At 37.7% G+C, this 138,854-nt stretch overlaps 1 protein-coding gene, 1 long non-coding RNA gene and 1 pseudogene across 2 annotated transcripts; all 3 read right to left on the minus strand.

Annotated features, from left to right (window-relative positions):
- Positions 1–5,070: 5,070 nt before the first annotated feature.
- Positions 5,071–6,940, minus strand: LOC150012318 (phosphoglycerate kinase 1 pseudogene; annotated as a pseudogene).
- Positions 6,941–28,496: 21,556 nt separating this feature from the next.
- On the minus strand, positions 28,497–87,627 carry LOC150012319 (uncharacterized). The gene is made up of 6 exons (XR_016510738.1): positions 87,486–87,627; positions 87,042–87,210; positions 85,375–85,610; positions 64,615–64,784; positions 39,837–39,975; positions 28,497–28,567 (listed from the first exon to the last, which is right to left on the minus strand). It is a non-coding gene; the product is annotated as an uncharacterized LOC150012319 (long non-coding RNA).
- Positions 87,628–96,101: 8,474 nt separating this feature from the next.
- LOC150012320 (elongation factor 1-alpha 1-like) lies at positions 96,102–104,001 on the minus strand. Its single transcript, XM_090275160.1, has 5 exons — positions 103,991–104,001; positions 100,712–100,853; positions 99,342–99,511; positions 99,001–99,066; positions 96,102–97,815 (listed from the first exon to the last, which is right to left on the minus strand). The coding sequence occupies exons 1-5, from the start codon at positions 103,999–104,001 to the stop codon at positions 96,414–96,416; spliced, it is 1,791 nt and encodes a 596-aa protein (XP_090131286.1). The 3' UTR covers positions 96,102–96,413.
- Between the last annotated feature and the right edge of the window lie 34,853 nt (positions 104,002–138,854).

A 138,854-nucleotide genomic window follows, 5' to 3' on the forward strand; every position in this document is an offset into this window, starting at 1 on the left:
TTCTTCAGGTCTGTTACCAGAAGTGGAATCTCTGGGTCAAAAGGCAATTCCATTTTTAATATTTTGAGGAAACTCCATACTTTTCCACAGTGACTGTACCAATCTGCATTATTACTTTTTACATGACATACTACTGTTAACTGCTATCAAATCAAATGGTTGAATATCTTTGTACTATTTATCTTTGAACCTAGAAAACTATTTAAGGAGAGCCAAAGATATATATTGCAAGTATGTTTGCATATATACATATTATGGGTATGTATGTGCACATATACATATAGAATATTATAGGATTTATGCTCAAGAAAATAAAATAAATTACAGCAGGCTGAATACTGGATAGGAAGAGATAACTGAGAAAGGAAGCTGCCAACCCAAGGAGAATTAATGTCAAATTCAAAAAAACAAGGTTGTATCTTTTTAATTTCCTATCTCCCCTCCACTTCTTGATATGTCTCTGTTACAATAATATTTCCCGTTGTGTTTCCCAGAAGCTTAATTTCTGGAAATACCAGTATAAAAAAAAATTACAGTCAAAAAATATAGAAAATGTAAAAGAATTAAGAAGAAAAAAAACTCATAGACACAGACAACAGTATGGTGTCTGTGTTCCAGAGGGAAAAGCAGGTGAGAGGAGGTAGAAGAGGGTAAAGGGGGGATAAATGGTGATGTAAGAAGACTTGACTTGGGGTAAACACACAATTTAAGATACAGATGATGTATTATAGAATTGTACACTTGGAACCTATATAATTTTATTAAAAATGTAAACCCAGTATATTCAATTTAAAAATGGGGAAAACTGTAATAGCTTTAAGCAAGAATCTGCAAGGTACATTAGAATATTAGGACTTATGGCCAAGATGGGGGCTTAAACAACATGCTGCATCTCTCCCCACAACTAAAAAGGAATACAACTACCTCAAAACTAGAGACAGACAGAAGTTCCAGAAAATCGAGCCACATGGATGTCTAACAAACAAAGATATAAAGAAGAAATAATACTCAGCCAGACAGGTAGGAGGAGCAGAGCTGGGGTGGAGAGGATGTGGTGTGGTGGCAGCTGCAAAGCAGCAAGGCCAGTAGAAAGTGCAGTCACATGTTTTACAAAGTAAGGAGGGACACCTGGGGAGTGCTCCTGGCACCAGACCAGACGGCACAGCTCATGGTTCCAGCAAACATGGAAAATAAAGCCTCATTTCTTCTGACTATGCAAACCAGTGGGGGTTGGGGCTGAGGAAGAAATTGCAAGTCTCTTGACAGAGTCCACTTGTTTAAAGAGCCCCCATGGTCCTAGAATGTTCACAGACCCACACTCTGGGAATGATGGCCAGGGCAACAGCTAGAGAGGTGCCAGTCCCATACCGGAAATGGCAGAAGTGCCTGGAAAAGGGCGAGTGCTGAGCAAGTGGCACTGTTCCCTCTCAAACCCCTCCCCCACATCTAGCACCACAACATGGTGAAATGTGTTTCCTGTACTGATGAATACCTAAGGCTCTGCCCCTTACAGCATAACAGGTACAACACCTCTACTGAACATACAGAGGCAAACGAACACAGGAGCCTATCAAGATGATGAGACAGAGAAATATGGCCCAAAAGAGAAAACAGATCAATGTTCCAGTGAGAGAAATAAGTGATGAGGAGATAGCCAACCTAACAGATATAGAGTTTAAAACACTGGTGATAAAGATGCTCACAGGCTTGATAGATACGCTTGAGTATGGCAAACGCAAAAGAGAAGTGAGGGCTATGCTAAATGAAACAAAAGAAAATCCAGACAAAACCAGTGGTGAAGGGAAGGAAACTGGGGTTCAAATCAATTATTTGGAACATAAGGAAGAAATAAACAACCAGTACAGAGTGAGGAAACAAGAATTGAAAAAAAATTAGGAGAGGCTTAGGAACCTCTTGGACAACTTTAAACATACCAACATTCAAATCAGAGGGTTGCCAGAATGAGAAGAGGAACATCAAGAAATTGAAAGCTTATGTGAAAAAATAATGACAGGAAACTGTTACAGAAACAGGGGAGTCCAAAAACAAACCCCAGAGTTTGTGGCTGGGAGATAGGGAGAAGGAAGCAGCTTTCAGAATGCCTCCACACGCCTGAGGCTGGTGGCTGGTGTCTTTTGTTATGCAAAATTGCTTGGATGCTTCCAAGGCCTCAGGTGGATGGGAGGAGTCTTGAACCAGGGGACAGTATGGAAAGCACGCAGAGCCTACGTGGGGTTCTGTGAATGGTCAGAACTGTTAGCAACACCCACTGCATCAGAGGATGCAGTCAGGGATATATAGGCAGCTGCGAACACTTTAGGGGGGGCGGCGCGCTCTGGGGCTGTCTCCCTCGCTGGCAGGTGTTCGCAGGGGTGCTCTGGAGAAGGAGAGGAGATCCACACGGTTTACAGAAAGAAGACAGTTTGCAAGGAGGCTGAGAATCCCAGTGGTTTTGTATTGAGAGCTGAAGGGCACCACAGCACAGAAAGGACCTCCCCAAACAGATTGAATGATTGGCAGCCGCTGGTAAAGCTGAACTGTGTTCAGGAAGTAGGGAAACAGTGCTTCTGACCTTCCTAAAACTGGCTAGGTCTGGTAGCGGGGAGGCAAGGATATGTGTAACTGTTAAATAAACAATTTTCTTTTCACTCAACTGAAGTATTAAGAGTTGTAATTCTGGTGGCGGGCAATTGGACCCCTAACTAAAGAGCCCGTGGGTTTGTTTTCAATTGGAGCAGCCCAGGGATTCTGTAACAAAACTTCCCAAATTTGGTGGAGAAAATAGACATACAAGTCCAGGAAGCACAGAGAGTCCTAAACAATCTAGACCCAAAGAAGACCACACCAAGACACATCACAATTAAAATGCCAAAGGTTCAAGATAAAGAGAGATTCTTAAAAGCAGCAAGAAAAAAGCAGAGAGTTACCTACAAAAGGGTGCCTATAAGACTATCAGCTGATTTCTCAAAAGACACTTTGCAGGCAAGAAGGGACTAGCAAGAAGTATTTGATGTGGTGAAAAGCAAGGACCTACAACCAAGGTTACTGTATCCAGCAAAGCTATCATTTAGAATGGAAGGGCAGATAAAGTGCTTCTCAGACAAGGTAAAGCTAAAGGAGTTCATCATCACCAAGCCATTATTATATGAAATGCTAAAGGGACTTATTTAAGAAAAAGAAGATCAACACTATGACCATTAAAATCACAACAAACTCACAACTATCAACAACTGAATATAAAAAATAAAAACAAAATTTAAGCAAACCAAAATAGGAACAGAATCATAGGTGTGGGGATCATTTAGAGGGTTATCAGCTGGGAGGTGGATGGGGGGAAAATGGAGAAATGGTGCAGGGAATAAGAAGCATAATTGGTTGGTACAAAATAGACAGGGATGAAGTTAAGAATAATATAGGAAAGGGTGAAGGCAAAGAACTTATATGCACGATCCATGGACATGAACTAAGGGGGATGGGATTGCTGGGGGGAAGGGGGTACAAGGAAGAGGGGAGTAAAGGAGAAAAAATTAGGACTACTGCAACAATATAATCAATAAAATATACTTTAAAAGAAGAATATTAAAGGCTGAGACATCCTGTGGTAAATAAATGTCCAATTTTTCCCAAACCTATGTTGCAATGAAAATGTTTTTAAAGTAACATTCAACAGAACCCACAGAAACATTATCCAATCTATACCTTTCATTATCTCATTTACATTTTAAAAATTAAATTTATAAATATTCTAATATTCAATGTTATACAATATTTTTCTGAGTTTTTGCCACATGCTTTTAAAAAATTCTTTGCATCTTTCTCATTTTTCTTATTCCTCCACTTGTTCTCACATCTTTAACTATTTCACTAGTTTATTTATTTATTAATGATTATTTAAAACACTAACCTTGTTTATATTTCTTTAACATATTTTTCATTCCTCTTCATTCTTTTCTTTGTTTCTAATTACCTTTTTTAAAGCCCTGATTATTTTCATGGACCCTTCCATTTGTTTTTATTATTTACCCACAACTTCTTTATTCTGAAAATCCCTACTTTATACCCTGCACTCACATGTACACGCAGACACACACGCACACACACAGAATTGTGTATATTCACTATGTGCTAACTTAGCACTTTCATGTAATTGTCCCTGCGTTTATCTTGCATACTATAAGCTTTGAGAGGTATATTCTACCATAGTGCTCAGAATATTTATACAATGTTTAATTGTTGAATGAATAAGTGAATGAATGAATAATGCTGTTTATATGACTATTCTTCAAAGACACTTGAACATATTTATGCAAAGTATATCATAAGTATTTCATTGTTTGAATGCAGTTGCTTTTGGTAAAAGCTTTCATTGTTGAGTAGGTCTGTAGGTTCCATGATCGAATACAAATTTATTTTATGTAGACCACTGATTTCATAGAGACAGGTAACAGAACTTAGTAGTTGGGTTTAATAAATTATTTTCAAATACTACCTTAAACCAGTCAATTTTGAGAAGTAACTTTATACTGATTGACATACCTAATCAGAACAGTGAAATCATCCAAACCTGTATAAAAAAAGAAAGAAGTATTTTGCTTGTTAATAAAGAATGTCAGACTCCAAAAATCCCAAACAAAAAATGAATTTAAAATTATCTACATTTGAAAGAGAATCAGATTGTTATTAACTATATTTTATGCTTGGTTTATTTAAAACAACATATTAAACATGATATAAGGACTAAAAGTCTATTTACTAAAAGTAGATTTTATCTAATTGCAATATAGAACACTAGAATTTTAAGCACACAGAATAATGTAATAAAAAAAAATTTATGAAATACATAACTTTACTCCAAGAAAATATTAAGTATTTATTATGGTGTGATAGGTTGATTTATTTGTGTAATCAATAATTAATCACTTTGAAAGCTTCAGATCTTTTACAAATATCAAAAACTTAATAATTGCTTTACAAATCCTAAATCGACTAGAATCTATAGGCTTAATATATCAAGAGAAATGGATACACGTTTAAAAGATGAGTACTTTAAAATAAATAAATAAATCTCAAACGTTTATATTTTTAAATGTTTGCTTTTATAAAAGAGATCAGTGTGATGACAGGCAGATAAAAATACCATTTCTAGGCATAGATAGAGCATCTGTATAAGCAAAAATGCCAACATAGCAAACTCACTGCCAATTTCTTTTTTTTCTTTTTTTTTTTTCCCAGTTTCCACGAATATTTTTATTATTTATTTCACGGGTCTCCACCTTCATCTCCCTCACTCCTCACCTCCAACTGGGGTTTCATCTTGTTTTCATGCCCAGTAGCAAAAACAATGACAAAGCTAATTGGAGTAAGCTACTCCAAGAACAGAATTAAGCTAACAGTTTACTTTAACAGGCAAAATATAAATATCTGCGCTCTAGAATGCACAACGGTTTAGCCACTAAGAAATTCAGATGGGATTCTGAAGAATGTAGTCAAATCCAGGCTGCAGGAAAGGTGAGCTGATACGCTTCTGGGCAACTGTGTTAAGTGTTCCCGGGCTGCATCTCTGGGCCACTGGCTGAATCTTGCTGTGGGGGAAGATCTGAGCTAACACCAAGTACAGATACTAAGCTGAGTGAGGGGTTGCGCACAGGAACCGAAAGGCAGGAAAGTACTAAACATTGCTGAGAGCGTCCACCCCCGGCAGGACTTTACCCTCCAGGAGCTCTAAGCTGGCACCACCCCCAGTGCTGACATGACTGACTTTGTCCTCCGTGTTCCATTTGGCACAGCAAGTGGCAGTGTCCCCGCCACCTATGATAGTGATGCAGCCCCGGGAAGTGGCTTTCACCACCTCGTCAATGAGGGCTTTGGTCCCTCGGGCAAAGGTTTCCCACTCAAACACGCCCACAGGCCCGTTCCACACGATCTGCTTGGCCCTGGCGACAGCCTCGGCGTACTTCTTGCTGCTCTCAGGCCCGCAGTCCAAGCCCATCCAGCCAGCAGGTATGCCGGAGCCCACGGTGGCTTGGCCAGTCTTGGCATTCTCATCAAACTTGTCAGCGGTGACAAAGTCCACCGGCAAGGTAATCTTCACACCGTTCTTCTCAGCTTTGGACATCAGATCTTTGACAATCTTGGCTCCCTCTTCATCAAACAGAGAAGTGCCAGTCTCTATGTTGTTGAGCACCTTAAGGAAGGTAAAAGCCATTCCACCACCAATAATCATCTCGTTGACTTTGTCCAGCATATTATTGATCAGCTGGATCTTGTCTGCAACTTTAGCTCTGCCCAGGGTGGCCAGGAAGGGTCGCTCCGGGCTTTCCAAGGCCTTGGCGAAGTAGTTCAGCTCCTTCTTCATCAGAAAGCCTCCAGCCTTCGGTGGCAGATTGACTCCCACCATAGAGCTGTGGGCTCGGTGCGCAGTGCCGAACGCATCATTGACATAGACATCCCCTAGCTTGGAAAACGAAGCTCGGAAAGCTTCTATTTTAGCTGGCTCAGCTTTAACCTTATTCCGGGAAGCATCTTTTCCCTTCCTTCTTTCTCCACATGAAAGTGAAGGTTCTCCAGCAGGATGACAGACCTCCTGGCTGGGTCAGCACAGGTTTTTGCCACTTCAGGGCCCACGCAGTCCTTCAAGAACAAAACGTCCTTGCCCAGCAGAGATTTGAGCTCCACAGCAATGGGCTGCAAGGAGTACTTGTCAGGCATGGGGACACCATCAGGCCAGCCCAGGTGGCTCATGAGAACAACGGACTTGGCTCCATTGTCCAAGCAGAACTTGATGCTTGGGATGGCAGCCTTGATCCTCTGGTTGTTTGTTATCTGGTTGTTCTTCATAGGAACATTGAAGTCCACTCTCATGATGACCTGCTTCCCCTTCACATCCAGCTTGTCCAGAGTCAGCTGGTTGGAAAGCGACATATTGGCGATAGAGCAGCGGAGAGAGGCCAAAGGACCGCACAGCGACGGAGACTGCAGCGGATGTCCAATTTCTCTTTTGAAAATATTAAATATGTATTCAACTCACAATTAGTCTAAACAGAGGAGGGAGAAATAAAATACATAAATTAAATTCACAAATTATCACTTCAGCCATTTCTATTAACTCTATTGTCCAGCTATATAATAAAGGTTAAAATTAACCACATTGAGTTTCAACTCCTTTATATGTTCATCCTTCGATTGTAATAGCCATACCTTTTTAGGATTATAGTAATAATAGTGACTGATATTGGCTTTATATTTATTGAGTGCACATGCCCTACACCAAGAACTTTATATATAGTCTTATTTACATTTTTTAATAAGTTATTAATAGATTTAATGATGGCAAAACCTCACCATAAGGTACTAAATGATTAAAATAATCAACTGTATAATGTATAACATAATGTTATTATAAATGTAATTAAATGATTAGGTTGAGCCTGCACAAGATTTGCAGTGCCAGGGGGCAGAGATCGTTCAGATGCAAAGATGCAGCCTTCTGGTCCCAAGTGTAACTTGGTATCACTTAGTGACAGTTGTTAGTTTTTGTTGTTGTTGTTGTTGATTTAAGACATTGTTTCAGGTATTTATTTTGCATTATATAAAAGTTATGTATATATGCACTGGCCAATGTGGCTCATTTGGTTGTAGTGTTTTGCTGTAAGCTGAAATATTAAGAGTTCAATTTCCTGTCAGGGCATATGCCTTGGTTGCAGATTTGGTCCCCAGCTGAGGTGCAAACAAGAGGCAACTCATCAATGTTTCTCTCTCAGATTGATATTTCTCTTCATCTCTCTCCCTCCCTTTCCTCTCTTTGAAATCAATAAACATATCCTTGGGTGAGGATTTTTAATAATTACATTTATATATTATAATATAAATGTACATTTCTATTCCAAAAAATTCAGAAAATACAAACAAGCAGAAAGAGTGTAAGAAGTCAGTCATAAGCCCTGGCTGCTTTGGCTCAGTGGATTGAGCATCAGTCTGTGAGCCAGGTGTCGCTGGTCAATTCCCAGTCAAGGCACATGACTAGGTTGAACGTCAGGTCCCCAGTGATGCTTCTCTCCCTCTCTTTGTCCTTTCCCCTCTCTCAAAAAATAAATAAATGAACCAACAAACAAATAAGTAAATAAATAAATTTTAAAAAAAGAAGTCATTCATAGTTCTAACACACAAAGATAACCAGCCACTCTTAAGACTTGGATGCTGCGTTAACTAACCTCCAAGATGACCCCAAGTAATAGTTGTCAGCTCTGGCTTAAATATCTCCATGTGTCTTGAAAATGATGGTTAAGACTTCCAGGTCATAGACAGCAGTTCCAGAAATTTTTCAGTACCCATTTTGTCAATCAGATCTAGGATGACTGGGCTGAGAAAATGCTAGAGACTTGGGGACTCACCCACCTTGTCTCTTTCCAAAATGGTCTAACCTGTCTTCACTCACCTGGCTATAATTATGGCTTCCCTGCACATGTAGTATGATTAACAGAAGCTTGACAGAGAAAAACCCAGTACTAATTGTGTTATCTGAATTTGTATTATCACGAGGTGTTATAATTTTATCAAACCTGTTTCAAGGAAATATACAACTAAATTTAAAGAAGTAACTTGCCCAAAATATCCAGTGAGTAAGTAGAAATTAAGAATTAATCCTAGGATTATTTTCTTTGAAAGTAACAGAAATCAACACCAGTTAATAAAACACAAAAATATGAAAATTGTTCATTATAATGATTGAGGTATTGTCTCTTGACACTCAAAATTGGAATGCCATGAGGACTAACCTGGAACAAGGTGATGGGCTACCATAGGGGACAAAGAAATGCCTAGTGATTTGCCTCTCTATATGTCTGCTTCATTCTGCTATTGCAAACCAGATTTCTTTGCTTCCCTTCCTGGTCACAGAAATAATCAATAGCTTCCAGGTGTTATTTCTTCCAGTAAAGAGATCAGAAAGAATAAAATTGGAATCTTTTAAGAAATTTACTATCTCTTGCATTCTAGATACTTTTCTGAATGCTAGAAACACAAAAATAAACAAGATATAATTCTTGCTCTTGAGGAAGCTCCACTTTAGAGGAAAATAAATATTATGTATAAACAAATAATGTTTACAAAATGTGGAAAATGCTAAAACAAAGGGTTTCTTTTTTTCTATACTTCCCACTACAATTAGTACACCTCACAGCTTACAAATCTGATCAAGAAATTTCCCAGTTTAAATCTTCCTAATAATTATCACACACTTTGAATAAAATTTAAACTCATTACAGTCTAAAGTTTCTACAAGAAATAGCCCTGCTTATGTTTCTAATTTCATCTCCTACAATTTTATCCCTTGCTCCTGTGACAAGCCAAGCTCATTTCTAAAATAAAAGGCCTTTGCCATGGCCAGCTTGACTCAGTTAGTTGGGGTGTCCTTCCATAACCTAAAGATTGAGGGTTCAATTCCCCATCAAAGCACAGACCTAGGTTGCGAATTTGATTCCCAGTCAGGGTACATACCTACATTACAAATTCCATCCCAAGTCCTGGCATAGGCACGTGTGACTCTGGTCCAATGTGTGTGATCCCAGGTCCAAGTGCATTCAGAAGGCAACCAATCAAGGCTTTTCTCTCACATGGATGCTTCTCTCTCTCTCTCTCTCTTCCTCTCTCCATTTCTCTCTAAAAGCAATGAAAAAAAAAAATGTCCTCAGGTAAGGATTCAAAAAAAAAGAAGAAGACCTTTGTCCTCACTAATCCTTCTGCAAGAATGATGCCAACACTAGATATTGGCTGATTTCCTCCTCTAATCCATTTCATGTCAAATGTTACCTCTTCAGAGAGACCTTCCATAACCAAGATATAATAAAGCACCCCTTCTCTAGTTCCTCTTTATTACTGCACCCTGTTTTGCTTTCTCATGACACTTACCACTAATGTGTTTGCTTATTTTAATGTCTGTGACTCCCAAGGAGCCAGTTCTATAAGAGCAGGAATCTGCCTTCACGACTTGATGCCTCAGCATGTAGAATTGTCCCTGACATGTAGCAGTCATTCCATATAATTCTCAGTGAAATGAGTGATTAAGTGCATTGTATGTGGAACAGGCACATAAGAGGAGCAATTGGACAAACACAGAAATTTATGGAAGACTTCCTAAAAGAGAAATTTCCTTCAGGATTTTATTCTTTGCACTCAAAATTTTAGATGCTTGCAATACTTCTCATGACATGGTTTCTAGACTTAACCAGCTTCACAATCCACATGGCTATTTCAAAAACTGCAGTTGTGTCTCTTAAAATATGACTGAACACAATAATCCCAAAAGGGTCTGTCTAGCACAGAGAATACTCAGATCTATACTTCTTAAGAAATATTCTTTGCATTTCTATTAGCTCAAACTATATCTTGGCTATTTCTTAAATCACATAAACCAACAAGATATCTTTAGCTGAAATTCAGGTTGTGGTGAATTAAAACTAGCAGTCACTCACTTGCTGCTAGGCCTCATTCTGAATAATGGCAATTCACTTCCATACCAAAATACAGATGTTTATCTTCATCCCATTAAGTTTCATCTTATTTCTCTTGGCCTCTATTCTAACTTGAAATTGTTTCTTGTCTTTTGTTGTCATTTAATTGGCATATAAATTATATTAGCTTTTAGTGTATAACATAAGAATTATATACACATATATTACAAAATAATTATCACAATAAGTTTTGTTAACATCCATCATCAAAGATACTTTCATATTTTTTCATACAGTGAGAACTTTTAAGATCTCTATAAGTAACATTCAAATTTATAATATAGTATTTCTAACTATAGTCATCAGACTATATACATTATATCTTCAGGATTTATTTGTATAATTACTAGAAGTGTGTACCGTTGGACAACCTTTATTCATTTCCATTGAGATCATGTTCACTTTACCACCCATCACATTTGTTATCTCACCTAGTTTTTTATCAACAAAAAATTTTAGTAGCCAGTTTCTCTGTATAAATTATTGATTAAAATATGGATATTTATTTAATATTTTCTACTGCTAAACTGGCTCCAAATTGACCTTTGATCTGACCACTATATATATTTTTCTACAGTGATAATGAAAGAGATTTTGTCATAGTCTTCTCATATTATCAGCCTCAATTCTTTACTAAGATTTCTGTACTTTTTCAAGGTAAAGGTTTTGTGATTGATAAAAAACATATAGAGACCAAACAAATGGCATATGTGTTAACAATATAAATGATAATATATTTTAATACTAAAAATGTACTTTTATAATATTAACTATAAGAAATAAAGTTAAACTTTATTTTGACCCAAATAAATTCTGATTTTTTTAATTTTATTGTTGTTCTATTACAGTGGTCACAATTTTTCCCTTGTTGCTCTCTCCTGCCCTGCCTACCCCTTCTCTGACAGTCAATCCCCATGCCATTGTCCATGTCCATGGTCATTTATACATGTTCCTTGACTAGACCCTCCCCCTCCCCCTCCCCTCTGGTGGCTGTCAGTCTGTTCTATGTTTCCATGTCTCTGGTTCTATTTTGCTCATTAGTTTATTTTGTTAATTGGATTCCTCTTATAGGTGAGATCATATGGTATTTGTCTTTTGCTGCCTGACTTATTTCACTTAGCATAATTCTCTCCACTTCCATTCATGCTGTCAAGAAAGGTAGGAGTTCCTTCTTTCTTTCTGCTGCATAGTATTCCATTGTGTAAGTTATCACAGTTTTTGGATCCATTCATTTACTGATGGGCACTTACACTGTTTCTAGCAGTTGGCTATTGTAAATAATGCTGCTATGAACATAAGGGTGCACAGGTTCTTTTTGATTGGTGTTACAGGATTCTTAGGGTATAATCTGAGCAGTGTAACCACTGGCTCAAAAGGCAGTTCCATTTTTAGTTTTTTGAGGAAACACCATACTGTTTTCCACAGTGGCTGCACCAGTCTGCATTCCCACCAGCAGTGTACTAGGGTTCCCCTTTCTCGGCATTCTCACCAGCATTTGTTGTTTGTTGATTTGTTAATGATGGCTATTCTGACTGGTGTGAGGTGGTATCTCATCATAGTTTTTATTTGTATCTCTCTGATGGCTAGTGATGTTGAACATTCTTTCATACACCTGTGGGCCCTCTGTATATCCTTCTTGGAGAAGTGTCTGTTCAGGTCCTTTGCCCATTTTTTAATTGAATTTTTTTGTCTTCCTGGTGTTGCGTTCTATGAGTTCTTTATATATCTTGGATCTCAAACCTATGTCTGAGGTATCATTAGCAAATATATTTTCCCATACTGTTGGTTTCCTTTTCATTTTGCTGTTGTTTTCTTTAGCCATGCAGAAGCTTTTTAATTTGATGTAGTCCTATTAGTTTATTCTTACCTTTATTTCCCTTGCCTTAAATGATATATCAGTTAAAATGTTGCTACACGGGATATCTAAAATTTTAATGCCTCTGTTTTCTTCCAGGATTTTTGTGATGTCACAGCTTATGTTTAAGTCTTTAATCCATCTTGAGTTTATTCTGGTGTGTGGTGTAAATTGGTGGTCTAGTTTCATATTTTTTTTTGCATGTATCAGTCCAGTTCTCCCAACACCATTTATTGGAGAGACTAACTTTACTCCTTTGTGTGTTTATGCCCCCTTTGTCGTATATTAATTGATCATAGTTTATTTCTGGGCTCTCTAGTTTGTTCCATTGACCTTATGCCTATATCAGATTGTTTTGATTATAATGGCCTTGTAAGATACTTTGATATCAGGTATTGTGATTGCTCCTACTTTGTTTTTCTTTCTCAAGATTTCTGAGGCTATTCAAGGTCACTTTTCATTCCAAATTTATATTCTAATTATAAATCATTTACACATTGTGCTGTACAAATAAAAATAATGGTTTTTTTAAGTCAAAAATACTATACAGAGGAATTATTTCAACTAAAAGTGACAAATTTGAACTACTTTTTATTAGTAAATATGAAAATCTGAACTAAATCAATAATTATCTGAGGAAATATAGTTTACCAAAACTGCCAATAAAAGAAGGTTAAGGGATTAACCAGAGAACATGTATGCATCACCCATAGACACAAACAACAGTTTTGAGATGGCCAGAAAGAAAAGGAGGGCAAGGGCTGGGTAGAGGCAGACAAAGAGGAGGGGTGGGAACATCTATAATAGTGTCAACAATAAAATTTTTAAAAATTTCCCTCAAAAAAGTAATTTTAAAGCTGTCAGAGATACTCCACCATCTAAAATAAGTGTCAGTCCTAGATGACTCCATAAGGAAATATTACCATGTAATTTAATCTAGCCAGGATAAAAAAAGGAGGAAAACTTTCTAATTTTTTTCTCAGCTATATCAGGAATCAATTTCCTTTATGTAAAAAATGAACAGCCATTAGAAATAAATAATGGAAGTAACAACTGCAATTAAAATACCAATAAACATGATTATATATGTAGGAATAATCCTAACAAGAAGGCTATGCTTACAGCAATAAATACCCAAATGTCATTAGTTTATAAGAACAAATGTTTATTCTTCATTCTGTGTCCTTGGAGAGTTGCTTGCTCATATGTTCCATATTTTCATCATTTTGGCACTCAAGATGAAGGAGCATCAGCTATCAAGAACATATTGGCCTCATGACAAAGGGAAAGACTGATGGTTCTTAAACTTTCTGTCAATGGGTAACATATTCACAGCTGTCTACATGGCCAGAGCAAGTAATGAGGCCAAAACTGATATCAATGGAATGATAAATTATAATCCTTCACAAAGATGGGTAGTGAATAATTGGTACAACAACAGCAAAATCTACTACATGAATTAGTTCATTGAAACCCTGAAAACAAACCTAATTTAAAAACAAATTAAAATATTCAGTTTTTTCTCACTTATGAATATTGATGCAATACAACTACAAAGACTGTTGAAATTTATTACTTAATAATCAAGTGGGATTTGTGATATTCAAAGGTAATTGAATAGTAGAAAAAATATTAAAATTAATCTTATTAATGGATCTAAAAGAAAATATGATCAAGTCCATAGACAATTAAAACACATTGGAAAAAAATTAACACATTTTGAGCAAAAAGAAAAAGGACTCATGGACATAGACAACAGTGTGGTGATTGCTGGGGAGAGGGGGTCTAAGGGGACTAAATGGTAATGAAAAAGAAATACAGTAAGGATTAAATTATTTTTTAATTTGTTTGTAAAAAAATACTTTAATAAAATAAAAACTGATGGATACTTCCTTACAACAATATATCAGCATTATACTGAATGCAGACCCACTGAAGACTTTTAAATTTAAAAATTAATATAGCAAACAGCATTGTGCAAGGTCTTTCCAGAAGATATCTGGCCATGTAATATGAAAAATAGAGACATTTATTGAAGAAGATACAAGTAACATCATGCATAAGACAATGATGCTTCAATTCCCATCAAAGTAGGCACCTTGGGACTTTGCCCAGTTCTCCCGATCACTATCAACTCCCCTGTCTCATTTTCCTGAATCTCATCCATGGTTTGAAATCTCTTCCCTTTCAAAGGTGATTTTAGTTTTTTGGAAAAGCCAGAAGTCTCAGGGCACCAAATCTGAGCTGTAGTGGGGCTGAGTCATCTGGGTGATTTGATGTTTCACCAAAAAACTCTGCACGAGATGTGATGCATGCCTGGTTGCACTGTTGTAACAGAGCTGCCAATAACCAGTTGCCCATCGCTGCAGCCTTCTGAATCATCTGAATAGTTTCCACAGAGGAATGCTCAAGCTTATAGCAAAATCTGATGCAGATTCATTGCTCTACTCGCTCAGTCATTTTGAATGTGTTGACCACACAGTACACATGCTCACTCAATGGCATCTACCACCCCACTAACTAGTATAGTAAAGCTCTCATTGTTCACACATGAGCATTCCAATCCACTCTCCTTGGCTGCCAGGTTGCATCAATGTCACGCAAACTGTTCTTAAAATATTAAAAATGGCAGTTATTCCAGACAGAATTCATATAATGTATCATTTTACTAATGGTATTAGCCAATACACTGAGATAAAAGGAGAAAATTAAAGACATTAAAAATCAAAAATAGCCTGGCTGCTGTGGCTCAGCGGATTGAGCGTCGGCCTGCGATCCAAGTGGCGCTGGTTTGATTCCCAGTCAGGGCACATTACTAGGTTGCACGTCAGGTCCCCAATTGGGGGCGCAAGTGAGAGGCAACCACACAGTGATGTTTCTCTCCCTCTCTTTCTCCTTTCCCCTCTCTCTAAAGAATAAATAAGTAAATAAACAAACTAGCATAAATAAATAAATTATTTAAAAAAAAATCAAAAATAGAAAACATCAAACTATAACTACTTGCAGCTGAAATTATTGTGTACCTGAAAACAGAAAAGAATCCACTATAAAAATTCTACAAAAACAAAAGAATTTAGTGTAGTACTTGAGTATTTAGAAAGCAATTGCTTCTATTATATAAAGGAATAATCATTATGAAACAAATCTATAAAGTAAGCAAAGATTACAATTATAACATCAAACTGATAGAATACCCAGTAATAAAATTAATAAATAAATATAAAACCTACATGAGAAAAACTAAAGGGCCACAAAAGTAGATTTAAATAAATGGTAAGATTTTCCATATTTATAATAAGAAAAACTCTACTTCATGATGACATTAAGGTTATATATTTAATATCATCCCAACAAAAACACCAGTATATTTTAATGATACTGTACAACTTAAAATTTATATAGAAAAAGCTACAAAGCAAAATTAGCAAGTCTAAAAATAAGAGAGCACCTAGGTGGGAACAGCCCTATTGAATATTGATGTATTATAAAACTTCAAAATTTAAAAATGTGATTTAAAAAAGTCCAAAAATATATCCAAATGTGTACAGGAATTTAAGACATTAATGTATGTTGTTGAGTAATTGTGATCTTGAGAAAGATGAAGTTGGATCTTTACCTCATACTGTACACCTGAATAAACTATAAATCAAAGATTTAAGAATAAAAATAAAATGAAGAAATATCTTTGTATGCTTGGGAAATAGTGACTTTACAAATGGGACGGGGTATGGGTGGAGGTTGAAACAGTCAAGGTACCATTAGGGAAAGAGAACCTAAATAGCTAGAGCATACATATATACATACAAATGTAGATTTATTGGAAGGAATTGGTTTACACAATTGTGGGGTGTGGGGGACGGCTAGGTAAAACCAAAGTCTGAAGGACAGTCCATCAGAAAGGGCAGGCTGGAAAACCTCAGGCTGGAACAAAAACTGCAGTCCAAAGGTGGAATTTCTCCTGGAAGATCTCATTTCTGCTCTTAAGGTCTTTTGACTGATGATTTGGGGCCCATACAGATTATTGAGGATAATCTCCTTTACTTAAAGTCAGTTGCTGATGGACTCTGATTACATCTACAAAATGCCTTCATAGCAACATCTAGATTGGTGTCTGACTAACTGGGGACAATAGCCTAACCAAGTTGACAAAAAAAACTGTCCATTACAGGGGAAGCAACAATGTCCTGCTAGGAGGGCTGCTATCAGGAATACCATGAGGCACCTGATCAAGGCTCTTTAAAAAATGTAAAAATTCTCTTTTTGTTCTTTAAATATGTCATAACTTTCTTGGGAAAATATATTGGATAAAAACTCAAACAACTGAGCTAAACATGGATAAAGAAACATACATAAGTGATTTACACTTCAAGACAACAGACTGAGTGCATACATTTGCCTTCCTTTCTCCCTGACTGGATTAATATTATAAAAAGGACCACTTACAGAAAGAAACAAGTCCAAGTTTGCACTAGGAAAACTGAAACAGCTCTCTCAGCATGTCTTGTCTACAAACTTTTTATAAGCTCTATTTTAAAATTTATTTTTAACCTTATCCATAATTTCCTTATTTTTAGAAACAGCAATAATAAAGTATATGAAGAAAAATTATTTTAAGCGTAAACTAAAACAATATAAAGTGTTCACCCTACAGATAGTGAAATTAATTTGAACTGCTCATTTACTAGACATTCTTTATAGTTCACAAATAAATTTTGTAGTTAAAATAAATAAAAAACAAACTTGCCTATGAGCTACTAAAATTATATGATGCATGAGGAAGTTTGGGAAAATAAAATGCAGAGTGTCTCTCAACATCTTACTGATCTTTATGGTGCTCACAGATGTCAGAAGACTGAAGTAATGCAAGGAATCCTGTATAAAATTTCCCAGTGCTCTTGCCGACATTTTTTACTGTGACCACCCTCTATGTCTGATCTTACAGTTAAGTTATTTCTGTTTGATTTTGTACAAACAGGAATTCAACTTCTGTGAGAACTGTGAATTTGTAGGTAAGGCAGCAATCAGATCAATTTATTTCTAACTTTGAAGTACAAAACATGTTTTCTGGAATTTTAGAGGAAAAATCATTTATTCTATTGGGCTTATGATGTTCAATTGTCTTACGAACTTTAGAAGAGTTGATGGTATTCTCTCTTCCTAAAAGTTTTCTTTCTGACTTTGCATTTAAGCCTACCTCCTAAAACCACAGCCTAGCTGTAAATTTAGGGAATGATTCAACAGACATAAAAATATTTTTAAAAACACAGTAATTGAAATGAATAGGAAGCAAGAAATGAGTAGGATAAGGGAAAAGTAGCACAACTGTTTTATATCTAGTCAAAACATATGATTTAGAATTAAGGAAATCAGAAAATGGATGCACCACTAAATGCAATGTGGTATAATGGAAAAAATTCTGGAACAGAAAAAAAGACATAAATAGAAAAACTGGTGAAATCTTAAAAGAGTTAGAAATTTAGTTAATAGTAATATACCAAGGTCAGTTTCTTAGTTTTGACAATTATATTATGGTTATATAAATAGTAACATAAGGGGAAACTAGGTAAAAGGTATGCAGAAACTGTCTGTACTACTCTCAATACCTGGGATGCAGGGAGTAAGGCCTGTAAAAGTATTAATGTGGCTTTGTGAAAAAACTACTTGCTACAAGGGCAAAATAATTAACCCGTCAAATCCAATAGAAGAAAGGAACACAAGATATCTTGACTTCACTAGGCATTTATATCTGCCCTACTGTCTTAGTCCATTCAGCTTGCTGTAACAGATTATCATAGACCTGGTGGCTTATAAACAACAGAAATTTATTTTTCATGGTTCTGGAGGCTGGGAAGTCCAAGATCAAAGCACCTAAAGATTCAATGTCTGGTGAGTTCCAAATACCTGATTTATAGATGGTTGTCTTCTATAAATCACATATCAGAGACTGAGGTACTCTCTGGGGTCCCCTTCCCAAAGGCCCTAATTTCATTCATGAGGACTCCACACTTACAATGTAATCACCCCCAAAGGTCTAACTTCCAAATGCCATCACATTGGAGATTAGCTTTCAACAAAGGAATTTGTGAGGGGACATAGCTTGACTATATGACCCACTTAATCGGCAGCCATCCGTCTCGAGAGACGATGGTGTAGCTTCTTAAGAGTCTATCTGCACCGCCGAGAATGGCAGTGCAGTCCGACTCGGGAGTGACACGGTATCTGTCTCCTCCCGTGTTGAATCGACATCTTGCGATGACGCTGGAATGTCCTCTCCAGTGAAGCTGAAGCTACAGAGCCTGGGCAGGGTGATATGGAGGGTCTGCTGTTGCCCATGCAGCAGACCCCCCCCTCTCTTCGCAGCTGAAGGGTCCAAGGGAAAGACGGAGTCAATACAGCTTGGCTTCAGGTGCGCCGCAGGAGTTGCCGGTGTTGACTACAACGTCAAACCGCCTTAGGGACTCCGGCTCCGGGTTTTCTGTCGGGGTTTACTCCCTTAGCCTTTCCCCTAAAGAGGTATGCCGAAAGGCAGCGGAGGTTTTTTGGAGTCAGAGTTTTCCTTCTCTGATGTGCCCTGACTGGAAGATCGAACCAGCGACACTTAGCTCGCAGGCCGACGCTCAATCCACTGAGCCAAACCAGCCAGGGCAAATGACCCACTTAATATATACAATAAAAATGTAGAAAATCAAAAGCCCATTTGTTCATAGTTATATCTCTGGTATTAGGAATATAGTAGGCATTTAGTTAACATTTGATAAATAAGGAATAAAAAACTTCTCATTAAACAATTCCTTTATGTTCATGACCTATTAAAGTTCTAATATATCATAATTGAGTTGATTAAATAGAATTAGACTGGCTCTGATTCTGTCATACTATGGAGTTAGTTATTATGTATTATAATTATTTGTGAATTCATATATAAGCAAGGTGGCATTATTAGGGTTCTTAATAATAGCAATAAGACTATATGCAGAATAATATTTTTCTACAGTTCTTCAGTTGTTGCTTCCTCCATGGAAAGTCAGTAGCAAATAGAATCTATTTAGTGTTAAAAAAATAACTCTCCCTATTGTAGTAAAGAAATATTAATAGTTTTTTAATATAAAAGGATTTAGCTTTACACTATACTAATAATTTAATACTTTAGACTGAATAGTAACACATTTCTGAAAAGTAGCTGTACATTTTATTACCAAAGATGATATGTCCATGACTTGATAAACCTTGTTAAGGAAGCTGATTCTGGATTCTGAAAAACAATTTCTCCATTATGGTTAGACATTCTACACTTAAAACTGTAGCATTTAATTTAATGTACATTTAAGAAAATATCTAACTTTGTAACCATTAGAACAATTTAATTATTCATAAGATCTTGAACAATGAAATCTATTTCAATGAGATACAGATTATTAAATATCATAATGGAGTCATTCATTTGGAAGACTTTCATCTTACTATTAATTTTTCAGCTACAAAAATGTTAAACTAATAATATATTCATATTCATTTTATATAATTACTAATGTAACTGAAATTTACAAAGCTCAGTGTCTAATGTGTATGTTTTTGCATGGCATACTTTCTGATAGGACCAAGAATACACATATAGAGTTATGTAAGGCAAATTCAAGGAATATACTACTTGCTGAAAAGTGAAGCTCTCTTCACAGTTCTTATTTTCTTGACATAGGGCAAGTCACCTGTTACAATATTATTTTATTGCTGTCTGTATAAGTTATACTATAAACTTTGAAAGACAGTGTTGCTATCACCTTTACTTCTGAAGTTTGGAACTAAAAGAAAAATGATTGGCACATAAAAATTTTGATAAAAATTTTATAAATGTTTCTTCATGTTTTTCCTCTTAAGTAGAACAGTATCCTGTTCCTAATATAAATTCTATACCTGGTAAAATGCCATATTTTCAGAATTGGTTCATATCAAATAACTAATTTTGATGTTCTTTGTCATTATTCACTAAAAATAATATTTAATAAGCTCATCCCTAGTCTATCCTAAATGTACTAGAAGAGTGAAGCTTTACTCAATCACGAGATGGTATAATTGCATCATATACACTTTATGATCCACAAGTTAAAGAACACAGCAGTGTACCTCATTTTCTTCTGAAATCTGCAAGTATATAATGTGGGACCTAAAGAAATGTATAGAACTACAAAGGAGAAAAGTGAATATGGATTGCCTAGCAGGCTTAAATGACTTCAGCATTGACAAAAGGCTATAAGCATAATTCAAATGCAGGATGCTTCTTTAATCCTGAAAATTAAAGTTCTTTCAAATAAGAAGATGAAGTATAAATACTGAATGCCAAAGAGCTTCCAGAGTTTTAGGGAAAAAGTAATAGAGAAAATGTTGGAACTATAGGCTATTAGTTTTGTAGAGCTGCTGAATCAATTTGCCACAAATTGGCTGGCTTAAAAAAACTGGAATTTACTCTCACACTTCACGAGGCTAGAAGTTCAAAATCAGTTGTTATTAGGCTCTGCTCCCACATATAGCTAAAGGAAAGAATACTTCCTTAGCTCTCCTACATTTCTGGCCATTGCCAGCAATCCTTGGCTGCACATCTCCAATTTCTGCCCCTGTCACGGCCACCTTCTCCCTGAGTGTATCTGTGCCTGATTGTCTCTTTCTTGGTGTCTCTTCTTATAAGAACATCAGTGATTGGATTTAGGGGCACCCTAATCCAATCCACCCTAACCCAATCCAGTATGATTTTATCTTAATTTACATTGTAATTACACCTGCAAAGACCCTGTTTCCAAAAGAGACAGGTAGCCAGGTACAGAGGATTAGAACTTGAACATACATAACTTTTGGGAGAACGCAATTCCCTCATTACAGGCCCTGAAGGAAAAAACCATTGCAGAGCTTTTTCTTAAGAAAAATGTGTTGTAACATATAGAAATAGACTTAGGTATGAGAATCAGTCTGTCAGGACTGCTCTGCAGCTGTATAACTCAATGTGAGCAGCAAGAGAGGAATTGCAAATATCTGTTAGCCTAGGGATCCCCATAGTACATAACTCCAGGGGTATCATTAACAGACACTGAAATATGAATGGTGCCCCCCAGAGTTGTATCTTGAGGACTATTCCTCAATTTCAAACCTTTTACAGAACCAGAAGGGTAAACTAAAGAAGTAAGTCAAGGCAACTGTAATATAATAGTGGAGAGTGTTGGAGATCAGAGAAAATTTGTGTGTGCATCCAGAAAATACAGGCCCAGTGCTACTAGGCAATCCATTTTATTTTGATAAATGTGAAATTTGGTTTTAATATAAAATCCTCTGATATTTAAATAAAGAAAACAATTTTAAATTGTTTAAAGTGAGAACTAAAAAATATTCATCTATAAGAATATTTTAGGTGGCTTATCACCAATTTGCAATCTTTCTGATTTGGCCCTGCTGATTCAAATGTATCTCCCTCACATTATTGTACACCTGAAACTAATACAATTAATTGTATAACAACTGTACTTAATTTTTTTTTAAATTCCAGACCCTTTCACCCAACACCTCTACTTCTAGCAATTAGTCTTAAAACATAGAGGTGAAAAGATTTAGGTATACAAATATTAATCATGACATTATTTATAACAACAAAATATTTAAGAATCTTAATATCCAAACATAGAAGAATGTTTAAATAAATTCTGGTAGAGTCACCCCACAAAAAAAAAAAAAAAGGTGGTCTTTCATACTAAAAATTCTGAAGGAAAATTTCCCTTAAAAGGGAAATGTTTTGAAGATTTTAATTCAAATGATGTTGTAAACTATATACCTTCAACCTAAATATAAGTATATGCTAGTGACTTGCTTTTTATTTCACTGTGAAATGGAATTACTCAGTAGAGAACCCCTTAGTGCTTACCACCAAACTGCCAACATCTGTCCCTATTTCTCTGTTTTCTCCGCTTTCCTTCCTGTTACAATGGATAAACGATTCATGTTCCTCTCTAAGGCCAACCCCTTCACCTATGCCATCAATCTTACTCCCTTTTTACTACTCAAATCCATTGCCTTTACAATGCATACTGATCTCTGTCTCTCTGTCTGTCTCTCTCTCCCCCTCAGCCCCCCTCTTTCTCCTTTCCTCCTCACACAGCAGAAATTCTTTGATCTTAGAACTATTGTTTATATTCAGCAGTCTCTACTCTCTCTCTTCTTATTCTCACTTGAACACTTTTCATAAGGACTTATTTTCAAAACTCACTAAAAATGCCAATATCCAAGTTTAGAAATGACCTCTACTTCAACAAACTTTCTCAATGCTCAGGCCTCATTCTACTCAGTCTATCACTACATTTGACATTGTTAACAAGAGAAACCATTCTTCTTATCAATGCAGTGACAAATTACAGATCAGCAAGCCTATAGCATGCAGGCAGTGTATTAGTGTTAAATTCTAATGGGAGAGCACAAGCAAGGGTGGCAAGAACAGGGTGACCAGAGGCCAGTGACCAACACTTGGGTGGCCAGAAGCCAGGTGGCCAGAGGTCAGGTGGCCAAAAAGAGAGAGGGGTGGCCAGAGGCCAGGGGGCTGGGTGGCCAGGGGCCCCACATGTGACAAAAGAGCTGAGAGAGAGAGAGAGAGAGAGAGAGAGAGAGAGAGAGAGAGAGAGAGAGAGAGACCTTTGTTCTGAGAAGTTATATAGTTGCCAAGGGATGGGGATGAGGGAGTTACATATTGATTGATGGGTAAAGGCAGTGACAGCTTTCCCCAGGGAGATGTGACTACCCAAACGTAGGTATGTGTGGGGGTCTGTTAGCCAGAATCCTTATCTTACTCCAGACGCTACTTGTTCATTTTGCATGTGTGATGGAAGGCAGGCAGTTAACCAAGGTTGTTTTATGGGCTTTTTCTTCGGGCACTGTGGTCCTCCTTCCCTTCCCTGTCCAGGCCTTAGGATGAATACACAGTCTCAAGGTTTTCCTTTTCCCAGCTAGTGCAGGTGACACACACAGACGTTCAAGGGCCCAGCCCCACTCTGAACTATCTATAGTTTTGCTTGCTGTTTGGAATGCCCAGCAGCCTTATTGAACCAGGCTCAGGACTACTGTGTCAATGGGTGAGACATGCCTTCCTTTGCTTTTAGCCTCCTATATTGTTTTTTGCTAGATTGCAATAATGAGGACCATGCCTTTATTTCCTCTCTGGCTGCTCATTCCTAGATGCTACCTAAGTGCTAAAACGTGTTGCTTGGTGACCAGGATGCTAGCTGCTGGCCAGCAACAGCAGCACAATTTCAGAGTTCTTTCTGTGCTATCTCCTGCCTCAACATAGCTCATCTTTCATAAACACATTTTTACTTGATTTCTATAACCTACCTACTTTATTATTTTTCTTTTTTTTTTTCAGATTTAATGTGTTTTATTGATTAAAATATTACATTTGTGCCAATTTCCCTTCCCTCTGCTCCCCTCCACCCGGTGGCCCCCCTCCCTCCAGTTGTCCCCCCCTTTTAGATTATGTCCATTAGTTGTGCATACAGTTCCTCCCAACCTCTCTCCGTCTATTCCATTCCCTCCTACCATGATCCCCAATTCCTATATCATCTCCCTCCCTCTCCCCACTCCCCCTCCCTGTTGACCTCCCCCCAATATGCTTCCCGTACCCACAGTTCCTTTTCCACTCTCGTTGCCTGTTTAGTTTGCCTTTGTTTCATCTCCCTAGCTTCTGTTTTTTAAACCAGTCCCTTTAACATCTCATATAACAGTGGTTTGGATCTAATGAACTCTTTCAGTTTTATTTTGTCCTGGAAACACTTTCTCTGTCCTTCTATTCTGAATGACAATTTCGCTGGATAGAGTATTCGTGGTTGTAGGTTTTGGATTTTCATTACTTTGAATATTTCTTGCCAGTCCCTTCTTGCCTGTAGGGTCTCCCTTGAGAAGTCAGCTGATAGTCTAATTGGGACCCCTTTGTACATAATTCTTTTCTTCTCTCTTGCTGCTTTTAAGATTCTCTCTTTATCTTTAATTTTTGACATTTTGATTATAATGTGTCTTGGAGTGGTTCTCCCTGGGTCCAGTCTCTTGGGAACTCTCCTTGCTTCCTGGACCTGCAAGTCTATTCCCTTCCCCAAGTCTGGGAAGTTCTCCTTTATTATATTTTCACTCAATTTTTCAAGTTCTAGTTCATCTTCCTCACTCTCTGGCAAACCAATGATTCTTATGTTGGGCCTTTTATAGCTGTCCCAGATGTTTCTGATCCTCTCATTGTTGCTTCCCATTTCCTCTCTCTGCATTGGTTGACTGCTTGTTCCTTCTCCATATTCCAGTTTGTTGAAATGAACTCTGGATTTCTTTTCCTCACCATCTGTCTCGTATGTGGTTTTGTTCCTTTCGTTATGAATGTTTTTCGCTTCTTTCTTATCTTTTTCCTGCTCTTTTGTGAATTCTGTAAGCCACTTGATAACAATGGCCCAGAACTGAGCCTCTGACAGGTTTCTTATCTGTTCATCTGTCAGGTTCTCTATCTGCTGCCTGGTGAGTTGTGCCACCGGGATTTCTATAGTTGTCTGCCTCATTTTGACAGATGCGTTTTGTTTTCTTGGGCCGGCTGTCGGGGGCAGTGCCTGTGTACGCGTCACAATTCAGCGACCGGCGCCTGTCCACGACCTATTTCGCAGCCCTGTGGTGCTTTCTTTGGGGGCGGGGGTCCAAGATGGATTCACACAGTTATTCAGCTAGGAGACCGGGATCCGTCCTCCCGCCCCCCTGGGCCTCACTGTTCAAGGCGATGCGGCGGCCGCTCTCCCCAGCGCCGGGGTCGCGCACCGCCAGGGGCTTGACGGATCCCGGATTCCTCGCCCCCCGCCGCTCCGGGTGCGACCGCAAACAGCACTGCCCTCTTTAACTCTTACCTGCCCAAATGGCACCGCTGGTTTATAACTTCATATGTTGGACTTCCGTGTAGTTTTATTTTCTGGAATTTCTAGTTATCCTTTGTTTTGAAGTAGTTGTATTCCTCTCTAGTTGTAGAGGGAGACCTAGCGTGTCCGTCTAAGCCTCCATCTTGGCCGGAAGTCTACTTTATTATTTTTCTATCTCATAGTCTATTTTGACAGTTTCTCTTTTTCATGTCACAGAATGTTCAGGGATTCATAAATTTTTCAGTCACACCCAAGACTTGCCTGGGGCCCCAGAGTCCTATGGGTACAAAAGTTAAACACAGCTTATAAATGAAGTATAGGTAGGTAAATACCTGCCTAATGGACTGAAAACTTCAATGGAAGCTGATTTAGAAAGAAAGGAAAAAGAAGAGCTCAGTAAATAAAAAGAGTACAAGAGTAAAAAATGTCTGGAAAAATGAGTGATATTGGAGAGCAAGTAATGGAATGTGAAAGAGTGATTCCACATGCAACATGACATGCCACTTAATATCTGATCCACCACCCTTTGATACCATTTATTTCACCCCACATCCCTGGTAAAGATGGAAAGAGAGCTCAAGTGTAAGGGAGGCAGATAAAAGTATATCTAGAGGCTCAACAGTTCTGCCAATGGGAAACTCTAAATAAAATGAACAAGTATCGAGAAGTAGAAGATGTTTTCTTGCCAAAAAGCCATAGAGGTCAGGGAATTGGGGAAAACTGGTAATGCCAAAGTAGTAATAGAGGCAGCCACTGTGGGAGAGGGAATGGCAGCTGTTCATGGAGCAGAAGAGGAGCTAAAGAGGTAGACATTAGAAAGCGGAATAGCAGGGCAAAAAGTACCAGCTCTGACTCCCACATATACCTTTACCTAAGGGCTCTTGGAGGGAAGAGTTGGGAAGAATGATGTGAGATAAAGACTGGGCTTTTTAGTAGTCAGCCTTTCTATAAGTCTGAACTGATGTTTTTAAATATTAAAAATGTTTTTTAAAACCTAAACAAGTTCCCATAATAATTTGGTTTTTAACCTCTTAAATGTTTTTAATTCCTTTTTAAAATTTGAATCAATGAAAACAGAATTTCATTTAGACCAATAAAGAGTCTCCCTCCATTTCTGATGTTTGAACACTGAAATCTGTCAAGCCCCACCTCTATCCCTCCCTTTCTTTTTTTCCACCTGGGCAAGACAATAAGAAGGCCCAGGTACCCCTTCTCTTGGTGTCATTGGGGAAGGTCAAACCACATAAACTCAGAGCCATACACAGAACTCTCACCACAACCCTGCCCCTCTATACACAATAAAAACCAAAACTGTCATCCATTCTCTTGCTCAAGCCATTCCAGACTAGTATCATTATGTGAGTAATAAACTTTTCCATACTCTCTTGGTGCATATGTGGCATCTTCAGTCTTCACATTAAACAAAAGAAAAAACAATTTTGGGTGTAGGGGGTTGGTCCCATGTCGTATTTTGTGGGCAACCACAAATAGGAGTATTACAAGAAAGGGTAATAAAAGGCCCTGTGAGACATGAAATCTAGAAAGAACAGGGACATTACACATAAACTGAAAGGAAAAACTGTTTTTGCAGAAAGTGGAAATGCAATGGTTGGTCTCATCATTGATCAAAGATATCTATTTAAGTTGCACTTCACTTATTAGTATTGTTATAAATAAACCCTTAAAAATGTTTCTAGTGAGCCATTATAAAGACAGAAGACATAGCTCAGAATTCACAGGATATTTTCATTCAGATGCCATAAAATTTCATGATACATGTATTTTTTAAATATATAACGAAATGGACACATTGCAAAGACATTTTATTATATTAAGAACCACTTCCCTTTGATCTCCAAAATGTAATTATTTTCAACTTAGAACACTCTGATTTCTGGAAATGTTCACAGACTTTTTCATATGATCACAATATATTCATGCTAGCTGCCAATTGCAGAAACCTAGCTGTCTCCATGAAAGATAAAGTAAGTGTGGAAAAAGCAAATCTGTTTAAAGTCTCCTGCTTAAAGGAAGAGAGAAACCCATTGACAAATTCTTGGGGATCATTGATTTCTAGATGAAAAAAGAAAGAAAGACACAAACAAAGAAACAAAGAAAACAAAAAGGCAAAAGAAAATTAAAGCCTGAAACAGATATTGAACACTGTTTGCATGTAGAAAATGCTTTTTTATACTCAGAAAAATCTTGAGTCTAAAATGTCAGTTGTCTTTCAATAAGTTCTTAGTTTTTAACAGACAAAAATCCAGCCCTTTGCTTGCGTTGAACTATGTTTTGAAATGTATTGACTATTTAAAGTTATGACATTCCTTTGAATATTATTTCAATGTTAAAATAAATGTCTGGATAAATAACACGTTAAAAGTCACTCCTCAGATTTGCTAAAACATCAGTTTTAGGGCAAAACAACTTTAGAAGTCCCTTAACAACAATTTATTAGTTAAGAACATATTTAAGGCTATAGCAGGATGTTACACTGTCTACCAAATAAAAAGGAAGTTAATTTTTATTCTTCACAATGGGAGTATTTAGAAACTAGTGTGCTTGTGTGAGGTGGCATTTCACTAAATGTATTTATAAGACCTTTCTGTAGTCACAACTTGGGCTCTCAAGTATTTGGCATTTAATTAGGATAATGCAAATATTATATGAAATAGATTTCTCACACATGATGCCCTATAGATAAGAAATTACTTTCTAGATGTTCTCGGAGAATAGCAAGAAGCAAGTGCTTTACTAATGATGGACAAGTGCCTAACGTAGTGTTTTAAAATAAACAGATGATGAATAATAACACATAATAGGCAATAGATAAGATGCCAACAAGTGAGGATGAGGATGGTGAATTGGTTAAATGCTGCACTCCATTAACACCTTAGAAAGACCAATACAGTATATGGTATTTTGATAAATGTATCTGTTGGAACACCTCTAGAAAATTTCCTTCTGGATTTTTTTCTTACTTAAAGAGAAATACATAAAGGCTTTGGGGTGTTAGACAAAAAGATATTTCAGCTGTCTTTTTCTTTTCCCTGGTTTAGTACATCACTGTCCATAAATGTGTCAGCAAAACCAAACTGTAGTTGTGGGAATTAAGGATTGAGAGCCTGGACAACCTTTGATAGGAGTAGATGTTTGCTTGCCATTTCCATCAGCCTGACATGGCAAAGAAGAATGAATAAAAAGAGAAAACAGCAAACTTACAGAAAAGATCTATTTTTCCAGAGTAAAAGTCTTCTGAATCACACAGAAGAATCTTGTTAGTAAGCTCTTCTAGGATCCTGAAAAAGAATAGCAGTTGAGACAGAATGACAGCACCGTCTATAGGATGGAGTAATACCCAAAAGATTTAAGTGTGTGGCCGTAAAACTTGACTGGTGATATGAATGTTTGTTGGTAGTCTCACCAGAAACCTTCCCTGCCTCCTAAATTATAGAGACATGAAATAGATCCAGTAAAATGGACTTCAACCCTAGTGCCACTCTCAAAAAATGAGCTGTATTGCCTCCTACTGGGCGAAGAATTTAATGATCAGCCTACTGTATAAAGGAATATTCCCCTCAACCCTGTACCAGGAATTCTGGATCTGAACCTGTCTCTTTTGTCATATCAACATTTTTTTTTAAAGTCATGCATAGTTTTGATAGCTCTTGGCAATCATTTCAAGACTGTACAAAAACAATTACTAAAGAAATGAAAACCATGTATAAGGCTGAGCTGAGAGAAAGAAACTGGTCCTGGGTGATACCTGCTCATTTAAGTTATATGACAATAAATTTTCATTGTTAATTTTAAGTGTATTTGAAGTAGGATTTCTGCTTTTGCCAAAGATGCATAGTAATATAATTACTTTAGTCAAATTTACCCAAAAAATCTTATTGTTTATTTAGCATTTATTTATTATACATACCAAATGCTGTGTCCAGAAGATGCAAGACATCATAAACAAAACAAACATAGTCTTCGTCCTCTCAGAATTTAGGACCCAGTGAAATACTTACAGAACAGGCAAGATAACATGTTAAATGCCATGAATAAGGAAGCACAGAATACCATGGGAGCAATTAGAAACCAAAACATAGTGGACATTTGTGTTTTTGAAGACTCACACTTTAGTCTTCCTTACTAAAGCTCCTGGGTTTTCCTTTTGAGAATTACCTCTCTGTTGAGTATTGGTGGAATGCTAAATTCAGATGTCTGACTCACAGTACAGAAATGAAAACATTTAAGTTCTCTCTTTTCACAGCCCAGTTAATTCAGGGCATGAGTGTATTAGCTTGGCTCAACTAATTAGCTGCTCTTTTCCAGAACATACATCTTGAGTTAGTATCACAAACACAGAAGAAACATTTGAAATTCATTATTCATCCCTACTGAAGCAAAGCAAATGATCCCTGCTTCCATAACCTTCAATACTGTTTCCCTAATGGTCATTTCTGAGAACTCTATAAATTCTGTTATGCTTATACTAGCTGAAATTAGTTGCTATTGCTCATGGTCAAGGAACCCTAACCTGTGCTTTAGCTGCCAACTAAGAATCCTGGTGGAAGTGACAACTAGGTTGATGTCTTTTTGTTGTATGTCCACAAACACAGTTTATTAAAGAACTGGTATGTCTAAGATTAGTTCAGAGGGAGCTAGGTAATAATAAAATGTGAAATTGCACCTTTGAGAGTTTAAGCAAAAAAATAAAGGAACAAAGTGGTAAGATACATACAGGAGTTCAAGAAGAGGAAAGGCTGTACAAGAATCGTGAAATTATAATGATGTGGTCTTGAGCTAAAGGACTGTGAAAAAATTCAAAGTAACTTAGAGAGCTCCTGAATTCAACCAAGGAGAATCAGTGTATTACATAACAGACAAAGTAAATGTTACAGAAGAAAAGGAAAGGGTAAAACCTAAGGCAGTGGCTCTCACTAGTCATGGTAAGAAGAGTTTTTCAGCCCTGGCCAGGTAGCTGGGTTGGTTAGAGTTTTGACCTGAACCCATGGTTGAGGGTTTGATCTCTGGTCAGGGCACATACAAGAATCAGCCAATAAATATATAAGTAAGTGGAACAACAAATTGATGTTTCTCTCTCTGTCTCTCCCTTCCTCTCTCTCTTTAAGATTAATAATTTTTTTAAAAATTTAAAAAGAAGTTTTTCAGCCCTGGCCAGTGTGGCTCAGTTGGTTGGAACATCTTTCCCAGAACGGTTGAGGGTTCAATTCCCAGTCAGGGCCCATATCTAGGTTGCAGGTTTGATCCCTGTCTGGATGAGTATGGAAGTCAACAAATTGATGTTTCTTTCTCACATCAATGTTTCTCTCTCTTTCTATCCTTTTCTCCCTTTATCTAAAACTAATGAAAAAAATGTCCTTGGGAGAAGATAAAAAAGTTTTTCAATCCATCTGTGAAGGATTTGTGATTAATTAGAGCACTCTTTTTAGTCAACTTGCACAAGCAGTATAGATAAATAGTCATATCTTAGCTAATGTTAATTTGAAATATATAGACACAGATTAATATTTAAGTAAATCATCTCATAGAAAACGTATAGTTTCTTTGGGGATCTTCTCAACAAATGTATTCTCCTATGCTATTGGGGGGATGAATATACCTGAACTTTTGATCCAAGAGACCAGCTAGTGATGATTTGATGCCAAGGTTAAAATAATTATATTTGACTGATTCTTCCAGGTCACCCTTCACAATGACATTTGTAATGCAACTGGTATAATGTACAAAATAGTAGCTCTACCTATTGTATCTCACCACCTCCAGTCAATTCTATTTAATCAAGTAAAAACTACCTGGTTTTTATGTTATAAATAGAATCACAATTGTCCCTCTGAGGAGTTAAAATTTTTCTGTCTCTAAATTCTAAGAGCAATTTATATTAAGAAGTATTATATAAGAGCCATGGAAAATGTCTTCAAATATAATGTTATTAAAAATAACTTACAGATGAAACTTTTTTGTTTGGAACTTTTTGTCGTATTTAAGGGAGAACGTTCGTTTGTTTGTTTGTTCATTAGTGTTTCTAAATGTAAACTCCTTTTATATGAGTTTCTCTCATTCAAATACCTAATCATTTATTGAGGATGTAATTTGTGTAAGGCATTTAGTCAGGTACTAAATAAGGGTGGTTCCCTAATATGAATCATTGACATGGTGAGAGCTAACTGCACCAAAATAATCTTGGGAGCTTTTAGAAATACAGATTCCCAGGGCCCATGCAAACCATTCTGATTCAGCAGGTCCAGAGCAAGTGGGGAATCATCTATATATTTAAATGTCTCAAAGTGATTTTGTTACAATCATTTTTAACAAAGTGCTGTAAGTAAAGCAAAGATGTAGATGATTGTTATGTTTTTTTTATTGATTTCCTAAAACAGAGCTCTATAATAAGAGTTATTAATCTGTAGTCAATGAAGTTCCAAGAGGTCCATAAATAAAAGGAAGTTTATGGGCTAAGGCAGGGAAAATAATTATATTTTTATTATTGTTAAATTCTAACTGAAATTTGTAATTTTCTGCAATTATTAATGTAGACAAAAACCACAGTAGTATTAATAATGTCTGAAATCACAATTGAGAACCTAAGCTATTATTTATTCTTTCCACTACTTTAAAGTTACAATAATAATTATTATAGAATGTGCTACTGAAATCATAAATATTACTATACAAAATATTTTGGTGTTTCACTAACTACATGTCAATATACTTTTTCCTTTGCAATTATTCTGAGGTGTCAAAAATTGTGTAAGCCCTGTCTGATGTGGCTCAGTAAGTTGAGCATGATCCCACAAACCAAAAAGTAGCTGGTTTGATTCCATGTCAGACCACATGCCTGGGTTGCAGACCAGGTCCCCAGTTGGGGGGCATGGGAGAGGCAACCAATTGATATTTTACACATCAATGTTTCTTTCGCTCACTCCTTTCCCCTCTCTCTAAAAATAAATAAATAAAATCCTTTAAAAATGGATAAGAACCTCTGCTCTATGATAGAAAACCAAGGAATATTAGAGATAGATAGATGTTATAAATTACTTAGTTCATTTTCATTTTATAATAGAAAAATGAAGTAACAAACACTGTAGTTCACTTACTAATATTCTCTCCCCTGATGAGAAGTAGCAGTACAATTTTTACAACTGACCTCAAATCACTAGTTTTAAATTGCTAACAAAATTGATTTTTGCATCATACCCTTGCATTTCTAAACTCAATATAAACTGTGCACAGACTATGTATCAAACACTTCCTTAACCAGTTTACTTATATCGAAGCTTATCTTTTCACAATAAAAACCCTATTATCCCCATTTCTACAGATGAGAAAAATCAAGGTGCAGTGCAGTTAGGTCACTTGCCCAGAATGGTCCAATTAGTAATGAATGGAATTGAGATTTGAAACCGCCTAAAACATGGAATCCACATTGGATATGTAGCTCCCTGCTGCCCACCCAACACCAGGCTATGAGAGAATAAGATAGTATGTAATTGTTAGAAATGGCAACAATAATATGTTTTCTATCTCTGAAGGAACTTGTTGTTATGTTCTATGGAACACGTGGAATAGTTAATTGTGCCTCTATTTTACTTATTCATTTAAATTCCCTGAGATGAGACAATAATTGAACATTCAAAAAATCTTGCATTTACTTAAAATGTGATAAATGTTTTTATATATAGTTACAACATATTCTCACAGGAATTGCTGTTTTGTGACTCACGAACACCTGGGTATGAAATAATTAGAAAATGTTATCCTGGGAAGTGAAGGGATTCATTGACCTAAGGTTCAATTTAGGTGTAAATTAGTAGCAAGGGAGATAAAAAATGAGTCAATACCAAGCAATGGCCACCTTTAAATGGTGGCATGGGGCCAAGAGGTAGTCAACACAAGTGAAGACATGAAGGGTTCTGGAAGCTAAGCTGTGGGAAAACAGAAAATCAACTTCTGAGCCAAGGACAAGTCATCAGAGCTCAGATCTGGACAATTTTAGTGACAGTTGGTAATTAATGTGGCTTGATTTAATTGGCTGTACAGGCAGACTACAGTCAGTAGGTAAAACTCAGTGGTGCAATAGTCAGTAATGTTCAATCATTTTAAACCAGTGTTTCCAGCTTTGTTAAATTATAAGAGTTGTAAAGAGTATTGGTTAAAATAATATATTCCTAGGTTCTGCAAACAGTGGATATCAGATAGGAACAAATATTTGCATTCTAAACAAGTATCTATAATGACAGGACTTGAACTCTGGCAAAATTAAGAACTACTGATTTTGACTAATCAAACCAAATAAATGAGACAATGGTCATAACTATAAATCAGTTATGTCCCAATTATGCAATATAGATCAGTTCAGTGGAGATTTGTGCATCACTCCTTCTAGTTCAGAAACATATACAACCTTCAGTCATGAGATATTTATTAACTATATAATATATGATAGCCATTATGTTATGTGTGGAAATTTGTGATGAACAAGTTTTCTCTCCCTAGAAGTATTTAGTTGACAGGAGAGATACACAAGAAAATAGTCAATTATAAAAAACTGTGATAAATTCAATGTTAAAGTATAGTTTTACAGTAGTAAATAGAAGAAGCTTATGACTTAAATTTAGGAAGCCATACCTTTGTTGAGAACTGAAATGTAAATGTGAAATAAATAGAGCATGTGCAAGACTGAAAAAGCTCTTCCATTGCAGGCAAAAATAGGTAGGAGAGGGATATAGAAAACTGATAAGGAAGGATCTTCAGAAGGTATTTGGAGTCACTGGATAGATTCAGAGAAGGCAGTGACATAATCAGATATTTGTTTTAGAAAGAACAGCAACTGTAGAGAATAACTTAGAGTAGAACCAAGTTTATAACCAAAGAGATTAATTAAGAAGCTAGGGTAGTAATTCAGCCTTTGATGACAGCCACCTATTGTATTAATTTTCTTTTGTTATGTAATGATATCACAACCTGAGTGGCTTAAAACAACACACATCTATTTCTGTGGATTGGGAATTTAAACATGGTTTCCCAGGTTTAAGACTTTATATGGATGAAAACTGTCAGCCAGGGCTATGTTCTTATTTGGAAACTAGGAAAAGATCTACTTCCCTACTTTCGTGGGGTTTGACAACCTTCACTTCCTCGTGGTTACAGAACTAAAAGCATCAGTTTTTGCTGATGTTTGGCCAGAGGTCAGCCACCCATATTTCCCAGTTTCTTGCCATGTAGTTCCCCAACATGGCTTGGGTGGTAGAGTAATCTTAAGATCTGTCCACCACACCTGAATTAAGAAAAAGTCATTAAAGAGATAAGATCATTTTGAAAAGATTACATTGTTTACATAATTATCATTACAATTTATTAAAAATAAAAACAAAAACATTTGAACATTGCCTTTCAGAGGGGTAATTTGCTCTTAGATATAAGTACTGGGGTTATAAAATAATTGTATTCACTAACATGCATTTATTATAAATTAGGTATTTGCTCCAAGTAGAGAAATAGACTTGAAAGGAAAATTACCCTCTATGGACTGTGAGTTTGAAGATATTCTTTAATTACCAAGAAAATATGCCCAAAAATGACATTCTTTCCCAGCAACATCAACAGCAGGTATTAGTCATAGTTTTGGCACATGAGCAGATGCTAGAGTCCTGGAAGTTCACTTGCAAGTGGTTCAAATGAAGCACATCATTTCAACATGTCACAGTTATTTGACATTTCAAGAAAGAGATTAATACAATTTCACCAAAACCTTAGAAAATTTTTCCAAAGTATTTTACATTGTAACTTTGCCAAATGTGTCTTCAAATTCTATTTTTCCTATATAGTCCCAGGTGTGTTATTATTCAGAGAGATCAAAAGCCTGTTCAAATCACTCACAGAAATCCCATTAGTTATAGAAGTATCCTGGGCAGTTACTAGGACTAAATTAGGAATATTTCACTTATCTTTAGTGCTGAAAGTTCACATTCATTTTTAAAGTATATTTTATTGATTATGCTGTTACAGTTGTCCCAATTTTCTCCCTTTGCCCCCTTCTGCCCATTATCCTTCTTCCCACCAGCAGTTCCCCCCATCCCCCACCCACTTAGTTCATGTCCATGGGTTGTGCATGTAAGTCCTTTGACTTCTCCCTTTCCTATACTATACTTAACATCCCCCTGTCTATTTTGTTCCTTACCAATTATGTTTCTTGATCCCTGCACAATTTCCTTCATTTTACCCCTTCCTCCTCCCAGCTGATAACCCCCAAAATGATCCCCTGTGATTCTGTTTCTATTCTGGTTGTTTGCTTAGTTTGTTTTTATTTTTTTAGATTCAGTTGTTGATAGTTGTCTGTTTGCTCTCATTTTAATGTTCATAGTTTTGATCTTCTTTTTCTTAAGTTCCTTTAATATTTCCTGTAATAATGTCTTGGTGATGATGAATTTCTTTAGTTTTACTTTATCTGGGAAGCACTTTATCTGCTCTTCCATTCTAAACAATAGCTTCACTGGATACAGTAATCTAGGTTGTAGGTCCTTGTTTTTCATCACTTTGAATACTTCTTGCCAGTCCTTTCTTGCTTGCAAAGTTTCTTTTGAGAAATCAGCTGATAGTCTTATGGAAACTGCTTCGTAGGTTAACTCTCTGCTTTTCTCTTGCTGCTTTCAAGATTCTCTCTTTATCTTTAACCTTTGGCACTTTAATTATGCTGTGTCTTGGTGTGGTCCTTTTTGGATCCAACTTGTTTGGGAATTTCTGTGCTTCTTAGACTTGTATGTCTATTTCCTTCACCAAATTAGGGAAGTTTTCTTTCATTATTGTTTCAGATAAGTTTTAAATTATTTGATCTTCCTCTTCTCTTTCTGGCACCCCTACAATGCAGATGTTGGTATGTTTAAAGTTGTCCTAGAGGTTTCTCTCCTCATTTTTTAATATACTTGTTTCTTCATTCTATTCTGGTAGAACGTTTATTTCTTCCCTTTGTTTCAAATCATTGATTTAAATCCTGGCTTCCTTCCCATCACTGTTGAGTCTCTCTGTGCAGTATTCCCTCACTTATCATGGGTATTACATTTTAGACCCCCCTGCAATAGGTGAAAATCCACGAAGTAGGAACCTTACATTTATTTTAGTATTTATATATATTTTAAGGCTTTATAAACCCTTCCCACACATGTATAAACCATTCCCAGTCCCTTATTAACCTTTCCCACTCCCTTCTTAACCTTTTCCACACTTTTATAAACACTAATTATGTTCTTAAACATATTCTACACTCTTAAACCTACATAACTTTAACAACATACATATACAGTACTGCAAAATCCCGCGATATAGTGAAAAATCCACAATAAATAATTAAATATAATATTTTTAAAAATCCTGTGATACAGTGAGGCTGCGATAAGTGAACAGCGATCTAGGGAGGGACTACTGTATTTTTCTTTATTTCACTTTGTGTAACCTTCATTTCTTCCTTTACTTTTTTTGCCATACTCTATGAGTTCTCTGAGCATCCTTATCACCAGTGTTTAAACTCTACATTTTTTAGGTTGGCTATCTCCATTTCATTTCATTCTTCTTCTGGGGTTTTGTTCTGTTCTTTCATTTTGGCCATATTTCTTTGCCTTCACAATTTGACAACCTCCCTGTGTTTGTTTCTGTATACTAGGTAGGGCCGCTTTGACTCCCTGTCTTCGTAGCATCGGCTATGTAGCAAAGACACCTGTAAATTGTGTGGGGCAGAGCTTAGGTAATTGCCATGGTGGGGCCACCTGCTTCACCTATTTGTGATTCTGTTTGTGGTGGGGGGCTCAAAGAGAGGACAATGCCACTACCTGGCTTCTGGCAGATTGCCCAGCATTTGCCCCACTTCCAGGCACTTCACCCACTTCCTGTGTGCAATAGGTGCCCTTCCAATTGCTGCCCTGGTGTTTGCATACTTTCTAAGACTATGCAGGCCTTTTAAGTGGCAAAAATCTGTCAGTTTCTTCTGCCACTGCAATCCCCACTGGTTTTTACGGACAGAGGTAATGGAGGTTTATCTTCCTGGTACTGGAACCCTGTGCTGTGTGGTCTGGTCTGGAGCTGGGATCACTTGCTCCTAGGGTATTCCTCATGATTTTTATCCATGACTCGTGAATGTGAGACCCTCCATTCTGCCACTTCCGCTGCTTGTCTGAGTCACACCACTTCACTCAGGCTCTGTGACTCCTCCCCTCCTACCTATCCAGATTAATGTGTCTTCTTTAAATCCTTGGTTGTCGGACTTCCATATAGCTCAATTTTCTGACAGTTCTGGTTATTTGTTTTTGATATCTGGTTGTAATTATTTCTATGGTTGTGCAAGGAGGCAAAGCATATTTACCTATGTCACCATCTTGACTGGAAGTCCCAAATTCTTGAGTATTGATCTAACAAAAGAGCAGTGTTCCTCAATAGTCATACCAATTAAGTATTATTTTAAATAATTTCCCATATTATTGTTAGTATATAGGAATGCAAAGTTGTTCCATTTGTATTGTCAAATGCTAGATGATGTAGTTTGAATTTTAAATGCTTTCTTGACCACCATGGTGTTGCCTCAGACATGCAAACTGATTTTGCTCACAGTGAGCACCACTCCAGCATGTAAGTTCAAACTAAAGACATGTTGCCCACTGATGTGTTGGCATTTTGCAGAGCAGCTGTGGAATAACCTCATGCTTAATTCCCTTAATAGAGTCTTGTTTTCTCCAGCTTGCTGATCCTTCAGGCAAGACAATAGGTAAGAAAAGCAAGTAATGCTTTTAGTCTACAAGTGTAAATTAGATTCTAAGACATAATAAATATAGCTAAAAAACCATAAAAATGCTTTCTATGATTAATTGTAATACTAATAGTGATCAATATAATAATAATCGTCGTCGTCGGCAGCCGTCCGTCTCGAGAGACAATGGTGTAGCTTCTTAAGAGTCTATCTGCACCGCCGAGAATGGCTGTGCAGTCCAACTCGGGAGTGACACAGTATCTGTCTCCTCCCGTGTTGAATCGACATCTTGTGATGACGCTGGAGTGTCCTCTCCAGTGAAGCTGAAGCTACAGAGCCTGGGCAGGGTGATATGGAGGGTCTGCTGTTGCCCATGCAGCAGACCCTCCCTCTCTTCGCAGCTGAAGGGTCCAAGGGAAAGACGAAGTCAATACAGCTTGGCTTCAGGTGCGCCGCAGGAGTTGCCGGTGTTGACTACAACGTCAAACCGCCTTAGGGACTCCGGCTCCGGATTTTCTGTCGGGGTTTACTCCCTTAGCCTTTCCCCTGAAGAGGTATGCCGCAAGGCAGCGGAGGTTTTTTGGAGTCAGAGTTTTCCTTCTCTGATGTGCCCTGACTGGAAGATCGAACCAGCGACACTTAGCTCGCAGGCCGACGCTCAATCCACTGAGCCAAACCAGCCAGGGCAATAATAATAATAATATTATTATTATTATATAATACTAGCTAATAATAATGATAGCTAATATTTTGGTGGTATATATGGGAAAGTGAGGATGTTAAAGTAATTAACTTCCCTAAAACTATTCTTGTCTGCATTTTAGAAGAAAAACTAAATTTTGGACTTATTCATATGTTTTAAGCAAGGTAACTCATTTCTAAGTGCCTGAGACAAGATTCACACTCAACTGTATTTTTCTTAAGTGCTTAAAGATATACAACATGGCCAATTTCATTCCAAGGATGTGAAAAAAATAAAAATAAAATAGCGATATTAATGAACTTAGAGATTGAAATAAAAAAGAAAGTTTTTTAAAGAAATGTATATTTAAGAATCAATTATTACCATGCATATCTCAAAGTATTTATGCTATTATAAAAACATGGCATTGATTTTTCTAAAAATTAATATTAACAGAAGAGTGCAATTACCTATTTCTTAATGCTGATGAATGGATCTGGTGTCCTGTAACTTTAATTTTGTTATTTTTCTATGGTGTATTATTTCTTTTCAATGCTTGAGGTGATATATTGCAGAAGGTTTGTTTTTTAAGTTTGGCCTATTGATTTAATTACACTTTCCTCCTCTTTATTTTCACCCCTAGGATGGCACACAAGGGTCTTTTTATTATTATCTGTAGCAAATAATAGTTGCCAGTGAACCCATTATCTCCTAATCTCAATAAAGCATAAGGCAACTCAGCTCATGGGTTTTTTCTTTTTTTCTCAGCTTGAATTCTGGGCACATAATCACATCATTACAAATGCTGCCTGTAGGAAATAAGGAAGTAGAGCCATTTGCAGGCTCCACCAACTGACATCCCAGATGACAGCCAACTGTGTAGCATTAGCCAGTAAAAAACAGAAACCACATTGAGGCTTCCATGCATGGAGGAGAATTGCACGCATATGCTCACCATGCCTTTCTTAATAAAAAATACTCAGCTTGTCCTAGGTATTTTATGTAGCATGTGCCACCCAGAGCATTGCAGAGGGTTTAAGCAACAGGATAAATAGTACAGAGAAACTACATGATGTTTGGGAGGTGGGGACAACTTCTTTACAACAGTGTCCCAAATTAAAGTAGAGTCAATGCTTACCACATTATCCACAGTTCCCTCCTCAAAAGCTGTCTTCTTTCTCCTTTCTTTCCTTCACTCTTGAATAGTGTAATGGTCCATAGCACATTAGAAAAATATTGTATACTTCTTAGGACCCATCATTACTTCAATACAACCACTGAAAGTAGAACAGAGCTTTGTGGAGAAAATAATTACACCATTTATTAAATTACTATCTCTCACTATGAAAATCACATTTTTGTACACAGCCTGTTGACTTTTAAGCTTTTGACAATGATGGGAGCTAAAAGGAGACTACTAGGTTAGAGGAAGAGACAGGGGTTTGCTTTTTCCTGTTCTCTGTTTGCTTCTGGTAAGCTTCCCAGCTGCTATGGTTTCTGTGAGCACGATATCAGAAAGGCTTCTTCATCCTTGAATTTCTTTTCCTAGGGAGATAGAGGAAGACTGGGAAGCTAGAGACAAAAAGGGAGGCAGGCCCCTTTCCATGTCTTCCCTGTGCATTTCCTCTGAGATTCCTGTCTGACAAAGTCTCCTGGGAGCATCAACCCAAGAACACATCTTCACCCTGGCAGGGGACAATCCTTCCCACAGCAGCAATTGAATCCAGTTTTCAGTTTCCCCAGAATTACAGAACCAGCTTCGGTGATATCAGCTCTCTGAATGGCATCCTCTCCTAAGTCTGGGAGACAGCTCAGTGGGACTCCTTCCCTGAATTCAAAAATGGCAGCACAACTAAGCAGCAGCACCCATTCTGAGAGGTGTGGCCTGCTAATCCTGTTTAGCCAAGGACCAGGGGAAACACGACTGAATGATGAATTATCAGACTGTAGAAAAAGTAAAGAACACAAGCTTGTGTGCGGGGTTCTGATAGAGCAAATGGGAGTTACAGGTCATGGTGTTAGAGCTGGATAATTAATTTCTCAGATGCTTTTACTTGTACATTAGTGGACTCTATTTTTTGAGTTTGTTAATATTACCACTTTTACTGATTTTAACTTCCTTGTTTTTCCCAAGAGCTTGTATGTTTTCAAAGGCCAATACTGTAAGCCTGTAGAGAGTAGGAAATCTGTTTGCATGCTCAGTACATTGACAGTGCTCAATATGTCTGAAATGACAACAAAGGAATTGTGTGGCCTCTGCTATAGTTCCTGATTTCTGCCCTGTGAACAGCAAGTTGCTAGAAAGGCTCTACCTACCCAGAATGGTAACTTCATAACAACCTTAATTCTAAGTGTCAGCAGGGAGAAAATGTAAGTAGCAGCATGAAATGGCAAACTGCAATTTCTACAGAGCAAAGGGGAAAAAGAGCCAAGCAAAATTAAAAACAAAACAAACAAACAAAGCCTCTGGAAACTCTGAAGAGTTATATTATGATTGCTCCGGTAATGCTTTCTTAAAACAGCAGTCTCTGGGGCTTGCCTACTGGCAACATTAATAAAGGGCTAGGACTAGATACTCTGAACTCCTGTGAAACTACCAGAGAGTGGAGAGAAACTGAAGGAATGAATAATACAATAAAAGCACATAAGTACTAGCCTTATGAGGCTGTTTATTCTGCCGCAGTTATATCCAGAGCGAGCTGACAACTTTTATAATGCCTCAAATTAAACAGCAGGTACTGACAGCCTCAAAGTAAGCAACATTAAGCATTAGCCAATGTTCAGATTTGAAACATTGCAGAGACGGGGATAGAAAATTTCTCAGGGTGGTTTCCCTCCCAATTTTTCCCTTCATATTCTAAAAACTAATAGGAATAAAATTCCAGCTCCATGTCCTTCTGTTGTGGGTTTCATTGTCTTCCTTCCTGTACAAAGAATAACACTTTTCATTTGAGTCATGGCCTAAGTTTTACTCAAACTACCCATGTAAGTATCTTGGAAATGCTTATACTCAAAATACTTTGTCTATGGTTCTCTTACTTACTCTTGAGAAAAAATAAATCTTAAGAGATATTGGCATTAGTTTTGGAGAAGTTTCCAGAAGAAAATGTCCTAGACTCAATCATGCAGTCAAAATCTCAGTATTAGAAGGGCACCAAAAGGTCATCTTGACCATAACTCAGCAAAGTCTTTGTGTAAATAGCCAGACACTGAGAATTTTAGGCTTCTTGGGCCATACAGTCTCTTTTATACTGCTCAATTCTCCCTCTGTAGCATGAAAGCAGTGTCTGCAACACATTAAGTATATGAGTGTTGTTGTGTTCCAATACAATTTTATTTACAAATACAGGCAGCACACCAGATGTGGCCCACAGGGCAAAGTTTACAACTCCTGGCTTGATTTATACCTTTGAACCATGAGATGGAAAAGAATGACAGAAAGAATAAACTTCTTTAATCTGGGGGTGGGGGGTGGGATCTGAATATATGACCTCTATTTGTTTATTCATCTTTTTTTAGGTATTAGATTCCAATAGTTAAGAGTATAAATCCTAAGTGTACATCTTGATATATTTTAAAATATGAATATATCCCCATAGATACCACCCAGATCATGATATAGAATATTTCAGCATCCCTAGGAAGCTCTCTTATCTCCCTTCCAAATCAATTACCCACAGAATAAATTCTATGTTTATTTTTTTATTATTATTTTTTAAATAATTTGTTTATTTTATTTTTAGAGAGAGGGGAAAGGAGGAAGAGAGGGAGAGAAACATCACTGTGTGGTTGCCTTTCACTTGTGCCTCCAACTGGGGACCTGACTTGCAACCTAGTCATGTTCTCCGACTGGGAATTGAACCAGCGACACTTTGCTCACAGGCCGATGTTCAAGCCACTGAGCCACAGCAGCCAGGGGTTATATTTAGTTTATCAATATAAGTAAATGCTTCATATTCTTGAATATGATATAAATGAGTTGGCTGTTTATAATTTGTTGTGTGAGGCTTCTGTTTCTCTACATTATGACTGAGGGATTGCTTATCAGTTTATAAAATTCTTGCTCTAAAATGTGAAATTTTAACACATTTATTACAGCATTATTTATGTCAATACTAAATATTTATGATAGTGCAATGGTTACAGAAGTTGGTACACTTGGAAGGAAGGCCACTCTGCCAGCTACTCTACTCTCTCCAATTTGAGCTAGGTCATGGGTGACCATAATTTAAAATCCCACAGCTATTCACTTTTTCAGAAGATTCTCCTTAAGGGAGAGTCAAGACTCTGGGAAGCAGCTGGGTTTGTTAATTAAGAACATGAACTTTGGATTTAGCTCAGATTCAACTTTCAGCCCTTTTACTTACTATCTATTGAAACTTTGGTAAGATAATCAATTATGTGCCTTTTTTTTTTCTTGCCTATGTAAAATGGTGATAATAACAGTACCTACCTTATAAGGTTGATGTAAGGGGTAAATTAATTAATGCATGTAAAGCACTTGCAATAAAGCCTGACACAAAGTAAGCTATACTGCATAGTGACAGCAATTAATTCTGAAATGCAAAGCCTTTCAGCTCATCTCTTTTGTATAATAATCAAGGTTTATTATTCTAGTCCCCATAGTAATGAAAAATTGCCTATAGAGGTTTAGTCAATGGTTCCAAACAGAAATGATACAGACATAAAGAGAATAAAAACAAAATAGAATCTATTGTGTGATCTTTAACTGTAAAACGATATGCACACATACAGGGAACACACGGGAAGAGATAAGTCAAGATCTTAGCAGTCATCTCCAAACTGTGAGATTATTAAAATCTTTAATTATCTTCTTTATATATTTTTATAATTTCCAATGAAATAAGCAAGTTTAACCTTTAATTTTAACAATACAACTGTCTTCATATGTAGCTTACTTAAAATAATGTATAAAACCTGTATTTGAGTGCTAGGTCTTTATATAGGAGAGGTGTAGGATGAGGCAAGTCAACTGGCATATCTAAATTTGGGTTTGCCCAAAGTAAGGAATAATAAATATCCTTACTTTGGTCAGTTGTAGAAACTAAAGGAGAAATCACACAAAGAAACCATTTTATAATGTAATGCACTATACACACGTAAGAAATTTTATTGATTGTTTTATTAGGTTTAAAAGCACATATAAGGTAATATTTTTGGAAACTGAAAGTGTTCATTTATACTTAGGATATTAGGGGAAAAGTGAACAAAACTTCCAGCTAAGAAATTGATTTAAAAGCTTATTAAACCATTTTACCCTCACTTCCTTTATGAATAATCACAGGAGACCATTGACTGGCTTGTTCCTGCTCATACAAGAGAAAACCCAGATGAATACATCATGAGTGCTAAAAAGATTCCAGTATTACAAAGTTGAAAGCCTGCCATGAGCCAGGCATTATGCTAGTCATTAGGGATATATAAATAAGTAAGACAGATCATTATCCTAAAAAATTTCACAGTGTAGAAACTTTGGAGACATTTCCATGCATTTATTCTACCTTAATCCAGGACTGTACATCTTTTTAACCTTTGTCAAGTATGTTTTAGTTATTGTAGTTCTTGTTTCTTTTCAAAATTTTTAAAGATTAATTTTGATGTTGTTCATACATACACACACCCCTATTGATTTTGATTATTAAACTTGCCAGACAGATCAAGAAACAGGGTCTGTTCTTTTCATTTTTTGAACACTTCTCAGCTCACACAGATAGCAGTTTGTTTAATAAGATGGTGAATCTGGGAAGTAATTCATAAGAATGAGTTGAAAAAAAGTGAATTTTTCAAGTCCTTCTACTCTAATTTTATAAACTCTTAAAATAATTCTCCTTTCTTTAGCCTTCAATTTATTCCTCCCAAAGCCAATTGTTGAGATTACCACAGTGAAATTTAAGACTAGGAATTATAGGAGAGATTAAAAGTCAACTTTTCTGTGTTTGTTCTACTAATTATCACATCTCCATTTGTCACAAGTGCACCATCAACAGAAGCAGGTGGATCTCAGCAAAGTTTAGTTAAAGTGTGGCCAAAGAACTGCACTTACTGCCTGGGGAGGAAGCTCGAGTTAGAAAAACAAAAACAGAAAAACCTTTCGACACAGAGACAGACACAAAACTTAGATGTTACTCCCGTGGTCCCACCTTGACTCCTCATGAGCTGTGTAAATTCATCAGTCTCTAAATTTTCTCCAAGCCTCAATATCCCTAGTGCAAAAAAGGCAGCTTAAAAAATACAGGAATGCTATAAAGTACAAATGATCTTATACTCTTTCCTTCAGCCTTATCCAAAAAAGGCTTTGGCAATGTACATAAAATACATTGATCTATCTGTGTCTCTTGCAATGTAGTTATAAAATTGTGAAGTAGCTGAAAGAGTAAACTGGAATACTTTCACCTCCTTCATGGGGGATATGATTGAGGAAAATAAAAGTAGGTGAACCAGTAAATTTAAATTTCCAGTCAGTTGGAAATCTGGGTAACTATTGTATACTAGAAAGAAAAAATGTTATCTCTGAAATGCCCTTACATTTTACAGATTTCCCTGATATCCCTGGCTAAGGATTAACTGCAGTGAATAAGACGTAGGATCTAGGAGGCATGGATCCTTGAAAGATGTCAAATGAACTACATAATTCTATGGGCTATAAAATAAAAATGTTTCAGAATCATGGAACTCCCTACAGTATGACATGTCTAGCAAACCACACCCAGGGACTTCATCTGATCTCGGCCAGAGGGGCATATCTGACATGGGAAGGAAGAACCTTGTGAACTTTTCTTTATGTCCCAGACCCTTCTCTGCTTCATCTAAGCCTTTTCATGGCCTTCATTCTCATTATTGTGTAGCAAACATTAATACCAGGTAAGATCTCCGATTCCTGTGAATCTGATTTGGCAACCTTGTCCTATGTGTGAGCACAGAAATAGTTCAGAACAACTATATTAATCGCTATAACAATAATCCTGCTAATGAGATTCCACTCTGGTAGGTTGTGATTCTCTGTATCTGCTTATCTGTCTTTCCAATTTGAGGGACACAGTTTGCCTTGTGACTTCACTTCTCTGATGAATTCAAGGACAGTTGTTCAACTTTACTTGTTGTTTAGGCTGAAGTAGCAATTTCTTAGCTCTTTACCTGCCAGATTGGAAGCCTGACACCAGTTCATATTAATTTTAACAATGATGGAACAAGAAAGCATAATGTTAATGGTAGTGAGACAGGTAACAATAAGAAGATATTTTATACCAGATTCACATTCTTGGTTATAATGGTCCAGATTTCCCTACAGAAAGTTAGTAAATTACAGGATATTTTCTTTAATATATTGATGTAATTTAGTTGTCTTCTCAAATATTTTACCTTTGTAAATTCTAATTACAAGTTATTTTAAATATTGCTGTTTTAATTTAAATATTCAAATGCATTCAGAAGTCTTGAAACTATATCCCAAAAGTGAACAAAGATCCAGCAGTTTATTATATTGAAAAATGGTGCTTAAATTATTTTATAAAATTCTACATATTATAGCCTCCCCTTGTAGTTAATTTGTACCACTGAAAGCATCCTATATTGAATTGATGAGTTGGAAAATAGATAGGGAAAGAACTATCATTCAATTCCTCACTGAAGAAACAAAAATAACAATAACAGCAACAACAAAAATACTATACTAACTACAGGAATGTTTGAGAAAGAGCTCTAGTAATGAAGGCAACACAAAGGAGCTAGAAGTAAAATAGGAGTCACAAGAAAAGATTTGATGTGTGTCCTGTAGAACCATGAAAACAAAATAACAAAGAGTGAGAATGAAGTGGTAGCATGGTAATTTCAGAAACAGCAACATCAACACTTGAAGCAACCTATTCACTATTTGTTTGAAAATTATGGACTTGTATAGGTATCATTTGACTTCTCTAATCCTTCGATCATATATATAAAGTGGAAATAGTATTATATATTCTACTTCTGTGAGTTATGAGCTTTTACATTGAGAAAATGCAAATTATTTTGATACATTTATTGAACAACGCTTTATTTGCCCTCATATTTATCTCACTGATCCTGAGTTTTTTGGTGGTAGGTCCTATGTGTCTTCTTCAGGTGTCTGACCTTACCATCCAGCATAGTGCCTGCCATATACTGTAGTGAGCTTAATAGGAACTCATTGAAAACCAGAAGAAGTGGGGCGCGGATAAGGAAAGAGAAAAGGAAGAAGGGAGGGAGGAAATGAGGAAAGAAGGAGCAGAGAAAAGGAGGGAAGGTGAAATTAAGAAAGGATGGAAGAAAAGACAGAAGGATGGCTTTAGTGATCCAAGAAGGAGTAAGGAGAACAAAATTTTTCAACACCTGAGGTCCTAGCCAAAGTCCTTTGTCTAGAAGAGATGGGAGACTGTGGCTGAAAGGAGCAAAGACTGATCTCACAGATGAATGAAGTAACAATAAAAGGGGAGGCCCAAGTGGGTGCCATTAATGGCTTGTATTTATGTACTTGGTAAGCATGTGTGCCTAATTGACCTTAATGCCAATAGTTTTTTAGTCCATTTACCCCATTGTCCTTCAAGGTTTCAGGGAAATAAATTATGATGCATTAGTCCTGTGTTTCTATGAAAAGATATAAACATTTATATCATTCTCTATTCCACAGAGAAAATGAGGCAGCAATTTTGACACATAATAATGTTATTCTATAAGCATCATATTTTTAAATAACTATTGTCAAGAAACATATCCTGATTGAATATATTTCTGTATCTATAAAGAGCAGTTCAAGAAATGATACAGCAGTACCTAAACAGATATTCTGTTTCCCTCGCTCTGTCTCAGTCTCTGTCTCTCTCTCATACACACACACATTTTTTTTACCTTATTTATCAAAATAACAAAATTTCTCCACCCTCCCTCCAAATTTAAATCTAGTATGTTAGCTCCTGGCAGTTCACTTATCCCTATCACTAGTATTAAAATAAATTGTTCTTTTTTTTCTTATCCTTTCTGGCAGATTTTAAACTTTTATTAGTTTTATTTCCACTCTGCACTTCCTTCCTTTATGCACTATTTATTTCTTGTTTTATGTCTTGTATCCTCCTCTATTCCCTGAGGAAAGGAAGGTGACTATCCCAGACTCAAGCATTCCTGACTTTACAGGCCCCAAATGCAACAGCTGATTTAAGTAGGGCCTCAAGCTGTAATTTCACCTTTCTTAGGAGACACATATACCAAAGGTGCAGCCTGGCCCCTGGGAGCGATATAGGATTTGAACTGGGGCAACCTGGGCTTTTCTCTTCTCTATCCTAATGTAACTCATTGCTGCCAACATGATTTCAGCAAAGACATCCAGAGAAAAATATGCCCTAGAATGTCCTCTGTTCCATCTATTTTTTATACTTTTATTTTCAAATACTATAGAAGCCACCAGGCCACCTTATATCTTCTCTGGATCTTCAAAAACTGAAATAAAGGATTTTTTCTTTATTCAAAGTGCCCTCAATAAAAAGGTTATGCTTTATTTATTTTTATTTCTAAAGTCACCTATTGCCAGCATCGGTAAATCAGAGATAAATGTGCCCAAACAAAATATGTTACTGTGAATGCTTCCTCCATTCATTTTGTATTTATGTGACACTGCTGACCTCTAGTGTTCCAAACACCAATACTTTCTTTAACTTCATTTGCACTCATTGTTTTCAAGGTTCATGGGTTTGTCTCTTCTATTAGTGGAATCTGATTAAAAATTATAAGACCAATAATAAACAACTGCTTTTAAATATAAGAACTGAAACTGAGAATTAAAGTTTAGAAAATTTTTAAATATTAATTTTTAGAAGAGATATGAAGTTTTATTTATTTTTTAATTTTTATTAAATTTATTGGGGTGACTTTAGTTAATAAAAGTATAAAGGTTTCAGGTTTCCAATTCTATATACATTATTTGTATATTGTATTGTGTGTTCACCACCCCAAGTCAAGTCTCCTTCCAACACCATTTATCCCTTTACCTTCTGAGGAATATAATGAACAAAATAAACTAACACAAAAAATAGAAACAGATTAATAGGCACAGAGAACAGTCTAACAGCTGTCAGAGGGCAGAGGGGGCTGGGGATGTGGGTGATAAAGGTGACGAGATTAAGCAAAAAAAAAAAAAAATCCTCATAGACGCAGACAACAGTATGTTGATTATCAGAGGGAAAGGGGGATAGAGGAAGTAGGAGCAGGTAAATAGAAGATAAATGGTGATAGAAGGAGACATGAACTTTTTTTATATATAGAATTTTTATTTTGTTTTTCAATTACAGTTGTCCCATTTTTCCCCCATTGCTCCTCCCCACCCAGCCCACCCCTTCTCCCACAATCATATCCCCGCCCCCCCATTGTCCATGTCAATGAGTCATTTATACATGTTCTGAATATTTTTAATTGTTATCATAGGCATTTCCTTTGAGGCATCTCAAACTGATTATAGTTCAATACCAAATTCCAAGGTCCTCATAGTACCCAGCCTTCCATTTGTTCACACTAAAAACCTTGGAGTTAACATTTATTTCTTTACTTCTTTCACCCTACAATTCCATGAGAAATCCCGTGGGTTCTACTATTGAACACATCAGAATCCAGCCACTTTTCACACTCTTGCCATCACTACTGTGTCCCAAGCCATGTGTTCTCTCACCGGGATTATGGTCTCCCTAAGGCTGTGGAGTCCATTAGCTTTGGCAGCCACCATGGTGGCTTCTAGGGCTCTCAAAGAAAAAACTGAAGAACTTCTGGCCAAGATGGAGGCCTAGACTGACACGCTCCATCTCCCTCCACAACTAAGAAGGACTACAACAACCGCAAAACCAGAAACAACCAGAAGTTCCAGAAAATAAAGCTACCTGGAAATTCAATGTATGAAGTTATAAACAAGTGGTGCTTGTCTATATGGGTAGGAGGGGTGAAGCCAGGGCAGAGAGATCAAGCTGTGCTGGCGTCAGCTGCTGTGGCGATGGCGGCAGGTTGGCGGTAAGCACAGACACCCATATTTAAGGGGAGGCGATAAACACATGGGGAACACTCCTGGCTGCAGACCAAACCTGTCAGCTCACAATTCCAACGCCAGGGAAGGCAGACCCCCATTGCCTCAGACTGAGAGGCCCAGAGGGCATGGGGATGGAGGAGAAGGCTCCCAGTCTCCCAGCAGAGAGTGAATGGCAGGAATCCATCTTAGATCCCCGCCCCCACACAAAGCATCACAGTGTGGTGAGAAGGGTGGCCCAGTAGTGACAAGTGCACAGGGCTCCACCCACTATAGCGTAGGAGGTGTGACAGCCCCGCCCAAGAAGGAAAGGTAAACAAAAACTGTCAGGATGGCAGGGATCATGATAGAGATACCAATCACGCAGCTGACCAGAAAGCAAATACATGAATTAATGGACAAACAGATGGATAATCTTTCTGAGGCTCAGTTCAGAGCTATAGTTATAAGACAGCTTACAGAACTAACAGCGGGACTTAATAAAGATGGGAAAGGAATGAAGGCTAGTCCTGCTGAAATGAACAAAAACACATACAAAACAAGTGGTGAGGGAAGGAAAACCAGGGATCAAATCAACAAATCAGAACATAGGGAAGGAACAAACAGTCAACCAGTGCAGAAAAAGGAAACAAAAAGCGAGGAAAATGAGGAGAAGCTCAGAAACCTATGGGACAGCTATAAGCGAGCAAACATCCGAATTATAGAGTTGCCAGAAGGTAAGAAAAAGAATTAAAATTAAAAAATTATGTGAAAAAATAATGAAGCAGAACTTCCCTAACTTGGGGAAGGAAATAGACTTACAGGTCCAGGAAGCACAGAGAGTTCCAAATAAACTGGACCCAGGGAGAACCACTCCAAGACATATTATAATCGAAATGTCAAAAATTAAAGATAAAGAGAGAATCTTAAAAGCAGCAAGAGAGAAGAAGAGAATTATGTACAAAAGGGTCCCAATTAGACTATCAGCCGATTTCTCAAAGGAGACTCTGCAGACAAGAAGGGACTGGCAAGAAATATTCAAAGTAATGAAAATCAAAAACCTACAGCCACAATTACTCTATCCAGTGAAACTGTCATTCAGAATAGAAGGGCAGAGAAAGTGCTTCCAGGACAAAGTAAAACTGAAGGAGTTCATTAGATCCAATCCACTGTTGTATGAAATGTTAAAGGGACTTGTTTAGGAGAAAGAGGATCAAAACTATAAACATTAAAATGAAAACTGTATCACAACAACCAACAACAGAAGCTAGGGAATCAAAAGCAAAATAAGTAGGCACCGAGAGTGGGAAAAGAATTATAGGTATGGGGAACATCATGGGGGGAGGTCAGCAGGGAGGGGGAAGGGGGGAAAGGGAGGGAGATGATGCAGGGATTAAGAAGCATAGTAGGATGGAGTGGAGTAGACAGGAAAATGTTGAGAAGAACCATATGCACAACCAATGGACATGGACTAAGGGGGGGGCAATTAGGGAGAGGGGGGTCACTGGGTGGAGAGGAGCAGAGGGAAAAGAAATTGGGACAACTGTAACAGCGTAACCAATAAAACATATTTTAAAAAAATAAATAAATAAGATTTTTTTAAAAATCAAGATTTCCACTAGATCATGTTTCATGCTCTATATCTATCGGGCAGACAGAGGCATACTGATTAACTACATTAATCTTTGCTTACTTAACTGATAGGTTTTTCCATAATACCTTGATTAGAAAAAAATGGAAATGAAATAGAAATTAAGCAAAATCGGCTTTGATAGATGATACTTTTAGTTTTTTGAGGAATCTCCATACTGCTTTTCACAGTGGCTGTACTAATTTGCATTCCCACCAACAGTGCACAGGAGCCCCCTTTTCTCCACATCCTTGCCAGCAACTGTTACTTGTTGCCTTTCTCCTAATAGCTATTCCAACAGGTGTGAGGCAGTATCTCATTGTGGTTTTGATTTAAATTTCCCTGATAATTAGTGATGTTGATCATCTTTTAGTGTATATGTTGACCATCTACATATCTTCTTTGGAGAGATGTTTTCTTATGTTCTCTTCCCATTTTTTGATCAGATTGATTTTTTTATTGTTATTAAGTTGATTGAGTTTCTAATATGTTTTGGATATTAACCCCTTATTAGAGATACCTTTTCTAGATATATTCTCCCATTCAGGAGGTTGTCTTCAAGTATCTTCAAGTAACCTTTTTTTTTGTTTGTTTTTTCAGCTTTTTAAAAATTTGTATTTATTTATTTATTTTACTTCACTTTTATTGTTGATACTACTACAAATTCCCCATTTCTCCCTCCCTTTACTCATCTTCACCCAGCCTCCACACTGTCCCTTCCCTCTGGCCATTAATTACCACACTGTTGTCTGTGCCTATGGGTCATGCATATATGTTCTTTGGATAATTCCTTCACCTTATTTCTTCCAGCCCTCATCTTCCTGCCAGCTGTCAGTCTATTCTATGTATCCATGCCTCTGTCTCTTACTTTGCTCGTTAGTTTATTTTGTTCATTAAATTCCACACATTAGTGAGATCATATCGTTTTTTTTTTTCAGTCAACAACCCTGACCTTCTGGAAAGAGGGTGAGGGTCATGATTAGAAGATGTTAAGAATTTGTCAAATTAACACTTGTTATGTGAAGCACAAGTTGCCAAATGGTGAGCCTAGGCTCACACACACAAAAGGAAATATAGTTTATTTTTCACAGGTCCTGGAGATAGAACCTGGAACAGCTAGGGGGATCACATGGGGAGGTCAAGTCAGAGAGAGAGATACAGGAGCTGGGGCAATAAGGTCCATGGGTTTGGTATTTTGGGGGTTTCTAGGCTAAGACTAGACCATTTAAACAAAAGAGGGCATACAGGGAAGGTGTTGGAAGTCAGGGAAGGTCATTGATCAGTGCCGTTGGGGAAGGCATATCAGAAATGTATATTTATTTGTGAGTACATGCAGCTATCTAGGGCATGCACTGCAAGCCATTTGGCCAAACAAAATGGATGCCAAAGCAGTGCTATCATGGAGTAGCTTAGCTAAACTCTTGACAGATGGATAATAGGAACAGCTCTGTGGTGCTGGTAGTGTGCTATTTTTGATTGAGAGGAGTAGTATTTATATGACTGTGTTGATTTTGAGAAAATTCAACTGTGTACTTGATTTTTGTACATTTCTGTTATACTTTGACTTTTAAAAACTCATAAAAATTTATAAAATTCAATTTGTAAGCCTTTAAGTTTTTCACTGCATAAAACAAAATGTGTGTGAAGTGGACATTGTTAGGTTGGTACAAACTGGATATATTTGCTTCTGTTTTTATGTTTCATGAGTCATGGGTGACACCTGTTTTTACTAAGTGTTCTCAACATTAGTTTGCTGTATAATTTAATGAGTGAACATGCTGAGATAGGAGACAGAATCTTTCTTTTTATGAACAAATAATTGACAAGTTTTGTGAATATTTCTAATCATCTACAAAAAAGCATGGCAACTTCAAAAAATCTATGAGATTTGATGCAAGTATTGCAGGGTATTCTAAGTCTTTTTTATCCCTTCAAAGTAATCTCAAATAGTCTTTGAAATAAGTATAGAGCTTTGTTTGGATCTGTGAGCAAGATACAAGGATGAACTGTGCTGGAACACCATTGTCTGGTTGATTTGAAATGAATCTCTTCGTGTTTTCTTGGTGTACTGTGCAGTGAACTAGGTCACCTAATATCTTTTGAGCAGGCACATTAAGAGTAGTATGAATAACTCCTAGAATCATTCTAGCTCTTCATCTGTGTCATATGAAACAGAATGTGACACTCAGCGAGATGCAATTTATGTCCTTCAGAACAGAAAGGCAGCCCTAAATATAAAGAGAAGTGGACCTCTTTGGGTTTCACAAGGGAAATAGAAGAAATTTATACAATTTAGGAGTGGTGAAAGAAGGTTGTTCCTTCCTCCACTTCCAAGTTTCAATAAGAGAAACTTTAAATGTCAAGATTTTATTATATAAAGGAGGGTTGAAAAAAATACACCTGGGAATATTTTGAAGAGTTTCTGTAAAAAGAAGACTAACTCAAATTTTACCTGTAGATTGATGTGTTTTAATAAATAATGCACTGTAATTAATTATGGTTGCAGTATAGCAAGATAATTATGTGAAGCATACAGCATTTTATCAAATTTAGTTTGTTTTTAATTGTATCTTACTTTTCAATTACAGTTGATATTCAATATTATTTTATATTAGTTTCAGGTGTCAAATTTAATTTTATTACTTATGTCAGCCCAAAACAAAGAGTCCCACATACATATTGCTCACACAGCCCAATTTATAGTTCCTATATTTTTCATAAAACTGTAATTTTCTTGAAATATTATTGTGTTCTCTCTCTACACACAGTTTTACACATTCTCACCATAGACCTCATGCATCATATACAGACACAAAACTATTATACACATTCTCACATGCATATGTTCTTTTAAAAACACACACGTTTGCATGTATGCACATGTGCATGAACCCAATTTTCCTAATGGAGTAGATCCAGGGAAGGCCTGCTCTAGTCTCTTTTTTTAAAAAGCAGTATACAGAGAGATCCAAGATGGCGGAGGAGTAAGTGGAAGCTACACTAACCTCCTCCCAGGACCAGTCTGGATTTACAACTTAATTTTGGAGAAATCATCTGGAATAACCAACGGAACACTAGCTGGAAAGAAGTCTTATGACCATGGAGAGACAGAAAAGGCCGCTACATCACAACTTCACCGGTAGGGAGTGCGGAGACGCGGAAGGGCTGGCCGGGCTCACATGGGTGGCAGCTGAAGGGACTGAGAAACAGCTCAGCAGCCGGGGATTCCCCCTGAGAAGGGCAGGGTCTAAACCCCCAGCTGGGCTTCCCAGCCTACAGCAACAGAGTGGAAAGTAAAATAGTATCAGCTGTGAAAAGCGAAAAGCCACAGGGTTTCTTGCTAGCCACAGAGAAACAGCAGGAGAAAAGGAGCTCTTAAGTGGATCACATACGAAAATACTTTGGCCACCACTTACCCTGTGCTCAAGCAGAGGGAAGGCAGAGAGGACTGGAGACACTTGGGGAGAGTTTGGCACGGTGGCTTTGAGGGGAGAACTGGAGGAGCAGCCAACTGGGTCCCAGTGCTGACTCATCCCCACACTGCAGGCAGACCATTCCCCTCCAAGTGGCTACAGCCTCAGGGGAAGCAAAAGCCCTGCCAACAGGAATTAAGCTGCCACACCCACAGTTCTTAAGCCTGGTGGCTAATCACAGATTGAATAGATTAACAATCAAAGAAGACAGACAACAGCAGTAGATCCCTGGAAGTCTCCAACAGGCTGCCTAGCGCCAGACTGGTACATGATCTGACACCACCAGAGGCAGATCCAGGAAGTGCAGATCATTCTAAGAAGCACCAACAAACAATAGGAGTCAAAAAAATGGGGAGACAGAGAAACAACCTCCCATCAAAAGGAAAGGTAGAATCCCCAGAAAGAGTGCTAAATGAAATAGAGGGGAGCGAACTATCAGATATGGAATTCAAAACATGGATTATGGAGAAGCTGAATGAGCTCAGCGGAAACTACAAAGAACTCCAGAAAAACTACAAGGAACTCACAGAAAATTACGTGAGCATGAAAAAGGACATAGAAGCTATCAATAAGAGCCAGGAGGAAATGAAGAATACGATCTCTGAATTGAAGAACACAGTAGAAGGAATTAAAAGCAGGCTAGAGGAAGCAGAAGATCGGATCAGCGAGCTGGAGGACAACCTACACAAAAACTCCCAGACAATGCAACAAAATGAAAAAAGACTGAACAAGACTGAAGAGGTTCTAAGACAGCTGCAGGACAACATGAAACGTAATAATATCCACATCATAGGAATTCCAGAAGGAGAAGAAGAAGAGCAGGGGATAGAAAACCTCTTTGAAAAACTAATGACAGAAAACTTCCCTAACATGACGAGAGAAAGAGTCACGCAAGTCCAGGAAGCACAGAGGGTCCCAATGAAGATGAACCCCAACAGGCCCACCTCAAGACACATCATAATTAAAATGGCAACATTCAAAGACAAAGAGAGGATCCTAAAAGCAGCAAGAGAAAAACAACTAATAACATACAAGGGTACTCCAATAAGGCTATCATCAGATTTCTCAGCAGAAACACTACAAGCCAGAAGGGAATGGCAAAAAATATTCCAATCAATGAAAAACAAAGGCCTACAACCTATAATACTATCCCCAGCAAAGCTCTCATTCAAAATGGAGGGTGAAATAAGGAGCTTCCAAGACAAAAGAAGGCTAAAAGAATACATCTCCACCAAACCAGCATTGCAAGAGATGCTAAAGGGTCTGCTCTAAGAATATAAAGAAACAGAGAGAGACAGAGAAGAATACGAGTACAAAGGGGAAAAATGACAATGAATAAGTACTTATCGGTAATAACCTTAAATGTAAATGGATTAAACGTTCCAATTAAAAGACATAGGGTAGCTGAATGGATTAGAAAGTATGACCCACATATATGCTGTCTACAAGAGACCCACCTTAGAACAAAAGATCTACACATACTGAAAGTAAAGGGATGGAAAAAAGTATTTCAAGCAAATGGGCATGAAAAAAAAGCCGGGGTAGCAATACTTATATCAGACAAAACAGATTTCACAGCAAAGTCCATAAAAAGAGACAAAGAAGGGCATTTCATAATACTTAAGGGAAAAATCCATCAAGAAGATATAACCCTTATAAATATATATGCACCCAACTTAGGAGCACCCAAATATATAAGGAAACTTTTGAAAGACTCCAAGAAAGATATAGACAACAACACACTCATAGTAGGGGACTTTAACACCCCATTGTCAACAATGGACAGATCTTCGAAGCAAAGAAACACCAAAGATATTGAGGCACTGAACAACACTCTAGATCAAATGGACTTAGTCGATATATATAGAAGTTTTCACCCCAAAGAAGCAAAATATACATACTTCTCAAGTGCACATGGAACATTTTCAAAGATAGATCACATGGTAGGACACAAAACAAGCCTTAACAAATTCAAGAAAATTGAAATTATATCAAGCATCTTCTCAGATCACAATGGCTTAAAATTGGAAATCAACCTCAAGGAAAAAACTCAAAAACATTCAAACTCATGGAGAATGAATAACTTGCTATTAAATAATGAATGGGTTAACAATGACATCAAGGAAGAAATCACAAAGTTTCTGGAAACTAATGATAATGAACACACAACAACCCAAAACCTATGGGATACAGCGAAAGCAGTCCTAAGAGGAAAGTTCATAGCAATACAGGCCTACCTAAAAAAGCTAGAAGAATATCTAATAAAAAATTTAACCCTACAGCTACAGGAACTAGAGGAAGAACAACAAGCAAAGCCCAGATCAAGTAGAAGGAAGGAAATCATCAAGATCAGAGCAGAATTAAATGACATAGAGTCTAAACTAACAATTCAAAAGATCAACAAAAGTAGGAGCTGGTTCTTTGAAAAAATAAACAAAATTGACAATTCTTTAACCAGGCTCATCAAGAAAAAAAGAGAGAGCACCCAAATAAATAAAATCAGAAACGAAAGAGGAGAAATCACAACTGATACCACAGAAATACAAAGGATTATAAGAAATTATTACGAACAACTGTATGGCAAGAAATTTGACAACCTAGAGGAAATGGACAAATTCCTGGAAATCTATAGTCTTCCCAAACTGAATCAAGAAGAAGCAGAAAGTCTGAATAGACCAATAACAGTTAGTGAAATTGAAGCAGTAATCAAAAAACTCCCAGCACACGAAAGCCCTGGACCGGATGGCTTCACAAGTGAATTCTATAAAACATTTAGGAAAGAACTAACTCTTATCCTTCTCAGACTATTCCAAAAGATACAAGAAGAGGGAAGACTGCCAAACTCATTCTATGAAGCCAGTATAACCCTAATTCCAAAACCAGGTCAGGACACAACAAAGAAAGAAAACTACAGGCCAATATCTCTCATGAACATAGATGCTAAAATCCTCAATAAAATATTGGCAAACCGGATCCAGCAACACATTAGAAAGATCATACACCACGATCAAGTAGGATTCATCCCAGGGATGCAAGGATGGTTTAATATTCGCAAATCAATAAACGTAATACACCACATAAACAAAATGAAAGACAAAAAACCACATGATAATATCAATAGATGCAGAAAAAGCATTTGATAAAGTACAACACGCATTTATGATAAAAACTCTCAGCAAAATGGGAATAGAGGGAGCATACCTCAACATAATAAAGGCCATATATGAGAAACCTGAAGCCAACATCATACTCAATGGGCAAAAACTGAGAGCATTCCCCCTGAGATCAGGAACAAGACAAGGATGTCCGCTCTCTCCACTCCTATTCAACATAGTCTTGGAAGTTCTAGCCACCGCAATCAGACAAGAAAGAGAAATAAAAGGCATCCAAATTGGAAAAAGGGAAGTAAAACTGTCATTATTTGCAGATGACACGATAGTGTACATAGAAAACCCTATAGACGCCACAAAAAAACTACTCGAGCTAATAAGTGAATTCGGCAAAATAGCAGGATACAAAGTCAATATTAAGAAATCAAAGGCATTTTTATACACCAACAATAAAAACTCAGAAATAGAAACTGAAAGAAAAATTCAATTTACCATAGCAACAAGAAAAATAAAATACCTAGGAATAAACTTAACCAAGGAGGTAAAAGACCTGTACTCAGAAAACTACATAACACTGAGGAAAGAAATTAAAGAAGATACAAATGAATGGAAGCATATACCATGCTCATGGATGGGAAGAATCAACATCATTAAAATGTCCATACTACCCAAAGCAATTTATAGATTCAATGCAATCCCTATTAAAATACCAGCAACATATTTCACAGACCTAGAACAAATACTTCAAAAATTTATATGGAACCAAAAAAGAGCCCGAATAGCCACAGCAATTTTGAGGAAGAACACAGTAGGAGAAATCACAATACCTAATATCAAACTATACTACAAGGCCACGGTAATCATAACAGTCTGGTACTGGCATAAAAACAGACATATAGATCAATGGAACAGAATAGAGAGCCCAGAAATAAACCCAGGTTCATATGGTCAACTAATATTTGACAAAGGGGGAAAGAACATCAAATGGAGTGAAAAGAGCCTCTTCAACAAATGGTGTTGGGAGAACTGGACAGGGACATGCAAAAAAATGAAACTAGACCACCAACTTACACCATACACCAGAATAAACTCAAAATGGATCAAAGACTTAAATGTAAGCCATGGCACCATTAAGGTCCTAGAGGAAAACATAGGCAGGAAAATTTCAGATATCCTACGTAGCAACATTTTCACTGATATATCTCCTAAGGCAAGGGAAATAAAGGAAAGAATAAACAAATGGGACTACATCAAACTAAAAAGTTTCTGCTCAGCTAAAGAAAACATCAGCAAGATGAAAAGGAAACCAACCATATGGGAAAATATATTCGCCAGTGACATCTCAGACAAGGGATTGATCTCCAAAATATATAAAGAACTCATACAACTCAACACCAAGAAGACAGACAACCCAATTAAAAAATGGGCAAAGGACCTGAACAAACACTTCTCCAAAGAAGACATACAGAGGGCCCATAGACATATGAAAGTATGCTCAACATCACTAGTCATCAGAGAGATGCAAATAAAAACCACAATGAGATACCACCTCACACCAGTCAGAATGGCCATAATCAACAAATCAACAAACAATTTGTGCTGGCGAGGATGCAGAGAAACGGGAACCCTGGTGCATTGCTGGTGGGAATGCAGACTGGTGCAGCCACTATGGAAAACAGTATGGAATTTCCTCAAAAAACTAAAAATGGAACTGCCTTTTGAACCAGCAATTCCATTGCTAGGATTATATCCGAAAAATCCTGAAACACCAATTCAAAAGAACCTATGCATCCCAATGTTCATAGCAGCACTATTCACAATAGCCAAGTGCTGGAAACAACCTAAATGCCAATCTGTAGATGAGTGGATCAAAAAACTGTGGTACATTTACACAATGGAATACTATGTAGCAGAAAGAAAGAAGGAACTTCTACCATTTGCAACAACATGGATGGAACTAGAGAGAATTATGCTTAGTGAAATAAGCCAGGCAACAAAAGAAAAATACCTTATGCTGTCACCTATTACAGGAAACTAATGAACAACACAAACAAATGAGCAAAACTGAACCAGAGGTATGTGAACAAGAAGTAGACTAACAGTAACAAGGGGGCAGGGGGGAGGGAGAAAAGGGGGTAAGAAGGGGAAGTGTCAAATCAAAGAACATGTATAAATGACCCACATACATGGGCAACTGAGTGGGGACTGAATGTGGAGGAAGGGAGGGGTAGGGTACTGGGAAGCAAGAGGGGGAAAAAAAAGTGAGACAACTGTAATGGAAAAACAAACAAAAAATTTTTTTTAGTGGGGGAAAATGAAAATATGAAGAATGGAAATGCCAGTTCAGTGAATATTAGGACAAAGATTTTCCTTCACGTTGTATATTTTTCTCCCTATTTGATCTCTCCAGAGTTTGGCATTCTAAACAAGTAAGTAATGACTTAAGTTTCTTTGCATAGAACTAATAAGACCAGTTGTTAATAGAGGTTCCTTTTTTTGACCAAGCCTTGGACTGGAATGTCAAGCCTAAAGGAGACATGCTTGGGCTCAAGTTGTTACCAAAAAGCCCTGAGGAACTGGGAATGACTTTCAAAGGTAATAAAAGCCCGCGAAATAAAAGGCCTGCTGCCATGGTTGGTTGTGCGGTCCACAGCAATCTCTCCAGGGAAGGAACGAAGGTTGTTTTCCTGAAAGATGGCTAGAAGGGACCTTAAGGCACAATGGAAAACCAGAAAGACTTGGAAAGGACAGGTGTGTACAGGCAAGGATGAATGCCAGGTATGTGGCCCAGCTTCTGTGCCCTGAAGAGCAGACTGAGGGTCACCCTAAATGTTCCTTGGGTAAGTTCCAGCAAAGCAGAACTAAAGATCATAAGTGATCATTTGCTGCTCTTGTTATGTTTATGCAAATGAACAGGATAAATTAAAAATGGACTTAATATAGTCCCTTTAAAGACAAGGAGAGTAATCTTAGGGAGAAAAATCATTATTCAAGGAAAATCACAATGATCAGTGGCAGACTGTAAAGTAGGGCAGCTAACCGTCTTAAAAGTTTCTTCTCATTTAAAAAATGGTTTCACTTGAAAATTAAACCATACCTGTGATATCACCAAAGAGATTCAAGTTGCAGGCAAGTAGAATGTCAAGTGCCTTGCAACTGGATGTCTTCCCAATAAGACAGTCTTACAGATTTAGAGACTTGTTTGTTGGTTATGTTACATAAATTAACATGTGTTTTCTGTTTTCAAAGGGCATAAGCCTATGACCGCATTACCTGAGTGATTGTCTGTACGCATAAGCCTCACTTAATCCTCTCTGCAGTGCTGCCTCCTGAGACTCAACAGTTTGGCTGAACTAAATGGCTGGGTTGGTGAAGAATAGGGTGGTCTGTGGGCTTCACTTTAAAACTGATTTCTCTTTTCTATCCTAATGGCTTGGACAGAAACGGCCCAGAGGTCTGAGAGGGGAGAAACATAAACTATTTCTCTCAGCCCAAACTAAATATAATGGGCAAAAGGGTTTTGGACAGGCGAGATGTGCCTGGCACACCTTCCTCCAAAGAAGTCCTTTTTTTTTTTTTTTCCTAATGTGGAACATTGAAAAATTAATCCCTGCCTTTTGTCATCTAGTAGTTATGGATTGAATGATGTCTTTTAACCCTTTTCGCCAAATCTGTTGCCCCCAGAACACAACAAGGATGCCAGCCTGTTAAACCAAGCACGCCGTTGACCGGAGACAGCCAACTGACCTGGAGTCTGCACGATCCTTCCCCATGTGGGAAGGCCACCCTCCCCTCCACACCCCCACTATTATTAGGGATTTCTGGACCCAAGGGTAGGTAAGACGATGACCATGTCCAGCTTGAAGCAGCTAGAGGACCTTGAGACCTTCGCCCACTGTCCTTTACAAGATTACAAAGGGTCTTAATATCTGAGAGGGAGGGATAGATATTTTTTACGAACCATGGGTATGGACTTGGGGGGGGGATTGCTGTGGGAGGGAGATGATGGGTGGAGGGGAGTAAAGGGGAGAAAATTGGAACTATTGTAACAATATAATCAATAAAGAAAAGCTGGGGGGGGGGGAAGAAACTAAAAAAAAAAAAAAAAAGCAGTATACATAACTGGTTGTACCTGTCCCAGTGTGAACAGATGTGGTGTCAGCTCATCAATATACATTGCGGGTAACAGTTGGTGCCATTGAAGAGGTAACTTATAACTTGAATCTTTCTTCACATCAAAATAATGTCATTTGCTAAAGGCAGTATTAAAAACCTAGAAAGAACTCCAGCTGGAGTTTGTTGGTGTTATGGTAGGGGTAAGGTCCTGCTGAGTCCATATGCCTTTTCAGAACTTAACCCTACACAAGCAGAACACCACAGCAACTAATCTACCTTGAAAAATCATCTTCATGGAATGTCTTCAGGCCTGTTAACTCCTGTGAGGCTTTACTAGAAATATAAAAATTCACACTTTTTTGGTAGTAAACTGCCATAAAATTTATGCCAGAAACTTCCTCTTCTAAGCCTCTAACTCAGTCCTCTTGATACTTTACTTGATAAAATAAGTTTAAAAATCCTGGGACAAGTGAAGTCCAGCAAGCCTCCTTACTGCAGGTCTTAGAGCTTTGAATATAGAAACGGGCATTTTGAATTTCAAAGCAGAGTGTGCAGCTTGTCTCTTTAGACAAGCTTACTTGACGACATAACTTTCCTTAAATGTGATTGAACACATTTGGAGGTTCAAGAGTCTATACAGTTATCTATTCAACACATATGAGCAAAATGGAGTCCTTTAACCTTAAAAGGAATATAAAATTGTCTCAAGCTTCATGCCTAGTATGTTTACATTCAAGTGAAATAAGGTTACAAAAAGAGACTAAAAATCCTGCCAGATTATCCAGATAGGATGTAACTTGATTAAAATTATAATACATTGTTATTTTTCACTTATAAACAATTCAAGGTCATTTGCAAAAAATACATAGTTTGTTTAAATGTTGGGAAATATTATGTGTGCATTGTAGATGCTATTGACAAAGTATTTTTCCCAAGTAGGAACAGATAAGTTATTAATTAAAAGGTAAGAAATGGAACAGAATTACAAGGATATACAGGATCCACAATAAATGTGAATGTATCACTTATCCTTTCAAATGTGAATCTCTGTTAACTGCGTTTGCTTTATCTGCTTCTATTGTCTAAAATCAGCTATGTTTACTAGCATGGCTTTGAGAAAGTGTGCTGATACAGTAATTCACCATGAATGACTCCCTTCATTTTCTTAAATGCATTTAAATCAATGAAATAAGGCTACAATAAACACTCAGGGAATTATTTGAAGAGAAAGGTAAGTAACATAGATATGCTTCTAAGGATGCATGGGGAAACCAGGAAGATTGTCCAGACATAGTGTGGGGCAGACGGGAGCGAGATTTATGGAATGAGAATCTCCACAAACTCTGGAGACCCTCTTCTCAGACTACAGCCTGAATCATTGTCTGTCCTGAGATCCAAAATTCTCAGAATGTCATATTATACCAAGTGCCTTTGGAATTAGCAAAGATGAAATCTGATTTAGTAAGGTTTAAGAAAATGATATTTTTATTGCCTTTTAATTATTTTGAAAAATAGAGTATACATAGTAATTCAATTAAAACGCCTTTTTTAGTTTTAGAAAAAAGTATTATGTTTACATTTATATGTAGATAACTCACATTTTAACTATTCTTTGAATTACAACATTTGACATTGAAATTTTGTCTTTTGTGACAGCATGGATGGAGCTGGAGATTATTATGCTCAGTGAAATAAACCAGTCAGTGAAAGACAAATACTTATGACCTCACTTATATGTGCAACCTAATGAACAAAATAAACTGACCAACAAAATAGAAACAGAGACACGGATACATGGAACAGACCGACAGCTGTCAGAGGGGGTAGGAGGACTAGATGAAAAAAAGTGAAGGGATTAACCAAAAAGCATGTATACATAATACAGACACAGACAACAGTGTGGTGATAGTCAGAGGGAATGGAGATAGGGGGTAGGTGGAGGTGGGCAAAGGGGGGGAAATGGGGACAGAAGAGACCTTATTTGGGGTGATGGATGTATGATGCAGTGTGCAGATGATGTTTTGTTGTGTTGTACACCTGCAACTTGTATGATTTGTGAACCAATGTCACCCCAATAAATCAAAAAAATAATCTCAAAAGAATTAAGAAAAAAATATAATTAGTAGATTTCTGGTATGGTCAAGTAGCTAGAAAAGAATTACTTATATGTATACAAGACAATTTTTTTCTATAAACTAACATAAAAACCTAAAGGCTTGATAGGAGGAAGATGAATACAAATACCAGCGTTTTATTTATGAGTCAAGCATGCATTAAAGCTATAGAAATAATTCCCCAAGTAAAACTTGTCCCTTTATTTTTTCCTGGTTTACACTTTTCATTACATTGCCATCTACTGTTTAAACAGGTATTAAAAATAAAAGTATTATAATACAACTTAGTATCAAATGGCCAGTATATAATCAACACATAGATTTTCTACAAGAGATAGAAATATAAGGTATAATGTTATTTTAAGTCTAAATATTGAAAGAAGGAAGGATATCTAAGCACAAATACAATAAAGCTACAAGCAAGGACCCCAATCAGTCTATCAAATATTTCATATTTACCGGTTCTATATTGGTGCTCAGCGCTTAAGTGTTTATACACAGTTTGGTTTCTGATGCTCGGAAACATGGAAGAATCCAGGCTGGGTCTGCTTAGACTCAATAGAAGAAGTTTTCAATGTGGTGATGTTTTAGTGTTTCATAGTTTACCTAACTCCACAAAAATCTCATTACTGGAAAAAAAAGAAAAGGAAGGAAAAAAAAGAAAGAAAAAACAGTTGTTTGCATTGGAGTTTTCTAAGTCATTGCAGAATTGCATAATAACACAAACCTTGTTGGATTTCAATAAGATATATTTTTATTAGAGTTAAACTTTGAATAACTTTTCTAGGGAAAATTATAAGGAAATAAGGCAATCTGAATGTTAAAAATTAGGTTTTACTTACATTAAATTCACTTTAGGGTTTAATCTTATTTAAAAAATAGAATTTCATATTAAGTATGTGAGAACTCAGACATTGTTGAGCAATATTATCTGTCAAATTTGGGTTGGATGTGCACCAACCCAAAAACATATAATAAATATGGAATATATAAAGCATATTCTATCTATTGGCAACATATTTGTGTTTTCTTTCTGAAATTTCAGTTGAGATTACTTCATCACTACTCCTTTTTTATGAAAAAAGATGAGGACTCAGAGAGGGAAGAAGTAAAGCTGGCACAAACCATAAACTGAGAAAGTCAGCACTATTCTGGGTCAACCAGGATGAATGCTAATCCTAGCAATGGCTTCCAGACACTTTCCTGAATGTATTGGCCTAATGTACAAATTACTTCTTTGAAACTATGTTAACTATCACCTATTACCTTGAACTAAACAGTATGATTTATAGTTTCTGCACAGTCGTGTAACTTCCCCTAGTCTAAATGTATTTTTGACTTTGTTGATATATGGTTCATCGATTCACTTTATCATCCATTAGCAATCATTCTTAACCCTGCAAAATTGTTGGGTAGACAATTTTACTCTGAATATCAAAGCCTGTACTTTCAGCATCTACCAGCATATATATATATGTGTGTGTGTGTGTGTGTGTGTATGTATGTATACCATCACTAATGTGACATGTATACTTGGATATCATTTATGGCTCTTGGAATAGTGAATCTTTTACATGTTTATGCTTTGATGTTTGTTATTGTTTAAACTAATGTAGTTAAACATTACTTGTGGTCTGGAATAAAAAGACAGCATAAAATCTGAGAATCTGTGTGTGTGTGTGTGTGTGTGTGTGTGCACCTGCTTCTTTTTGTCTTTCTCAGAACCAGTTGGCTTTTACCTTGTTTGCTATTTCCTGAAGTCATTGCAGCTGATGGTGGCTTCAGCGGTGCAGGGGCCCCTAAAACCTTTCCTACTTATTGTGATTGGTCTCATTTGTTGGAATAGAAAATCTCTCTGCCCTGTTTAATGATTTGGAGTCTGAAGACAATGTGGGAGGAATAGGAGTGGATATGTCTGATGTTTAAGATAGGTAGGATCTGGATTATTGGGCCATTTCTTTTTGGAACATGTTAAGAAAGAAAGTTGAAAAAAATGTTAATCATTAAAAGAGAGTTAAGTTGTTCATTCTGTAAACACATTACATTAGAATAAATAACTGGAAATTTCCTAAAATCCATATGAATATTTATGTTTTATTTTGGAATAGTAGTAATGTAATTTAACCATGAATTTAAATTTTAAAATATTGCTAAAAATCCAGATTTAATTTTGTGTGCCTCTGTACCTACTCAGGACTATTTCAATTCCAACAGAAACACCACAGATTCACAAATGATTGGTTCAGGACTTGCAAGAAAAGTTATTATGTACTTTAAGTTTTAATTTTATTAATTTAATTATTACTTAATTTTATTATCTAAAGAAAAAGACTTTGAGATAGCTTTCTCTTCATTAAGAACACTTTTTATGAAATTTGATAAACAGTACTAATGATATCAAACTTATTTTCACTTATTTATTTATTTTAAAGTATATTTTATTGATTATGCTGTTACAGTTGTCCCAACTTTTTATTCCCCTTTGCCTCCCTCTACCACGTACCTCACTTCCCTCTTGCAATCCCTTCATACTTAGTTCATGTCCATGGGTCATGCATGTAGGTTCTTTGGCTTCACCCTTTCCTATACTGTTCTTAACACCTCCCTGTCTATTTTGTTCCCACCGATTATGCTTCTTGATCCCTGTACCTTCTCTCCCTCCTCCCCACTGATAACCCTCCAAATGTTCTCCATACCTATGATTCTGTTCCTGTTCTTTTTATTTGCTTAGTATGTTTTTGCTTTTATTTTTTAGATTCAGTTGTTGATAGTTGTGAGTTTGTTGTCATTTTAATGCTTATGGTTTTGATCTTCTTTTTCTAAAATAAGTCACCTTAACATTTCATATAATAATGGCTTGGTGATGATGAACTCCTTTATCTTTACTTTGCCTGGGAAGCACTTTATCTGCCCTTCCATTCTAAATGATAGCTTTGCTGGAGAGAGTAATCATGGTTTAGGTCCTTGCTTTTCATCGCTTTGAATACTTCTTGCCAGTTGTTTCTTGCCTGGAAAGTTTCTTTTGAGAAATCAGTGGATAGTCTTATGGGAATTCCTTTGTAGGTAACTCTCTGCTTTTCTTTCTGCTTTTAAGGTTCTCTTTTTATCTTTAACCTTTGACATTTTAATTATGATGTGCCTTGGTGTGGCCCTCATTGGATCCAACTTGTTTGGGACTGTCTGTGCTTCCTGGAATTGTATGTCTATTTCCTTTGCCAAATTAAGGATGTACTCTTTCATTATTTTTTCAAATAATTTTTCGATTTCTTGCTCTTCTTATTCTCCTTCTGGCACCCCTATGATTTGGATGTTGATACATTTAAAATTGTCCCAGAGGTTCCTAATCCTCTCATTTTTTTTCAATTCTCATTTCTTTTTTCTCTCTTGGATGAATGTTTATTTCTTCCTTTTGTTCCAAATCATTGATTTGAATCCTGCTTCCTTCCTATCGTTGTTGACTCCCTGTATATTTTTCTTCATTTCACTTTGTATAACCATCGCTTCTTCCTTTATTTTGTTGCCATAGTCAGTCATGTTTTTGAGCATCCTGACCACTACTGTTTTGAACTCTGCATATGATAGCTTGGCTATCTCTGTTTCATTTAGTTTTCCTGAGGTTGTGTTCTGTTCTTACATTTGGGCCATATTTCTTTGCCTCCTCAGTTTGGTAGCCTCCCTGTGTTTTTGTCTGCATATTAGGTAAAGCTGCTTTGACTTCATGCCTTGGTTGTGTGGCCTAGTGTGGTAGGTGTCCTGTATGGTCTAGTGGAACAGCCTCCTTTATCATCCAAGCTGCATATTTAAGGAGCACCCTTTGTGTGGGCTGAGTACATCTTCCTCTTGTAGTTGAGCCTTGGTTGCTGTTGGCAGATCTATGGGAGAGATTTACCCAGGCCAGTCAGGTGCAAGGACTGGCTGTGACCACTGACCACCAACCTCTGCCCTCTATGGAGGATCAGCTGTGCAGGGGCAGGATGGTGGGGCTCTGACGTGGTCTACAGCTGTCCACTGGGTGCTGGCCCTGTGGTTTCCCAGGTGGTGCAGGCCAAGGTCAACCCCCACCTGTGTTTTGCCTGGGGCCACCCTGCCAGATCTGTAAAGCAATCTGAGATGGCTGTTATTTTTGCTGGGCTTGGAGATTCCCAGGCAAATCTAAGCTGTGAATCTAAGCTGTCTGCTTGTAGTGTCAGGCCTAGAGTTTACTAAGGCCAGCTGTTGTTTAATTGATAAGACTTAGGAAGTTGTAAAGCCATTCATATGGAAAAGCAGCTTGGGTGGGCCCATGTAATTTGGGTGGGGAAGAGTCTCTGGGGATCTCCAAAGTGTGCCAGAGTTAGCCAGGTTGATGGAGTATCTGATATGGCACCAGCTTGGTGGCTCTGTGGGGGGAAGGTTTAGAAAAGAGACAATGGCCTCTGCTGGCCTTGATAGCAGACACTTCAGTTCTCCTTATATGCCACTGGTGCCTTCAAGCTGCTGCCCCATTGCTGGAGCTCGGAGGGAGGGAGTCTGAGTAGGTGAGTCTGTGTGTGGGTTCTTTAAGAGTAACTGCTTGGGGCTCCAGCAATTTCTTCCATTGACTCAATCCCCACTGGTTTTGCAGCCAGAAGTTGTGGGGACTTATCTTCCTGGCACTGGAACCCTGAGCTTGCAGGACCTAGTGTGGGGTTGAGACTCCTCACTTCTGAGACACGGTTCCCAAATTTTTATCCACCACACATGAGTGAGAGACCAGCCCATTTCGCATCTGCACCCCTTCTATCCATGGAATTCTGTAATTGTCAGACTTCCATTCAACTCAATTTCTTATGGTTCTGGCTGATGATTGTTCTATATTTAAGTTGTAATTTTGATGTGGTTGTGCAAAGAGGTGAGCCACGTCTGCCTGTGCCACCATCTTGACCGAATCCCCCTACTAGTGTTTTCATTTAAATTTTGGTATTGACAAAATGATGTATGCTTTGACATATATGCTATTTTTTCAGGTTATACTCTTTTTCACCTTTCTGTTATTTTTTATTGTTATTACTACCGAAATTGTAAAACTGGGAGTGAACTAGAACTAAACATTTTTTACATGATGCAATTGTTGACTTATACATTTAAGCTTTTCAGTTTTAAGTAATGTAGTTATAGGATTTAAATAGATTTCAGAGACTTTTAAAATTCAAAACCTCTGAAATGATAAACTAAAAATATATTCAAATTAGAACACCTGAGAATAAGAATCTTTGGGGCATTATTGGAGAGGTGTGAGGTATGACCACTAGATGGTGCAACTAACCCAAGTATCTGTAATTAGTCTCAAGATATTCCTGACTCTTTTAGAAGTTCACTCATTTTATTATTTTGAGTAAGCCTTTCCTTTTTATTTCATAAAACATTTAATTTAGCATGTTAACCATTTCTGGTAATATTTCTATTAATTTTACTTTCATATAGGAATATTTGTATTTATATGCCCATATGATTTAAAAATAAAAGAGTAGAAAGAACAAAATAGATGTTTTTCTCCAATTTCAATTCATTTGATTCCCTTTAAAGTCATTCTTAAGATAAATGCATTTTTTTTCCTTTTGGAGACAAGTACAAGATTCAGTTGATGAAAATGAGTATTTATAAAAAGTATACACAATGTTTTTATGATGCTTAGTCTTCACAATTTTGAACAATTCTCAATTTGCTGCTTTAAATGAATTATAAATTGCAAGCACAGGCATAAAAACAGAAAACATACTAATTCACTATGTTATAGACTTTAAAAATTACAGAATCAAAATTTACAATAACAAGTTTTGCTAGCTAATGAAGAAACATCTAGATCATTATTTTTCACATATTTATATATATATACACTTCAATCAGTCTCGGAAGCAGCGTCAACAGCAGCAACAACAGCCATCTGCCTTCACCTGTAACAAGTGCGGCAGGGATTGTCACTCCCGAGTCGGACTGCACAGCCATTCTCGGCGGTGCAGATAGACTCTCAAGAAGCTACGCCATCGTCTCTCGAGACGGACGGCTGCCGATGATGATGATGATGACTTCAATCAGTGAATGGCAACCATGGTATCAGTAAAAGGAAACTCTTTAGGATACAATGAACATTACTGTTTTTGATGAAATTCAGTCCATGGACACATATAGTAAAAAGATGAACAAAACTCTGATTTTTACAAAACCAGATTCATTAAAAATAACAAACACCACAATTAAAATCTCCAAATGACAAATAGATCTAAATGGTGTAGGCAGTTCTGATGAACTGATTTTTCTTTTTTTTTTTTTTCCTATTTGGACACAACCTTCAACTTTTTGTGGGGAAAAAGAGGGAATTGCAGTAATTTCTTGAAAACTCTCATTGACTGTGCAAACATACAAGCATCAAATGTTCAATCAAACTGATTGGTTGCCATCTGTCACACTGGCAGAGAACTGAAATTATAGATTGACTAATGACTCAGTTGGGTAGAGGAAACTTGATGACCTGCTTGCACCGACATGAGAATCCCTTCTCGATAGCTTTGGTATTTTGTGCTGAGATAACTGGTATACCATATGAATTATGTTTGCATTTCAGAGAAATTTAAAAATCTTACTAAAATATGATTTAAAGATTAGAGAAAACTCACAAAAGACTGTTTGGATTACATTTAATCTTTAGGAAAGATCTAATTTAATCAAATAGCAATACTTGGAAAATGTAGAGAAAACAAAAGTGTCATTAAAATTTTCAGTTTCAGCTTGTTGGGTAAGATTTAACTCAAACCACAGAAGGCAAATTACATAATGAGACAATGAAGCATGAGGCCTAGTTCTATCACCAGTCAGTGCTAATCATGCAAATATGAAACGGTCAAGACTAAGAAAACATATAATTTATAATGTAAGATTGAAAAAGAATCTGAAGCCACAAAATTTTATTTTTCTTTTATCATTGCCCAATTTATGTTTGGAATAAACTGTGGTTGGAAAACTTTGTGGAGCTGCCACAAAAAAAAATACAGAAATATACCCATAATGAAATACTAAAGTCAATTTTGAAATGAGTTACAAATTGGTCAGTGGAGGTCTTCCTATTTTGGAAGCTGACTTCATGGTTATAGGTCTTTCAAGCAGGAATCATTGGTTGGTCAGGCAAAATGATGGCAGAATGTAGGAGAAAGCTTTGCCAGTGTCAAAGCTTAAAAGCTTATTTTATTGTCATGTATATTTCCTCAGAGCAGATCACGTAAAAACTGGTACTCAGAATTCAGTTATCAAAGAGAGAGCGATAACACTGATTCCAGGCAAGAAGGTGAGCTGTGTTTATGCTTACTTATTATTTTTGTTTTCTAGGCTATGTATATGATTAATCTTATTTTGTTTTCATCTGTAAACAAAGGCATATTATTTGTGAAGGAACACAGTAAAGGATCTTGCAGGTCTTTCTGTGATGAGGACATGTCCCTTTATTCATTGCAAAAGTCCCAGAAATTTGTTATCCTAAAGTCTTTTAGGGACATGAGCCAGAGGTATATGTGCAGACATTACCCTTCCTGGCTTCCTCTCACCGCACACATGTGTTCAGTAGCAGCTAGAAGGGAATTAAGAGTTTTGAAGGTTGAGCAACAGCCCTTGAGATACGTACTTTGAAGTAGTCTGAAAATATCAGTTTGCTAGCAAGGAAGAAAAAAAATGACCTTTATCCTAGTATCCTTCCTCTAAATATAGCTGAAGAGAGCTTTGTTGTGTCAAAGAAACCCATGAATTTCCCTTTTATTGCAGAGCTGAATAAAAAAGCAATAACAAAAACAACAAAAGAACCCCATCAGTGATGAAAAGAATGTCTCAGACAAACTGCACAGTAAAGATACAAACTCAAATTACGGTTAGTCAAGTTAGGGAACTGCCACTTACCTATAGCAAAATCTGCAATATGATTCACCATGTCTCCAAATATTAGACTAAACTAAGTGTTCAATTTTTTTTGATATTTCATATTATGTAAGTTTATATCAAATATACTAATGTCTCAAATTTATTTAACTTCTCTATGGATCAATTTTCTCACTTCCTCAGAGATAAATTGTTATAATACTTCATATTGAGTTTTTACAGTTGACTATATACTGTGAATAACAGTATTATAGGTGAGGAACAGTTAATTGATATTTTAAAACTAACTGGAAAACACTAAGTTATTTGTATAATAAACAAGGATAATTCTATTTTGTTGTCCAGTGTGTGTTAGCCAGTAATAATTAAGCTTTGAAAAATTTATTTAGAATTAGCAATTTTATAATTACTTATTTACTAAATTGAGCCTCCTTCAAAAACTGGTAAGTATATTTTTAAGGTTAAAAACAAGTAGCCATGGCATGAATATTCAGTTTAACTAAGTTTAATTAACTAATACACAAATTTAGTTTCAGATTGTCAAATCTTGCAAAATCTATGTTTTAGTATACACCTACCCTCATAACATTTTTAAATTTAAAAAATGTAAGTGAATGAAAACAGAGAAGTTTCAGTTATTTTTGCTATGTCATTAAATCTCTGCTAACCATTTAAATACATGTATATTCAGTATCAAACTATATTCTTATTCTTCAAGTTCTGATAATGTGGTATAATAAAGAGATATCTCACTATAACTTTAATTAAAATTATAGGATTCATACTTAAGCAATGAGAATTCTTAAGCAACTTAAAATATCTATAAAGAGTCAGAAGATTCTTTTAATTTTAACCATCACACAAGGATAAATTGTATTATTTTAAATAGATTGGAAGGAAGGAAGAGAGGAAGGGAGAAACATAAATGTGGGAGAGAACGTGGATTGGTCCCCTCCCATGTGTTCCCTGACCAGGAATGGAACCTGCAACCTTTTGGTGTATGGGACAATGTTCCAACCAACTGAGCCACACAGCCAGGGCTCTTTTAATATTTTTAGGTATGATAATAATAGAAGTATGGAATATAGTTTGGCAAATGTATTAAAATCTTTGCTTTTGAGGTTTTAAATTACAGATGTTTTTCCCCTGATTTTTCCCCCTGTCCCTCTCTCACTCCTTCCTGTCTGCCTGCCTTCCTCTCCCTCTCCTTAGATCTCAATTTCTTTCTCCCTTCTTCCTTTCTATTTATTTTTGCCATTTCTTTTTGGAAGCTCTTATAATTTCAAACCTTGAACTTTAGATTAGATTTAAAGAGAAAAAGACATAAACAGCAAAGTCTAAAGCTATTTTACTTTTTTATACAAATGGAGAAAATTCATTGAACTGTTTCATTGAAAACATGTACAGTATTTACATCTGACACTGACAGGGCTCGAGGTTGTGCTGTAGGTACACAGAGCTGCCTCTGCCTGTCTCTCACTCTATCCATTTTTCATGGTTTCTGGATTTTTCTATTTTTTTTGCTTGGTGAATTTGAGGTCAATATTTATTTTCTTCTAGGTTAACTCTTTAAAGTTAACTGAAACAATTTGAGCTTTGTGATTTTATGAAATTACTTTTAAGTCAAGTGTTGATATTGATTTATTAATTTTATTATGTTTTATTCTTATTAGAAGATTAAAAATTACCTTTAATCCCCCTTAGGTAGAGTCAGTATTTCACTACTCTGTTAAATTGTAAAAATAATATCCTGCTCTCCTTATCTTGCAGTTTATTGTGATAATAAGTACAATAATTGCCTGATGAGCTACAATTCGGTATCCAAGAAAATTGCCGCATTGGCTACATTGATTGGAATCTGATGTTAGTGAGGTATAACTTGTTTTGGTTATTTTATTTTGCTGTCTGGTGCCCATACCATATCACTAGCTAGTCCCTGGCAGACTTACAAGGAGCTACACATTTAGCACAAAAACATAATACAACTGGAAGATATTTTTATCAATCATTTTTGTTCTATTCCCCTGAATACACAGATGAAAATAGTGAAGATCAAAAAGAACTGACTTTCTTATTTGGTAACAAAATTAGAATGAACATCCAGGACATCTTTCTTTGGGGGAGAAATTAACAGAGGGAGGAGACAAAACCTTAAGTTTGAATCCCAACTCCACTACTAAGTACTTTGTCCTCATTGGTAGAATATGGATAACAATACTTACTACACAGATTTATGGTTTGAATTAGGTGAGGAAAATAGCTTTTTAAATAAATCTAAAACAAGGACTAGCATAAGGCAAGCTCCTAGCAAACCAATCCTTCATTTCCTCACTCTCTTCCTTTTTCTTTAATCTTCAAATTACTTTGGATAATGACTATTGTTCTGTATGCAGCCCATGATTCACACATAGAATAAGCTGCACTGTCTGTATTTGAAATACTAAGCAAAGTGAGTAGTAGAAAAACTACCTTGTAACCTGTCCTGAATGACTTGGATGGACAACTTTCAGTAGTTGGTGTTCCTTGCATATGATATGAATGACCCCAAGTAGTTAACTTATTAAACTGAATTGCCAAAAATATTAACTTGATACAAAATCATTCATTGAAATAATTGCCTCATACCACTGGTTTGACTTTTACTGAACCTCTAAGTTTATAATTACATTTACTTATAATTTATATAAGATATGACATTTTATTTTATAAAACTACACTTAGCTTAAAAGAAATAATTTTATCCATATACCTTTCCAGGGCCATATGCATTTTTGAATAAGAGTAAATTTTTTTTGCCTGATTTTGTTTATGTGAGAGTTCCTGCTTCATATTATATATAAATAAGTTGAAATACACTTTCCATTGACCAAAAGTAATGGTTTGATGAAGACAGGAGGCTTGGATGGGCAGTATTAAATACAACTTGATATCCCAGGAGTTCAATAGGATCTTAAAGTTATTCTGTGGTGATGGAGCTCATGAAGTAAGAATTGGTTACCTATTTCCAAAATCATTCCCCATCACCAAAACTGAGTATTAAGACTGTGTGAATGATGCCCAGTTTTATTCACTCTTTTGGTAAACTTGAATGAGATATGTGGGAAACACAGTAGTAGTATGTACTTACAGTCCTCATAGAAACTTAAAAAATATATTTTTAAATTTATTGATTTTAGATAAACAGAAGAAGGGGAAGAGAGAGAAAGAAGGAAAGAGAAAGACTGATTTATTGTTCCACTTATTTATGCATTCATGTGCTGCTTCTTGTATGTGCCTTGGCAGATCAAACCTGCAACTGTGGCGTATCAGGACAATTCGCTAACCAACTGAACTATGTGGCCAGAGTCCCCTTTAGAAATGTTTAAAACTGTAGTTTATTAAAGTCATCCAAATACATTAAGAGTTTTTTAAGAAACATGTTTCCCAGTCAATAGGCTTGATTTTGTCCAGCTGGTATCAAAGAGAATGTTGAAGACTTTCTACAGTAAGTATAGTAACTTGTCTCAAGACAAGTGTCAAATACCTTCTTACCTGTAGTATTATCATACATTTTCTGTTCTCAATAACCACTGTATCTTTTTTTTTTTTAATCTGTGGAACAAAGTCAATATCTGAACCTAGATAGCACTACTCTGACTATTTTAATTCAAATATGTAATTACTAAACCAATGGTTTAAATAAACAAAACAATTTGCAAAGTCCAATGAAGTAAAATTTCACCATATTATGATTTGGGTAATGAAATAGGTACAGTAATTATATATTGACTATTTCCTCTTTGATGCTCAAAAAAATTCAGCATTATATGTATTATTTCTAAACCTATTTTACAAATCATGTTTGTCAAATAAGTAATGACTGGATTAAGCAGCTGAATAAAAGCAGCAGTGAAAGATAGATTGTGTAAATGTATTCAATTTGGAATAAACCGTAAGTTCTACTTGTAATGCATTCATATGTCCGTACCATCAACTACAGTTTACATGGATAAAATAGTTAATTTATTAATTCCAAGATATTTTATTTCTTCATATAAGAAATAAATTGCTCAAATAATTAAATCAACATATTTAGCTGTTATATTAACATTGTGAGGTTAATTAAGCTTTTTAAAACTTACCTTAGTTCACAAAAATATTGCATAAAAGCCAAGTATTTATTAGAATTAAAATAAACAAAGTGCCTTATAAGAATGCAATTAATATACTCTTACTTTTTAAAACAGCTTTTTATATGCTAAAGTAATTTTTATTTTGTGTTGTCATTAATACATCATTTTACTTGCTAGGCCATAGAAAACTTTTATTAATATACTTATTTGTGTACTTTCAAATTATTTTGGAGGTTATTATAAAATAAAATCCTAAAATTTTAAAATGGAAGAATGGTAAGATTAGGTTTGTTAATTACTCATAATTATTTGAAAAGTACAGATTGTTCCATGGCTTCTGCTTACTTAATTAATATACGTTTGTGTACAAAATATCCTTGTAACATGACTGATATATAGTAGTGGCTCTTAACCATTTTGGAATCCTGAAACATTTTTTAAAAATTATTGGGGTGACACTGGCTCACAAAATCATAGAGGTTTCATGTGTACAACTCAACAAAGCATCATCTGTACACTGTGTTGTGCACCCATCACCCCAAGCAAAGTCTCTTTCTATTCTCATTTATGCGTATTCATTATTTGCCCACCTCCTATACAGTAGGAAGGAAACAAGGAAAAAATGAAAATCAGAAGGATTTCTAGAAAGGAGAGGTGAACTAGAGTAATTTGCTATACCTAAACAGAGAGAGATAGGAAGAAGAAAGAGGAGGAGGAGAAGGAGAAAAGAAGAGAAAGAGGAAGAGGAGAAGGAGAAGCAGCAGCAGCAAAGGGCATTGCATTTGGTAATTAAGAAATCACTGGGTGACTTTGGGAAAAGTGGGATCATTAGATTCTGTTACAATTCTCTCTCATTTGGACAAGGGTGGTAGATAAGTAGATAACCCTGGGGAGCTAATAAAAGCTATGAATCATTTGAAAGTAGAAATCAGCATACACAAAAAAACTTTATCATATAACTTAAGAGTTTTTCAGACCTTTCAGAAATCACTTCATGATTTCCACCCTAGCTTAATTGGGGCAAAATCTTAGATTGAAGTATTGATGACTTAGCATTAAATATCTCTTGTCCAAGAGCAAATCAGGCTGCATAAAATGCATATATCTACCAGATGGACATCAATAATGAGATTAACTGAATCCCATACTTTGAAAATATACACAGAAATCAGCAGTTACATGAAAACTGTTTGTCATTGTTTTTCTGGTTTTGGTTCTAGGCACACTAAAAATGAACCTACCAAGTCCAGTTTTCTGATCTTTCTCTACCTAACTTTCCAAGTGGCTTCCAATAGCCACATATTCTTTTTTTTTTTTTTTTTTTTTTGGTTTTTCAATTACAGTTGTCCCCTTTTCCCCTAATTTCTCTCCCCCACCCAACCCACCCCCTCTCCCGCAATCATATCCCTCCCCGTTGTCCATGTCCATGAGTCTTTTATATGGGTTCTTTGACTAATCCCTTCCCTTACTTATCCCCCTTCTCTCCCTCTCCCCTCCCTCCTATTGACTGCTATTCTGCTCTTTATTCTATTTAGTTCCTTTGTTTGTGTTGTTCTTTAGTTTCCTGTATTAGGTGATATCATATGGTATTTTTCTTTCTTTGCCTGGCTTATTTCACTAAGCATAATTCTTTCTAGTTCCATCCATGTTGTTGCAAATGGCAGGAGTTCCTTCTTTCTTTCTGCTGCATAGTATTCCATTGTGTAAATGTACCACAGTTTTTTGATCCATTCATCTACAGATGGGCACTTAGGTTGTTTCCAGCACTTAGCTATTATAAACAGTGCTGCAATGAACATAGGAGTGCATAAGTTCTTTTGAACTGGTGTTTCAAGATTCTTCGGGTATAATCCTAGTAGTGGAGTCGCTGGTTCAAAAGGCAGTTCCATTTTTAATCTTTTGAGGTAATTCAATACTGTTTTCCATAGTGGCTGCACCAGTCTGCATTCCCACCAACAGTGCAGTAGGGTTCCCGTTTCTCCACATCCTCGCCAGCACTTGTTGCTTGTTGATTTGTTGATGATGGCCATTCTGACTGGTGTAAAATGGTATCTCATTGTGGTTTTTATTCGCATCTCCCTGATGGCTAATGATGTTGAGCATTTTTTCATGTGTCTATGGACCTTCTGTATGTCCTCTTCGGAGAAGTGTTTGTTCAGGTCCCTTACCCATTTTTTAATTGGGTTGTTTGTTTTCTTGATGTTTAGTCGTATCAGCTCTTTATATATTTTGGAAATCAGTCCCCTGTCTGTGATGTCATTGGCAAATATGTTTTCCCATATGGTTGGTTTCCTTTTCATCTTGCTGATGTTTTCTTTTGCTGAGCAGAAACTCTTCAGGTTGATGTAATCCCATTTATTTATTTTTTCCTTTATTTCTCTTGCCTTAGGAGATGTATCCGTGAAGAGATTGTTATGTGAGATATCTGATATTTTCTTGCCTATGTTTTCCTCTAGGACTTTTATGGTGTCACGGCTTACATTTAAGTCTTTGATCCATCTTGAGTTTATTCTTGTGTGTGGTGTAAGTTGGTGGTCTAGTTTCATTTTTTTGCAGGTCCCTATCCAGTTCTCCCAGCACCATTTGTTAAAAAGGCTCTTCTCACTCCATTTTATGTTCCTTCCTCCTTTATCAAAGATTAGTTGACCATAGAGGCCTGGGTTTATTTCTGGACTCTCTATTCTGTTCCACTGATCTATATGTCTGTTCTTATGCCAGTACCATACTGTTTTGATTACAGTGGCTTTGTAGTATTGTTTGATATCTGGTGTTGTGATTCCTCCTGCTGTGTTCTTCTGTCTCAAGATTGCTTTTGATATTCGGGGTCTTTTTTGGTTCCATATGAATTTATGGAGTATTTGTTCTAGGTCTGTGAAATATGTCATTGGTATTTTAATAGGGATTGCATTGAATCTGTAAATTGCTTTGGGTAGTATGGCCATTTTGATGATGTTGATTCTTCCCATCCAAGAACATGGTATTTGCTTCCATTTATTTGTTTCTTCCTTAATTTCTTTCTTCAATGTTATGTAATTTTCAGAATACAGGTCTTTTATCCCTTTGGTTAAGTTTACTCCTAGGTACTTTATTTTTCTTGTTGCTATAGTAAATGGTATTTTCTTTTTTGTCTCTGTCTCTGCTATTTTATTGTTGGTGTACAGAAATGCCTTAGATTTCTGTATATTTATTTTGTACCCTGCGATTTTGCCAAATTCACTTATTATATCGAGTAGTCTTTTAGTGGAGTTTATAGGATTTTCTAGGTACACTATCATGTCATCTGCATATAATGAAAGTTTTACTTCCTCTTTCCCAATTTGGATGCCTTTTATTTCTTTTTCTTGTCTGATTGCTGTGGCTAGGACTTCCAACACTATGTTGAAAAGGAGTGGAGAGAGTGGACAACCTTGTCTAGTTCCTGAGTTCAGGGGGAATGCTTTCAGTTTTTGTCCATTGAGTATGATGTTGGCCTCAGGCTTCTCATATATAGCCTTAATTATGTTAGGATATGCTCCCTTTATTCCCATTTTGTTGAGTGTTTTCATCATAAATGGGTGTTGTACTTTATCAAATGCTTTTTCTGCATCTATTGAAATGATCATTTGATTTTTGTCTTTCATTCTGTTTAGGTGATGTATTATATTTATTGATTTGTGAATATTAAACCATCCTTGCATCCCTGGAATGAAGCCCACTTGATCATGATGTATGATCTTTTTGATGTATTGCTGGATCCTGTTTGCCAATATTTTATTGAGGATTTTAGCATCGATGTTCATCAGTGATATTGGCCTGTAGTTTTCTTTCTTTGTTGTGTCTTGACCTGGTTTGGGGATTAGGATAATACTGGCTTCATAGAAAGAGTTTGGGATTTTCCCCTCTTCTTGGATTTTTTGGAACAGTTTGAGGAGGATAGGAGTTAGTTCTTCCCTGAATGTTTTGTAGAATTCGCCTGTGAAGCCATCCGGTCCAGGGCTTTTGTGTGCCGGGAGATTTTGGATTACTGTTTCACATATTCTTTATTAAATCCATCTCTACTCTTCTGGGCTCACTATATAAAATGTCACCAAGTATAATTCTTTATGTATACTGTTCTCAATCAAAATATCCCAGCTGGCAGGCTGAAGGAGGGCGTGAAGAGTGGGAAGAGGGACAGAATGTAAACTGCAGACATAACAAAAGCATGAAAAGTTTTCTTTTTTCTTTTGATGGTCTACTGTTCCATATTTTTGAATAATTGTGTTTTGGTTTCATCTCTTCAATGCTAGCTAATGCATAGTGTAAAGCACATCAATTTTACAAAGCTCCATTTTTGAAGGGAAGGATTTATCTTTTCATGTCTTACTCACACTTGACTTAATAAATCTACCCTGTTAGCAGCTCTCTCTCACACAATGCCACTTTGTCATCTCTATTCCTTTATTACTACTCTTACCACCCCCAGAAAAACAAAACAAAACAAAAAAACAAAACACCAGTGTAGATTCTCTCACAATTTGTCAAGAATTGTCCAAATTCTCTGGCAACAATTCTGTATCCAGCATACTGATAGCTCATTCATGTCTTACAAACACAAAGGAAAAATAAACATTCGTTAGTTGTATTTTGAGCTTTCTTGGTGCTGAATGCCACATAATTAGTCCACATATTTTTTTCCTATTACTGCTTCCCAGCATTGTTAGTCATATTCAAACACTCTTTGCAATATTTTATTTTTCACTATTTTGATATAAGAAAAATTAAACTGACCTAATAATGGCACAAATTATTCTATTATGAAATAGTAGAAAATAAGTGTTGGACATATTAAATTAAAAAATATTAAAGGACACATATAATACCAATAAGAACAGCCCAAGCACTAAACATTTTTTTAACTGAAATTAAAAGAATTTACACATAACAGTGAATTTGATTGTAAGGCAAATTTTATAATTAATGTAAATTAACCTGCTTTGTTTTAGCATAATAGAACTACATGCAAATGAAGCCCAAATGAATCTGATTTAAAACTTGATTTTAAGTGAGATTCAACTTTATCAAAATGCTTTTATTTCTTGTAATAAATGTATTTTTCTATTTCCTAACCATTTGTTTTCTCGTAAAGGAACTTTTACAGAGTTCTATCACATCAACATTGAGGGAATAACAAAAATCACAATGAGGTTGACTAAGAAATGTCAATCTCTTTATCATTTTGGCTGAAAAGAACAAAAATCTTTTAAAAGTCTTTTAAATAAAGATACAAGGAGACCCAGGATTCACAGTTGACATTAAACAATGTTGGCTGAAGCCAAAAAACAATTTTACTCTTTCTAGTCCTTAGTAAAGACTCAGCTATTCTGCCTCAGGTTCATTCCTTTCCTTAGTTGTAATGAGTATGGGTGATTCAACCACAATTTGAACAGTGCTGATCCCCAAGGAAATGTTTGGAACACATGTAGTATATTTATTCAACTTTAAGAGATCCCATCGTGCTTTGCGACATCATTGTTCTTCTTGAGAAATACATATCCGACAATTTTGAACAAAAGGCTGTGTACGTGTTGTGGGGGGTGGTGTCTGTATGGATCTGTGCGTATTTACAAAAACCTTCATTGGGAGGCAAGGGCAATAACTAATAACTACAGGCAATACTTACACTGCACTTGGTACTTGCACTGTTCTCTCTCTCTCTCACACACACCATATATATATGTAAAACAACATCTTGATCCCTTCATCTATCAATGGACACAGGTTATTGCCATGTCTTGGCTACTGTACATAATGCTGCTATGAACACAGGGGTGCAGATATCTTTTGGAGTGTTTTTCTTTCCTTTGAATATATTCTCAGAAATGAAATTTCTGGAACAGATGGTAGTTCTTTTTTGAATTTTTTGAGGATCCTCTCTACTGTCTTCCATATCAGTTGTACCAATTTACAGTCCCACCAGCACTGCACAAAAGGGTTCCCTTTTCTCCACCTCCAAGCCTGCATTTGCTATCTCTTATCTTTTTGACGATGGCCAGTCTAACAGTCATGAGGTGATAGTGCACTGTGGCTCTGATTTGCATTTCCCTAATGACTAGCTACGTTGAGCATCTTCATGTACCTGTTGGCCTTTCTTATATCTTCTTTGGAGAAATGCCCATTCAAAGCCTTTGCCTATTTTATAAATTTATTTTTTTTTTTTGCTTTTTTTGCTATTGAGTTCTATGAGTTCTTGATATATTTTGAATATTAACCCCTCATCAAATATATAGTTTGCAAACTTTTTATTCCATTCCATAGGTTGTTTATTCATTTTTTTTGTTGTTGGGTTTTTTTTTTTTTGCTGTTCACAATGCAGAAGCTTTTTAATTTGATGTAGTCAAACTTGTTTATTTTTTATTTCATTGCTTGTGCTTTAAGTACCACATCCAAAAAAATCATTGCCAAGACCCATGGCAAGAACCTTTAGTCCTGTGTTTCTTCTAAGAGTTTCATGGTTTTGGGTCTTACATTTAAGTCTTTAAACCATTTCAAGTTAATTTTTGTCAGTACTATAGGATATGGGTCCAGTTTCATTTTATGACATGTGACTATCCAGTTATCCCAGTACCATTTATTGAAGGGGCTATCTTTAATATATTCAATATTAGCTGACAGTATTTTCTTGGGTTTATTTAGCTTTGTAGTATAGCTTGAAATCAGGAAGTGTGATGCCTCTTGCTTTATTCTTCTTTCTCAGAATTTCTTTGGCTATTTGAGATCTTTCAAGGTTCCATATAAATTTTAGGTATGTTTCTTATACTTCTATAAAAAATACCTTTGGAATCTTGGCAGGGATTGCATTGACTCATGATGGCTTTTGGTAATATTGACACTTTAACAATATTAATTCTTCCAGTCCATAAACACTTACTTGTATCTTCTTTGATTTCTTTTATCATTGTCTTGTAGTTTGCAGAGTAGAAATCCTTCATCTTCTTATCTGAATGTATTTCTAAGTATTTTATTGGTTTCCTTTTCTTTTCTTTTTTCTGGGGGTGGTGGTGGTGGTAGTGGTTATAACAACAGAAATGTATTGGTTCATAGTTCTGGAAGCTACCATGCTCCCTCTGAAACATGTAAAAGAGTCTTTCTTGACCCCTTTCTAACCTCTGAAAATACTTCCTAGTGTTTTGCCCAGAATCTTCAGCATTGCTTGGCTTGCAGCTGGATAACTCCAGTCTTGGCCCCGATCTTCACATTGCATTCTTCCTTTGCATCTCTGTTCTTTAAATGGCCACATTCTTTTTAAATTAAAAAAAAATTTAATTACAATTTCCTTTAAATATTGTTTTATATTGATTTCAGGTATACAGAATAGAGTATTTTATTGTTTTTGATGCTGTTATAAATGGGACTGATGTCTTTATTTCCTTTTTAGAAAACTTCATTGTTAGTGTATCACAGTGCTACAATTTTCTGCATGATAATTTTGTATCCTGCAAATTACTAAATTTATTGATTAGATCTAACAGTATTTTTGGTTGCGTCTTTAAGATTCTCTCTTTAAAATATCATCATCTGTAAATAGAGGAAAGTTTACTACTTCATTTATAATACTAATACATTTTATTTCTTTTTCTTGCCTGATTTCTCTAGCTACCATGTCCAGTACCATGTTGAATAGCAGTGGTGAGAGTGGACGCCCTTGTCTTATTCTTGATTTTAGAGGGAAAACTCAACCTTTCATCACTACGTATGACGTTAGCTGTGGCCTTTATTTTGTTGAGGTATGTTCCTTAGATGCCTGATATATGAAAAACTTTTATCATGTCTATGTATTTTCTGCTTCTACTAAAATGATCATATTTTTCTTTTGTTTTATTCTGTTAGTGTGTTGTACCACATGATTTATTTTCATATGTTGAACTATTCTTGAATCCCAGGGATAAATAAACTCATCATGTATAAGATCTGGTTAATGTGCTGCCGAATTCAGTTTGTTTTCTAGTAGTGTCTTTTTCTGGTTTTGGTATCAGGATAATGTTGGGTTCATAAAATGATTTGGGGGATGTTTCTTCTTTTTGATTTTTAAAGAGTTTGAGAAGGATTGTTGTTAATATGTCTTTAAATGTTTGGTATAACTCACCAGTAAAGTCATCTGAAGATCCTAGGCTTTTCTTCATTTGGAGACTTTTGATTACTTATTCAATCTTACTAGTAGTTGATCTACTCAGATTTTATAATTTGTCCTGATTGATTCTTGGTAAGTTGTATGTTTCTAAGAATTTTGCCATTTCTTCTAGGTTGTCGGATTTTTTAGCATATAAGCTGTCCATACAATTAAGAACTTTCTGTCTACTAAGCTACATGTACGGTTTTTTTCAAAAATCCAATGGGTTCTAGACGCCTTGGAGATCATGTTTATTCTGAAAATGTTCAGGCCTGAGGTTTCTGAGAAATTGAGTCAGTTTAGATCAGCTAACCAGGTTACCTTTAGAAAAATAACATGACCCAGGATCATGCTCCTAACACATGCAGTTTCCTAAGAGAAACTTAGGTTGAATTAATTGAGAATGCAATGAATAACTATAGGTAAAATCTACTTTTAGGCATAAGCAATTTCCTTTTTAGGATTTCTTATTTTACTCAGAATATATGAAAGAACTAGCTAGTTTTTACAACCTCCCATGCCTATTTAAAATCTGGGAGTGTTCAAGCTGACTATTACAGTACATGAAATTTTTGTTGGTATTAAAAGGGATACTATTTAATATCCAAAGGGTCCTAAGCACAAACCCTATAGAAATATGATGTAAGCAATTGCTGTTTCCAGAATGTCTGCCTGAAATATTCTAATTATACCCAAATCCCCCTTACTACCAATATCAGTTAATTCCCACTTATTTAGTAGACTCAGATCAAGTATTGACTTTTTATAAAGCTATAATTCCTCCAGGAATTGTTGTTTTCCCCTCTTGCATCTATAGCACTTTGCATGGACCTCTTTCTACTCTAATACTTCCTAACAGAAACCGGGTAATAAGGACTCTGTCATTTCCTTCCCAATGCTTGTGATAACTGAATGGTATTGAATAGCAATCTTGTTCAAATTCATGAAGCAGGCTTTAGTCATGTATCAGATAATAGTTTAAGTCAAAAAGATGGATACATTTCCATGTACAATATAGTAAAGTTTTACACAATCTTCATGCTTAATCACTTAAGACACTTGGATAAATAGCAGCAGTCCTCACAGGAATCTGTGACTTACCTTACTGGACTTGTGGTCCACGTTGAAAGTGGCAATTGCATCCTCTGTTTTTTTCCTCCCAGATTTGGTTATTACATACTCAGCAAGTTTGTTTGCTAAATAGGTCTTTCCAGTACCACTAGGTCCTGAGAGTAGAATTCTGTGATGCTCCAACAACAAGTTAAAGTACCTTTGGATAATTGGTTTAGGAATCAGCGTATCAAAAACACAACTGTCCAAACTGTTTTATTCTAACCCTGAAATAAGAAACAAAGGGAACAGGATGCCTTGTTATTCTACACAAGCCAGAATTTAAAATATAGCATCAACTGACAACAAAGCTTTGTTATTCATAGGAATGCGTTCTTGCAAAATACTTTCCTTGATAATTCTATCCCATAAACATAAGCTTCTTCTCCTTTTTATTGAATTTATTGCCATTTTGAAGACAGAACACCAGTAGTAAGGTAGGGTAAACATCACACAAAAGCAAGTCATTTCCTTTGTTCAGGCTTCCTTCCACTGTCCACTTCATGTTTACCTCTTAAATGTCCAAAGATAAATGGAAGCATCATTATACAATCTTATTCCCTTTGAAGGTGGTAGTTTTGTTAACCACATGATCTCACTAATATGTGGGGTCTAATGAATAAAATAAACTGATGAACAAAACAGAAACAGAGGCACGGGTACATGGAAGAACAGACTGACAGTGTCAGAAGGGAGGGGGCTGGAGGACTGGATGAAAGAAGGGGAAGGAATTAGCCAAAGCACATACATGTGAGACCCATAGACACAGACACAGTGTACCAGAGAGAAGGGGGGCAGTGGCTGGGTGGAGGCATGCAAAGGGGGGAAATGAGGACAGCTGTCATAGTGTATACATTAAAAATACAGTTAAGAACTAATAAATGTAAAGAATTAACATCAAACACATATGTGTGTGCTTATAGTCTTGCCTTTTTCTTCTGGTTTCTCCTCTGTATTTCCATTTAGCTCTCATTACACATCCCAGCTGTATGACCACTTAAGCTTTTGAAGAATACAAACTGTGATATTTGGTAAGAAATTAGAAAGGAGAGAAACAGTATCTCCTTTTACTTACTCAATTAGCTTAATCATAAAACTGTGTTCTGATTCTTTAACATGTGTGAACAAGGAATTATGGAGACAGTTATAATTTAGATATTCTATTTGCCTACAACTAATCACATCACCCAAAACAAAGAAAATAGAATTTTTCACTCTTGATTCTGAATTTCAATTCTCTCTCCACAGTGGATATTTAATGGGTATACATATTTTTAAATAAAAATTATGGTGATGAATACATTACTTTGGAATATACAATAAATTTTTTGAATCCTCCCTACATGAAAGATGATAGTGCAAGAGACTTTAGAAACTTGAAATTCCCTAAATCACATCCTTTTTTAGTAAGTCCTAGAGAATTTTCAAAATTACATTCTGAGTTTCACATCCCCACATCCAAAGAATTTCATTTACTTGGATTTTAGTGTCTTAAGTAGGATTTCTCTGTTTAAAATATAAAGATGGATCATTTCATACCAAAACTATCAAAGTAGTTAACATCATTTTCAAATGTCAAATACAGAGAAAAACTGCAAAAAAATAATTTTCTTTGGTTAAAAAACACAATATGCTGACCTTTTCATTTTTGTTTTTACCTCTCAGGTTCACAGTGATGATGTTATTATCTCCAACAAGGTAGCCACAAGGCAGCAGCTCAGGCACTTCTAGGCTATGGGCTCTAATTAAACCTCTTACGCAGTAGCTAGCAATGCAGTCGGCGCTCAGACCAAGGCTAGAGGATGTATCAATGCAATACACATATTCCTAAAGGGAACACATGAAAAAAGAAAGTCAAAACAGGTTCAACTCATCTACAAAAAAATACAAAACTCATGGGGATATGAAGCTAGCTGTCAAGAATTTTAGAAATGGGTAATATAAGGATTATTAATATCAAACAGCATAAAGATAGAAAGCTTTTCTTGATATCTGGAATGAGGGAGAGCAAAAGCAATTATGTCTATGCTATTAAAGCTAAGAGAAATATCCAAAATGAAACATATCTGAACATTAATATCTGGATATCTTGCTCAACTTACCTTAAGGAGACGTCTAATTACACCATCTAAGACATCCCACTTGGTTTTCCCACTAACACTGATGGATCCTATCAAATATGCCTGAGGCTTCTGATCCTAAATAAGAACAAAATAAAACAAGGTAAAAACCCAACTGTGTGCCTTGTCTCATTACTACATTTTCTACTAAAATGTATTAATGTAGTGATGAGTAAGACTAAAATATTTATTAAGCCTATAGGTTTTATAGTAACAGATACACACAGTGGATTATATAAAATAAAATACACCCCAACAAACTAACCAACCAACCAAACAACCAACCAACCAACCAAAGAAAAATAGAGCAATGGCAACAAAACAAGAAAGAAGGAGATTGGATGAAATGGTATGGTCAAGGAAAACTGATTCATGACCTATTCAGTAGAAGGGTAAGGGCCGGGAGAGACCAGTCTTCCATTTTAATGCAGTGGGTCCATTCCTGAAGACAAGCACCTGGTAGGAAGGAAATGGTGACAGAGATGGAATAGAACTATATCATATGAGTCCTAGATCTTCATCTTACGATTTATGTGATGTTATCTTTTTTAAGTCTTTTTTTCATTTATTAACTTAGAATCTCTCTCAAATCTTATCCAGCTTTAAAAATAAGTTATCCATGGGAGTATGACATTCATGTTTATAAAACAGGTCCCATTTTGAGTTTACCAAAAAATGCACAATTTAAAAGGACTTGCTAGGTAATGTATGGGACTCATTTTAGCAAGCAAAGAATCTCTTTACAATACAAACACCGGTCCCAAATTTATCTTTTTTGTGGGATTATCACCATTACTTAGATATAGCCTGCTAAGTAGCCAATACATTTAACATAAAAAGTGGAGAAGTTGACAGCAAAACCATTGTGATTTTTTTACTACTATTATAGAATAAATGTGGGTGTCCCCTCCCCAACACGAAACAATCATGTTCAAGCCATAACCCCCAATGAGATGGTATTTGGAAACAGAAACAGTAGGAGTTAACTAGAATTAGACTAGGCCATTGAAGTGGGCCTTTCATAATGGGATTAGTGGCCTCACACATAGGGACAGAGAAAGGTCTCTCTCCTCTAACACACGCATTGAGGAAAGGCCTTGCCAGGACGTGGTGAGGAGGTGGAGGTCTGCAACTCCAGGAGAGAGCCCACCCACATCAGCAATCAGATCACTGGCACCTTGGTTTGGGACTGCAGTACTGTGAGGACATAAATGTCTGCTGTTGACGCCACCTAGTCTGTGGTATTTTGTTATGGCAGCCCAAGAAAACCAAGACAACTACTTTCAATGTTCAAAGACACTGCCTTTTAGAATAATTCTTTTAGAATTATTTTGAGAATAAAGAAAACTCGTTTTCCAGTGTTATTGTAACAAATTCAAAATGAACACTCACACAATGCTTTACAAGCAGCTACTTTTAAATTAGGGACAGTTTTAAGCTTCACTGAGACCATAATGTCTTTCACATAAAGACCCACTTCTGGAATTCAAGTACAGATCTGAAGCTAAAGCAGAAAGTTTATGGCATGGGGAATCTTGGAATATTTGCTAGTGTAAAAATTCCTAAGTGCCATCTCACTTTTTTTCAAACTTAAGTACTTCAATTATTTTAAAATTCTGAAGCATTCTTTTTCTGTTTTAAAAAAGAAAAATTATAAATTTGTATTCCTGGCCACTAAATTACAGATTCAGCTTGAAATGTTATTTTTAGTTTTAAGAAAGAGCTAGAATCAGAATGACATTGTCAATTTGAAGGCAATATTTGATTCCAGAAAAAACAAAATCCTTGCCTATTCAGCTCATACCTTGCTTAAAAATGATACATACAAGTAGCATCAATGGAATTTATCATAATGAGTTCAGTAGAATGTCTTTCCAGTGTCTAGAATATTTATTTATATAGCTTATAGTCTCTTCTTTGTACGAAGACATAATTGACAGCTGTAGAAACATGTTACTGCACATCATAAATACCACCTGTATTCTACAAGTGAAACACAAAGAATATTTTAGAAAAGATGTTTATGTCAAAGACAGCACTGTGTTTTCCTTAAGTTCTAGAAATTAGGGTGGCTGGCAATCAACATCGTATTCAGTGAATGAACACAATGTACCGAGACACAGTTCTAACTACTTGACGATGTCATTTCTTTCTGGCCCCTTTTATGCCTCAATGATATATTAAGGTAAAGCCAAGACACACACTTCTGATACTATGTTTATCAGGACAAATATTCAAATATAAAATACATTTGATTCACGGTCATACTCAGCCTTTAGTAATAAAGAACTTAAGACTAAAGAAGTACCTTCGCTTGACCGTAGCCCTTGCATATGGAAACTATAATCTTCACACTGCGTCCATCTTTGTGTCCATCTGCAACACCAGCATCATCTAGCAAAATAGCTACCAATTTAAAAAGAAAAAACACACATAGCAGAGTCACAGGAGCTCAGGTTTGTTCACTGTCATGGATTTCTCCCTCAGAGTTAGTTTTATAACTTTCAATAGAAATATTCAGCCTTTCTGCTTCCCATTCCAGCCTAATTGGGTTAAAAATCCTTAGCCTTCAAGATGAATTACTGTGGTTGGGTTAAAGTTTTCAGTCCAAGATTTTAGTTCCGCTTCCAAAGATCTTTCCCCAAGTTCCAGGCCACTGTCTTTAGATGAAGAAGTAAGGGGTGCCCTTTTCTATTACACACCGGTCTGAGCAATACCTGAGTAATATTCAGCTACAAGCTGAAAAGCAATCTGATTTTTCAGTCCTATCTAAAATATCCAAGTTCAACTCCCAGGTGCTGAAATTGACTGTCAACTGAAATTATTTTCAAGCATTTGGCATCCATCCAGGTATATCACTGCTTACCTTATATTTATAAGTACTATACTGTTATTGAATTTCAGCCATAGCATAGAAATACTTTTTTCCAGGAGTATATTGACATCACTCTCCTGTACTCTTTATGCTTATAGTTTCAAAACTGGAATAGTATTACTAGTAATCAGCTAAGAGTTACAGAAGCATGATAAAGCTAGCTAACCTTGAAAGTACCAGTCTTCAAATGTGATAAACGATAAATTTCAAAATGTATTATATGAGACTACTGTCCAAATTGGAGAATTATTAAGGCAAACTATCCCAAATATATGTTTTCCTTTGACAATGGTATTTTTATTGAGCCATATTTAATATGAAGATAGTTTTGCAGACAAAGGAAACTTGGCTATGTGCTGAAGAGCATGTGTGCCTGGTGACAGGAAGACAGAGCTGCTCTACCTGTAATTTTATAGAAACAAGGGCTGTGATTGTAACATCAAAGAAACAACAATTTAATCAAATGACTTCTAAAACTGAAATGGTGCAGTTATCTTAATAACTAGGAATATGCACTGTCACAAAGGAAGGAGTAAAACAACATTTAGAATTTGAGGAATATGAAGATTTTTGCTAGAAATTTTTTAATCATCAAAGACAATCTCCCTTACTGGAATTTAATTATTTTACCACATTAACATCCTCACAGTCTCTCACTTTTTAGCCTATGCAACTAAAAAATAAAGTACTTTCTTCAGTGTCATCTTAATTCTCTTTCTCCTTTTCTCAGAAGTTTATAGTGGATTACTGGTAGCAGTTCACACCCAAATTTCTAACAGTTCATGACCAAATTAACTTTTTACTACTTTGCTAAATTGTTCATAAATGTTGATAAGTACTCAAAAGTATTTATTACACACAAAATATATTTGAAACTGTTCTGGGGATTGGAAATAAATACTAAGGTGAAAAGGAAAGCGAGTTTTCTACTCTTTTGTAATATACATTCTCAACAAGGTAATTTCATAATGTGTTAAGTGCAAGAAATAAAGGGCATGGGTCAGTGAAGTAGAATAAGTGAAGAAAGCCTGCTCTCGACAGGTAGGTTATCTTGGAGGGCTGCCCGGAGGACGTGGTGTTTGAAAGACAAGGAGGTTGAGAAGTGCTATGCAAATGAAGATCTACAAAAAGATGTCCAGTCAACACAAACAAGTACAAAATCATGATGAAAGAGCTGGGTGTGTTCATGGAACAGACAGATGTTTACAACGGCAGTAGCATGGAGATTAAGGGGAGAATGGGGAGTATGAAATGATCGTTGAGGTAAGGTCCAGATCATACATGACCTAGTAGTCCATAATAAGGAATTTAACTTCATTTCCGATCCACTTGTCTGCTCAAGTTTGCGTTAGAAGACGTTATTCATTTTATGCTTAAAAACTATGCTTAAAATATGACATGCATCTTGACAGCAGTATGATAAATATTTACCAACAAAGACTGACTGTCTTTGGCTCTCATGTATGTGACTACTTAAAGCAAAATGAATATAGGAGTTAAAAGTTCAGGCGCTGGATCCATCCAGACGTGGGTTCAGATATTAGCTCTGCCACTTACTAGTTGCATGATCTTTAACAAATTATTATAATCACTTTCCTAAGTCTTGATTTCCTCATCTGTACAATAGGGCTCAAGTAGTATCTGCTCCATAGGGTTACTGAGAGCATAAATAGGGTTCTGACAGGGGTCTCCCCTGCCCCCGCCCCTCGCAGACCAGTACCTGTCCAGTCTGTGGCCTGTTAGGAACTGGGCTGCACAACAGGAGGTGAGTGGCAGCAGACCTTCCCTGGCATTACCTCCTGCCTGAGCTCTGCCTCCTCTCCTCCCCACAACCCCCTACTCTGTCGGTGGAAAAACTGTCTTCCACGACACAGGTCCTTGGTGCCTAAAATGTTGGGGTCCACTGGAAGAAATAACGCTTTGAAAGCACTTTCTTCCGGTGTTTGGTGTTTAAGAAATAGAGCTGTTCTAACTATTATTCCTTTTCTCCACTTGTTTCTTCTATTTCCATTCACAGTGGGAGGTGCACATCGTGACTCACCCTGGGTCTTCCCCTGTTCCCAGTATATGACAGGCTGATCACCCCAAGAAATAACTCAAGGGAAAATAGAAACAGCAATTTTGAGTTAAGGGTCCTCTGAGGTTTGTTATGAAAAATTAGTTACCACTTTCAAGGGAAGAACAAAGAGACCTCTCTCATTTTGGTTACAATAAAGTTTTGACAAAAATAAACCCGACTTTTCAAACTTATACCTTTACTGGATGTATGGAGCCTGCAGTTATGTTTCAGCAACCGGACATTTGTAAATTATCCTCTCTCCAACCTACCTCTTTCTTTAAAAAAAAAAAAAAAAAAGTAATCACGAACCTAAGAAAGTGTTTCTATTAAAATTCCCTAGTACGGATGCCTCTCTGATTTTCAATTTTGAACTCACTAAGCAAGAACGAAGGCAATACCAAAGTACGCAAAAACTGTGAATTTGATTAATTTTATATTTAATCTTTATGGGTTCTAGTCTTTCCTAGACATGCATTTTAGTTTCACTTTTACATGGCTGTTCTTTCTAAATTACCTTCAATACTAACCTTGCCTTGTTCAACCTCACTGGATTTCCCTAGGAGAAAACAAAATCACGAAGCGGGCAGTGGAGTCCTGCCATTACACCATCAGTAAGGCACCAGCCGTCGTCGCTCCTCAGGAGGGAAGCCCAGGCCGCAGACAGGCACTTGCTGCCTGTGGTGTGGATCCTACTGCACTTGCCTGTCAGGTTCCTCACCAAGTCAACATACAGGCCATTTCTCAGGAACCTCTTATTCTATGTATTGGAAGCTTTTGTTCTTTCTTTTTAAGCACCTTTCAAAGAGTGTGGATGGACCTTAGAGATAATTCATACATTCAAGTTCTTACCATATTTCCATAGTTTTATTTTCCTACTGATTTGTGAGTTCATTTACTAAGGCTTCTCTCTGTGTTTGTCTTGGCTGCTAGTATTTGTTTTACATGGTGCTTATTCTCAGGATTAGTTTCTCTCCCCTGTCCCCACCAAATGCTATAAATGTTGTTTTCCTGATTTTTCAGGGAGTTTCTAATTGCCTTTTATAAGAGAGCAAGTATACATTTAGACCATTCATTTTACATTATGAAGGGCAGATCTAATAGTAGAAGTTTTAAAAAGCAAGAGATGTGATTGATTAAAAATGTCACCTATATTATTAGCATGCTGTGTCTCTGGTTCTCTTCTTTATTTTCATCACCATCTTCTATATTTTAGTGTAATTTAAGGCAACCCGTCGTGTCTCAGTTCTATAATGGAATCCTAAATTACCCAGGAACATGCAGATTACTGATTGTCAAGCGTCATCTGGTGGCTGTGCTTTGTAATTACCACAGATACACATGTAACTCTCCTACACTAAATCTTATGTGCATAAAATGGCTCAAAGTCATAGGGGCAGTTATACTTTTAATTGAATTGTTCATCAGATATCGACACCATCATGTCATATGATTCGGTCTGCAATTGAATCAACCTGCACCCTTGTGCTATCATCAGTACCACTGGATACAATAGCAGAATCCAGTCTGTTCTTTTTGTTTGTTGAAAAGTTAATAAATCTTCAGACTAAGTGATTAGCATCATTATGTTCTCTCTCAGCAACATTATGCAGGTTCATCTAATCAAATTTCTGAATTAGTCCTCATACACTTGCCACTGGGCTCTGTACACTTAAAACACCACCAAATTGCATGGGCTTATTAGTATTGTATTCATGAGTACCAATGATCATCAAGTTTCTTTATCCTATTGTAATTATGGAGAAAATATTTCTCAAAAAGTGATATAAAAACCATACCTCTAAGTCTTTCACTCTTCCCCAGGAATGTGCTTTAAAAATTACAATGATGTAGAATAAGTTTACAAAATAGAAACAGGACTATTTCTGAGAATTAGAGTGTTTACATTTTAAGAGGGTATGAGTGAGAAGAGTTGTGGGTAACGTTCTCCAAATTCCAGTATCTGCACCCACACCCTTCCCCCACCCCGTTAAGTCATAGGCATGCTTTCATTCAGGCAGCTGTGTTACCTGAGGTAACAGACTCTGTGATGTTCAGATTGTTTAGGAAAGTCCCAGTGATTGCCATGAGGACGAGGAGGAAGTGCTACTCGAGGACTCTGAGGGTGGCCGAGCAGGCTTAGCTGGTTACCAGTTTCTGCCTTCAACCGGTCATTTCCAGACTTCAGTATTTCAATTTCATTCTTTCGTGAAGATGGGAAACATGAAAAAAATTGAACAGGTTTGATTGAGAAAATTGCGTCACTTCTTTTATCAGAGTTAGTTTGTTTACTAAGTAAAGCATATGGTGATATTTTAAATAAATAAATATAAATTATACAGATTTCCTCCCAAAGAAGGAAAATATTTTCTCTCTCTCTCCCATACATATATTCATGTATTCACAAATACAGACACACTGAGCATGAGGATTTTAATATTATTTCTTGAACATATCATATATTTGAGGAGTCTTCCAGGATATGGTTTCATTCGAATTAAGAATACTATAATTGAAGGCTTCAGAATATTTCTCATTTTAAAAGTATTGTTAAAATCTCACAGCAAATAATGACATTTTTAATACTCTAAATATAAGGAGAGTTGAAACTCAGGGCAGAACAATGCAAATAAAGCAATTTCAAATTGCTTCAGAATCCTAGATAACATCTGGAAAAGTTTTTGTTCCTTCAAAATGGGGCACTAGGCTCTTTAATACAACAAAAGCCTTTTGATGAATATATACAATGGCAGATGAATCTGCTCAGCAATGAGCTTTTTCGTACTTCAGTCATCTGCAGCACCAAGTGATCACTGGTTTACAATAATAAAATGAAAACTTAGTCTGAGAACAGACTGGTTCTGAATTTAGCCTTCAGATGCTTCAAAAAAAAAAAAAGCTTTACTTTTACATATGGTATTCTATATTACTTTTACTTTCATTTAGGAGGGCTTGAGTTATATTTCCATAGCTTTCTCATTACTTTGGTTTTTCAGTAGAAAATAGGTAAAGGTATTTGAAAGTCAGATTTCAAAACAACAACAAACCAACATAAAGGTAAATCATGTAAAAGTGAAGAAGCAAGGATCGTTGTGGCCTCGCTAAGAACAGCTGTCAGAGGAATCCAATTGCAAGTACAAGTGTCTTGAACGGTCTGTGTGCAATTGGCCAGCTTGCACTCCGACTTCCAACACCTGAGATTTCTCTGTCTGGTGTTAAGAAACAAGTTGCAAAGACAGAATAAAGAGAGTACATTTCCAAAAAAGGCTGACAGTGAGATATATTTTTTGTAATAACTAAATGAATAAAATGAGCAGTGTTTTAATCTCTCCAGGTGCTCCTAGAGGGTGCGTGAGCCCTGACCTGCATGCGGTTCATGGCTCCCCTGGTCTGATTCAGGTGATGAGCTGAGCTGAGGGCCTCCAGCCGCATATCCGTTAATTTTCATTCCTTTTCTCTGAGCTCACCCTTCGGCTGCAGAGTTATCTCTGCCTCAGCCTCCGCGCATTCGCAGATCCTAAAAAACGGGAACAAGCACAACTTCAGTGGTTGGGGGAAGCCAGAGCTTTAGGAAAAGTAATGCTTCTTTTAAAGGCTGAACAGTAATATTACCTAGCAGGTACAGAAATTGTTCACTGCTGGCAAAATCCAGAGTAAAGAAGAAAGAGTTTTGTTTGTTTTTTTTTTTTTCTCATTAAACTTTGTTTTAATGGGTCTCAAAAATTCTGTGACAGATTTTGGTCAAGTTGTTTCCATTAAAAAGTACTGATTTTAAAAACTAATAACTTAACTGCCACACACACACAAAAAAACCAAATGGTCCACAAAATTCTCCTTTCCTTCTGAAGGTTTTATGATGCATTATAATCATTAACCAGTCCTTTACTATTAAACTTAAATGGCCAACTGAGACAAACAGTTCTGAGACCCTTCTTCCACCACTGATTAAGACTGGGGTGGCAGGTGTTGGGGATAATATTCATTTAGCCTTCTGAGCTTTCTGGGCAGACTTAGTGACTTTGCCAGCTCCAGCTGCCTTCTTGTCCACTGCTTCGATGACACCCACAGCAACTGTCTGTCTCATGTCACGAACAGCAAAACGGCCCAGAGGAGGATAGTCAGAGAAGCTCTCAACACACATGGCCTTGCCAGGAACCATATCAACGATGGCAGCATCACCAGATTTCAAAAACTTTGGGCCATCTTCCAGCTTTTTCCCAGAATGACGATCAATCTTCTCCTTCAGCTCAGCAAATTTGCAAGCAATATGGGTTGTGTGACAATCCAGAGCAGGAGCATATCCAGCACTGATTTGGCCTGGATGGTTCAGGATAATCACCTGAGCTGTGAAGCCAGCTGCTTCCATTGGTGGGTCATTTTTGCTGTCACCAGCCACATTGCCACGACGAACATCTTCGACAGACACGTTCTTGACATTGAAGCCCACATTGTCCCCAGGAAGAGCTTCACTCAAAGCTTCATGGTACATTTCAACAGACTTTACTTCAGTTGTAACATTGACTGGAGCAAAGGTGACCACCATGCCGGGTTTGAGAACACCAGTCTCCACTCGACCCACAGGGACAGGACCAATACCACCAATTTTATAGACATCCTGGAGGGGCAGACGCAGACGCTTGTCAGTTGGACGAGTTGGTGGCAGGATGCAATCCAGAGCTTCAAGCAGTGTGGTTCCACTGGCGTTGCCATCTTTACGGGTGACTTTCCATCCCTTGAACCAAGGCATGTTAGCACTTGGCTCCAGCATGTTGTCGCCATTCCAACCAGAAATTGGCACGAATGCTACTGTGTCAGGGTTGTAGCCAATTTTCTTAATGTAGGTGCTGACTTCTTTAATAATTTCCTCATATCTCTTCTGGCTGTAGGGTGGCTCAGTGGAATGCATTTTGTTAACACCGACAAATAGCTGTTTCATACCCAGTGTGTAAGCCAGAAGGGCATGCTCACGGGGCTGCCCATTCTTGGAGATGCCTGCTGCAAATTCACCAACACCAGCAGCAACAGTCAGGACAGCACAGTCAGCCCAGGATGTGCCTATAGTCACGTGTTTGATAAAGTCTCTGTGTCCTGGGGCATCGATGATGGTCACATAGTACTTGCTGGTCTCAAATTTCCACAGGGAGATATCAATGGAGATACCACGCTCACGTTCAGCTTTAAGTTTATCCAAGACCCAGGCATACTTGAAGGAGCCCTTGCCCATCTCAGCGGCCTCCTTCTCAAATTTTTCAATGGTTCTTTTGTCGATCCCACCACATTTGTAGATCAGATGACCAGTAGTGGTAGACTTGCCGGAATCTACGTGTCCAATGACCACAATGTTGATGTGAGTCTTTTCCTTTCCCGTTTTGGCTTTGATTTAGTAGTGGTGGTTTTTGCGACACCTGTGTTCTGGCGGCAAACCCGCTGCGAAAAAAAAAAAAGCAAGAAAGAGTTTTATCAGCAGTAATACATTCACAGGCTCAAAACTGGAAATAGTAACTATCATTTCCTTTAATCTTTTCTTCCTATTTCCTGAAGTATGAAACAGTCTGTTATTACTCTATATAGTGATCCTCAAAATTCCCTTGTCACTGATACTTATGGGGCTGAAGAGTCATAGTGATGTTACATTTAATGCTACCATTTTCCAAGGGACTTAAATCTCTATTTGCAGCATCTGAAATATTCTTTTTCAAAGCAAATTCATTATCTCCTTAAAACTTTGATTTCCTGTTTTATAAAACTATGCAAAGAATAACTTTATTTGCCACGATACCAGCTTCAAGTTACCATGAAAATTCAACAAAAATATTGTAGAAAATAAATCAGAGATTAGTTTTGAACATTTAAATAATGGATGAGTGTTATATAATCCTCCTGCTAGGCTCAGCTGATTAAAGGGATCACAGTTAATGAAGCTAAATCACAGATTTCAATCCATAAAAGCAGCCTAAGTGAGGGCTGCTTGAAGGTCAGATATACTACAGCCTTCCTGCTTTGTTTGTGGTGGTTGCTGTTCTGTGGACAGCTGTGTTAGGAAATAGGTCAAAAGAATGTGTTTTATGACTAATGTCATTCCCATTTAAAATGTGAGGACTAGGTTGCTGGTCACAAGACGTTAGAGCTATGTTCTTCCTTCCTGTGTAAGTTACGAAACTTCACAGGATGTCCAAGAGTCTTAAATGGTCTTTAGTGGCCCTGTTCAATATGACAGTTCTAGGCTCGTCACTGTCATAGGCATACAAGGAAATCTGATTTAAATAGTATATAACACAAAGAGACTCAGCAGAGCACATGTTTCTACATTCTCAATGTTGTATTCTTTCTTGTAACCTCAAAGAGAGGGCGGTGGTAAAAATGCTATGCTGCAATATCTCACACAGTTAACGAAAATGGATTGTGGTTTGGCTTTTAGGAAACTAAGTTTTGCTTCAAAAACAGAAGGAGAGAGGAGGTGTTTATGGCTGGAATGCATGAGAGCGATTTTAGAAAAAGCAAAAGCGAACACTGCCTGGGTTAGAACCTGGATCTTTGCAGCTTTCATGCATCACCCTCCATTTTACCGGGATCTGTGCTTGTAGATCACAGGGCCATTGTGCCGTTTCTTTGGTGGCCAGACAAGGGGTGACCTGCATTTAACGTACAGTTAGACGGATACATAGACAAGTGCAAGTGAAAAGAAGTGAGGGTAATAACATAGAAAAGTGGAGAATGAGATCAAGAAACACTCAAATTCTAATATATGAAAAAAGGAACACAAATGGTGACATTCTAAGAAGATCTGCCAATGACGGGCGTGGAGAGTTTGGCAGTACGACCTGATGACATTTAGAACACAAGGACAGGCTTGGCCTGAGGCTGTCTTTTAAAAACGCATCAGCGTTCTGCAGAGGGAGCTACTTACGCTGAGGCCGACTGTGAGGGCTTCATGGACGCTGACCCACAGTCGCCGGCGTTACGGGGCAACTTGGGGGAGGCTGGAAGGGATGAGTCCATGAGTTCTTCAATGTCCGAATGCGAGGAAGGAGGCTTGGTGGACTTCTTCCCAAAGGCTTGTTTGAATGAGCTTCTCAGCTGAGAAAAGGACAGAAATTACCTGTCCCATCTATTTGCACTTGGTGGATTTTGCTTTGGGGCGTTAGTTTGCAGGTGCCATCCTAGCCACTGCCTGGGGTCAGTATGTTTCAGCGGAGTATTAACAGTGGCAGCACAGTATTTCTAAAAAAATGATACCGTATTTGTGTTTTTGTTTTATTCTTGTATTAATCCAGTGCAGCACACATACAAATAGGGAGGCTTTTAAATAGTGCAGGGTGAAGGGCATGGCTGTCAGTGCACTCATTTAAACTTAGTACCTTGAAGGGATTTTATTTCCAAACTTGAAGGGATTTTATTTCCAATGCTTCTCTCTTCAAGGCAATTTGTTTTAAATGGCCACTGTAGCACTACAATCAAGTCATGTCCTGCTGATAGTATCAACTTAAACAGCAAAATTAAATCAAATTCACCTAACACTTCATTAACTGTGGTTTTCTATTCAAAATCTCAATCCCCATATGATTCAAAAAGCAGACTTAGTAACCCCTACAGCTTTGTTCAGAAAATGGTTTTACTTCTTTTTAAAATTTGAGATTAAAATGAAAAGACACAAAGAAAAGACATACAAGGTAATCTTCTTTTAAAAAGGTATGAAAGCCTGCTTCCAAAATAAATAGCATTCATGCCAAGGTAGGGTGTTTTCTATAGATGCATGCCAAATTGTCCACGGTTTATATTCACCTCACTTCCTCTAGAGTTCACCTTGCAGAAACATGAAAGAGTGCAATTACAAATCAAGGGAATGAAGGCTGGTCAGTATTTTAAAATATTACCTGCATAAACATTTTTTAAAATAAAAAAGATATTTCTTTCATTTTTTAGAGAAGGCACTCCAGTAAAATCTTCTGATAGTTATGCTTTGGATTTTATTAGCAGTTGTATTTACTTAAAATCTACCTTTGTTTCACAGTATTAAAGGAAATTCTTCATTGTTTTTAAACATTTTTGCATCTTCCCTTCAGTTTTTTAGCAATTGCATATCATCATAAATAATATTTCTAGCAAAGTATAGTTCTGTTAAAGTGTATTTCTATAGTCTTGATATATTCTCTTAGTAAAGAAAAATAAAGCAGACATTAATGTAGTTGATTTCTTTTGAGGTGAAGCTTTATTCACACAATAAGCCCTGTTGATGTCAGGGGTGGGGAGAGTCAAGGTCTCTTTTTTCCCTTTTACCAACTCCATTTCTTTTTTTCCCTCTATCATCATCATAGTCATCACTATCACCTCCTCACCCATCATCAACAACATGTCATCATCTTCACCAGCATTATCAACATCACCATCATCATCATTAGGTGATTCATATGTTAGAATCCTAACCCCCAGTACCTCAAAATGGGACCTTATTTGGAGATGGGGTCTATACACAGGTGATCAAGTCAAAGTGAAGTCATTAGGGTATGCGCTGATCCAGTCTGACTGGTGACCTTATAAGAGGGGGAACTTTGGACACAGACACACACAAAGAAAGACAATGTGAAGAGAGAGAAAAGAGCCATCTACAAGCCAAAGAGAGAGGCCTAGAATAGGTAGGCTCTCCTTCATTGCCGTCAGGAGTCAAATCTGCCCATACCTGGATTTCCTACTTGTATTCTCCAGAACTGAGACAATACATTTCTGTTGTTTAATCCCCACAATTTGTGGTAGTTTGTTATAGCAGATCTAGCAAACTGATAAACAGAAAAAATGTCAGGCCTAAGAATGGCCTAGAACAGAGGCAGAAAACTATAGCCATAAACCAAATCTAAACTGTAGATCCTGTAAGTTAGGAAATTTTTTTTACATTTTTACATAGTTGAAAAAAATTGTGGCAATTCTTTCTCTCCTTATCTAAGCATGTTCATAATTTTTTGATTTTGTCTCTTACCCTGAGAAGCCTAAAACTTTTACTGACTGACCCTTTCTGGAAAAAGCTTGCTTATCCTTGGCCTAGATAAGAAACTAGATTTCTCAGGGTGATCATTTTGTTAAGGTATATGAATGTCTAATCGTTATGCAGTACGCCTGAAACTAATATAATATTGCATGCCAACTAAATTGAAAACTTGAAAAATAAAATTTAAAAAAGTTCCAATGTCACCATTTCATATATTGGATGTTCAACTAACTTCATTGAGCTTTTATAGTTTTATTTGTATAATAAGATTTTTAAACAACTTTCCTGATTTCATAAAATTAGTATCAAGAAGTAAATAAAAATGTGAAAAAAAATTAAGAAACGTGGAATTGTCTATCCACATATAATTGTAGTTTTTACCAGAAATATTAATATAAATTATATATACTACACCAAATTTTAGAAGACTATAGCTTTACTCAATGAGTTTTCTACACCCAGAGATGAGTTCTTTGTTGTTTTAGATTCAATCAAAACATACTTCAGGCAGAATTTCTGAAGTACATTTCCAATGGCTACCCTAGTATTATACTACGCTATTTAAATTTCTGGTTCGAGTGTCTTGGTCAAATACATTTTAAAAGATCACCAGCTAGAGTCAAATCAACATATTGCAAATCTTAAACTTACACAAAGCTATATGTCAATTATGCATGCATCTTAATTTTAAAACAAGAAGCAAATGGCAATATTTGAAATGGTATGGTTTTGAAAGACAGTGACACATAGTACATCCTCTTCCACAATACCCTCAATTGTTAACACTTCATCTACTTGTTTCTTCTTCTCTCCTCCCTTTTTTTTTTCCCAAAAAAGCTCTTCAGAAAATAAACTTAAAGATTCAATTGAGTACCAACAGCATATCAAGCTCTGTGCAAGATGCTAAGAATATAAAGTCAAATAAGACATACACCAAAAAAGTAGTTTCAATACAACATGGAGTGCACAGTATAATACAAGGATGCACATGATGAAATGGAATTTCAGGACAACAGATGTGTATTTTGTGACAAGAACTGCTCTTGAAACTGGGGGTACAGAATTAAATAGAATATAGTCCCTATCCTTGAATATATCATAGGCTTCTGGGAGAAAGACACATAAAAAGAGTCTTCAAAATACTATGTTAAATTATAACACTGAAGTTCACCTAGTGCACAGAGAATGGACACAGTCTATTAAGGTTTTGAGAAAAGTTCACAGAGTATACAACACCTGAAATGATAATTATGAAGGAAGACCGAAGAGGTATTCCAGGTTGAGTATGGGATTCCAGGTCCAAGCAAAGGCATGAAATATCAGATTTGATGGGGAGAGGGGACAATAGTTTCAAAGCATCAACTGTAAAGTCAGGCAAGGCAAGAGACGAGATCAAGCTGGGAGCCAGAAGCCAGTATGCCAACGTCTGGAATAGAAGAAGGGGGCAAGTAGGAAAAGGGTGCATAAATAATTGTATAGAGTATGTGCACTTAGATGTAAGTAAGAACTTAGGCAATTAGATCCTTCTTTGGCCATGGCAAATGGTTCAAGAATGTGCATTCAGTAACCCATCCAATCCTGTGACTCTTAGGAACTTTGCAGAAGCTTGCTACTCCTGCACTGGACTTGAACCTTGAATTATGTAGGATTGAGTGAGTTGCAGTAATGAGAGAAGTATCAAGCTATGCATGCAAAATACTGCAGCCAAGCCAAGACATAAAGGGGACATAATACTGTTACATGTAGCCACACCTGAATCAGAGTGTGGCAGAGGGAGATGCTCCGTCTCTCTGACTCCAACCTGTTCAAGCCTGATTTGTTCCCGTGGCCTTCAGGCTTATAGCTTCTGCTTAAACTTGCAAATAGACACACTAATCATTACAGAAATTCTGCTCTCAGTTTGAGAAGATAAAGTATGTACAAAAAATAATGACTTTATAAAATATTTGCAGGAACCTCATAACTAAACTCATCAACTATCATAATTTTCCTCAGACCCCTGCTGGTGCACAGACATCTGCAGAAGTCAATCACCTCTTGCCGCACCGATTTCTCCTTCCCATGACATAAAAGAAACCTGAACTCTCTACTTTGGGGAGATGGATTTGAGGATTAGGTCTCCCATCTTCTTGCTTGGTGCCTTCATGATCAAGAAACCTTTCCTTACTCCAAACTCTTATGTTTTGAGTTTTGGCCTTTGAAAGCTTTGGGCACACAGATTTTGGACCTATAAAACAATTTCTACCTATGGACTTCTCAATGAAAGCCTTTTTTCTAAATCCACTTTAATATGATTTTCTGTCATTTACAAACAACAGAGGCCTAATAGTCTAACTACTTCATTCATTTTAATAAGAATAAAAATGAGCCTAAGAAAGTTATCTAGCCATCCAGAGTCACACAAACAGCCATTGTTTAGTTGGTATCAGATCCCAGGAACCCAAACTCCAAAACTCTTTTTAATTATGCTAAATTCTCCCTGATAATACTATATTTCTTCCCAAATGTATTTAAGTACATGGAAGACATATGGGGAAAATAGGGTAAGTAATGGTCCCCATTAGATGGACTCACACCTGATCGCCATGGTTCTAGAATCTAAATGGGGGAAAAGTTGGTAATCTCCATGTTCATTATGAAAACTTCTAATTACTCTGTTGTCAGTCCACTGTTGTACCCTGTTCGCATACAGATTCCATTTCTTTTTCTCTCCCCAGAGAATAACCTCCAGTCTTTTGTTAAGATAGAAAAGAGGGAAATGCCCAGTTATTCATGGGTTGGGTTGGGGAATCTTGGGGTCTGACTGCTTTTTAAAAACTGTTTTCTTGGCCCTGGCTGCTGTGGCTCAGTGGATTGAGCATCGGCCTGCGATCCAAGTGTCGCTGGTTCGATTCCCAGTCAGGGCACATGACTAGGTTGCACGTCAGGTCCCCAGTTGGGGCCGCGGGTGAGAGGCAACCACACAGTGATGTTTCTTTCCCTCTCTTTCTCCTTTCCCCTCTCTCTACAAATAAGTAAATAAATAAATAAACAAACAAAAAAATAAATTATTAAAAAAATAAAATATAAAAACTGTTTTCTTAAAAATCCAATTACTCCTATTTTTACTTCACATTCATCCCTGCATCTCAAGGTAACTGACCCTAAAATCCCCTAGCCTCTGGGGATCTCTGTGGTGTGACTGCACTTCTTCTTCACGTCACCCACAGAGCGCTCAGTGCTTTCCGGGGGCTGCTAAGTTACCTTTCTATCTGTCTCACCTGTCGTTTTCCTGCTATTGTTGCCTTCTGTACTCACACCACTGTGGTTTTGCACATTAAAAACAAACAACCTCTTCAGTAATACATTGGGAAAGCTTCAGTAGCACTCAAGCTGGTATGATATATGAAAATTAAAACAGTTCTGCTATTAGTATAGGCCTGGAGTACCAAGCACCCATTTAGTGATTAGAGGAAGATAATTCATGAAGATATTCTTTAAAATAGGAAAACAATGGAAGGAAGAATAGGAGAAGGTTGGAAAGGACAAAAATGCAAGGAAAGGAAGGAATGCAAGAAAATTACTATATTACTTTTTCAGTGAGAGAGCTGAACAAGTCTGTTCTGGCAGTGAGTAGTAATATGCTTCGATGTGTACAGGTCTAAAAGTCCAGGAGTCAAGAGAAAACACTCTTGCTTTACATCCAAGATATGAATGATGAAACAGATTCTCAAAGGCATAACAGAACTTGGCTCCTCCACTTTTTCCTGAAGGAGTTGGCTCTCTCAGCTCTCATCAATACTCCTTTTGTGGCATCTGCGAGTATTTCAGAAAGTATCTATCATTCCCTTGGAAAAATAATTGAAAATTTGTATATCAAGGACTTTTTTGTTTATCCCCCACCACCACCACCACCACCATCACAATTTCAAAGCAGAGCAGTTTTGGTTAATTAGGAGTAGGTTAGCTTTTTGTTGAAATGTCACTTCCTTGCATTATTAAACTCAGATGTATCTCAAGGTCATTGCTTGGCTTTTTAAATTTAAATTATAATTTAATAAAAGCACTAAAAATGGATGTGTTTCTTGTAACATCATGTTGTTATCTAAGATTTTAACAAAAATTTCGTAAACTGACAGAAAAGTTATAAGCACTTTTAGGCAGATGATGGTCGGGTTTATATATTGCTATATTTTTATAAAAAACATGTGGTCTTGGATTTGGGATACTGGTGACAATAGGATGGTGATGTTTTATCTATAGAAGAGATCCTGGTACTCTAGAAAAAAGGCTCAATAGTTCACACTTTCTTCATTTCTCAAATCTGATGAAAATGCCACAGATTAGGCAGAAAGCCAGTCTGTAAACTAGAACCTGGCACATATGCCAAGTTGGGAAGAGAGTCAATGTTTTGCTACATTGTCTTTTTCCTGAGAAGTTGTGTCAACTTTTCTTCTTAATAAGCTTGCTAAATCAAAGCGTGATTGCTAGAAAAGCTCAGCTAGGCCTTAGTAACCTGTAATACCACTGTCCTGGTTTCAAAGGCCATTGAATTATTTGTCTAAAAAAAAAAAAAGAAAAACTGTTAATGATTTTATCCTCTTAAATCAACAATTTCCATATTTAATAGGTGGTGAACAAGGACCTATACACTGGTTATACTGCATAGAACACTTAGGTGCAGGACATCATGAAGATAAAATACACTCAATTAGCTCTTTCTCCTTCTCTAGAAAGAGAAAATAATTCTAAATTGACATTTTAGCACATGCAGCCTGCTGCTGTGATGCTGCATTGTTCTTTATACATACAGTAACTCTCACGTAAAATTATGTTTGAAAACATTGTTAGTAATCCATCCTAAAAGCAACCTTACGTGATGCTGCACGATGATATCCAGAGATTCCATACAAAACCAAACCAGTTCTCAATGACCTGTGATGCTGAGGATGAGGGATGTGAGTGTTTAAGGGTCTTCATAACAAGACACGGGTAGACTTGGGAAGATACTTAAGCCAATCCAAGGATTTGAAATTCTCTTTAATGATTATTTCAGTTTTATCCACTGCTGTAAATTAGTTTAAAAAAAGCAAAAATGTTATACTGATTTATGGCTGAACTGTCAAAAGTTTTCTTGGCTCATTTGTGAGTAATCAAAAAATTTTTCATGGAGGTAAAGTTATTTCAACAATTAATTATCCTGAAACGTGTGTAAGATTCAACATCCCATTTTGTAAGAATTAGGACTAAGTTTGGTGTAGTTGCATACATTTTGTCTGACTATTTTCAGGTGCTTTTTGCCTTCTTGAAGATGAAAATATGCCAATGACTCTCAATTGCAGCAATTAGGAAACCCAATTACCTGCTTCCAAGCTGTAGTGAGGCCTAGGGTGATAAGCAAGGACGCTGGCCCAAAAAGGAAATGGGCCTCAAGCTAAACAGAAGGCTGCCCCCTGGAGGCCACACCCAGGCAACTCTCAACAGAGGCGTGAGGTGGGTCTTCCTTAATTTCCCTCTGTTGCCATGTGACTGAAAAGATGGTTGAAATCTGGGAGTGAGAAGAGAACAAGAGATAATATGTCTCATTTAAGCAACTGCAGTATAAGAATGCCTCACGTTCAAATAACCCTCTGATTCTATTTGTGTTCTCTGTGCATTTTATCTTCATCTTTGAATTACTTAGAAAAAAAGGGGAAAAAATACATTTATCTATTACAGAAAACAACACATAACTCCTTTTACTTTAATATAATACCCTTTGGCAAAAAATAATAATTATATGAACTCTAAGCACATTAAAATTGTAAGCAAAGTTACATTTCACAAATAGAAAAGCAGATTCACTGGGATAAGGTAACACCAAATTTCAGTAGCATACCTAGATTTGATTAACTGGATATTTCAACCAAAAATTAATTCCTGAGGGAGACACTTAGCTGTCTTAGGCACAATATTTGGGGTTCTGCAGCAGGGTTGTATATATGATGAAATATTGTCTGACAGGCTGTTAGGAAATTTAGGAAGTTATATCTTAACCAAAGAGTTTTACCAGATTTTTATACTAGCTGAAAAAAGCCATTCTTATTCTACATGAAAATTTTCCAGCTCTCGTTCTGTACAAATAACTAAGAAATAGAAGTGTTTATTATCTTCATCTGCTTTACAATTTTCCAGAACTCCTCTTTAACAAAATGACTCCTTATGTTCATCATACTATATGTGAGATGGATATAGAAATTTTACCAGATATTTTCTTTGTATCTCCACAATGGCAGTAACCAGAAAACATGAACTTTGGCCTCTCCTCATTTGTATTACTGGCAAATAATGGAAACCAATATGCCACATCCCTTCCAAGCATTGAGTGTACTTGTAGAGGTGAAACAAACTCAGAGAGACTCAGAACTAGTTGTAAACTATTAGACCTTGTGGTTAACTAAATATTAAAATTATAAAAATTACAGAAAATTTAGAAAACTCTGCTTCGTTTTTTTCAAAGACATGGCAGGAAATGATTTCTAACACTATCAGAAATGTGTTCTTTATTCTAAATTAGGTTTTAATTTTTTTAAACTCTCTTAAATATTGTTTATAATTTGAGGAAACATACTTTAAAAGAATATTTCTTTGCAATAGGACTTCTAAAATGATATCTAATACAACAGAAATAGCATCTCTGGTTGCTAACTCTTTTCACAACATAGCAGTATTCTTCACTGTACACTTTAAATGTTTTAGCTTTAAATAATACAGAAAAGGTTATATTTCTATTCAAATATACAAGAAAGCAAACACATGTCTTACTTGCAATAGATAGCATGAATATATTGACAATATATTTTAAAATAAATTTATTTTTCTATTACTATCACATATGACTAGAATGATGTTCATATAACCTGCTACCTCAGTTTGTCTTATAGTCAATATAAAAGTAGCTTTCAAGAACTCTCTTGAAATAACAGAGAAGTTGAAAGAAAACTTGTTTTCTTCAAGTTGGAAGGATTAAATTTCTGCTTTTACAAAATGGCCACACTTAATGAAGGAGTTTCAAGAAAGTTTACCAAAATATTATGAAAAAATATAATCATTCCTAGAGGAATTATTAAAGACACCAATCTATACCTTCTTATCCGAAAAAACAATGATAATCATATCATTCAATTATGTAAAAGATTAAGAAGTTTGCCCTTGTGAAAACACTGAAACTAACTCCTGATAAAAGCTTTAGAGAGACAGAAACTTTATGTCTCTATTATGTCCAAATCATGTAAAAACATGATTTCATCTTATTTGTTACTTCTATATAAAAGTGCATTTTCTGTTACCGAGAGGTTTTTTTCATACATGATTCAAATAAAAATTACTTCTTCCTAAAGCCATAGAAGGGCTCTTTAAAGGGAAAGAACTAGACACTCATTAATTTTGCCTCTGGTTATTCCTAGCCTTTCAACCAAAAACTATTAAAATTAACCCCAAGACACAATCATCTTTCTTTTACATTTTTTTATAGAAGTACCCCTTAGTTTCAGCAGACTACTGTCCAGGAGTCTAGAATCCTTTTAGAAAAATTTCAGAATTTTAACATATTTTATATATATATACATATATTCCCACATATGTATAGTTCCTTAAATCTTAGTTGAAAAATAATTTATTCATTTAGACTGCCACATACTTAATCCCTGTTTAAATAGCTTTGGTGAATTTCTATGGATAATAAATTCAGCTAGAAAGTAATACAAAACATCTTCAACTTTAGACACAGATCTATTTATGACATGCAAATCATTAATTTTTTTCTCAATCACAGGTGGATTAGATATTTAGTTTTAAAAAGCATTATTTGTTTAGCAAAATGTTTGCAAGGCCCACACCAACATTACTGAATGGCAGAGAGTCTAACTTTGGTCTTGTTTTATTGTAACATTGGACAAAAGTTGCTCCATTATGTAATCAAACTACTTTCCCACCCCCAAATGATTTAATCACTACTGTTAGGAAAAGAAATATTACGTTTTAATTTGGAATCAATGATATCTCTTTCTGGCTGTTCCACAAACTGGAACTCATAAGAACTACCAGTATTACAGGCTCATGTAAATGTCCATTCTTAAATGTGCACTCTTGAAAATCAGATGGCTCTAAAATCCTGTTTGGATAATTCACTCTAAACTCATTTAATATACTGACCTAAAAAGAGATGAGTTGATATTATGTCCATGGTGTCATCAGGCTAATGGGAAGTTTAAATTACATCTCTAACACATTCTGCATCTATTAATCTCCAGTTCATTTTGCAAATGTAATTAAGACAAGCTACTATATACTGTTAGCACCATCTCATATGCATATCTTATCATATAGACACCATCTTATCCATTTTCATATTTCTTGATTAGAGCTATCTGATAAGTTGACCTGAGAGAATAACAAATATTCTTCATTATGAAATGAAATTCAAAACTAGTCTCGAACAATTCTTCATTGGATAGTATTTTCTGGAATTCGTATTTTAGGATATCTCCTGTATATTAGTAATATTTTTGATAAATGTATCTTAAAATCTAATTATCACATTTGCTCTGAAATGGTAATAAGATTTTAAAAATATTATTTAAAACAGAGAAAAGATGGAGATTGTATGAAATTGTTATAGCAGAACATTTTGTGGCATGACAAGTAATAATTTAAAGTCTCTCCTCAATCCACTCACTACATATTGGAATTAGTTCTGACTTCCAGTATCTATAAAGACTTAATTTTTCCGAAGTGTGTTAAAAACTAAATACTCAGATGCATCCCTTTGACATGTTATTGCTATAATTAATATTTGTAAAGAGTCATAAAAATAAATGTCACAAACCCAGAAACCTAAACTTGTACCTTTCCTAAAGTGGAGAAGTAAGCAAACAAAATCTTCTTTCGCTCACATAGAAAAGTTTCTTTTTTATACCTCTCTTCATGTCTAAACTTTTTAATTCAGTCGTATACTCATGAGGCAACGAAGTGATTGTCCTTTCGTCCTTGTAACCAAAAGGTGGCACCTCTAATAATTAGTTAGCTTGCAACAGAAATACTACATTAAAAAGGAAAAATAGGCATTTGTCAAAGCCCTAGAAAGAATATTGTTTTTGTGACTCTAGGAAATTCTACTTAGAAGAGATAAGCATCTCAAATGAAAAATTGTTTAGAAAATAATATTCATTACACTGACGGCAAGTGAAGTAAGTTGGTGTATAAACCTATATACTAAGATATGTGGTGAAAATAAACACCTTCTCAGATGCACAGATTAGTGTGGAAGATCAGGCAGAGTTGATAAAGAAGTTTCCTTTTTCTTATCCCAAGTGGAAGTGTAGGAAAAAAATGTAAGACTTGACATTTCCCCTGATAAATCAAAGGAAAGGATTTATCTGGACACTAGCATCTGCTGCCTTCTCTGCACTCATGTAGGACCCACTTGGAAAACTTTCCTATTACATTCAACTAGGCATTTCTACCTCCTCTCATCTGACAGAAATCACTTAGCCGTCTCTGATCCATGACAGGAAAGGAAAGCTTATTATCATTGATGATGGAATTAGAAGCTGCCACCAACGTCCGTTCAACAAGTCACCTTTTAATTGACCTATTATGCAGGCAGTCAAGGCACACAGTTATTTTGATATCTTTTTTTCTTGAGACTAAAACATTTCCCTTTTAAAATTTTTTAAATTGAGGCTATCTTCCTACATTACTTTCTAAACTTTGTTCCAGTACAAGAGGATTCTTGGCCAACTGAGCTTCCATATGCCTTGTAACTGGAACACTGAAATTTTATAAACATCATGTTTACATCTATTAAATATTATTATTATAAGGAAATAAGGCATGCATGAATTTGATATTCAGACAATAAAATGCAAACAGATAGTAGAAAGGTAGAATGAAATGGCAGTTCATACAGAAATGTAGCTTTAACAGAAAACTTAAATGGTTGCTTGATTTCAAAACGGGTTAATATTCGAAAAAGTGAAAATCAGCATTTATGCAAAATTAACTAGATTAGCTTTCTCAAAGCAGAAACCCAAGCCTCCAGATCACTTACGAGTGTTAGAAACTACATTTTTTGCCCCCCCCAATATAAAGGCCATACCAGAGAATCTCAGGAAAGTAATAATCTGTTTTTAATTATCTTTTTTTAACCAAGAAACACCTCAAAGTTCAGGCATTACTACTGATGGGCAAATACCAGCTAGCCCTACCGGACAGATAGTAACAGGAAAAGTCAGATAGTTAGCACTTAAAAACAACAGCAATTAAGCAGCTGAATGTGCATTGGATCACTGCTCTATTTTGTTCCATTGGAACGAATCAAGTGAGAGACACTGCCTCCTGCAAAGGGGAGGCCGAGTCAAACTTGATGCTTCCTCCCTCTGACTGCCAGGGCTGGAGGGCTGGTCTACTCGTTTTATTCAGTTTAATTGCTTCGTGTACTTGAATTTTCACAAAGACTGTATTCTATCTTGCCCCCTCTGCCCCCGCAAAAAGAAATCTCTCTCCTACCCTCACTACCCACTTCTTTCCTCTGAGAACAGGCAGTCCTCTCCAGGAGGAGAAAGAAACCCTGTGCGTGCTTAGGATGGCAGGAGGGTGAAGATGAAAAAGAGACTGAGAGAGGGGCGGTGGAGGTGAGAGATTGAGATTGGGATGGGGGATGGAGGAGAGAGAATGAGATAAGGAAAGAGGGAGCAAGAAGATAGGGGATGCCCAACACCAACTCCACGCTCTAAGTCACGGGCGCTGTGCGAAGTGCTTTTCTAGGAGATACACATGTGGTCTCATTGTATTTCTCACAATAGGACCCCAGGGCTCCCTCCCTAGGTCGCACTGTCCACCATCAACACCCAAAGGTACCAAGAACAAAATCTTGGAGGGGGTGGTTCAAGCAAATAGGCACGACCAAGGTGGCCGCACAGCCAGTCCCACTGCCCTACCTGCAGGGAAGATCAGAAGGTGGTGCCGGTTTCCTTCTGGAGTGCTCTCCCTGTGTGGACCCATTCGAAGGCTCAAACGTCCTCTCGCTGCCTCTGTTCTTGGAGGGGCAGCCTGCAACACAAAATGGGTGTGTGGGTGTCGGCGTGTGGGAGGTTTTCCAGGGCCACCAGCTGGCCGCCCCCACCCTACACACACCCCTTCTGGGAGCTGAGCCCCCTTCTCGGCTAAGCACCACCCTGGGGGCCTTGCCGGGCTGCAGCCTCAAGTTGCCACTAAGTACTGCTGGCTGCAGCCGCTGCAGGAGAAGGATGTGGAAAGACACGGGGCGGGGGGCGGGCGGGGGTAGTAGTCGGTCTAGAGCATCCCCAACACTGCAGCTTCTCCAGGAATCCCTCCAGTGAGGAGGCGGCCGCCCATCATCTCCCAGCCCCAGCCACCTGATTGGTTCCACCTCGGGTACGCTGTGCCAGGGAGCCAATCCGGGCGCACTAGTAATAGGTGGATCCGCTCAGCCAACATCGCCCATCCCAGTTCTGTTAGTGTCTCTCCATCCCCTTAGCGCACGGGGACCTGAAGAGGCGGGTTGAGGAGGGTTGGGGGAGGGGCTACCTAGGAGGGGGACAGATCCCAAGGAGACGCAATCAAGGGCATCCCATAAGCCCTTTGGGTACGCGCAGGGATGCCCGCAACCTGTTCAGCAAGCCCTCTGCACGGGAGGAGACAACATAATACAAAGCTATTTTTTTTCTTTTTTTTCTTTACTTTCAATCAAAACCTGCCCTGAAACTGAGCATGCCCAGACTGCAACAGCGCCCTAGGAGTTCTGACGTGTGTGGGTTTTCAGACTGTGTTTCTGAAAAGGTGAGATTAGGGAAGAAGAGGCAGAAGTTTGTCTTTGGCCGTTTGACCCAACGTTGTTGTGAAAGCAGAGCAGGGCGGGATATGAAAGGATTCCATACGAGTGTCCACAAATAAAGCCACAGGGAGTTGGCCCTCTGGGCTACTGGAGGTTAATAACATCATTCTGTCGGGGTTCGGGGCTGGGGGCGAGGGTAAATGAACCTGAGCCTTGCTAGATGCCTGGAGACTTTTCGTGAAGGGTGCTGTGGACCAGAGATGCAGAGGGGACTGCGTCCCATAGGTGGTGCCGGAGAGCACGACTCCTCCCAGCAGCGGAGGCTGCCAGGCAGCAGGGAGCTCGCTGGGAGTTTGCACTGCAGCAACCAATAAGTTTGTAGACGTGGGTCAAATGCCACGTTGTTTGGGATGCAGTTTCTGACAGCCTCCCCTTCTCCTCTCCCCCGACCTCAGCCCCTGCTCCATCTCCAAGCACTTGCCAGCACAGTGACAACTAAGCGTGGGGTCCCTCCTCCTTCCCCTCTTTCCCTGGAACAATTCTGCTGGGAAGAAGCTTTTCCCTTGTGAGAGCGGTGCTGACCTGATTGTCTCTAAGCTCTAGGGCAATTTATAGCTTGCTAATAGGGAGAGGTACCAAACTGCGAGGTTCAACGGGTGGGTGCAGGGACAGCAAGCTAGGCAGGGTGGAGCAGAACCTCGCTTCCGGAGAAGCAAGTCCATTCTCTGCTTCACAGGTGAAAGGTTGTCAAAATGCAAAGAAGTACAGTATTTCCCTTGATGCTGGAAATCAAGACTTCTGATTTGAGGTATGTTTACATGCCTCTCGGTCCAGGTGTTTAATGATCCGAGTAGAGAGCTGAACTCTCTGGTGCCCACAGTCTCTGACTGCTCAGGCCTCAGGATCTTAAAGACATCCTGTGACTTACAAAGAATCTTGCTGAGTACTCCATCTTCCCTGATATTGATAAGGAAGTCAAACAAGACTAAGCACAAATGGTGTTTAACCTTGATTGCTTTCTGAACAGTGCATCCGTTCCTTAGCCTTAAAAGGATAAGTGATTGGATTTCTGTTTTTCTGTCTATGAATGCTATGTAGACTTGTTTGTCAGGAAGTGTTCTCTTCAGTTGACCTTTTGAACTTCCTCTGTTGTAAATTTCAAGTACACTGTTATCATTCCCAGGATGTGCCTGTGAGCTCATTCCTGGACCCTCCCTATTAATCAGCATATCTGCAAAATCCAATGAAAGGAAGGTGCTTGCACTACTCAGTGCTGATCCTGCCTGAGCCAGCCGCAGCCCTCAGACCCTCTTTCATTCTATCTGCTGGAATTACTTCCGCGCCCTCCAACCCAAAGTACTACAACATTCCCTTTCTCACTCACTGGCCTTGATTAAAGGCCTTTGAACCTCTGATTTATTTTGCTTAGAAATCCCAGCAGTTTGTGTAAACTTGGCCAATAGCTACAAATGAGAACTCTCTTAATTGGGTTCTTTATTTTATTGAGATTATCATGGCATCTCAGGTAAGAAAATAAATAGCTATCTTAATTCCCCAAACCCATCCATTTTGAACTGGAGCTTCATTAACACTGGTTTGCATAGGTAACTGTGGCAAGAATTCAATTACCAGTAACACATTTCTTCAAGTTTTAGTTAAATCTCTATGTAATGTTTAAGATTAAGATCCTATTCTAAGTATAAGGGAAAAGACAACAACCTTAACTATAAATTAATCCTTTTAATGACAAATAATTGTGTATTCACCAAAACTGTAGCTTTATGTACATATTTCTTTCATTTCCTAAAATATTCCTCAAACTTTATTTTATAATAGTTTCATAGTTGAAGAAAGGAGATAATAGATGTTAGCTTAAAATTAGTTTTAAGTATTCGATGAAGAAAAAGGAAGAGAGGAGGTGAAGGAAGAGAATCAATTACTTCTCTAATATTGTCTTCCAATAAATGTTTTTGTGTGAGAGGAATATAATATCCACCTAATAGACGTCTTTATTCTAAATATACTTCTAGAACACTAGAAGTACTAAATTCCAATACTTAAAAACTGCACGTTTTTAATAGCTACATCCAGTGGCTGCATGTAGTAAAAAGTAAACTTATTCTGGAAGAAATAAGTAGAATATGAATCCAGATTAGTTATCTTTGTTCCAGACTGTGATCCTATCGTTAATAGTTCAGCTAATTTCTTTTCCTGTCTACCTCACCTCCTACCAAACAAGCATTCTCTCTTCATGGTCAGAATCCTAGACAACATGAATGGTGTACATGTTCATATCCCAAAGTTACTTGAGAGAGACGTCTGGCTAACATAAGAAATGGGTTTTACATTTCAGTTCATGAATATTAAGACTCTACGTATATACTGGATGTAGATATACTCTAGGTTTTGCAGGAATAAGACTGTTATTTTCTCTCCTATGTTGTGTGCTCCTCAGGTTCGAGGAATGGGCTGAATGTCTCCACCTAGTCCTACTGGGTTGATATATCACACTTTCAGGTTTTAGACAGTGTATATTACCTTGGTAGCAGACTCAACTGGATTAAAAGAAAGATCAGGTCAATTGTCCTTTTTCTCCCTTTATCTCATTTCCCAAATACTTTTAATCTAGCATCTCTATGTCTCATGCTACAAAGATTTAACTCATTCCTTGGTTGTGTGGTACCTTTAAAAGATGACTTGGCACCCATTGTCCTTTATAAGATTCTAAAGAGTCTTAAGCCTGAGAGGGGGGCATTGTTATTTTTCATTGTTATAAAAAGTTAATTTTTTAAAAAAGATTAATATGGGAATGGGTGAAGCCAGAGAATTTGTATGTACGACTAATGGGCATGAACTTGGGGGTTGGGATTGCTAGGGAAGGAGTGGCGTGCTGGGCAGAGGGAAGCAAAAGGGAAAAAATTGGAACTATTCTAACAATATAATCAGTAAAATATACTTTAAAAAAGATGACTTGGTATTTCAGAACTATTTTCATCTTTTTTTGTTTAATGTTTTGCTTCATTTTGTTTTTTGCTTCAAAAAACACATTTGTTATTTTTTCAGTCACATTTTTTTGCTCTGATTGAGACCACATTATCATAATTTCCTTTATTCCTTTTCCAATGGATTTATCTATTTACAATTTTAATGTTCCCTGTGCCATCTATTTTAGGCTACATGATCAGAACAGAAACTAAATAGGATTGGGACACTGAGGAGTAAAGTGTGTCTTATGGCAAGAATGGGAATTAGAGACTTCAGAAACAAGAAATTCATTAAGTGCTAATTTAGCCATAATTTTCTGTGCACCACAGTAAGAATACATGAGCGAGGTACCAAGAAAATTCTCTGTCTTGGTGTAAAAGCGTGCATATTCTGGTTGATCAATGTTAGTAGAGTGCCATTTAATCAAGACTCTCATACTTCATTAAACTTTACATCTTTAATAACCTCTCTACTTGCCTGGTAATATCTCTTCATAATTAGCCTTGACAGGGTAGTGGAAAAATAAAAACAACAATGAAATTTTCTAAAATTTGCTTACTGTTTGTATAGATTCATGTCTTTTTAAAAATGTATTTATTGTTTTTCTATTACGGTTGTTCCATTTTTCCCACATTGCTCTCCCCACAGCCCACCCTTTCTCCCATGTCAGTTCCCACCCTGTTGTCCATGTACATGGGTCATTTATAGTAGTTTTTTGACTCTACCCTTCCCCGACTTACCCCCCCCTTCACTCTCTCTCCCCCGGCCCCAGCCCCCCTAGTCATTGTTAGTCTACTCCTTGTTGACATGCCTCTGTTTTAATTTTTCTCATTTGTTTGTGTTGTTCATTAGTTTCCTGTGTTAGGTGATAGCATAAGCTATTTTTCTTTCGTTGCCTGGCTTATTTCACTAAGCATAATTCTCTCTAGTTCCATCCATGTTGTCGCAAATGGCAGGAGTTCCTTCTTTCTTTCTGCTGCAAAACATTCCATTGTGAAAACGTACCACAGTTCTTTTTTAGGTATATTTTATTGATTATGTTGTAACAGTTATCCCAATTTTTTCCCTTTGCTCCCCTCTGCCCAGTATCCTTCTTCCCTCCAGCAATCCCACCCCCCCCCCCTAAGTTCATGGCCATGGGTCATGCATATATGTCTTTTGGCTTCACCCGTTCCTATATTATTCTTAACAACCCCCTGTCTATTTTGTACCAACCAGTTATACTTCTTAGTCCCTGCACCATTTCCCCATTTCTCTCCCTCCCCACTCCCAGCTGATAACATTCCAAATGATCCCAATACCTATGATTCTGTTCCAATTCTGATTTGCTTAGTTGGATTTTGTTTTTATTTTTTAGATTCAGGTGTTGATAGTTGTGAGTTTGTTGTCATTTTAGTGTTCATAGTTTTGATCTTCATTTTCTTAAGTCACTTTGACTTTTCATATAATAATGGCTTGGTGATGATGAGCTCCTTTAGCTTCACCTTGTCTGGGAAGCACTTCATCTCCCCTTGCATTTCAAATGATAGCTTTACTGGACAGGGTAATCCTGGTTGCAGGTTGCCTTTCAACACATCAAATACTGCTTACTAGTCCCTTCCTACCTGCAAAGTGTATTCTGAGAAATCAGCTGATAGTCCTATAGACAGCCCCCTGTAGGCAACTCTCCACCTCTCTCTTGCTGCCCCCAGGACTCTGTCTTTACCGTTCACCTTAGGCATCTCAGTCGTGATGTGTCCCGGTGTGGTCCCCTCTGGGTCCAGCTCGCCTGGTACCCTCTGTACTTCCCGAACCTGTATGTCCATCTCCTTCGCAAAATTTGGGAAGTTTTCCTCATTTTTTAAAAATTCTTGCTTCTTCAGTAGGCACCGGTTGACAGTTTTTTTTCTTCCTTCTGTTCCAAATCATTGATTTGAACCCCAGTTTTCTTCCTTTCACCATTGGTTTTGTGTGGATTTTTCTTCGTTTCACTTAGCATAGCCTTCACTTCTCTTATGCGTTTGCCGTACTCAAGCATATTTGTCAAGCCTGTGAGCATCTTTATTACCAGTGTTTTGAATTCTACATCTGTTAGGTTGTCTATCTCCTCATCTGTTAGGTTGGCTATGTCCTTGTCGCTTAGTTCTCCCACTGGAACCTTGATCCGTTTCCCCTTTTGGGCCATACTTCTCTGTCTCCACATTCTGACAGGCTCCTATGTTTGTTCGCCTCTGCATCTCAGCTGGAGCTGTTGCTCCTCTTATGCTGTAAGGGGCGGAGCCTTAGGGGTTCTTCAGTCCAGGTCAACCTGTTTCCCCACGGTGTAGCGCTGTATGTGGGGGAGGGGTCCGAGAGGGAACAATGCTGCCAGCCCAGCACTTGCCCCTTTTCCAGGCACCTCTCCCATTTCTGCACCTCACTGGCGCCCCTCTCGCTACTGCCCTGGCTGTCATTCCCAGGGTGGGTGGGTCTGCGGATGTTCTAGGACTGTGGGGGCCCTTTAAACAAGTGGACACTGCTGAGAAACTGACAGTTTCTGCCTCCACCCCAACCCCCACTGGTCTGCACAGTCAGAGTCAATGAGGCTTGATTTCCCCCGGTGCTGGGACCATGAGCTTCGAGATCCAGTGAGGAGCTGGGAACACTCCCCAGGTGTGCCTCCTGACTTTTTAAAAGGTGTGACTGCACTTTCTGCTGACCTGCCGATGCCACCGCTGCTGTTGCCACCACACTGCATCCTCTCTGTCCTGGCTCCACCCCTTCTACCTGTCTGGATAAGTATTTCTTCTACATATCTTTGTTTGTTGGACTTCCATGGAGTTTGATTTTTTGGAACTTCTGGTTGTTTCTAGTTTTGAGGTAATTGTATTCCTTCTTAGTTGTGGAGGGAGATGCAGCGCATCTGTCTGTGCCTCCATCTTGGCCGGAAGTCCCTGTACCACAGTTTCTTGACCCACTCATCTACAGATGGGCACTTAGCCTGTTTCCAACACTTGGCTATTGTAAATAGCATTGCTATGAACATAGGGATGCCTAGGGTTTTTTTGAATTGCTGTTTCAAGATTCTTTGGGTATAATCCTAGGATAGAATTAGTGGATCAAAAGGCAGTTCCATTTTTAGCTTTTCAGGAAATCCCATGCTGTTTTCCACAGTGGCCACAGCAGTCTCCATTCCTACCAGAAGTGCACTTGGGTTCCCTTTTCTCTGCATCGTTGCCAGCACTTGTTGTTCATTGATTTGTTGGTGGCCATTCTGACTGGTGTAAAGTGGTATCTCATTGTGGTTTTCATTTCATCTCTCTTATGAGTGGTGATGTTGAAGATCCTTTCATATGCCTATGGAACCTCTGTATGTCCTCCTTGGAAAAGTGTTGGTTCAGGTCCTTTGCCCATTTTTTTAATTGGGTTGTCTGTCTTCTTGGTGTTGAGACATGTAAGTTCTTTATATATTTTGGAGTTCAAGCCTTTGTCTGAGGTATCATTGGCAAATATGTTTTCCCATATGATTGGTTCCCTTGTCATCTTGCTAATGTTTTCTTTTGCTGAGCAAAAACATTTTAGTTTGATGTAATCCCATTTGTTTATTCTTTCCTTTATTTCCCTTGACTTAGGTGATATCAGCAAAAATATTGTACATGTGATATCTGAAATTGTCCTGCCTATGTTTTCTCGAGGTCTTTTATGGTGTCACGGCTTACATTTAAGCCTTTTATCCATCTTAAATTTATTATGGTGTATGGTGTAAGTTGGTGGTCATTTCATTTTTTGCATATCTCTCTCCAGTTCTCTCAGCACCATTTGTTGAACAGGCTCTTTTCATTTCATGTTCCTTTCCCTTTTGTCAAATATTACTTCACCATATAGACCTGGGTTTATTTCTGGGCTCTCTCTTCTGTTCCATTGATCTATATGTCTGGTCTTATGCCAGTACCAGACTGTTTTGATTACAGTGGCTTTGTAGTATAGTTTGAAATCAGGTATTGTGATTCCTCTCACTGTGTTCTTCTGTCTCAAGATTGTTATGGCTATTTGGGTTTCTTGCTTGTTTATTTCCATTTAAATTTTTGAAGTATTTGTTCTAGGTCTGTGAAATATGTCACTGATATTTTAATAGGGATTGCTTGGAATAGGTTTTTCCATCCCTTCCCTTTAAGTCTGTGTAGATTTTTTGTTTTGAGGTGGGTCTCTTGTAGACAGCATATACATGGATTATGTTTTCGTATCCATTCCACTACCCTATGGTCTTTTGATTGGAGCTTTTAATCCATTTATATTTAAGGTTATTACTGACAGATATTTATTCATTTCCCTTTGTAGCTGTGTTCCTCTCCCTTTCTCTTCTTCTTCTTTTTCTTAAAGCATTCTTTTTAGCTTCTCTTGCAGTGTTGGTTTGGTGATGATATACTCTTTTAGCCTTCCTTTGTCTTGGAAACTCCCTTTTCACCTTCCATTCTGAAAAAATAGTCTTGCTGGGTAGAGTAGTCTTGGTTGTAGGCCTTTGTTTATCATCGCTCAAATATTTTTTGCCATTCCTTTCTGGCTTGTAGTGTTTCTGTTGAGAAATCAGCTGATAGGCTTATCGGAGCTCCCTTGTACGTCATTTGCTGTTTTTCTCTTACCGCCTTTAGGATTCTCTCTTTGTCTTTCAATGTTTCCATTTTAATTATGATGTGCCTTAAAATGGGCCTCCTTGGCTTCATCTTCACTGGGACCCTCTGTGATTCCTGTACTTGTGAGACTTTTTCTCTCCTCATGTTCGGGAAGTTTTCTGTCATTACTTTTTCAATCAGGCTTTCTATCCCTTGCTCCTCTTCTTCTCCTTCTGGTATCCCTATGATATGGATATTGTTATGTTTCATGTTGCTCTGCAGCTCTCTTAAACCCTCTTCATTCTTTTTCTGTCTTTTTTTATTTTGTTACACTATCTGGGAATTTTTTTCTACATTGTCCTCTAACTCACTGATCCCATGCTCTGCTTCATTTAGCCTGCTTTTGATTCCTTCTACTGTGTTCTTCAATTCAGAAATTATATTCTGCATTTCTTTCTGGCTCTTATGGATAGTTTCTATGTCCTTCTTCATGCTGGTGTAGTTCTCAGTAAATTACTTGAAGCTTCCCAAGAGTTCTTTGTAGTTCTCCTGGAATTATTTACAGCTTTAGTGGAGTTCTTTGTAGCTTCCCAGGAGTTCTTTGTAAGTTTTCTCTGAGTTTGTTGAGTTCATTGAGGTTCTTTATTATCATTGTTTTGAATTCCATGTCTAATGATTTGCTTGTCTCTATTTCATCTATCCCTCCTTCTGCGAATTCCTCCTTTCCTTTGGATGGGGTGTGGTTTCTCCATTGGCCCATTTTAAGTGGCTCTTCTGTTTGTTTCTGCTTCTTAGATTGACCTGCTTTTATTTCCTGCCTTTGTGGTGTGACCTTCTCGTATACAGTTGTTGAGCTGCTGCTTCCAGCTGACACCACTTGCAGGGGAATAGTCTGCTTAAGAGATTTCTCCCATAGCACTGGGGATGATTCTGCACTGGGATATCGTCCGCTGCTCCCCCAGCTCTTTCTCCAGAGCCTGCGCACAAAACTTTTTCAAAGCACCTCTAGTTCACTTCACCCTCATTTGGCCACAGCCAGGGGCGAGTGTGCTCCGTCGCACAGGCTGGGGCAGGCGGGCATGCCATGGGTGGGCCGGTTGCTTGCCAGGGAAGGCAGACCTAGGTGCTCCCAAGTGTCACCCGGGTCTGGATGAGAGTTAGGGTGGGAAGTGGGCGAGTGCTCTCCTGTGCGTGCATTTCTCAAGAATCTTGCCTCGCTCCTAGCCTTTCCTCCCCGTCTGCAAAAAGCAATCAAAAGGGAAACAAAAGCACACACACTCACCCCCACAAAAAGTAATAATAATACACTGTTCCTTGCCTCTCAGAGCCAGACACCACCTGGCCCATACTGGGTCTGCCAGTGGGCAGAGCCTTGCTGTCCAGCCCTGACTCCTCTCAAGGAAAACCTAGAGGCACTAAAAAATCTTTGCAAACTGCCAGCCACAGCACGAAGAATGAAGCCAGCCAGAACTTGTCTCACCCCTTTCTCCTCCATGATCCTCACCAGACAGGTCTCTCCGAGATGGTCTCCTCTGCTGCAAGCAGTGCCAAGGTTCAACTCCTGCCAGTATCGAGATGTTAACTGAGATGCTCTGTCCACAATTAGCCTAAACTACAAACAGGTCTTGGGAGCAAGCAAACACAGCTTCCCCTCACTCCTCCGCCATCATTTTTTCTCTAGATTCATGCTTTTAAAAAATATCTATATATTTTCTGCCATTTATTTTCAAAGATACAGCCTTTGGACAGACAGAGGATTAAATGTTTGTTTTCTGGGGCAAGACTTTGGATGAAACTCCAGCTTCACTGCTAACTGTCTATGTGATCTTGAAAAGTACAGTACTCCTCTAGTTTTCTTCATCTGTACTAAATATATAAGGACATAACATATAGCCTTGGGGTGGGTGGGTGGGTGTGTGTGTGTGTGTGTGTGTGTGTGTGTGTGTTTGGTGAGGATTCAGTAAAGCTATGCAGAGGTGCTAGTTCTAAGCACATAGCAAGGAATATTAACCATTATTATTTTGTCATTATAACTGCTGTGCTACTGCTAATACTTTTTTCAAATTTTCAGAAGATTGGATATTTTCCCTATCATCTAAACTAATATTGAGGTATACTCGGCGCGGCCAGCTTTCTAGGAGCGGGGCGTGGCAGGCCAGAGCTTAGTTCCCGGGACACCTTGGGCGCGCACCTGTGCTCGAGCCAAAAAAAACACCTGCAGGGCTTTCCCGGAGCTTGGCGCGGCCTGCTTTCCTGGAGCGCGGTGTGGCAGACCTGAGGTGGGCTCTTGGCTGCCTTGCATTGTGCCCTGCCGGCCACCTTGCGCACACCACTGCTGCAAGGAATAGGAATCTCTGACCCATCACATTAGACCAGCTGTGGACGCAGAAAAAGAAGACGACACAAGAAGGCTGAACTGAGTAAAAACATTCCTTTTTTTTTTTTTTCTTTTTCCCTTTTTCCTTTTTCTTTTCTTCTTGAAAGAGGAGGGGAGGAGGGAGGAGGGGAAGGAAAGAGGAAAAAACAAACTATATCTCTAATCTGTTCTATATAATCTTTCCTTCTTACCCCTGTTTTTCAATTGTTGTCTATTTGTTTGTGGGCCTAGTTTAGCCTCCCTTTCACTCTAAATAAATAGACTATCACTACTATATAAATCCAATACTATATAATTCCACTTTCCTACTATATTCTGCACTCTTCCCCCTTTTTTTTCTATAGTTTTAACATACAACGTAAATATTACCTACTGTCTTGCACAGTCTCAACTATTATTAACCTATTATCCCCTCTCTCAAAAACCATATTTTTCCTTCACTAAAACAACTCTTATCTATTCTTCCTATAGTGCAAAAGCTCTAATCTCTCTACATCTATATTAATACTGGCTCGTTGGCTGATGATAGCAGGATAGAGGGTGGGGGATATTTTTGAGGGTGCGGGTCTTCTGCCGGGGCTGTGTGTTTATGTTTTTAACAGCATCTCCACAAAAGAATTCGAGATAAAGTGGATAGAGGGACTCTCAATCAACAAGCCAGAAGGAATATCCTAACAAAAAATAAAATCTGAACTATAACCAGACAGCATAAACAAACGAAATAAAAGGTACCTCAAGAACATCAGGCTCAGAAGATCAAAGAGACTGCACCACTGAAACCCCCAGATCTACCATAAAAAATCTCATACCACAAAGGTGGGAAGGCAAAGCAGACAAATCCAAATAACAAAAACAAACAAGAAGAATCCAACATGGTAAGACGCAGAAACAACCTCTCAATGAAAAGAAAAGAGGAATCCCCAGAAAGAGAGGTAGATGGACTAGACATAGCCCAAATGTCAGACATGGAATTCAAAACTATGGCGGTGAAGAAGCTCAATATGCTCGAAAACCTCAAAAACAACTATGACAACCTCCAAGGAAGTTACCAACAGCTCCAAGAAAATTACAGGGAACTTGCAGAGAACTACACCAGCATAAAAAAAGACATAGAAACGATCAACAAGAACCAGGAAGAAATGAAGAATGCAATCTCTGAACTGAAAAACACAGTAGAATCAGTCAAAAGCAGACTAAACGAAGTAGAGGATCGGATTAGTGAGTTAGAGGATAATGTAGGTAATAATTCTCAAATGATACAGCAAGAAGAAAAAAGATTGAAAAAATATGAACAAGATGTAAGGGAATTACAGGATAGCATTAGAAAAAATAATTTAAGGATCATCGGAATAAGAGAGGGAGAAGAAAAGGAGCATGGAATTGAAAATCTGATAAGAGAAATAGTGACAGAAAATTTTCCGAACCTGATGAGAGAAAAAGTTATGCAAGTCCAAGAAGCACTGAGAGTTCCAATCAAGAGGAACCCCCAAAAACCCACTCCAAGGCACATCATAGTTCAAATGGCAACATTCCAAGACAAAGAGAGAATCCTAAAAGCAGCAAGAGAAAAACAGCAAATAACTTAACAAGGGAGCTCCAATAAGGCTATCTACCGATTTCTCAACAGAAACATTACAAGCCAGAAGGAAATGGTCAAAAATATTTCAAGCAATGAAAAACAAAGGCCTACAACCAAGAATACTCTACCCAGCAAGGCTCTCATTCAAAATAGAAGGTGAAATAAGGAGTTTCTCAGACAAAGGAAGACTAAAAGAATACATCTCCACAAAACCAGCATTGCAAGAGATGTTAAAGGGAATATTCTAAGAAAAAGGAAGAGAAAAAACAAAAAAATAGTAGAGGAACAGAGATACAAAAGGGAAATGAATAAATACATGTCAATAATAACGTTAAATGTAAATGGATTAAATGCTCCCATTAAAAGACATAGGGTAACGGAATGGATAAGAAAACAGAACCCACATATTTGCTGTCTACAAGAAACACACCTCAAAACAAAAGATTTACATAGACTGAAAGTAAAGGGATATAGAAAAATATTCCTAGCAAATGGACCTGAAAAAAAAGCTGGGGTAGCAGTCCTCATATCAGACAAAATGGATTTCAAAGCAAGGGCAATAAAAAGAGACAAAGAAGGACATTTTATAATACTTAAAGGAACAATTCATCAAGAAGATATAACACTGATAAACATATATGCACCCAACATAGGAGCACCCAAATACATAAAGCAAATACTAGAAGACCACAAGAAGGATATCAACAACAACACACTCATAGTAGGGGACTTCAACACTCCATTATCAACAATAGACAGATCATCCAAGCAAAGAAACACCAAGGATATACAGGCATTGAACAACACACTAAACCACATGGACTTAACTGATATATATAGAACTTTTCACCTCAAAGAAGCAAAATATACATTCTTTTCAAAGGCACAAGGGACATTTTCAAAGATAGACCACATAATAGGACACAAAACAAGCCTAAATAAATTCAAGAAAATTGAAATCATATCAAGCATCTTTTCAGACCACAATGCCTTGAAACTAAAAATCAACCTCAGAGAAAAAAATCAAAGACACACAAACTCATGGAGAATGAATAACACGCTCTTAAATAACAAATGGGTTAACAATGACATCAAAGAGGAAATCAAGGAATTTCTAGAAACTAATGGCAATGAACACACAACAGGCCCAAACCTATGGGACACAGCAAAAGCAGTCCTAAGAGGGAAGTTCATAGCAATACAGGCATATCTGAAAAGGGTAGAAGAATCTCAAATAAAAAACTTAACCATAAAGCTACAAGAACTAGAACAGCAACAACAAACAAAGCCTAGGGCAAAAACAAGAAAGGAAATCATCAAGATCAAAGCAGAATTAAACGACATAGAAACCAAACAAACAATCCAAAAAAATCAACAAAACTAGGAGCTGGTTCTTCGAAAAAATAAACAAAATTGACAAGCCTCTAGCCAGGCCCATTAAGAAAAAAAGAGAGAAGACCCAAACAAACAAAATCAGAAATGAAAGAGGAGAAATCACAACTGATACCTCAGAAATACAAACAATTATAAGAAATTACTACAAACAACTATATGGCAAGAAATTTGACAACCTAGTAGAAATGGACAGATTTCTAGAAACATATAACCTTCCCAAACTGAATCAAGAAGAAGTAGAAAGTCTCAACAGACCAATAACAAAGAAGGAAATTGAAACAGTAATCCAAAATCTCCCTGCACACAAAAGCCCTGGCCCGGATGGCTTCACAGATGAATTTTACAAAACATTTAGGGAAGAACTAACTCCTACCCTCCTCAAACTATTCCAGAAAATCCAAGAAGAGGGAAAAATCCCAAACTCTTTCTATGAAGCCAGTATTACCCTCATCCCAAAACCAGGTCAAGACACAGCAAAGAAAGAAAACTACAGGCCAATATCACTGATGAACATAGACGCTAAAATCCTCAATAAAATTTTGGCAAACAGGATCCAACAATACATCAAAAAGATCGTACACCATGATCAAGTGGGATTCATCCCAGGGATGCAAGGATGGTTTAATATTCGCAAATCAATAAATATAATACATCACCTAAACAAAATGAAAGACAAAAATCACATGATCATATCTATAGATGCAGAAAAAGCATTTGATAAAGTACAACACCCATTTATGTTGAAAACACTCAGCAAAATGGGAATAGAGGGAGCATACCTTAACATCATTAAGGCTATATATGAGAAGTCTGAAGCCAACATCATATTCAATGGACAAAAACTGAAAGCATTCCCCCTGAAATCAGGAACTAGACAAGGCTGTCCACTCTCCCCACTTCTATTCTACATAGTGTTGGAAGTCCTAGCCACAGCAATCAGACAAGACAAAGAAATAAAAGGCATCCAAATTGGGAAAGAAGAAGTAAAGTTATCTGCAGACGACATGATAGTATACCTAGAAAACCCTATAAAATCCACTAAAAGACTACTCGATATAATAAGTGAATTTGGCAAAATAGCAGGGTACAAAATAAATATACAGAAATCTAAGGCATTTCTGTACACCAACAATAAAATCTCAGAGACAGAAGCAAAAAAGAAAATACCATTTACTATAGCAACAAGAAAAATAAAGTACCTAGGAATAAACTTAACCAAAGAGATAAAAGACCTGTACATTGAAAATTAGGCAACATTTAAGAAAGAAATTAAGGAAGATACAAATAAATGGAGGCAAATACCATGTTCTTGGATGGGAAGAATCAACATCATCAAAATGGCCATACTACCCAAAGCATTTTACAGATTCAATGCAATCTGTATTCAAATATCAATGACATATTTCACTGACCTAGAACAAATCCTCCAAAAATTCATATGGAACCAAAAAAGACCCCGAATAGCAAAAGCAATCTTGAAACAGAAGAACACAGCAGGGGGAATCATGATACCAGACATCAAACAATACTACAAAGCCACTGTGATCAAAACAGTCTGGTACTGGCATAAGAACAGACATACAGATCAGTGGAATAGAATTGAAAGCCCAGAAATAAAGCCAGGCCTCTATGGACAACTAATCTTTGATAAAGGAGGAAGTAACATAAAATGGAGTGAGAGGAGCCTCTTTAACAAATGGTGCTGGGAGAACTGGACAGGGACGTGCAAAAAAATGAAACTAGACCACCAACTTACACCACACACGAGAATAAACTCAAGATGGATTAAAGACTTAAATGTAAGCTGTGATACCATAAAAGTCCTAGAGGAAAACATAGGCAAGAAAATTTCAGATATCACACGTAACAATATCTTCACAGATACATCTCCTAAGGCAAGAGAAATAAAGGAAAAAATAAACAAATGGGACTACATCAAACTAAAAAGTTTCTGCTCAGCAAAAGAAAACATCAGCAAGATGAAAAGGAAACCAACCATATGGGAAAACATATTTGCCAATGATATCAGAGACAGGGGACTGATCTCCAAAATATATAAAGAGCTTATACAACTCAACATCAAGAAAACAAACAACCCAATTAAAAAATGGGCAAAGGACCTGAACAAACACTTCTCGGAAGAGGACATACAGAAGGTCCATAGGCACATGAAAAAATGCTCAACATCATTGGCCATCAGAGAGATGCAAGTAAAAACCACAATGAGATACCAACTTACGCCTGTCAGAATGGCCATCATCAACAAATCAACAAACAACAAGTGCTGGCGAGGATGTGGAGAAACAGGAACCCTACTGCACTGTTGGTGGGAATGCAGACTGGTGCAGCCACTATGGAAAACAGTATAGAATTACCTCAAAAAACTAAAAATGGAACTGCCTTTTGAACCAGTGATTCCACTGCTAGGATTATACCCGAAAAATCCCAAAACCCTAATTCAAAAGAATTTATGCACCCCTATGTTCATAGCAGCCCTGTTTACAATAGCTAAGTGCTGGAGACAGCCTAAGTGCCTATCTGTAGATGAGTGGATCAGAAAACTGTGGTACATCTACACAATGGAATACTATGTAGCAGAAAGAAAGAAGGAACTCCTGCCATTTGCGACAACATGGATGGAACTAGAGAGAATTATGCTTAGTGAAATAAGCCAGGCAAAGAAAGCAAAATACCATATGATATCACCCAATACAGGAAACTAAAGAGCAACACAAACAAACGAACTAAATAGGCAAAGACTTGAATAGTTGTCAGTAGGGGGGAGGGGGGGGAGGGAGAGAAGGGGGATAAGTAAGGGAAGGGACTAGTCAAGGAACGTATATGAATGACTCATGGACATGGACAACGGGGAGGGATATAATTGTGGGAGAAGGGATGGGCTGGGAGGGGGGAGCAATGGGGGAAAAATGGGACAACTGTAATTGAATAACCAAAAAAATAAAAATTAAAAACAAAAAAAAAGGAGGAATACAACTACTTCAGAACTAGAAACAACCAGAAGTTCCAAAAAATCAAACTACAGGAAAGTCCAGCAAACAAAGATATAAAGAAGAATTAAACACTCACCCAGACACGCAGGAGAAGCAGAGCCCGGGTGGAGAGGACTCGCTGTGGTGGTAGCAATGGTGGCAGCAGAGGCGGGTCAGTGGAAAGGGCACACTCACGTTTTAAAATGCAAGGAGGGACACCTGCAGAGCGTTCCCAGCTCCTCACCAGACCTCACAGATCAAGGTCCCAGCACCATGGAAAATCAAGCCTCATTGTTTCTGACTGTGTAGAGCAGCGGGATTGGGGTGGAGGCAGAAACTGCCAGTCTCTCAGCAGAGTCTGCTTGTTTCAAGGGCCCGCGCGGTCCTAGAATGTCCTCAGATGCACCCGCTCTGGAAATGATGGCCAGGGCAGCAGCTAGAGGGGCGCCAGTCTGGTGCGGGTGTGGGAGAGGTGCCTGGAAAAGGGGCAAGTGCTGGGCTGGCAGCATTGTTCCCCCTCGGACCCCTCCCCCACATACAGCGCCACAACGTGGTGAAACAGGTTGACCTGGACTGAAGAACCCCTAAGGCTCCGCCCATTACAACATAACAGGAGCAACAGCTCTAGCCGGGATGTAGAGGCAAACAAACACAGGAGCCTGTCAGAATGAGGAGACAGAGAAGTATGGCCCAAAAAAGGAAACGGATCAAGGTTCCAGTGGGAGAACTAATTGACGAGGACATAGCCAACCTAACAGATGAGGAGATAGCCAACCTAACAGATGTAGAGTTCAAAACACTGGTGATAAAGATGCTCACAGGCTTGACAGATATGCTTGGGTACAACAAACACATAACAATTGAAGGCTATGCTCAGTGAAACGAAGGAAAATCCACACAGAACCAATGGTGAAGGGAAGGAAACCTGGGTTCTAATCAATGATTTGGAATATAAGGCAGAAAAAAGCAGTCAACCGGTGCAGAATGAGGAAGCAAGAATTGAAAAAAATGAGGAAAACTCATTTTGTGAAGGAGATGCACATCTGGGTCCGGGAAGCACAGAGGGTCCTGGGCGAGCTGGACCCCGACGGGACCCCACCAGGACGCATCATGATTGAGATGCCAAAGGTGGAAGATAAAGACAGAGTCCTGGGGGTAGCAAGAGAGGGACAGAGAGTTGCCTACAGGGGACTGCCTGTAAGACTATCAGCTGATTTCTCACAGGACACTTTGCAGGCAGGAAGGGACTGGCAAACGGTAATCGATGTGATGACAGGCAACCTGCAACCAGGATTACTCTATCGAGTAAAGCTATCATTTGAAATGCAAGGGAAGATGAAGTGCTTCCCAGACAAGGTGAAGCTAAAGGAGCTCGTCATCACCAAGCCATTATTATATGAAATCTCAAAGGGATTTCTTAAGGAAAAGAAGATCAAAACTATGAACACTAAAATGACAACAAACTCACAACTATCAACAACTGAATCTAAAAAATAAAAACAAAATCCAAATGAGCAAACCAGAATAGGAACAGAATCATAGGTATGGGGATCATTTGGAGGGATATCAGCTGGGAGCGGCTAGCTGGAGAAATGGGGAAATGATTCAGGGACTAAGAAGCATAATCAAAATCGGTCAGTACAAAATAAGACAGGGGGGATGTTGAGAATAATATAGGAAAGGGTGAAGCCAAAGAACTTCTATGCACGACCCGTGGACATGAACTAAGAGGGCTGGGACTGCTGGGGGAAGCGGGGGACTGGGCAGAGGGGAGCAAAGGGGGAAAAATTGGAACTATTGTAACAACAAAATCAATAAAATGTACTTTAAAATAGTAATTAATAAATAAATACACACACCCGAACTATTGGGAAACAGATACTTCTCCAAGGAGGACATACAGAGGGACCATAGGCATATGAAAGGATGTTCAACATCACTAGCCATCAGATAAATGCAAATTAAAATCACAATGAGAAAGTGCCTCACACATGTCAGAATGGCCACCATTAATAAATCAACAAACAAGTGCTGGCGAGAATGTGGACAAAAGGGAACCCTAGTGCACGGTTGGCAGGAATGCAGACTGGTGCAACCACTGTCAAAAATAGCGTGGAATTTCCTCGAAAAACAAAAAATGGAACTGCCTTTTGACCCAGACATTCCACTACTGGGATTATACCCGAAGAATCCTGAAACACCAATTCAAAAGAACTTATGCACCCCTATGTCCAGAGCAGCATTATTGACAATAGCCAAATGCTGGAAACAGCCTGAGGGGCCATCAGTAAATGAGTGGATCAAAAAACTGTGGTACATTTACACAGTGGAACACTATGCAGCAGAAAGAAAGAACTCCTAACTTTTGCAACAGCATGTATGTGACTGGAGAGTATACGCTACGTGAAATAAGCGATTCAATGAAAGACAAATACCATCTCACCCATCAGAGGAACCTAATTAGCAAAAACAAACAAATGAGCACAGCAGAACCAGAGACATGAAAACGTGGAACAGTCAGAGGGGAGAGGGGAGGGGGATAATGGTGGAAAGAAGGGGAGGGGACTTGTCAAAGAACACATGTGAATGACGCACGGACAGGGACAACAGGGTGGGGATTGACTGTGGAGCAGAGGTGGGCTCCGCACAGGAGGGCAAAGGGGGGAAAATTGGGACAACTGTAATAGGATAACAGAACATTTTTTGAAAGGGAAAAAAAACCCACTAAGAGGAATTCAGGTAACATGTTAAAGGAGTAACAAAATAGAGAAAACGCAAAGAAAAGTACATCTTTGTTTACTCATAAACATTAAGCCAGCTCCTAAAGTTTAACTTCTAGGTAAACAACACTCCCCCGGTTTTATGATGCACTACTACTAAACAAAATCTTCATTGGAATAACAAGTTCTTCTCTATGAAATTTCCCATGTAAGTGAAACTAAATTTCTCCCTAGAGACAGTTCCTTTCCCAGAATGGCCTAAGCTCCATAACCTACTGCCTAGAACACAAAGAGACTAATCAAACCTTATCAGCTTACAATACTCAAAATTTGACTTTCATGAGAAAAGTTCATAAATTTATATTTGCAAATGTAATTAATATCACTAAAATCAGAGGTTATGGCTTATGTTCACTAAAACTTAGATTACTTAACGGTCTTATTGAAACTATTTTCTTATAGGACATTTGCCATAAAACTATATATTCCAAGAAAGATATCATCCAAAGAAGCAACACATTCCATTGTACAATTTTATGGGTTTTAAAAATGTTGTTGGTAGCAACTTGAAATGCTTTTGTCTAAAAAAATAAACAGACAAATAGGTATTCAAAGATGATTCTGTGTGACAGAACTTCTCAGTAATTGAATAAATAAAAGATCAAACTATCTCATCAATAATTTCTAAACCGAAAGCAGGACCCAGAGATTGAACTCATGACCAAAGCATCACGACCTTCCTCTAAACAAACTTTGGACAAATCAAAAGAATTAGAAGCTACTGATTATACCACAAATTATTACTCTATTGACTTTGTCATTAAAAAAAATCAGCCACCATGGCCAGGTGGGCCCCCGTTGTACTAATGCAAAGTGGGAAGAACACGCCCTCCCATCACAGGAGGGAAGTTGTAACCTGCCATAGCATCACCTAGATTCAGCACAGGTAGGTTCCAGGTTTGAAATACAGTGCAGCTACAAGTGTGTCTAAACACAGGGATGATGCTAAGACTTGCAACAATAATGGCTGTGACGCAGCCAGAAATGCCCCCAGTGGTCTGACAGAAGGTGGAAAGAGACATGTCTCATGACATACCTGTATTCTCCATGGTGGTGGCTGTTGCAAGTGTCGGAGATCTTGTACGCCAGGTGGACTGCAGGTGCACTGGTGGCAAGCGTGAACACTCGTGCCTGTGATCATGGGGAAGGTGTTATACTCTGCAATGAGGTTGTGGATGTTCCTCCTCCTGCAGCAGCCATGCTGTGGCCAGATGGATCCCCAGTTAAGAAAAGAGGTGGTGACTTTAGCCAAGGGAATGTTGCCACTGGGTGGTATGTGGTCAGAATTAGGAAGGGCAAGGACAGGGGGCAGTGGTTTTCCTATGGAGCAGGAGTGGTGTCCATAGGCTCCTCGGGGTCCATGGCAGGGATTTGGTGAACTGCCATGGATCTTACACTGCCACCTGGAGATGATACGACTGTGGTGGCATAGTACGGAGGAGTCGTGTCCATTTCGGTGTCATCATCCTGTAAAGCGGGCCGAGAGGTCAAACGTGTAGATGCTCTGGCAGTGATGGTAACGGGGGCCTGCCCCATTTGAGTGGCCAGGGGAAGGGTTCCTGCAGGCACCGAGGCAGGTGGAGGCAGAGAAGCAGCAGGCTGAGTGACCTGGGTCTTGTCCCCCGCAGTCTTTTTCCTTGGACCCTCAGATCTTTCCATGGTGTGCAGCTTTGGGTCCATGGCAAGGCAAGGAAGTTTAGCAGGCGGGGGCAGCTCACCTCGATCCCACCGCAGTGGTGGCAGTGGAAGCAAGAGCGGCCCAGACTGCTTTCTTTTGCGGGGCCTCCTGCTGGCAGAGGCCGGGGGAGAATTGCTGCTGGATTGCTTCTCCTTCCCTACACATACTGAATCTGGAGTGCTGGGCAGATGCCCACTGCTGTGGGGGCTGTCCCCATGATCCTGCCCTTTTTCCTCTACCTGGCTGGTCTTGTGTGCCGTGTCTTTTGGGGACTCTTCCGGGACCTTCCCCACCACCTCCTTTGGGAAAGGAAGTGGGACGATTATAGAGGGTCCCGGCTCCTCAGCCTTGACTGCCTGCTCAGGTGGTGAGCGCAGGCCAGAAGATCTGCGACCTGAATGACGAATAGGGCCCGGTCTCAAGCTTCCAGACCTCCCGGATGTACAAGCAGGAAGCACAGGCTTCTGCGGGGGGTCCTTCCATTTCACCAACCAGTGCACTTCCCGAGGGAAGCGCACAGTCTGTGCGAGAGGACACCGCCCTCTCGGGACAAGGCCGAAGGCCGATGGACCGGGAGCATGACAGAAATGAAATAGTGGGTGGAAATGTCTGACAGCAGGGTGGTCCCAGCCAGGTGGGCCATAATCACGGGTGTCACGGTGATGGCCACCAGGCAAGGGATGGTGGCCGCGGCGGAGGCGGCAGAAGAACAAGCGAATCCGAGAAAGGAAATTGCCCATGTAGGGGCAGTTGTGCGCCAAACGAACTCAAATAAGAGTGGAAACAGGGAGAGTCTCTCCTTTGCTTCCTCCTCCTCTGGGGTTCTAGCACGCACTGAACTGACTTCAGCCAGGACCTTCTGATGTCTCCATGGAAACATCAATGGACCTTGAGAGGTCACAGAGGAAGGGGCGGGGCCTCCCTGAATGGCCAATCCCATCATGACCTTCTAGCACCTGGGACCTGCATCTCTCTGTAGCAAGTGTTTGGCACCTGCCTTGCCCTCCATGAGGCCTTTGTCCCATACCACTGAGGCCCCACCTGCCTGACATCACCGTGTCTGGCCACTGGCTCTGTGGGAGCTTTGGCGCCTGCCCCACTGTTGTCCCAGGGGCCAGGTCCTGCTCAAAGTCAGTACGGGAGCCACCCGGCTCCTTCCTGGACATGGCCCACCTCCTCAGGGGACCTTTTCAGCTTCTCTTGGAAGCCCGAGGCAGGTGCACTTTCTCCATGTCTGCCCTGGCCACCAGCCTCACCAGTCAGCTGTGAAACACTGTGAGGTGGAGTGGACACAAAGCCCTAACCAACAGGCTGCTGCACCTGGAGACACCCCAGAAAAGAGCTGGCAGCTAGCAGGGGTGTAAACCCAATGTGCTGAATTACTAATGAATAAAAAGGGAAGGAACTAATGGAAATCAAAGCATACTGAATTGCTCAGAAGGAACATACATATATATTAACTTTAGAATTTGTTTAACATGTGAAATGTTTAAAAATGACTATTAAGATGAAAACAGAAGCCTGGCTGGTGTGTTTCAGTGGAATGGGCGCCACCCTGTTAAGCAAAAGGTCACCGGTTCAATTCCCAGTCCGGACACATGCCTGCGTTACAGGACAGGTCCCCGTTTGGGGGCATGCGAGAGGTAAAACCGGTCAAGGTATCTCTTACACACTGATGTTTCTCTCCATCTTTTTCTCCCTCCTTTTCCCTCTCTCTAAAAGGAAATAAATAAAATCTTTAAAGAAAGAAAACAATAGAATTAGCTATAACTTCCAAGTCAGTAGAGAAAACACAAAGTAAAAATATTTCAATCATTCCCAAATAAGTCACTCTAATATTAGAAAAGAAGAAAAAGCAGGGTAAATTGAAAGCGAAAAGTAACTATTAGGAAAAAGTACAACTCCATGAGAAATATAAGTAATTGATCAGTTCAAGGCAGATATTTTCAGATTGTGTTAAAATATCCTAGCTGTATTGTTTAAAGAGACTTGTAACACATAAGAACCCAGAAATATGTTTAAAAATCAGTTTGTTAAACATAGGTATAGCTATATTATTATCAAACAAAATATACTTAAAGGTTTAAAAAAAGAGAAAGACATTGCTAAAGTGGAGCCTGTAACATAATTTAATACTCTCATTCCCTAAGAATACATAACACGATAATTCTAAATTACTTTGTGCCTAAAAACAAGCCAAAATGGACATAAAGCAAAAAGGGAAATAATTACAAAAGAAATTGACAAAGTGAGTCAAGGCAATTGAATGTACTTGGATGCAGAATATATTAAAACAACTTTTTTAGGAACTGAGAAATAAGTAGGCAAAACAAGTATGTGAGCTTATAATAGATAAAAGCATTGAAAATTGGAGAACAGCATTGAAAAATTGGAGAATAGACACGTTTCAGGAACAAAGGGGACATTTATGATAACTGACCACATATTAGGCCATAATTAAGCCTTAATAATGGAAAGACTCCCAAATCAGCAAGTATGAGTTTGCCAGTCACCCCAAGTTTGTTTTTCAATCATGGTTTCCTTGAAAGCATTAACATAACTCGCAAACACAAGATGAAGGTGGGAGAAAAAAGAGTTCAGAGGGACATATGCAGTACCATACCATTCACACAAAAGACTCACAAAGTCAAAGATTGGCATTAGAAATTTCGAAATTCAAGAGATGCTAACTCTTACATTCAGTGCATGAGGAATAAAAGAAGACCAGGAACACTCAGATTTATTGTGCTATTTAATTTCTTAAAGCTAGTACTTCCACAAGGATTCAGAATATCGTCTTTAGACCTTCTTACATGCCTGGAAATTTTATAATAAAAAAATAAACTAACAAATAAACAAATGCTCTGTACATCTCTTATTGGGAAAGAATAAAGATAACATATTGCTTGTAAAAGGGATATATTGTTTCGATCCCTCGAAAACAAAAAGAAAACAATGGAAGCTAATTTTATGTTGGAGGATATAAATTTCAAAAGGTGAACCAAAACAATGTAAAACAAAATGAGCAAAATCCAGCAGTTGCAGAGTATTATGTCCTTCAAAGAAATAGCAGAAACCTTCCATTATATGTTTTCCAAGACTGTATTATGCCACATGTTAATGGCAATTTTGGGTGAAAGATCAGGAAACATTTCACATTGTATCACACCTTGGAGAGACACAAGGCACATTACTACATGAAATGGTTCTGCGAAACCAGCTGTGAAATAAATGTTTACTTTCATTTAATTTCAAGTTTCCCAAACTCGTTTGATCATAGACCCTTCTAAGAAATGACTACTAGCATACTTCCAGGAGATTAATGCGTCATTGAACAGAATTCAGGAAATATCCCCACAAAATTTTATTTCCTAGAGTCATAACTAAGTGAGGAGTAGTTTACTTTAGCTATTTCTAGTTCATGTATATGAAAAGTAACGTGTACTCAATAATTCTTCAGGTAAAAACACCCAAATAATATTTTTCCTCCCTATGCTTGTCTATTGTCATTTTTGTTGCTAAAATTAAAAGAGAGAGTGTTCTAAATACATAACAAGACGTGTTAACCATCAGGCCATTATTAACTATTTACTATCAGATATTTTTTATTCAAAATATTTTTATTCCATTTTACTTTTCACTAACTGCAGAAGCAAACCATAGAACACTAATCAAATCCAAAACAAAAAGATATAGAGTAAACCTATTTGAAATTCAGCTATAACCAATATTATGGTCATAAAGGTCAGATAGACCTCATTAGATAGACTTTTTCTTAATATACATTTTCCAAAGGCCTTTGCTCAAGTGAAACATCCCCTCCCTCTTAGTAATCACCTGATTTCTATTCTTGAGATAATTTCTTCTTCTCTGAAAGCCAGTTTCTGTGATTCAACATCTTAGATTCAATTAATTTAAGTTCATCATGTAAGTCGAGTGAGCTTTATATCAAAGCAGAGTCCAAGGAAAACATCTTAAGTCAGGCTTCCAGCATTAAGGTTACAATCCTCCCACAACCAAAAGAGCAACTCAGATCTCCTTGGTCAGTACTTTAGTCCTTTGGTTGACTGCCATCAAATGGCATCCAGCAATATATGTCTGTCATTATTGGGTAACCTTCGCCTCATTTGTGCATTTCATGCATTTATGCACCGATTGATTCATCCACTTAACTAAAAGTAAAGATATATGCTCACTCTTCAAACTAAACAGGATTATACAGGCTTGGATATAGCATGGCAAATATGTAGAAAAAAGAAAAGGAGGGCGAAAGGGAGGAAGAAAGAATTCACTATCTCATTTTGGTATTGGCTCTCAAGTCAAGCTTATAGCAACGAGAGCCAATGTGATTTCATTAATGCTCTGTTTAGTCCAGGGAACTGTTATTTTCTTCAAACAGAATATGGTTGAAAGTGATAGTAAATATCCAGAGTCCAGGAGCAGTCCTGTTTTCACAGGAACCTGGCAGGAGATATTCCCATCAGGGCCACTAGAGAACTGGAAATGGGCCTAGACTCTGCTCCAGTCTCACTCCCAGTCCCAGTTCTTGAACAGTCTTGCTGACCCAGGTCTTGCTGAGATGCATGCCTGCCAGTGCTCCAGGAGACCAGCGAGCCCACCCAAGGCCAACAGCAGATCCTACATGGACCTGTGTCATCTTCAGTCTCTCTCAACTCTATAGTTCACAAGCAGTTAGGACCACCCAGAGACCCACCAGAAGACGTGCCCACCTACACCCTTAGAGGTTAGCCTGCCAACCTCGGTCTGACTGCATATCCTGGAATGGCCCTCTAAATCAGCTGCAACCCCTGCCAGCCTTGGTCAGGAAACACTCCTGTTCGTACAAATGGCCTGGCAGGAGACAAGTGCATCTTGCTTGCATCAAGAGCAATGTGTGCAGAACTCAACCCTGACTATGGACCCCAAAAGAGCCTGGGACTCAGCTTCTGCCCCTCTCAGCCATAGTATGGATCTAGTCCTGCCCACCCAGGGACACAGGCATGGACCTGACAAGGAACCACACATGTATATACACCTAGTAAAGGCTAGCTGTCTGAAGGCCTAACTGCAGACCCTGAAGTGGAACCTTCTCCCCGTACCACCCTATTGAATAAGATCCTGGGAGTGGTCCCTTGTTCCTAGGACCAGGCATGATACATGAAAGCCTGAGAACTCTGGAACAAGCCTGCCAACTGCACACTCCACTGCAGACACAACAGAAGCTTCATTGAATGCAAATATTAACTAAAGGGAGAACCGAGGGAACAAATAAA

This window comes from Furipterus horrens, unplaced genomic scaffold (genome assembly GCF_987537825.1).
Source record: "Furipterus horrens unplaced genomic scaffold, mFurHor1.1.pri manual_scaffold_4, whole genome shotgun sequence".
Classification (NCBI taxonomy): Eukaryota; Metazoa; Chordata; class Mammalia; order Chiroptera; family Furipteridae; genus Furipterus; species Furipterus horrens.

Bases quoted from the DNA above. Each gene is read 5' to 3' on its own strand.
- LOC150012320 (XM_090275160.1), bottom strand. The intron at 99,512-100,711 runs GTAAAAGGGAAA...TCCTTTTCTCAG, and splicing joins GAAAAAAAGAAATGGAGTTG to CTGAGAAGCTCATTCAAACA. The intron at 99,067-99,341 runs GTAAGTAGCTCC...CGTTAAATGCAG, and splicing joins CCCTCACAGTCGGCCTCAGC to GTCACCCCTTGTCTGGCCAC.